General features: G+C 45.0%; 3 protein-coding genes across 9 annotated transcripts in view; 1 reads left to right on the top strand and 2 right to left on the bottom strand.

Moving 5' to 3' along the window:
- The window catches only part of apba1a (amyloid beta (A4) precursor protein-binding, family A, member 1a), a 70534-nt gene extending 19526 nt beyond the window's left edge, over positions 1 to 51008 (top strand). For 2 of the 4 annotated variants that reach the window (XM_036527514.1, XM_036527513.1), the window contains exons 2-14: positions 9057 to 9300; positions 27338 to 29078; positions 36969 to 37079; positions 38165 to 38204; positions 39784 to 39929; positions 43230 to 43262; positions 44220 to 44306; positions 45101 to 45286; positions 46663 to 46842; positions 47458 to 47670; positions 48926 to 49045; positions 49652 to 49792; positions 50541 to 50612. In XM_036527514.1, coding sequence (XP_036383407.1) covers positions 27417 to 29078; positions 36969 to 37079; positions 38165 to 38204; positions 39784 to 39929; positions 43230 to 43262; positions 44220 to 44306; positions 45101 to 45286; positions 46663 to 46842; positions 47458 to 47670; positions 48926 to 49045; positions 49652 to 49792; positions 50541 to 50612 — 2991 coding nt within the window. In that variant the 5' untranslated portion in view covers positions 9057 to 9300; positions 27338 to 27416. Of the gene's footprint in view, positions 1 to 9056; positions 9301 to 27337; positions 29079 to 36968; positions 37080 to 38164; positions 38205 to 39783; positions 39930 to 43229; positions 43263 to 44219; positions 44307 to 45100; positions 45287 to 46662; positions 46843 to 47457; positions 47671 to 48925; positions 49046 to 49651; positions 49793 to 50540 lie in introns of all 4 variants that reach the window. The other 2 variants (XM_036527515.1, XM_036527517.1) reach the window with 2 other exon arrangements.
- Positions 51009 to 56251: 5243 nt separating this feature from the next.
- fam189a2 (family with sequence similarity 189 member A2) lies at positions 56252 to 78733 on the bottom strand. The gene is made up of 11 exons (XM_036527363.1): positions 78215 to 78733; positions 73370 to 73426; positions 68288 to 68398; positions 62526 to 62645; positions 62179 to 62286; positions 61303 to 61436; positions 60378 to 60513; positions 59615 to 59687; positions 58804 to 58950; positions 57410 to 57687; positions 56252 to 56817 (listed from the first exon to the last, which is right to left on the bottom strand). The coding sequence occupies exons 1-11, from the start codon at positions 78512 to 78514 to the stop codon at positions 56551 to 56553; spliced, it is 1731 nt and encodes a 576-aa protein (XP_036383256.1). The 5' UTR covers positions 78515 to 78733; the 3' UTR covers positions 56252 to 56550.
- Positions 78734 to 82358: 3625 nt separating this feature from the next.
- On the bottom strand, positions 82359 to 142183 carry LOC118777212 (tight junction protein ZO-2-like). Of its 4 annotated transcripts, none has more exons than XM_036527983.1 (23): positions 142065 to 142183; positions 108018 to 108071; positions 105609 to 105733; positions 104937 to 105039; positions 103510 to 104161; positions 103040 to 103143; positions 102380 to 102533; positions 98969 to 99077; positions 98032 to 98150; positions 96581 to 96644; positions 94754 to 94904; positions 93550 to 93658; positions 91373 to 91592; positions 89667 to 89851; positions 88588 to 88683; positions 88187 to 88266; positions 87598 to 87808; positions 87127 to 87227; positions 86551 to 86772; positions 85646 to 85756; positions 84330 to 84671; positions 84050 to 84135; positions 82359 to 83650 (listed from the first exon to the last, which is right to left on the bottom strand). In XM_036527983.1, exons 2-23 carry the CDS (start codon positions 108060 to 108062, stop codon positions 83494 to 83496), a joined length of 3546 nt encoding a protein of 1181 aa, XP_036383876.1. In that variant the 5' UTR covers positions 108063 to 108071; positions 142065 to 142183; the 3' UTR covers positions 82359 to 83493. The 4 variants fall into 4 exon arrangements, with proteins under 4 accessions (XP_036383876.1, XP_036383873.1, XP_036383874.1 ...); XM_036527980.1 differs by lacking the exon at positions 142065 to 142183 and adding an exon at positions 133648 to 133894; XM_036527981.1 differs by lacking the exon at positions 142065 to 142183 and adding an exon at positions 125089 to 125326.
- Between the last annotated feature and the right edge of the window lie 1996 nt (positions 142184 to 144179).

Raw genomic sequence — 144179 nt, 5'->3', positions numbered from 1 at the left:
ACCAAAGAGCTAGGCTCGTTGGTATGGCAGTCAGAGCACATACTCAACCGTAGTGACAGCACTCCTTCACACTGCCCTCCCCTTCGGGAAGCGCACCCATGCGCTTCACGCACCATGGCATCCCTCACGCATTCCCCCGCCATACTTCTCCATCCCAGGGTGCCCCACTCACTGGTGCTTCACCCATCTCTGGGGTCCCTCACACCGCGGTCAGCCTAACCTGGGGGTCCCTCATACGGCTCATACACTGGCCACGCCTCCGATGGCCTCACGGCAAGCCATCCCACTTCTGACACCGTATGTAGCGAAGGGCGACAGCAGTCACCCCACCCAGCCTCGAACCCGGATCTACTGGGTACCAAACCAGCAGCTTGACCGCACCACCAGAGGCAGGCTGGTTGGCATGGCAGTCAGAGCACATACTCAACCATAGTGACAGCCCTCTGTCACATGATTGCCCCGTACCATTTCTTCACCTTTTTTTTTTTTGCCTTTTTTGGGTGGGGAGGTGGTGTGTTGTTCCAGCCTCTCCCCCAGGGTTTTGGTGAGAGTGGGATCCACTCTCCACAAATCCACAGGATTTTCCACCAGCCCTGCCACTCCATCACAGTGTGTTTTTCCATCACCTCTGGGGATAGTGAGAAAGAGAGAGAGAGACTCGGGAAGATGGGAGGGGGGGTGCATTTACAAAAACACAGATGGGAAGGAGAGGGAGAAATGGCCTGTGTCTGCAGGAAGGTCAGTTTGGAGTGCTGGTTCTGGGCCTTGCGTGTGTTTTGAACCCAGGATGCTGTACTGCCATGGTACCCTTGGGCCAGACACTCCAGAGTAATAACAACAAAAAAACTCTCTTCAGTATAACTGGGTTACAGAATGTCTAAACATTACATGCTGCCTGTCTGCTAGAACAGAATAAATAACTGCAAGTTCTTTGCATTTTCAAACTGTCACACTCTATCTCCCTTGACTGATAAACCCCAGGATGACTGTGCGAATGTCATGTATTGGGTTTTAATTTTTTCGGCTCACTTGAGCCCTGGCCTAGGCCTCACAAACATAAGAAGCCCAAGCTGTCAGCATGGGAGGAGACTTGGACCGGGGAATTGCTTTGACTTCTCTCAAACCTTTATGTTTAGCATATCTTCAAGGTCTCCAGTGGGAGACCGGGCACTCAGATTATTTATTTATATTTTTATTTTGCTGAGTTCAAGGCCAGTTATCGCAAGCACACAAAATGAAGTTATGAAGTGTGAAAGCCGCTGCTCATGCATTTTATGAATGCAATTTTGCGGAATGGAAAAGGCGGTCGACCCCTGCCGAAGCCAAGGGCAAAACTGGTGCCAAAAAAGTGGGTGGCATAACAATAGGGCAAAAGAACAATGGAATTACTTTGTACTGGCAGGTATACTCTTTCACTCAACTGTGGAAACTGAAGGCAGAGGGTTTGCAGGAGCTAATGTATTATTATAAAGTTACTTAAGTTAATGATTTGGGACATGTAGTGCATCGTGAGTGACATGAATTCTTCATGATGACTTGTAAGAATAGCCACTGAACAGTCCTCTACAGTGAGTTCACATTGTATGCAAATTGAGTGAAGGACATTGCCATTCCAAGAACAAATGAGACCATTCCTGTTCCCCAGAGGAGATCACAGTGTATCACTCCTTCAGCATTCAGTGTGGGAGGAAAGAGAGCATCTCTGAAATCAAGTGTTTATTAAAATAGCTGTCCCGAGTTTCTCATGTATCATTGCCTGCACAATATCCCCATGATTAATACTGGTGGGGCTACTGTACGAACACACTCTTTGAAAATTCATAGCTATGTTTATTCACATGTAGCTGGCATCAGTTTCCCTTAATGTCCGTTTATAAGAAAACTAAAGACATACAGGACTGTTTCTTGTCTGAATGCTCTTCCTGACTTGACTTCTAAGAATTTTTAAGATGAGATTTTTGAAGGTCAGGCAGCGCCTCTAGCATTTCCAAATATTGGCTGTGAGTTAATGGCTTTAATCAATCAATTAATCATTTGACACAGCAATATACCAATCATTCAATCAAAATGTGTGCGTCATAGTGCATTTTTACAGTTGAACAGTCTTAAAGTGCTGGAAAAAAGCATTTTTTTTTCCAGAGGCAATCAACAAAACAGAAAACCGAGGAAAACCTGAGCCAGTTGGGTGAAAAAGTGGAAAATGACTCCCTAAATCCCAGTAAAAAGGCAGTCCAGGGAAACTTCTAGAAACCAGTGGGACAGAATGCAAACAGTGGCTCAGAGACAAACGAACGCCCTGAAGGTGGTGTGTAGCGGCGGTTTCCATTTGAGGTATTAACAGCTCACTCAGCCAAGCAGCATATGGCTCTGCAGCAGCCCTCTCAGGTTGCGCTTGCTGAGTATTGGGTATGACATAAACTGTAAGTCTGCTCTTAAAGTTATGGGCCCGGCGAGAGCACCGAGTAATGGGAGCAACTGAGGTTAATGGCTTCTCCAGCCACATAAACAAGCGCCTGCTTTTACATTATTTATTTATTTATTGTAGTAGATTTCAGGGTGCTGCAGTTTTTTTTTTATTTCTTTTTAACAGCATTAGCGTTTAAGAGAGGAAGTACACTGAATGATTTTCAATAATGAACTGTACCATGAGGTGTGGCAGGTATTGCAAGGAGTATGCAAACGTGGGGGTGGGTTGGAAACAGGATAGCAATTTTGTAGTTATTATTTTTAGTGTTATTTGGAAACCATTATTACTTGTATGTCTTTTTGGCCCAGGCCAGCTGGCGGAGGAACCATGGAATTATGAATGGGGAAAAAAAGAATCTGACTATCAATTCTAAATGAAAGCAGTGCAAGGAGAAACAATGAATACTTAATGGAAGCAATGGCAAATGAGTTTACCACACGTAAGGAAGGACTGTGTTTCTCTGCGTGAGAGTTTCTGCAGAGGAGGAAAGGATACGCTCAATCTGCAGACACACACACACACACACACACACGCTGATAACAGCATGAGGACAAAGACTGAGCATGACTTATGCAGAGATGGATTTGGGCATCAAGTTACCCATTTTCAGGAATGAAATGGAATGCTCCGCTTGCTAACGGTTCCAGCAGCCTCTTGTATAGAGAGAGAATACAGAACACACTGCGATCCAGTTTGCGGTTTTACATCCACTTACAGCCGCTGCGTGTGGCAGCACAACAGTGCCAGCCTCTCGGAGAGTGATTGACGCGGACTTCTGAATTACCCTGGAGGGAAAAAAAGCTCTCACTCTGCAATGCTTCCCCATCACTTACGCGCTGTGATCTGGACTGTGCCAATCAGTCAGGTGTGTTTCAGAGTCAACACGCCTGACAGCAGGGCACTTTAGGCTTAGCCTGCTCCTGGCCCCGCCTTTGAAAGCACCCCCTGTTTCTGCAGGCAGGTATAGCTTGTGAAAAACAAGTGTTCTGGAAAAATCCAGAAGGTCATTTAGCTCCTCCTTCATCAGAATAGAACTGCTAGACTTTTGCCCCGCCCACTGAGGTCACATGGTCATAAGTAGATGCTGGAAGAGAAGTCCCCCTCCCCTCTGTCTGCCTCTCACTTGTGCTTCCAAAGGGAGCAATTACAGAGTAATGGCAGCAACCGAATGAAGCTCCCTGCGTGCCAACGCCAGGCCCTTCAAAAACAACACGCTGAACGTGCCCCCTGGCCCCTGCATCTCAAACCTCAAATCCCTCTCCCCAGCTGACGTCTTATGTTCTCACAATGTTGCTGTAATGTTGCTACAGCATTGTTATATTACTATCGCATCACTTTTCCGTAATAGTAGTAATCTTAATTACTGGCTACTAAACAATATATGGGTGTATTGTCGCGAATCTTTTGCAAAGTTCAAACTATTGCAGTCATGTGGACCAACCCCTTAGGCCACGCCCTTCTCCAAGGGTCCTCTAGTTATTGGGGCCAGTGAACTCGGCCTTCCTGTAGATGCAGGTTTCCTCCCTGTGCAAATAACACGTCTGCGCAGGCTGTCTCACAGTTCTGTATTTTGGATTAATAGGGGGGGGGTTTGTTTTTCTTACAGAGACCGCGCATAGCTCCCGGATTCCTTCCTGTTTCAGCATTCTAAGACGCAGCAGTACCACCACTGAACATGACAGTTTCCAAGGTGATTTCGCATGCTTGGTTGTTGGGAGTATATTAAAATGCAGTCTGCCGTCACAAACACTGCATAGAGGAGTACACAGCTCAAGCAATGAATGGCTGCAGCAATGTTCATCACCTCAGAGATCAAAAAACGAAACAGGCTTTTAAAACCACACAGGTTTCTAAAACACTCTACTCTGAATGGGCTTCTGGAAATGTAACCTGTGAGATCTAAATCTCTCCCTGCCAGTACTGGCACTCCATTGTAAATGGCTGTGTCAGATAAGATTGACAGGTGTGTGGATGATTATGGAGTAGTGACCACGAGGGCACAGTTTGCAGTTCTTTCTGACAGTTGACGGATAGACGGTTAAACCCAGGCCTGGTGCACCACGCCCTCAAACTGTCTGAGCTGCATCGGGTAATCTGCCCGTCCGTCCCTCATGCTGTCTCTCCATACACAAGAGAAGGAGAATGCATTGCCATTGGTACAAAGGCATCTCTGTGAGTCAGAGAAGCCAGCAAGAGCAAAAAAAATCAGAATCAAGTCAGTTGAATTGAAGTGGTCTGGTCTCGTCTCTCTCTCTCACTCACTCTCTCAGCCACACGCCCACCCACTCACTGTTGCTCCCTAGGAGTTCATCTCAATCTGTCAGCAGCCAGAACTCTTCCCTGTTCCTTAGAAAGCCTCCCCCTCCCCCAGGCACCCCTGCCTTGAGAAGGGAAAAGGTTCAGACAAATCTTCCCTTCTGCTGCCAGCAATTCTGTCAGGTTGCCTCCCTGGAGTCTCACCTGCTACAACTGGGGAGATGCTTAGGGTGGGGGTGGGGGTTGAGGGGGCAACTGGGTTTTGTGATTTTTTTTTTTTTGAGTGGGAGGTGATGACTGAATCCAGTCATTTCAACATAGTGTCACATTTTATTTGGAGCCTCAGATGGCCCTCATGAGAATGTAAGCATAAATATTTAAATAGGACACACATGTATAGAAGATCACATGTGTGTGTTGATTTGTATTTATTAAAAATACATGTATTAATTATTGCATGTGTTTCTACGCTTTTTTTAAAAAAATCCATTGTGATGTGTATGATGTTAGCCTGGTTATCATCACATCACCGTTTTACTATGTGGTGCTTTACAGTCCCGTAAAAACGGAGGCGTAGCCTGTAATAGGTTAACAGGCTGACAGAGTGAGCTGCTTCTGGCTCCCGCCTCTGCGCTGGCGAGTCCCGGATGGAGCGCGTGAGCTGGCATCCAGCTTTCTTCATAAAGAACACAGACGCATCCTCTCAGTATCCCCTGCCGAAGAGAGAAAATAAACTGTGCTAATGGGACAACTGTTACACCGAGCAAGGGAATTCCCAGAAAAAAACTGCAGCAACAATGTTTCTGTCTGTGTGTGTGTTTGTGTGTGTATGCACAGTATTTATGTATGCAAATGTGAATATAGATAGGTGGACAGATAGATGTACAGATAGATGTGCCTGTGATTCCTTCATAATACTATACAGTATAAATACACATGTATTATTTCTGTAGTAATTTCGTTGTTCAGTGAACAGTTGTATCTATGGAGGCTTCTTAGGATTATTCAGGAATACTGCATTGTAGGCTCCAGTTAACCATCAGTTACATGGATTGAATTTTTTCATCATCTTCATCAACCTTTATTGCCATCATCATCATCATCATCATAATGACTGTTGATACATTAGAGCTAACTGGACACACTCTAGCTGTGCTCATGTGTGTAAGAGCAGTCTTCATTTTACGCCTCAGTGATCCCAACAAACTAGACAGGAAGGTCACGGATAGGCAAGATCACTTGACATTTACTGTCACATTAAATATAACATCAGTAGACCTCAGGCCGTTTTTCTGTAGAAAACCGGGGCGCTGGGTGTAAAGATTACTTTTTTATAAGTAAGGAAATGGTAAACAGGTTCACAACGTTCAACCTTTCACCAGGCCTGCCAGCATCCCAGGTATCTGAAGCCGAACGCTCTCAAAATTCTTAAGAGAGAATTTTGAATCTTCCCTGTAGCCAGGCAGAGTCGGTCACTGAGAGCTGTGGAGTTCCTGCACATGAACTCAGAGATACTTGGAGGGATAAAGAGCACATTTACCACTCTGCCCTCTCAAAGCCAGGCGCAGACAGAGCCCGGGGGGAGCGATGATCTTCACTGAAGACGGTGAATGGAGAGGACCCGGGAGATTCTTTCACATGGCACTGATTTAAGTGCCACTGTTAGTCCCGCGCAACCTGGAAGGAAACGGCGGCCTATTTTAGACGGCTCGCCTGAGAGGCTGATCGACGGGGGTAGAGCAGTGAGTTCTGCAGGCTCCACGCACCCGCGATCATTAGGCCATACCTCGCGAGAACCTTATGTGAATTCGCCGACCTTGCCTGAAGACTGCGGTAATTCCCAACAAGTCAGTTCCGCTGTTGGAGGATTTGCGAGGATTAATAATTATGCTTGTATTGTTGACTTGCTGAGCAGATGTCCTTATCCAGGGCGATCTGCACAGATCACATTACGAGATTACGCATACATTCTGAATATAACGGGATATTCACCCTCAGGCCTTTGTTCCAGTATACTCAGCAACTTCACCAGAGGGTCCCTCAGTTACTGTGTACATGAACCTCTGTCTACACCATTAATATAGTTGCAGTGCAAGGACACTACGTCTTTTGGGAACATATCAGGTCGCTGTGTGGATTTATTATGTCATCATAAATATTTGTCATTTCTGTATGCAGAAGTGTCACTTGAACTGCATGTCTGGCCTCGTGTAGCTCTGTGACTGTTTTTTGACTCTGCTAGATTATTTCCAGCGAGCTCTGCTTGGGGAATTTGAAGGACTAGGAGCTGGATATATGCTCATGCAATCCTCATCAGGCTCATATCCATCTCTCTGATGTCAGTGTTTCAGAGAGATGGATATGTGCATTGGGAGCTCCAGTCTCTTTTTTGTTACATATTTTGTGCCATAACACTGCAGAATGGAGCTGCAAATCGGTGTCAGAATCATACATTCTGCGCCAATTCACCCACTGATACCATTTATTATGGCATAAAACATGGGAACCTGAAGCAAGGATGAAATTGGGCCAGAAGTGGAGGGTAATACATAAAGAATAATACATAAATTGGTGCTATGAATAAATTAAGCAGATCAACATTTCTCCGGGATACACAAGGATGAAAATTTTATCAAGAGTGTCTGTGTTTTTCCTGTTCTCACGTCTCGTCGTTGGCTGAAGTGGAGTGCCAGTGAATGAGAGGGTGGAAGTGGGATTACCAAAAACGTCACGGCTCCATTGTGGGCAATCTCTGGTCACAGGCATTGAATTATTGGCTGTTAAAGCAATTGGCTATCCGATTCATCAAGCAATTTTATAACAGCCCATACTGTCATGTGGCTTAACGTTGTTTTACAAAATTCACGGAACCATTAACATTACAAATTACCCCATTCTGCGGGTTTCTAAAGTGCATGAAGGCATAATTTATCATTACTGTGTCAAAAAATGAATTTTATTAACTAGAATCTTGGCCTGCCTGCACAAGCACACACACGCGCGGTTTGTCTCTTTTTATTTACTGAATCCCTGTACTCTCGTGTTTCAATCGTATTATACAGTCATGAGAACGTTACTTTAACAGCATGTGACATCTTGGGTCTGTTTAATAAATAGAGCTGTGAAGATGACGAAAAAAATTGATCACGAAAAGATGTATATCTATGTTTCATTTTGCTCATTTGATCCCTAGATTCTTGTCTCACAAAGCAACAACGAATCTCAAAATGTCGCAAAGATGGAGTGCCGCTTCGTTTGCTCTGTCACCTGAACAAAGACAAAGTCTTCGGAATGTGTGTAACATAACCGCATTGCTGGGAAGTTTCCTTGGAGACTCCAGTGGTGTTGAATAGCTGGAAGAGACTAAGGCTGTGATGGCATGCGAGAGACCAGGATACTGATTGTCGATGGTTTCAGGTGTGGAAAATTGTGCACTCTGATTGAAGTGCTGATGATGTGTATGCATACTGAAAAATAGGTTTTTAATTTTATTTTTGCACTGAAATGTATCAGGCATTTGCATGTTAGTGTAATGTCTGTAAATGTCACTTTCAGCCAAATTTATTCAGGTTTCCCTCTCACTGCTTGTCTGGATTTGCATATTCATATTAGACCAAGTTTTTTTATTGTAATATTTGTCCACAAATTCAAAATGTATTATTTACAAGGGCATTCAGTTGCTTGTTAGTTTTTTAAAATACTTTAAAAATCCAGTTTTCTTCTTTCTCTTTAGTATTCATGGAGGAGAGTATGCTAACCCTGCAAAAAAGAAAAGCTAATTGATTGATTTATTAGTAAACTAATAAGTTATCAGGTCTGAATTTTTTAATAATTAAAATATTTAATCGCAGGAGGCTTGAAATTTTTGGGCTTGAAAAACAGTGGGTGAATGGAAATACACATCCCCAGTCTATACTGAATTCTGTTGTGTCCTAATAAATCCTGTCTTAAAAATGCCATTGTGATTTTAACTGAAGGATTTATACATTGCGAGGTTAAGTGAAGCACTGTCCACCTGACGTGAGTACAGTGCTGTCCACCTGAAGCATGCAGATGTGAGTCTGTTTCCCATTCACTGATTTTATCCTGATTTTCTCTGTCTCCTTTTTTCCCCCTCCCTCCTCTCATTTCTCTTCATCCGTTTTCTTTCTTCCTTCATCCCCTCTTTGTCCTCCTCTCTCCCTCCCCTGTCCCTCTCCCCTTTTTCTCTTCATCTCTCATCTCTATCCTTCTCTGTCCTCCCATTTCTCTCCCTCGCTCCCTCTTCTTCTATCCCTTGTCTCTCTCTCACGTTCTCTCTCCTCCTCTCTCGCTTCCCTGCTTCTCCTTGCAGAGTGGAGTCTGTCTGATCAGAGACTGACTCGTTCAGCTGCCAGCTCCCATCTGATCAGACAGAACCCTGTGCCCAGACCCTGCGCCAAAACCAGAGCTGAGCCACTTTACCTGGGGCCAAGGACACCAGAACGTCTCAGCATTCAACCCCACTATCTCTGGAGCTGAGCCACTCAACCAGGGAGCACAGAGACCCCAGACTGAGCCGCTAAACCTGGGAGCAGAAGGATAAATGAGACTGAGAGGTGAGTGGCGTAAGTGGAACTCATGTGGAAGTCCTCCCTCTCTCTGACCTGATGTGTTGATGCACTGTGTTTGATTACAAAATGGATTAGAGCTAGAATTATTGTCATTTCCATTCATTTGCCTCTCTGCGGCAACTTGTGGAGCTTACATTTTGGCTCTGTCTAAAAAGCCCTGAAAATGGTACTGTCCCTCAGTGAAGGACAGACTGACCAAGTCTCCTGAAGTAAGGACAGTACCTTTGTTTTTTTCTACTAGTTAGGGAAAAGCACTAATAAAGGGATCCACTAAGTATCTCAGTTCCTTAACTCTGCCTATTTTTGCCCTTATTTTTTATATCTGTTTATTTTTCAATTCCAGAAACACTTGTACAATTTAGCAGTAGTGCAACTTCAGTGTCCCACATTTGAACTGCCAACTTTCTGCTAATAAATCCCATTCTCTGACCACCACAGTGTGCAGACCTGCTCTCTTGCACATCCAAGTTCCAAGGACCAATCAGGTAACAGGTGGGCCCATGAAAGGGGTGGGGCCATTTCCTCAGACGTTATGGTCAGTGGTGGTCTACCTCCCAAGATCATACCAGATAACAGTAACTAAAAATTGTCTGACCATCTGGTCATTAGGCCCCTCAGCGTTTGGCTTGGATGCCCCTTTGACACTGACTCTGGAGCAGGTAGAGGAGAGTTACTCAAGTGTGCACTCTGTCTTCTGCTGCCAAGCGCCTCGGCCCTCCCAGCTCCAGTGGTTTCAGCGGAAAAGGAGCCGGGCCAGTGAGTTAATGGACTGATAAACGACTGGCCCAGGGAGCATCCGTTCCCAGCCGTCCCAGCTCGGCCCACCCACACACACGCACACACACAGACACACACACGCACACATAGACACCCACCGTGTGAGCCACGCCGGCAGTCTTTGTGGTTCTCACTCAAGGACGAGGCAGATGGCTTTGTCCATCAGCCTTGGCTGCAGTCTACGTGTTGCCCACTACTGCGGCCATCTGTTAGCTGAACCTCTGCCCTGCTCCACTTCAGGACTTCCAACTGTTCTACTCTGAAACCTCCAATGGCCTCCATCGAAAAGTCTTCCCCAGGTCCTCCTGCCTGCTCTGCTTTAAAACCTGTGCCTGGTCCACTGTGGCGCACACGTTCGCTGCACCTCAGAGTTTCCTGGCTCAGAGTTTTGACTGGCTCTGCACCAGCGTCCTGCACCCGGCCTGCTTCCATCAAGAATATTTCACCTGCTCGCCATCACAGCTTCCGATACGGTCATCTCCACAGCTTCTTCCCCCAAAATCCTTTCGAACCTTCGAAAAGCATCATTCCTGTTCCTCTGAATGGCCTCATTCAAGCATTTCAGTCTGGCCTCATTCCAGAGACTGCGTCTGTGAAAGGCTGTAGTCTGATGCCGTTGTACTCATAATATCTGCCATTCATGCAGCCCTTGTATCACTCCATCTTGTTAAAGACAGAAAATTTCAAACACCAAAGAAAATGCTAAAAATTGTTAGAGACATTGTGTTTGTCCTTGTGCTTTTAAAGCCCATGAAAAAGAATAAGCAGGCCAGGATGTTGTGTAAACATTTGCAATTGGTCTGCCTGATCCTGGTATAGATGCCTATTGTGTGTGAGTGCACTATAACATGGCCTGGCTTTGTTGGGTTGATTTGTATTTGATTTGCTGCACCCCACACCTCTGTTCCTGTTGCTCAGTTAAAATAATTATTGGCTGAACTTTGCATGGGACTTGTTCAAAGGTATTGATATTATTTATGGTTATGATTTAGTTAGCTGGCAGCCTTGTCCAGGGCATTTTATATGAGTAACATTTTTCCACATTATCCAGTTACACAGCTGGATATGTACTGAAGAATCTCAGGTTGAGTGCCTTGTTCAACAGTATAACAGCAGTGCCCCACCTGGGAGTCAAACATATTGTTGTTTCACAAAGCAGAGACAAGATAGGTGGAAACAGATGGGTAAGTACTGTATTAATCCCCATGGGGGAAATAAGTTTGTCATAAACGGCACGACAAATAACATTCACAAGAACAGAGGAACAGTAAACACAAGACTGAAAATAAATACAGTGCTGAATAGGAGAGGAGGCGTAAAACTAAGCATACAGTACAATGCTAGTAAGTAATAAAAGTTATAAAAATGGGGTCTGATCAGAGCGGTATGGCTCTGCAGCTAGTAGATTAAAAAAGAACAGGTTATCTTCAGTTGTTAAAAGTGTGTGTAGCAGCTGGTATTAATGACCCCCCAAAACCAGCTCTGGAGCCAGTGGCTGCAGTGTTATTTACCATGCGCTGCATGCAGAGGGGTCTGGCTCTCCATGCATGCTAAAGAGCACGTTTAGCCAGTGGGCCTGGCTGCACTGTGACATCAGAGCTGCCCAGTGTTGGCAATGCATGCGGTTCAAGGGGCAGATTTGCCCTTGAAAATGTGGAAAGGGGCCGAGAATATCAGTGTCAGTTCTGTTCGGTCTCCATGGCTCCCAGTGCTTTGCGGCTGAGCCGGTTATGGGTTCTCCGTGATTGGCGGAACCCGGCCGTCTGTCTCACGCAGGTTAATTCGGCCGGAGCCTCTGCGCTCCTCACATCGGTTCCACTCTCAGACTGACCCTCACCACTGCGTCTGCCACACTCCTCTCGGCCGGCACTGTCCCTGATTAATCTGCCACACCGCATTCCTGCGGGGTTTAGGCCTTTTATTTTCAGGTGTGGAATCTGATACAGTAGATTCTTACTGCGTTTGCTGAACAGGGTCTTAAGGAGGGACAAAATTAAATTTTGTTTAGATTTTTTTATTCAAAAAATTGTGCAAAGTAAGAATAGTTGTCAAATGCTGAAACAATGGAAGGCAAATTAATTTGCTTTCTAAAATATTTATAATAGATTTATTTTTGGCAGCATTGCAGTGGCCTTCTTTCTGGACTAGTTAAGTGTAAATACACCATATTGCAAATTACTCATTCCCCTGCCTGCAGTGTTGCAAGGCATGATGGGAGCATACTCTACAGCAGGGCTACTCTACTCCAGTCCAGAAAGGCCATCACCCATAAACCCACCATTAAATCCCTGGTGCCCTTGTAGCAGTAATTTGCAGAATCGGATGGTTAAGTGTGTGTGACCCAGGTTGGAGTGCCGTCCCTGTCACAGGGTTCCTGTCCAGCGATGCGCCCTGTGTGTGAGCAGGAGACATGTGAAAGTTTTTTTATTTCATGTCAGATGACGAAAAAAATAAAGCCATAAGGCCGGAGAGGCTGGGGTATATCACGAATATGGTCACAGCTAAAGGTTCTCGTTAGGCATGATGCATTTTATTTTCTGTCCCTGTGGCTCTGTGGATAGGCAGTAAGAGGCACTCACTCTGTGATGGCCGTCCCTGAGGCAGCTGCAGCTGGCCATTTCATCACCGCTGTTTTGCGGAGTTGCAGTCTCAATTGCTGAAATGCTGATTGTCAGTCCCTCCCAGGGCCAGAGGCAATCACAGTACATTTTGTGAAACATGGTGAAGTGCGGAGCACTCTGGGATACGCCACTTCCTTTGCAGCGTCACTGCGGGCAGCAAGCAGATAGCCGCAACAGGATCAGCCTCGGCTTATGATACCGTGACAGTGATGCTGCAGGTGATGGTGATGGTGATGCTGCAGATGATGATGATGATCAGGATGATCAGGGTGTGGTGATCATGTCGTTGATAATGATGATGATGACGATGATGATGAATGCCTGGACCCGTTCTCACCCCTGTATTACCAAGCTGACCCTGCATTTATAATATATTCATGAAGCTGTGGAGTGCACACTGAGTACGAGTAAATAGGGCTTTGTAAACATGCCCTAGACTCACTGCAAAAACACCCAGAATGTAACTAATGAAAACCTTGTGTGCATGAGGACAAATGAACTGAGGTGTGGTTGAGCACAGACGTCTGGGCAAGCTGGAGTCAAAGATGGAGAGGGAGTGAGGGCCGATGATTTAAATGAAATGACCAACTAATATGTGAACGAAACCTTGGACCGCATACACACAAACACACACACACACACACGTGGATGCACTTGTAATGAGATAATTGGAGTCATTCCGGATGCATAAACACATAACAAGCACTAAAAATAAACACAAGAGAGAAAATGAAGGAGAAGCTGCTGCAGCTCAACTCCTGGCCTTCACCTGATCTCATCTCAGCAATGACCCCCCTTCCTCCAGGAGAGGGATCGACTGTAGAAAAACCTCCACTCCATTGATGAGCAGAGTGGTTATGGTGAAGCTGGACTCAAAACCAGACAGTTGTGGTTTCCAGACCCAGGTGTTGAGTACCTTTGATTGAATGCTTAATACAACAGAGTATAGGCTATATCGGGGAAAAAAGAAAGATGCTGTCATGTTCTTTTGCTGTCGTGCACGTTTTCTCGGGGCATTCATGTGAGCGCAGCACCGCATTTCTCTGTTGCCTTGTGTCAAAGCTCTTTTGAGCTTGCCGCAGGTAAGGCAGGTGACTGCTCTTCAGCTTTCATATAAATCTGACTAGACTCGGAGACGAGATTCGCGTGCGTCATGTGTATCACTGCAGATCCCACAACTGATAGGTTTGGATTTTGTGCCAGTCTAGCAGAAATGCGGACCTGTTTCATATTCTGTGGGCAGAACAGACACATTTTTAGGTCTGCAGTCTTCTACAGTCATCCAGTTATCTTTTCTGCCATTTACATATAAACTGAAAAATGACAAAGCAAAGATTTGGGGCAGTGCTCTCTCCATTTGGACCGATTAATACAAATTTCAGCCAGTAAGTAGATTTGCAGTTACTACTGTGATGTGCTGTGATGTCTTGAGACCATTTGTGGGACAATCAGATCCTTCTACAGGCTTCTGTCTGGCAGCTATAACCTTCTCTTGTCCTCAGAAAACCGGGAGAGATGCAGTGCACGCTGGGCCTGGCTGGCAGCTTCTCAGCTGCTGTGCTGGATATGTTTTCTGTAGGTCTGGTGTCATTACTACAGTGGGGAGCTGCCCATACGCTATCTGGTAGTGTATCTGTCCAGCTTCAGGGCAGCACTCTGTGGAAATCCTCCTGATATGGCCCAGAATTCACCTGTGCCATTTAGTTTGTAACAGTCATGATTTTTCCGCAAAACGCAAACGATTTCAGGGGCAGCTTCTGAGGTTTTGTTCCACAAGTATTGATGGATTTCTGCATCAGTAGGTACACTGTCAATTATCAATGCATTACAAGTCAAACTTGGCCTGGCGATAGTTTAGCTGGGAGAATGTAGTGCAGCCACCGCAGACGATAGTGTTAAAATGTCATTCACTGCAATGGAAAACAGCTTTCACGGTAACATGGACACCCTATGACCGAGAAGTCCCTGTTCATACAGACTCACTGTCCAGCCTTTTGCTGAGTGTATGTTTGTGTTCATATAGTGCCCCCTGAGGCTGAATAGAACTCTGATTGATCTAGAGTCTGGGATCCACAAATCATTCTGGCCCCTTAACTGTGCGCAAGAACTGTGGCCCTGTAAACACACTCCTTGAGGGAGAGTCACCCTGCTTGTTTATGGATGTTGGTTTGGAGCTAGCACTGTGTGGATCCACTAGGCTTAATGTTGCAGGGGTGTGATAATCTAATCACACGTGCCCATTGTCAGAAAAATAGAGGCAGGAAATTGAATTACAATAAAGTAAGAAGATTTTCTGCTGGGATTAGCAAGCTTTTGTGGCAGCGGGTCCTTATGTTTACTCTCGCATGACGACGATGTGTGAGGAAGCCAAATCACACACCACCCAGACCATGCTGGAAATGACCAAAGGCAGTGATTGCCAGTAGTTTTTACATGTGAGCAGGATCTGGAGGAGTCAGTCTCAGGCAGCAGTACACTGAGGTGTGGTTCTGTTTCTGCTGTCTGGTTAGCCCAGAAATTGATCAAGACAATGAACTTGATCATGCAGTGCACCCTAGTGAGGCAGGTGTACAATGCTCTTAAAATGTTGTGGAAACATTGTGAAATTGTTTCTGAAGCTTTACTCCAGGTACATGACACCCTTCAAAAATTCTGTTTGGAGCAGTGTCTATGTTTTTTACTGGCTTCATGATCTTTCTGGTGGGGAGGGGACTGGGTGTTTGCAAGTGGGTCATAGTGTGTTTGAAATAAATGAGTGTTTGAGTATACAGGACTTACTGCAGTGCGAGTGGCTTTTGTGTTTACTTGAAGCCTCAGGACCCAGTGAAACCATGCTGTTGTACTGCTGGAAGCCTCAGGACCCAGTAAAACAATGCTGTCGTACTGCTAGCTGCCTCAGCACCCAGTGAAATGGTCCAGTGGCACTAGCTGGGACACAGAAATGCTGGAGACAAGTCCGGTGATTGCAGCACAGGGAGCTGACTGGAGTAGCAGGGAGCTTGGCTGCTCTGTTGGCATTTCACTGGATGGCATTTCTGCTGTAACAGCGTTGCATGTCCTTTCACATTCAGAGGGAATGGCTTTGTCTCTCTCCCCCCTGTCTCTCTCTCTCCCTCTGCCTCCCTCCCTACCTCTCCCTCCCTCCATACCACTCTCTCTCAGCCTTCCTCCCTTTCTCTCTCCCTCCACCTTAGTCTCTCTCTCACCCTCCCTCTCTCCCCCTCTCTCTCTCCCTCTATTCCCCCATCTCTCACCCTCCCTTTCACTCCCTCCCTCGCCCTCTCTCTCTCCCCATCACCCACACTCTGTCAGTTCATTCTTTGTTTTGCGCCTAGTGTGTCAAGAAAACATCACGCAGGACACATGGGGTCATTTTCATTTACCATACATATCTAATTAGAACTTAAACTTTATTTGAAGTAAATGTCAACTGAGTGAAAATGTCAGTGAGAGAGTATTTTAAACTTGACCCCTGGGAAAGCTCTGTTTTTGCACACATATCAAATGGATGGCTCTTTTGTATTAACTGAGCCCACACTCTCCCGGGGCTTATATGCCTCTACTGCAGAGAATGACACCCTCCCCCCTTTGCCCTTGAAAGTCTTAGAAGGCAAATCTTGAACGTGTCTCAGTGTTATCTCACCTCAGATCTTAATAGCATGGCTGAGATCCTTAAATCGACAGGATGTTGGTCTGTCCGTGGTTCTCTCGACCTAAGTCAGTGTATTGAATTTCTTTCTCTGAAGGCACAGTGCTTTTTAAAAAACTCTCCCATTGAGTCTCGGGGGTAGGGGGGTCCACCTGCCCTCCCTTTTAAGGAACGTGAATTTGGACTTGCGGCTCTTCATGCCTTCCTGCAGGGCTCTGAGACTCTTTCCCCCCCGGCAGAATGGTTGCGGAGGGTAAGTCGGCAGCTTGGCATTCTGCAGGAAAAAAGCAGAATTAAAAAACGTGGAGAGATTAATCAGTCCCCTCCGTGACTCTACTGGCTTGAAATAATTATGAAGGACTGCAGGAATAATCGCTTCCACTCACAGAAGGAAATTAACCGTCATGCTCCTCAAGAATACCGAGCAATCCCTTTTTTTCTCCTTCGGCCACATGCCTTAGACTTTCAGAACACCCTTTAAAGTCTTTGATATCTGTTTCCGTAAGCAGTCATTACAAAACATATTGCAAGAGGATTTACAAATGTAAGAATCCATGATGCCAACCCTCTATTTAATATCCTTTATTTATTCTGCCAATGTAAAGCAAGTAAGAAAATCACATTCTTTTCTTTTCTGGAAAACAAGATGGCTGTCACACATCACTGTCCCAATCTCCGTTGTCATGAATGCATAAAATGATTTATGAGAACAGAACTTTCTAAATTAGAATTATTGTGGTTATTGATTCCCAAGAAGTGAGTACCGCAATCAGAATCCAGACTTGTCCACTGCTCTTTCCTAAAAACACCCTTTTAATTTCACATGCAAATTTACTTATTTTGTTTAACCTCGTTTACCTTGTGCCCTTTAAAATGTTACCATTCGTGTTCGCAGAAGTCCCCAAATGCGAGTTCGTATTGGCATTGAAACCCGCTGCATTTCACCGCCGGATCGGTCCGGTCACCATGGATACAGATGACTTGTGCTGTCAATCTGAGTAGTGGAAATGAGTATGATTATTCTATGGCAGTACCTGCTGTTAAGCCAAGAATACATTTGCGACAAAGGTCACTGTTTTATCGATAGTGTGATGTTGGAAGCCCTGTGTGATTCATGCAGAAAGTAACATACACTACAGGCAGAGAGGAAGGAAAAAACCAATGGCAGTCTGATTCTGATACTAGCTTGATATTCTTAGACAAAACAAAATGCCCTTGACCTACTGTCTAATTGCCATTGTATTTTCATTTTTCAGCGAGTATAATTAGGTCTGTAGTGGAGGGGTTTATAATCTGATCAAGGCGCAGTAAATTGCAGGTCAGATTTGATTTGCCTACAGGCAGATGGCACTGCAAGATGGAGGGAATCCATAAGATCAATCAATGAACAGAGACGTGTAATATGTCTTCCTTTAATACTCGGCTGAATCCACTTCATAGTGCCAGTTGGGTAAAAGAGTGTGAGTGAGTGCGTGTGTGTGTGTGTGTGTGTGTGTGTGTGTGTGTGTGTGTGTGTGTGTGTGTGTGTGTGTGTGTGTGTGTGTGTGGCAGGTGTGTATGGGGGTGTTTATGCATGTGTCTGTCAATGATTGTATTTCTGTGTCTGTGTGTGGGGTGTGTGTGTATGTGTGTCTGTGTGTTGTGTGTATGTGTGTGTGTGTGTGTGTGTGTGTGTGTGTGTGTGTGTGTGTGTGTGTGTGTGTGTGTGTGTGTGTGTGTGAGCGCACATATGTATGTGCCTATGTGTGTTTGTTTGTGTGTGTGTGTGTTCCTGCATATGTTGTGTTTCTGCCTGCCTGCTGGTGTGTGCATGTGTGTGTGTGTGTGTGTGTGTGTGTGTGTGTGTGAGCGCACATATGTATGTGCCTATGTGTGTTTGTTTGTGTGTGTGTGTGTTCCTGCATATGTTGTGTTTCTGCCTGCCTGCTGGTGTGTGCTTGTGTGTGTGTGTGTGTGTGTGTGTGTGTGTGTGTGTGTGTGTGTGTGTGTGTGTACACACATGTGTACATTTGTTTGCCTGCCTGCCTGCTACTATGGAGACTCAAGGAGAGACAAGGATGAGCACGCTCACATTCCCAGGGGAGTGTGGGTAAATTTTCACCCCGACATCATCAGTCAGGAGAGACGCTGTTCTGCCTGCTGTCTGGAGTCCTCCCCTCCCACCCCTGATCTCTTCCTGCTGTTATGCTCCTCTTTTCTTCATTTCAGACCTGCTGTGTCTCAGCCTCTTATACTCTTATGTGTTGGTATTGTTAGTTGTCATGTTGTGAAGCAGGGACATAAGCATCTTTTTTTTGTTGTTGTTTTCTCATCAAACAAACATGATTAATGAAGCTTGGGACAATCTGAAAGCCAACATCAGTGTCAGCCGTTAGATTCCGTTTTTCCCCTCTTACGGCATAGCTGCCTGCTTTCACTTGACAATTTCCGTGCTTGTTTGCTCTTTGATTGGGGGCACACTTCATGACAGGATAGGCCTTGGTGAGTAAGGGGGGTGCAGAGGCAATTCTTCATTGGTTTTAAAAAAATACACATTTCCTCTCAGTTATAGTCAATGGTATATTCCACACTGCAAATGCTGGTGCCACTTTACTGCCTCACTGCTCCAAGACCGTCCTGCTTGGTTTGGCTTCCCTGGTGTCATTTGAGCAAGGGTAGAAATCCATTCCAAACGTATGAACTGGCATTTAGACCTGCCCCCGAGGTCCTTTTGTCATACAGTTCTGGCATGGACACGAAGCGCCGGATGGAGGGCTGTCGCAGATGAATTGTGGCAGGCGAACTTTGGCTCGGGAGACGTGTCAGCCCCTCAGGATCGCCGCCTCTCTCGCCCGCCTCAAAGATGCCGTCCGTCCCGTGGGGGGACACGCGGCGCTGAAGGCGCTACGATATCCTCGCCTAATCGCCATGTCAGGGGAGGGTCTTTGTGCACGGCTCTGGCAAAAACTCAGAAGCCTTTATCCCGTTAAAGGAAAGATTTCATCAAACCCTCAGCCAGGCAAAGGAAATGGGACTGTACAAATTTGATTCTTTTTTTTTTTACTTTAATCTGCAGCATTTTAAGAAATAAAGGAGATTACAGAAGACAAAGACTGTTGTTAATCAAAAAGGACTGCTTGCTAATGCACTTGCAGGAGGCACTAACCATGCTGGAGGATAGGGGAGAATATCCTAGGGAATCATGGGACGTTTGAGCTGACAGGTCTGAGCCAATCGGATGGTATCTGGTCATCATGCTTCCCTTCAGAATCTGTTTGTCCCCTTGATGTTTTTGATGATAAAATTAAATGGCTTGTGACTCCAGATACAATTGAGATAAATCTGAACCATTCTGGATGGTCATTTTACACCAACTGCAGCCTGAACCAGCTGAGCTGATTTATATTCATTTCCCAGGCTCTGTTTCCTGTGAAGCCTAAGTGACATCATCTCTCACTTGGCCAGTGAAAGACCCACCAGGCCTTACCTCAGCATCACCCCTTATCGCCCCAGCAGAGACACTCTGGCTAAGCCCTGCATTGTTCATGCACAGCCTTTCATGTCTACTTCCTGATTGGCTGTCTCTACTGTCAGGAGTGCCTGATTGGCTGCCAGAAAGGGTGTTATTGCTGGATTGGCTGGTGGAGAGACAGATTTGCTCAGTGAGCTCAACATGGAGATCTGCGTGCGCGCGCACACACACACACACACACACACACACACACACAGCTCTTCACTATGACTGGCCCAGACTAAGCTGCTTCCTCTCTTAGGATGGTCCCAGAATGCACTGCATCTTGTAGTGAAAGCATCCATTATTTCAGGAGAGAACGACCAATTAAAAGAGTCAAGTGTTTCAGGATAAGAGGAGCTCATTCAGAGCGGAGTGATGCTTATTGAATTGCTCTGGGAAATCTTAGCATGTTCTTAGCAATTCTGTTGGCAGGTATTGCAGTATGTGTGTGAAACGTTTGCAACAAAAAGACTGTAGCACAAGGGTATGTTTCATGTTTTCTTCTTTACAGGAAAGATACTTACCTCTGTAAATACACACTGCAAAGCAGGCAAAGTAAATAGAATATTGACATTTTTATTGCCTAATATTGCCATGTACAATATTAGTTTTACCCACTCTATTCACTTGTGTTAACTACATTTCTTTTAATGATCCCTTATGTTATCTGACAATAAAGAGGGCAGCACTCCACGGGATGCTGCAGCTCTGTGAATATGTGGAACATGCCTGCTGATTGGCTGGCAGCAAGCAGCGGGGAGCAATGATTGGACGAGGAGCTTGGGTGTGCTGTGGCAAGGGGAGGGACACATCAAGGTCAGACCTGTCACCACGTGGGGGCGGAGTCCCAGGTCTGCCGCATCACTCTCGCTCCCCCGAACCCCAGAGTCGGGGCTTGGCGACATAGCTGGAGACGCTAATTAAGCGCGGAGAGTGCTGGCAAGCCACCGCCATGGCATGATTTTATTTACGGGGCTGTCTGACCTGGCGCCCCCTCCGCGCAGCAAGATGAGCGAAAATACATCCAGCTCTGCTGGGGAGAGGACAGCGTCTTCTCGCCTCTCTCCCTCTAACAGCGTTTTCACCCGCCGGTGGTAACTCATCGACTGGGAGGCTCTCTGCGCCGCAACTCCCAGTTCTTTCTGTGAGTGCTCGTGTAGTCCTCACTGCTGAGGTCCTCATACACACACACACACACACACACACACGCGCGCGCGCTCACAAACAAACCAACAGCCAAACACAGACTCCACACACATGCACACACACAGTCACAGACATGCACATTCATACACATACTCAAAAGCTCTGACAAACATGGATGTATAGTACATATACACTATAGATACACATAAACATATTCACAGATCATACACAATCAAACAGACACACATACATAAAGAAACACATACAGTCTCTCACACAGACGCACGCACAAACGCACACACATTCCCTTGCACAGTAGCTCTTTCATCATTTCACTGTGAGAAATACTGAAATCTGTGCTGGTCACCTGCGTCGATGTTCTCCCTGTTCATGTACTTGCCTTTGCTGGCGTTAATTATCCCCCCCACACAGAGTGTAATTCAGCTTTAAAAATAGAGATGTTATATCACCAGCGAAATATTGTGCTGTGGCATTAATGGTTTGATCACAGTCACAGCAGTGTGGTTCTCTCATTACAGGTTCAGAGGTTTTGGAGGAAAAAAACATCCCTATTTTTAGTCTTTTTGCTTTTGTCTGAACAATTTAATTTTTTTTTGAATGAGTCATGGAGTTCGAGGTAGCTGTAACGAGGTAGGGTGAGTCAACTTTTGAAGAGGCTTTCTGGCTCGAGCTTTTCCGCTTTGCTGAGGCCTGTCTGTCGGTAGTGCTCTGGATCATGTCCGCTGAAGCATTTCTGGGCCACGGTGAAGGGCAGCGGTGTGTCTGTCGCTGTTTCGTGATTTCCCAGAGACAGTGATTCCCAGAGACTCAGCCGCTGGGACACGAAAGGGTTTTGATGAGCGCGCACCGTAATATACATATTATTTTTGATCTAAACAGAAATTATCAGTGGGGAAAAATGTATTTACAGAATGCTATCATTCGATGCCTCCAGTAATTAGAATGATGAAGAAGACTGGCTCTCCCTTCTCATAGACGCTAATTATAGTGTACAGCTGAAGAAGTTTAAAGCACTTGTGCTCTGGCATGTTATTCTGCCAAAAAAAGACAAATTAGTTGTGGAATTGAGATGAATGTAAGCCATGCATAATGGTGACAGCGTCGGAGGACGTGTTGTGGAGCCTGCCTGATTTAAGCCTTTCTTTGCATCCTTGAAAACACGGTGAATTGGCATCTCCCGGATTCCGCAGATACCCCACACACCCTCCAATTTACCACACTTCCCCCTGTTTCTGTTTACCCTCCGTGGTAGTCTGACAGACACAAGTCTCGCAACAGCATTAGAGCTGTACTGTGAGTACTGAACACTAATTACCTTCAGTTAAAGAGCATCTTTCAAGCAAAGATCTTAAATTCTTTGGCGTCTAGAGGTGACACACATCATACAGCACCATACATGTACTATTAGTTATTTACTTAGATAGCCTTACCAAGGGACATTTGCATTGCTTACATTGCTAGACACTGTCCATTTACATACGGCTTGATATTTACTGAAACAGTTCAATTATAGTGCATTGCTTAAGTGTGTTGTCTACCCCAGTGCACATTCATTCTCTGTGTAGTACAGACCCATGAGTGGGAGGGGGATGGAACTTACTACTCGAGAAATTGATTCCTTGCTGATTTTTCCCGTCTGAGGAAACAGGAGTGTGAACCCAGCAGTGCAGCAGGGGGTGGACCCTCCAAGCATGTTCCTCTGAGGAAAGTCACACTGCAGCGTGAAATATGATAAATAACATGGAAAACTGAAAGGTCACAGTGGTATAGTATAAGCCAAACTCAAGAGCAGACGAGTGTGTCCCTGCCACCATTCCACACCTCCCACACCAAACCCCCCCCTTATCTTTTTCACCTCTTTCCCTTCAAAAAAATCGTCCTTGGAATGGGGGTGTTCGAGCAGAGGGCCCGTTCAGCCAATTGGATCCAGCAAAACAGTACGAGGTCCCCTTAGCCCCTCCCTTCCCCATCTGGAGTAATCCTCACCTGAGAACAGTAACCTCTGGGTCACCTGTGGGAGCTCGGAGGGTGTCAGTGAAACAGAGCGGTGAGAGAGGTTCTGGTACAGGACAAAAAAAGATTAATTGTGTCCTTGTACCTCTGTGTGTACCTACAGTTTCCCAGCGAATCCCAGCCCTTCCAACCACAGCTCCCATCACACACCACATCCTCCAAGGTCTTAAAGCTAAGCTCTGTGAAATTTAAAGAAGGAGGATATTGTTTATCAACTAGCTGGCCAGTGATTTGAGGGGAAATTCGATTCTTAAACTCAGCTGGCATTTCTCTGATCCCAAAAAAAATACACAAATCGGTCTTGGCATTCAGTGTGATTCAGTGCACAGATTTATTGTATTTTGACTAGCAATGTGATATATTTTGGGTTTGAGATTTAGTGCATTTTGTAAGGATGGTGTAATATTTCAGTGTATTTTGTTTATGTGGTAATCTGTGGCTTTGTACTTGGATCGATGCTTTATACTAGGATCAGTGCTCCTCCCAGGAACCTCTGTTCTCACACTGCATTTCCTCATCAAATCGAGGCTCATTGGAAATAGTTCCCCTCTTATCCCCCCACCCCCCCAGGGTCAGGGAGGTAAAGAAAGGCATGACTGTACCTTTTAAGTGCCTCTCTGAAAAACACTGCCCTTAATATCTGCCCCTTCCAGGCAGATTCTTGTGGGACAGAGACATCTGACTTCAGGCTTCTTCTGTCCTCCTTTACAGTAATCGTGTGTGGCAGCGTGGTTCTGTGGCTAAAAAGCTGGAATTTTTTACTAATATTTTAAGGCTGGTAGTGGGACATGGTGGTTTAGGCCCTAGGCTTCAGGCCCAAAAGGCACAGGTTCCGTTTCCAGGTTGGGCACGGCCATTGCAGTCTTTCACAGGCTACTTTAGATGCTTCAGTAAATATCCAGCTGCATAAATGGATCAGAGGTAAATGATTAAAAAAAAACACAAATTAAGGTATAGACATTGCCCTGGCCAAGGGAATGCGGTGAGCATACAGGTAAAGGAGTGAAACTCGGCAGGCCTTTTAGAGGGTGATGTCCTCTACATTTCCTCTGAGACACCAGGGCCGGTTAAACCAGACCACCGTCTGGGGGAGGAGGTAGAGTTGAGAGGCACTGCTCCTCTCCACATTTCTGTCTCTCTGAGGTGAAGTAGGGTGGGGGAGAGGGCTAGCACCTTATGGACATATTTACAATCATAAAATAATCATCTGCTATCCCAGGTGCTCCTGCCCTGTTATATATTGCTGCCAGTCATTTATCTAAAGCAGGATTTTTTTGATGTATTGGAAGGCAGTTCAGAAGGCCAGCCCCACCTTATACCTCTGCCGTAACCATGGCATGGCTTCCATGTTTCCGGCGTTCCCAGTATGTGAACTAAGGGCCTTGGTGTTACCAAAGCTCTGCGAGAATGCTGTAGTGGATGTTAGTGCTCCTTAGTGCATGGATTGGTGTAGCCAATTCAGAGTGACCAGGTTACTCTGAACACTTCATTGAGGTCTTTGTTAGAATATAAGTGTTTGAATCACACATAATTATAGATCTAAACAAGTATGTGTTACAGTATAAGGTGCATTTTCATCCTGAAACTAGAACTAGATTTAGCTACCTGTACTGTGGAGAGTCCTGGTTTGTGTGTCTACACATGTCTGAGTGTTTGCGTAGGTGCAAATGTAGGTTTGTATGAGTGTGTGCCCATGTGAGTGTGTGCATGTTTGTCTGTGCATGCATATGTGTGTGCTCGTGCATGCGTGCTTGTGTGTGTGTGTCTGTGTGTGTGCGCATGTGCGTGTCTGTGTGTGTGCCTGTGTGTGTCTGTGTGTGTGTGCGTGTCTGTGTGTGTGTGCGTGTGTGTGTGTGTGTGTCTGTGCGTGTGTGTGTTTGTGCGTGTCTGTGTGTGTGTGCATGTGCGTGTCTGTGTGTGTGCGTGTCTGTGTGTGTGTCTGTGTGTGTGTGTGTGTGTGTGTGTGTGTCTGACGTTCCTCCTCTGTCTGAGAGACAGCCAGAGCATAGTGACTCAGCCTGTCAGTAGAGAATCCATCTCCCCAGCAATCAGGCTTTCATACACAATGTGTGGATTTTTTTTTTTTGTTTAGTTCTTTCTTTGGGTCTAATGAGAGGATTTTTGCCCTCAGGTCAATTTGATTTCCATATTATATTGTGAATGAAAGCGAGGCCCGTGTGCATGATGTTGGATTAATGTCCATTGTGGTTCCTGCTGTCGCTTATTTTAAGTCTCTAAGATACATACAAATGACTCCTCCTCACTTACAGGCCTAGTTTCGGCTGCCACTCCAATTCAAAAACTCTTGCAGGTTTTGTGTGATCACATGTGACACACCAGAGATTTTTTGGAGGCACTGAGTGTTAGGAGTGCCCCACCCTCTGGGTTATATTATTTTCTGCTGCTGTAGAGAAGACAGGTGTAGGTGTGAAAGAAAAAGTAATTAGCATATGGCTCTTCCCAGTGTCTGTCGGCTCCCCTCTGGTTGGTTGGAGTGGGTCATCCCTTGCGGGCTACTACTGGCCTCTTTAAAGGGATGACAGCGCTTGGGTCACCAATCATGACAGTTTGTTTACTTCTTGAGCACGAAGCAACATAGCAGTCATTATTTGCCTTGATTACATTTGTGGGTAGCATCAGTGTGGCCTTGAGCTGGACATCAGTGCTTGAGTGTGTGTGTGTTCCCTCCATTTTTCCCCTTGTTGAAGGTTGTTTTTCTGGGTCACTGGATTTTTCTGTTTGCTAATTATTCTGAAGAGTGATAAAAGACTCGCATTAGTTCCCTGTGCTGTGAAAGTGAGATGCTGCTGGCTCCTCAGAGTCGTCCCATCCACACGTGAATGGCCGGTGCGTCCAACCAGTCATTTTCCCTGGATTTTGTGTTGCTGGTGTATTCGACAACCTCAGGCGTCCCTTAAAGGGTAGAGGTGTGGTATCATTCACTTCCTGTCAGCAGAGGTGAACCCCCTATGACTCACTACTGTGCAAATAGGTGAGCTTTACTCAGAACACATCAGCCAACTGTGGAGATGAGGAGTCACGTGGAAGTGAACCAGTCGGCCCAGTAACTGTTGCAGCGGTGCAGTTTGGTTTCCGGTCATCTTTAAGAACACGAGAGGGTCTGGCACCCCTTTAACGGCCAGCAAGTAGCCTCAGACATCTAGCGTGCCGCTTCACAAAGGTCAGGATTAGCTGAAGTTATCCAGTTTGAGTTGGCATGATCCAGCAGAGCAGGCTAATGCGGTTTATGATTAATATAATCTTATTAACTGCAGCCAGCCTTTTTCAGTGTAGTAGTGGTGCTTTCCGTCAGCACATGGCAAATGCTTCTGACTAGCCGTGGTAAGCCTGTTTCCCTCCTTGGGCGAGTTAAGTTTAATAGGTTTAACTGGAAAAACAACAATACAAAAAGTGTCTTTATGACAGAAATTTCAGTATCTTTTCTCTGTCTCCTAATACAGTAATTACTTCACAGTCACCTTCAAGTCAACCAATAGAGCTGGTCTTTTTTAGGAATTTGATTTCATCAAGATGGTAATAAATCATTTTTGAGTGTGGAATGAAGAGTAAGAAGTGGGGCTCTTAAGATGGAGGTTGCAGTCTCTTTTCCTAGTTTGGATTATTTTTCTAGCACCCTTTTGGGGTGGGGGGGGGGCTGTTTAAGGTGAATTTCTTCAGGAAAATATACAGCAGTTGAACAGAATAATGTTTGAATATTGAAGCTGTGTAAGACTCCCTGGATAACTGCAAACTGATAAATTAACTAATCGATTTTACTGTATACATGTGGATGATTGAGCAGTTATTGAAACAGTCATAATAGCTGGCCCTTAATACTGTTAAGAACATTTAGGGACAAATCAATGTTAATATGATATAGACAGTGATAAACTGATATAGACACTGATAGTCTTTGTTATCTTGAACACATGAAATTACACACAAAATTGTTTATAATGTCCTTTTTGTTTACAAAAACAAGGATGGTCTGCAAAACAGAGTTGATGTGGCTCATTTTTATGAAGCTGGGTTAGACCTGCCTTGTCATATTGTTTGAAGGGAGCAGGAAAGTTGTTTAATTTCACACGTACAGTGGCCCAATATCATAGCCGCAGTAGTCTCATGTCACAGTGGCCTTGGGCCAGTTTCACTGCTGCATTGGTCAGATAACTGATCTGCAGTGCTCTGGGGTATAATATCACAGAGGCAGGGGTCTGCTGTGTCTTCTTACAGATGCAGAGCTTTATGGTGTAATCTCAGATGCAGTGATCTCTTGTGCCTGTGTTCTGTCTGTCCCTGTAGCCCGTGCCTTGTGCCGCATGACCCCGAGACAGAGGCAGGCGATGTGCTTCCTTTAGACCGCCCTTAACCCGAGCCAGCCATGAATCACCTGGAGGAGGCGGAGCTGGGGGAGGAGCCTGTCAGCAGCAGGGCGGAGGTGAACGAGGCAGTGGAGGCGGACCTGGAGCGGCCCGAGATGGGGGAGGAGCTACGGCAGCAGGCCCTGCCCCCTCAGCGGCGCAGGCAGGACAATGGTACGGGGGTGGGTGTGGAGGGCGGTGCCCGGCCGGGACGACCCCGCCCACAGAACAGCCACGGCACAGAGAACCACCATCACCACAGTCAGCAACCCGCCAATGCGCGTTACCGTAGGTATGACGCCTCGGGCGGCGGCGGGGGAAGCCGCGCCCGTGGCCAGCGGAGACCGATGGAGGACGTGGAAGCAGAGCAGCAGCAGCACGTCCAGCAGCCCTTGCCGCGCCCAGCCGTGACCCGCTACCGCCGGCAGGGCGACGCTGAGGCGCGTCAGCGGGCGCAGCAGCAGAGGCAAAGGCAGAGACAGCTGCAGCAGAGGGAGGCAGAGAGGGCAGAGCAGCCGCCCCAGGCCCCGCCCCCTCCGCGGGAGCAGGAGGACCCAGAGGAGGACGAGGGCGGCGACTCCGCCCTGGCCCGCTCCGCCAGCACGGAGAGCGGCTTCCACAACCACACGGACCGGGCGGAGGGCGACGCCGTGATGGCCCTGGAGGCCGACCCGGAGGACGAGAGCGCGTACGGCGTGCCCTTCCGCCCAGAGGCAGAGGAGTACACGGAGAGCGCCGAGGCCGAGCAGCATGGCGGGGTGGTGCAGCCACGCCCCCACGCCCAGCCCCAGGGCCAGTACCCGCCCCAGCCACCCCCGCTCCCTCAGGAACCCTTGCCGAACGTGGACAGGCCCCTCACCCAGGACGCAGAGGCTCTGAACCCAACCTACTCCAGCTACGTCTACACCCAGCAGCTGTACCGGGGGTCCGGCGGGCGGGGCGAAAGGGTGGAGGGTGCAGACCCCGAGGACGAGCCTTACGCCGAACCGTACGCCGACTATGGGATGCAGGAGCACGTATACGAGGAGATTGGCGATGGCCCCGCGCCGGAGGGGGAGGGGACAGGGGAGGGAGAAGGGGAGAGGGAGGCCTCCCAGCGAAACAGGGCAGGGTTCCGCCTCTTCGAGCAGGACAGCTACCGGCAGCAGGAGGCGGTGGGGTCCCGTCTGCACCACTACGACGAGCGCTCCGACGGGGAGTCGGACAGCCCCGAGAAGGAGGCTGAGTTCGCCCCCTACCCCCGCATGGACAGCTGCGACCAGGAGGAGGACATCGACCAGATTGTGGCGGAGGTCAAGGAGAGCCTGAGCTCCCACAGCCTGGACCGGGCGGCAGCTGGCGAGGAGGAGTGGCTGGAGACGGAACTCAACTCCCAGTGCGAGGCCGAGGAAGGCAAGCCTCCCGAGGGGGAGGAGCTGGAGAGGGAGGAGGAGCCGGAGAAGGAGGAGAGACCGCCCACAGTTAGCCCTCCCGAGGAGTCTGCGATGGTGAGACACAGCAGGGAGAAGCGGGACGCCATCTCCCTGGCCATCAAGGACATAAAGGAGGCCATCGAGGAGGTGAAGACCCGGACGGTCCGCTCTCCCTACACACCTGACGAGCCCACTGAGCCCATCTGGGTGATGAGGCAAGACCTCAGTCCCACTGGGGAGTGCGACCTGCAGCCACCACTAGGGGGAGATGTGAGTATGCTTGTTTCTGTCATGTGTGTCATAGTCATTGTATGACACTAGGGGTTACCTGTGAGAAGGGTGTGCTCTTGTAAATTGATATGGTGTATACCAGAGGTGGCCATGTCTCCAGGAGCTAAAAATAATGTGCACATCATCAACCATTTAACAGTATTTTCATGACAGATATTTCACAACTCTTAGTAATTACTGCTAAGGTTTTTATATTAAGAAAAAAAATCACCAGCATGTTGCTTTGAATTTCTTTACATAAGGCTACATTTATAACTGCTGGTAGGCTTAGGAAAAATATGATGTTTTATTTAGTATAGTGTTGTGTCTTTTGAAACTAAATTTACTCAAGCCATTTCACAGAGAGCCTCAAGCTATGTTTGGGTTTGTGCATGCACACTCTGCTTCTCGCTATGCTGGGCATGTAGCTACAGAAAGCTCAGCTTGCCTCAGAAGTGGGTGGCATTAAATTAGATGGATCTGCCCACCCTACCACCACCTCATGAGATTAATTTGCTGTCTAAATTTCAATGCAGAGAGATTACCTGATTCTCTCAATCCAGATTGGGGGGAAGGGGGTCTCTGTGGTTAAGGATATTTGCACATGGTCGTTACACTGTATGTGAGGCGAGAAAAGTGTCCTGCACCTGATCTAAACCCAAATGCTAATGTTTGTGTGAGCGGAGAGATGAGGGGGATTTTCTGGGTGCTGTGTGTCACTCTCTGCTCTCTGTTCTTCCTGCCGTCCTTTGAGCGTGGTGACACACTTGCGCTTGGCCCGAGGGGTGCATGTCGGTGCCGGGAAAGCTTTGCCCTGCATGTAGAAGAAGATGAGGGTTCTTCACGTAATGGAGCGTGGCTGGCTTATCCAGGGCCTGAAGGCCTCATCTGTATTCTGAGGACACCGTACATAAACAAAGTGTGCAAATGGAGCTTTCCCCCCTGCACTGAAAGAGAGGGAGACAGAAGGAGAAAGGGAGGAGAGAGAGAGAGGGATAGAGAGAAGGAGGGAGAGATTTAAGAAGAGAGAAGGAGAGAGTTTGAGATATAGAAGAGGAAGAAGGGGAGAAGAAAGAAGGAGAGAGAAGGAAAAGGAGAAGGCAGGGAGAGAGAAAGGAGGGAGTGGTAGAGGTGGAGAGAGGAGGAAAAAGAGAAAAAAAAGAAGAATTGGTGTGATGGGGACAGGTGAAGAGGGGAAAGAGAATACAGTAAAAAGTTGCTAAATGTGCATCATCGGCTACCATGGAGAAGATGCATGACCTCACTGAGATAAGATGGGCCCTAATAGAAATATGAAATAAATATGCTTATTGATAAGTAATAATAATATGAATATTATTATTCAATATACTGTATGTTTAATGTTTTGTTATATGTTTGTATACCATTACTGCATTTCTGTGCATAACAAATAAGGCTTAATTATATATCTTCTAGATATCTTGTATATCTATATATGAAGCATGTATCCATAATTGTTGTGACAATAATCATATATATTAAGTTGAAAGGATAATGAAAATCCATGATGTGTGCAGCATAACCTTGCAGAGTATCTACATCCAAAGTAATATACAATGACAGGGATAAGGCCATAGCTCTTGAATATATCTTATTTCCCTACTTTAAAATCATTCGGTGTTGTGCATTTTCTGTGAGAACACCATTAGTCTTAATTGCGACAGCATGAAATAGTATTTACAAATTCTAATCTGAATAAAAGTTGAGATACCATGCACAGAGCCATCCAAAGTCTTGTGAGTTTTGCTGTCAGTTATAATTATCTGTGGCCACAATTAAAAACAAACACACCCTAAATAGTCATATACCCAACACTAACTGCACACCATAAAACCCACAGTGGTGTCCTGTTTTCATGCACTTTGCACTGGATAGGAGTATCTGCTGGATGTAATGTTAAATGTAACTTGTATGTAAATTGCAGATGCGTTCCTTGGTTTCTTTTGACGCTGATGCATGTATTACTTTGACCTTATCATACATGCAGTTTCCAGAGCTCAGAGAATTCTGAAAATGTGACAATCAGGTGTGATGCATAGGGGTAGGATGCTGTCATACCGTGTGTTTACTTTTCTACAGAGATTTTAAATGTAATATTTGTCTTTCATTTCCTTTTCATTGCCTTTCGTGTGTTCAAGCATCTCCTAGTGTAAACATCGAAAGCTCCCCATAAGCTGTGTGTGGCACTCTGGTTTGACATGTGTGTGCAGAAATGGAAAACTGCCTAGAGTGTGCCAGATTGCACCTTTTAATGCGGTCAGGACTGAAACCTGTGTTTATGGATAGCAGAAAAGATTACATTTGACTGGGGAAAACAGGAAGATGCGGGCCTTAAACCTGAAAGGACACCTTGTGATAAGAGTTGGGCTGTGTAGCTGTTATGTCAGGAGGCCGAGAATAGGGTGTGTCAGCCCACGGTCCTCCTTATGCTGTGCGCGAATCCGACTGTGTGGCTTTCAGCTCTGACCATTTACAAAGGCAAGATTCATCTGGGTGTTCACAAAATAGAGGGCAATACAAAACTATTACGTTTGTAATACACAAAGCAATATGCAATAATAAAGTATGGAGTATTCAGTCACTGTACACCATGTGCTCTATATTTTGCTGTGGTGGCAAGTGGATTGATGTGGACTTTTCGCTAAATAAGAAGGTGCTAATTGTCCTTCTAATGTTTCCACCCATCTGCCAATCAAATTTGTGGTTTGGGGGACGCATGAGAACACTTCACTGTTGACATTGCCTCTAAATGTAATGTAATAATATAAATGACAATAATTTAATAATGTCCAATGCTACTGATGCTGCACATCAGATAAGCAGCCCCAGTGCATCGTGAGAGAAGGGGTGAGGCTCCCTGTCAGAAAATACCACTCAGTGGAAGCACAGGAGTGAGTCAGCATCCATGCACTCACACTCACAATCCACATAGGTTCATACAAATCCAGACACTGTCAATGTGATATCATTCACATTCATACATTGGCACTATGGGGTTGTGCACATAATGGCATTGTGACATCATACACATCCATACACTGACATAGAGTGTTGATACACACCTTGATCTTGTGATATCATGCACATGCACGCCTACACAATGACACTGCGGGGGGGGGGGGGACGGGGGGGGGGGGGGGGGTGCATTGGTTTTCTTATGCGTTTTTGAAACTTTAGGTATATCGATAATATACATTCATATAAGCATACATATGATAAAAAGATTACTACATACATAGGTTTTTCATAAATAAATGTATGAATTTTAAAAAACTAATCTGAATGTGAATGTAGGGAAGATGTTTCTGTCCTGGGTATGTTTGTTGTACTCTGATGATGCATTTTGGTAATCTAATTTTAGTTTTTTTAACCTCATCAGAACACCCTATGATTCTCTTTCTAAAGGTCAGGCCAGGTCATTCCCACACGAACAACATCCAAGGACACTATGGTCTATGTACAACATGCAGTCACAACACTGAAATGGTAACAAGATTAAGTGGAGCTGAGTACATACAGTAGCTCCAACATTCTTAGGGGTTGTCATGGCGACCCTGAAATGGAATCATTTCTTCCCTGTTCCTTTACCCAGCCTCCTCTAACCAGGTTTCATCCAGATCTGTCCATAATTTCATCCACAGTCACCCTGTCCGCAGACAGACAAACTGACAAGCACAGAATCGAATCCGTAACTTCTACTCCCCCAAGTGGTGACAGGGGGAATAATTTACAGAATCATCCAACAAGGGTACAACGTGTTTCCTTTGACAAAGCCAGCTGAATGCTGAATAACTAAAGTGATAGCAGTGGTGCACCTGGCCTCAAACCTCATTAGAAAAATCCCATTGCACAAACGTGAAGAAATTTGATTTTTTGGGCATAGTTAGTGCTTGGTTGGGAGATACTGTGTGACAACCAGGTTAGTGATGGAAGCGTTTGTGGCCAGTAGAGGGGGCAGGCTTCCCGTTTGACCAAGTAAAACCAATGGTTCAAAGCAGCGATACAGGCACTATGCAGAGAGACGATTTAAAATGGAGTCCTTCCTCGTGGTGTTCATTACAGATCCTCTTAGGCTTACCTTAACAGTAGGACCATAATTCTTTCTGTCCTAGTTAAATTCTCAATGTCTCTATAAGTCTAGCCACCTAATCACCCACCCCTCCACAGCGCACTGGCCTTGTGACGCACCTGCATTCCCTACCCAGTTTTCCCCAGGTCGTCACTGTTGAATATTCTATATGATTATTCTCAGTTGATCCTTCTGACTAAAGAGGTTGCATTTAAACAAACAAAAAAATGTACTTCTTTAAATGCCAAATGGGAAGGACAGGACCCGAAGCAGTGTGTTCTTTTTGTGTGAAACGAGTAGGATGAAGATTCTCAGGCACGCGGAGGAGCCGTAATTAAAAGACAATTTCCAATACAGCTGGGGTTCATATCAGGGGAACAGTTACTACTGTATTCAGCCCTCGCTCCTGCTTCCAGAGTTAGTCGACAGTGTCAATCTCATCTCCCCCCTCTGTCCTCACTGCAACACAATAATTAATTGCCTCTGTTTGTCTCTGATTAATTCCACAGGAATGTTTTGATTTAATACGGGCACTCTGGGAGTCCTGGCTCGTGCCGCTGTGTAGGGGCTGTTGTCTTAACACAGGAACACAGATCTTGATTCTGTTTTCAGGGAGCCAGCAGTGTGCTGAGTGACAGCTCGTCGTGGGCTAGCAGGCTGTCAGTGCTCAAAGTACACCACATCCCGCATCTCACAGAGCGGAATATTCCGGTGACAGAAATGTGGAGAAATGCCTGTGGAATATTTTGATGTGGATGTGATGGTTATTACTGTGCAATCTGCAGCCTGACGGCGAGCTGTCACGATTGCGGTTTCCACATAGAATTTCAGAATGGTTCGCACGATTCATCGTATCATCATGCCTGTCCGAAACCTCACTCGAAAAATAAATCTGTTTCAGCTTTTTACCCATACTTTCACAACATGTCTGCTCTAAAATTATCCACAGTACTGCCTTTTATCTCCACACAAGATTTACCCATAATGCCACACTCCCAGAACATCTCCACACAAAATTTACCCAGAGTGCCATGCTCCTTCATCATATCCACATAGTATTTTCCTCTCATGTGGCCCCAAGTATGACCAGAGGTTTCAGAGAGTTGGTCATGTTGTTATTACTTATTTTTGGCGCTGGATTCCCGTAACAGTTAAATGCCCCTGGAATGGGTAGCCAGTACAGGCAGACATACATGTGCAGCACATGGCAAGCAGCTCAGTACCTGCCTTCCCTTCCTTTACAGACTTACAGAAGTTCATCTCCAAGGGGATCAGGGGTCAGGTGTGCACAAAACATAGGGCTGGTTCGATCTTAACTGGAGGTTCTGTCCACTACTACATGTACGCAAGTAGAGCCACAAGAATGCATGTCTCATGGACCCTTCTCATGGTCCTTAAAGGCTTAGATATGAAGGATATTCGTGGATCCAAGAGATCTCTTCATCTTCTGTCTTCTGATTCATCATGCTGCTTTGTGCAGGAAAAGCAAATAAACAGATAAAGGACCACCTGCTTATTAAGCAGGGGCTGGCAGCTGGCAGAGTCAGGGTTACAGGAGAGGGTGACTTCTGCACCAGTGAGATGCTTTTAGTGATTAATGGCCAGAATGTTCCCTTTAAAAATAAAGGCAAAGTGCAGATAACAAGAGTACAGCAGGGCTGAACGCAGTGTTATGTTCGTTTATGTGGCCAGTGCTGTGGCCTCTCTCTCCGTGGTGTCACACTGAAGGGGATATCTGAAGGTGTTGTGTGTTTTCCTCAGCTGTATCATTTATTTAGTGTAAGTTAGAGACACAGAAAGCACCGGCTGTGAATAATTGATCGGGGCTCAGATGTCATCCAGAGAGGGAAATGGCCTTTTCTTCAAGGTGCAGTGAACATCCAGCATTGAAAAACACAACACCTACTAATCCTGTTTATTACCTTTCATAAGCATGACTAGGGTTTAGCCAGATCCATCTGCAGTGTGTAGCATATGAAATGGGATTAATGCTCATTCTGGCTTTTAGCACAGGTGGGAGTTGCATCTGCATGGATAGATGGGTTATTCCATAGATACACATTTCTAGATCTAAATTATAAAGGTAAATGACTTGACAGATAGTTGTAAATAGAATGATAGATGAATAGATACATGGTCATGCAGATTCACATTGAAAGATCTAGTTTAATCCCCAGAGCAGTGTGGTCTGTGTTTAAAGGTCAACTTGTAGCATGGTTAATTCTGAGGTGAGTGTTGCTCAGGTTTTAACAGGCTTACGCTCAGCATAGTGTTGTTTCAGGTTAGCTCTCAGAAGTTTTTCCAGCTGTAAGAGGTTAACTCTGAGGAGTGTTATTCCAGCTATAACAGGTTTACTCTGAACAGTATTGCTCCAGCTGTAAGAGGTTCAGTCCGAGCAGTGTTTTCAGATTGTAATAGGTTAACTCCGAGCAGTGTTGCGTGGGTGTTACAGGTTAACACTCGTCTGAGTATTGTCCTGGCTGTAATGGGTTAATGGTAATGAGAGCCCCGTTCCCTTACATCCAGAGCCATTGTGAATTCTGATCGCACAGGGTGTCACAGTACATGGGCTGTTGTCCAGTTCATTCACCCTCCAGCTGGACGCGTGCTGGACAAAGACTTGCACACTGCAGTTTGCCTAACTCAGGGCTCCTCTCATAGTCAGGGTGTTTATATACAACGACCTGCGCTAGGTTTTGGAGAGAGGTTCAGAAGGCGCCATGGAGAACTTCTGGATGTACCAGGTGGATCGTTGCCACAGAGATGAGGTTTGGTGTGAACTTTTCCACTATGATATAATAATAAAACTTTCTTCGAGGGCTTAGGGTTTATTCCCACTCTCCTCCTGTTTCTTCTTATTGAAATAGTGCATTAACCAAACAGTGTTAATTTTTAGAGGGTTTAGCGAAGTGCATTAGTTTTTGAGTGGATCATTTTTGTATTTGTCTCTATGAGGTTCAGAAAGCTTCTCACTAGCAGGTCATAATATGTTTGGAACTGTTAGTGAGTGAATTTAAATGACTCCAATGACTGGATGCTGGACACAGGAGTTTATATTGTATTTCTGATGAGAGGAACAACTGAACAGGCTGACCATGTAAAGGGGAACGACCATGATCTCTCTCTGTGTCACTGGGCCAGGTGAACCTGCATTGTGTAACTGCTCCCAAAAAAGGACAGGAGATCCCAACTAGATAGACAGGTGATGGCAAACTAGGGAACATTGTTTTTTTTCCTCTGCGATGAAAAACAGTAGAGGGCTGTTACCATGCCAATGGAGCACAGGGCTCCTAGCCTGCTGGTCCCTGGCCCCTCAGTGCAGGTTTTGGTGTCATGTTGCCTAGCGATAATTGGGCCCCCTTGTGGCTGAGCTGTGGGGGATATCCAGGCTGCTGTCGTTCGGAGGGAGTCTGTGGTGAGGTCACTATTTGTGCAGTCCCTCCTCTTCGTCTGATTATTCCCTGGACAGTGTTGTGGTCATTCTGGTCAATGTTGTGGTTATTCTGTTTAGTTTTACGGTCACTGTGTGCAGGGACAGGGTCAGTGAGTGAGTTCAGAGTCGCGGTTATGTGATGTGATCAGTGTTTTCAGTTCTGTGGTCAGTGTGGTCAGTTATATAGTCTGTGGGGAAGCAAGTGGCTCTGTGTGTTCCTTATCTACTGAAATCTATAAATGTCACAGAATTTGTTGTTCATGTGCTTATTTATAGTTACTCCCTGCTCTTTCCCTCTCTCCCCCATCTCTCTACCTCCTATTTCTCCCCATTCTCATTTTCCTCCCCTCTCTCTTTCTCTCCTCAGTCTCCAGGTTCAGGATCCACCTCTCCTCAGGGGGCAGAGTCCTCCAGCCGACACTCACATCTGCAGGAGAGGAGTGACAGCTTTGAGTCTCCTTCTCCAGCCAGCAAGGAGGTGAGTCTGAAAAGACCCCAGTGCAGAGGAGCAGAGCCCAGTGCAGAGGAGCAGACCCCAGTGCAGAGGAGCAGACCCCAGTGCAGGGAAACAGAGCCCAGCGCAGGGAAACAGGGCCCAGCGCAGGGAAACAGAGCCCAGTGCAGGGAAACAGAGCCCAGTGCAGGGAAACAGAGCCCAGCGCAGGGAAACAGGGCCCAGTGCAGGGAAACAGAGCCCAGCGCAGGGAAACAGAGCCCAGCGCAGGGAAACAGAGCCCAGCGCAGGGAAACAGAGCCCAGTGCAGGGAAACAGAGCCCAGTGCAGAGGAGCAGAGCCCAGCACAGGGAAACAGAGCCCAGCGCAGGGAAACAGAGCCCAGCGCAGGGAAACAGAGCCCAGCGCAGGGAAACAGAGCCCAGTGCAGAGGAGCAGAGCCCAGCACAGGGAAACAGAGCCCAGCGCAGGGAAACAGAGCCCAGTGCAGGGAAACAGAGCCCAGTGCAGGGAAACAGGGCCCAGTGCAGAGGAGCAGAGCCCAGCACAGGGAAACAGAGCCCAGCGCAGGGAAACAGAGCCCAGTGCAGGGAAACAGGGCCCAGTGCAGAGGAGCAGAGCCCAGCGCAGGGAAACAGAGCCCAGCGCAGGGAAACAGAGCCCAGCGCAGGGAAACAGAGCCCAGTGCAGAGGAACAGTGTTTGGTGCAGAGGAACAGGGCCTATATGTACATATAGAGAAGGAAGAACGATCCCTGGATAAGACGGGATGGTGAAATGAGAGAGTATAATCTTTAATCTGAATAAAGAGTGCATCCTAAATGAGACAGACTCCATTTTTTGCTACAGGAAGAAAGTCTGAATTATTCAAGAAGAAGAATTTTTGGAATTCATATCAATACCTTGGACCTATATCCAATATCACCCAAGACTATGCAGTCCACTAACCGCAGACAATGAGCGAATGAATGATGAATGAATGATTGAATGAAGATGTCAGTGGCGTGATTGTGCCAGGGGTGTGTGTGCCTGCAGTTCTGACTGTATTCGCCATGGTATTCTCTGCATTGCTTGCTGCGCTGGTGACTTGTCTCTGCTCTATGATTTCAGTCTCGGAGAAGCCTGGCCTCCTTCCCGACCTATGTTGAAGGTGAGTCTCGTCTCTTCAGGGCAGTACAATAGAGGGACTGGAGAGGGATGGATGGCTAGGTGCAGAACAGCTAAATCTCCCCATAATGGACACCTTCAAGTGCATCTTGACTTACCTCTAAATAAATCATCAGAGCTTCACCTCATGGATCACCACTTGAAACAGCATGTTCGTTTTTTGGGGACCTCTCAAAAGTCTGTATTTAAAAGTACTTTCGATGGATATGCTGTGTCCTGACACTCCAGTCAGTGCTGTTCTCCAGCCCCAGGCAGTACCTGACTCCCAATGAATGATCCCAGATCTGCCAACCCCAGCATCAATCCCAGTCTGAAAAAGCCAAAACTGATTCAGTGAACAGGGGTAGCCAGCGTTCCCTGTGCTCAAAGGAAATGCTTGCTGTGCCCGAACAAACACCTTCCCTGAGCTTAATTTGTTAGCCTGAGCAGCCATAGGTGGCCTTTAATGGCTTACATGGGGATGGTAAACATCACGTGTGGCTGCCAGGAGCCGTGACTGAGCCAGCCACCCCCCACCCCCCCTTCCCAGCCTCCTGTGTGTCACCAAGCCCAGCGCCAGGCCCTGAATTATTTAGCTGTCAGCCTGACAGGTCTGCGGCTCCCCAGTCTTTGAGATGCTGGTAATAGATCGGTGGCTGGATTGCTCTGTCTGTCACTGCAGCCCCCAGCCCCCGAGGCAGGGGCTGACATCCCCATATCGAGGACGCGGAGGGCGGGCGTCCTCACAGCCATGTGAAGGACTGCTCTCACAGGACCAGGGGTCATTTACAGCCGGGCGTGGTCTCCACGGTCCTGCTGTGCATGTGTGGCTGACCTTTTAGAAATGAGAAAAGCACTCACAAATGCGCGTACACATGCGCACGCACACACACACACACACACACACACACACACCCACACACACACACACACACGCACACACACACACACACGCACACACAGACACACACACACACACACACACACTTTCGCTTCTCTTTCAGTCACTCTAGCAGAAACACTTGGTCTCCCTGTAGGTGACATCTATCCTCGAATCTCTCTGTCTCTGTCTGATCCCTCTGTCTCTACAAAATGGCTGGCCAGCATGTTGAATGTCTGTGGCCTGAATATAGTAAGGGATTACTCGACTGGGGAGCAAAACGAATAAACACTCATTTTCTGTTGGCAGAGTGTGCTTTGTTTCCTGGCTTGTTAGAAGGTAATGGTTGACTGATTTACAATTGCTGCAATTACAGTGTTTTGAAAATTATTAAACATGTTTTTTAAAGCATGCTCACAGTGTCTGCTGACAGCTCGTTGCACATGGCGATATCTATATTCGAATTGCTTTGGCAAACATTCTTTGGCAGACATAAGAAAGACTATCTTACACAATAATTGTCCTTTTCACCTCCCCCGACCATGGTCTCCATTAAAATCTCATCTTCCTTATCAAATATGATCTACTTTACACCCGTATCAACAACTGGGACTGGCTCAAGAATTTAACTGCTTATCCTGCTCCCTGTTCAGTGTCGCCCCTCTGTGGTCTGTTTCTGAAATGCCGCCCGGTTGCCTTGCAGTTCCCGGCCCCTGCGACCCTGAGGACCTTATCGATGGCATCATCTTCGCGGCCAACTACCTGGGCTCCACCCAGCTGTTGTCAGACAAAACGCCTTCCAAGAATGTGCGCATGATGCAGGCTCAGGAGGCCGTTAGCCGGATCAAGGTGAGGACACGCCCCGGGGCGGGGTCTGCTTCTGGTCCTGCTGACAGCTCTCGCCCGGGTAACCCTACTGCTCCTTCTACTGAGCATGTGCTCAGCAGATACACATAGGAAGGACAAAGACTTTCAAATAGAACAAGATACTTCACTCTGATACTTTATGTGTTGTTCCACATATTAAGGCTGATGGCATACAATATTTATGGCTTGGGAAGTAAAATCCCACTGACAAAAGGTTCTCAACAGCAGAAATAAGTGCCTTTGCCTGTGCCCAGATTGTTATAGGTAAAAGAAAATGCGGGCAAATGGCTTAATACTTGTGAGATCACGTTTAATGTGATGTAACATTTTATAGGGATGAGTAATTATCCTCAGTAATTATGAGAATTATGTATTGCAGTAGTAGAGGGACTACTACACAACATGGTGACGAAACAGCGGCATTGAGTCTTTGCTTTATATGCTTCCTGTGGGAGTTATATGTCACTAACTGTATATTTCCCATCCGTTTCATACACAGGAATTGTAAAAGAAATTCAGAGCAGTATCTTGTTCTGTTGGATTGTCTTTGAATGTAAGATATCAGTGGAGGAGCAGGTGAGCCTGCCATAAACAATAGAGGCAAGAACTGGCATAGAAGCTGACTAATTATACAAACCACACAAAGGGGATCAGTCAGTTTACCACATGACATGAATTTCCTGCCTGATGAAGAAGAGGATAATTTTTGCAATGTACTCCACCAGTCACAACAGACACAGATATTGACTGCAAAAAAGTCTTATGTCCTGGTAAGATCATATGGTTTTACTGGCAGATCCTTCTTTAATGGTTTCTTGACCAGTCATGACCTTCATTTTTGTAGAAACCATTTTCAGTGCTGTGCTGAGTAAAACTAATGACACTGTTGACTGACTACTGATGAAATGAGAATCAGATTGAATGGGATTGCAGTCCAAACCAAAAGAAAATCTGAACAGATGACATGTCACAGACAGAAATTCTGCAGACATGTTACCTTTTGCTTTCATTTTCAGTTGGAATGAATTAAGTTTCTGAGTTTCCTAAGAATTAAGACATATTACATACAAATCAAACATAGAGCAATTAGATCAAATCCCATTTTTTAGAAGAGTAAAATACTTCTGTCTGACTCAGGTTCAATGATAAGGGACTGAGTTGGGGTGATTGTAGCCTTGAGCAGTACACTTTGGCTGGATTACTTAAGTAAATATGTTGCTGTATTAATGCAATAATACGTGTAACTGGAAGTGCCTCTGGATTTGGACATCTGTTTAGCAAATATGTAATATTAACAGTAACAGGATTGGAGTCAGAATTTCAGCAATACAATGGGTAACCAAAAAATGTATAATCTCTATTTGATAAAATAGAAAATTCATCATAATACTGTATATTTATGCTGTTACCAAAGTTACCAGTTTTTAATTATTTTATTTAGCCATTAAAATTAGATGGAGCAAAAATTTTACATTCACTGATGAAAATATGTATTTTTTCCATAAGGTTACGTTTGGGGATTTAATCTAAATCATCTAGAATATATTAACTGATTTAGTTCCATGATTCTTAGGTTATGCTTCATAGTTTGGATTGTCAAATTTAAGGGGTTTTTTTTTTGTTTGTTTTTCACTTCCGCCCTCACGTCCTGTCACATGACCTAGGTCCTAGGTCCTAGTTCCTGTCATCTCCCCGGTGCATCTCGTGTCATACCTCCAGTCCACAGTGCGTCACTCTGCATTTTTTTATCCCGTGTAAAAAATGCAGCGATGTGGAGCCCAGCCGTTGTGTTCTGTTGGTTTGTTTTGTCACAAGATCGTGGGGGTAGTCTTGGTTACATTTACGTTCCGTTTGTTTTTTTTTCGGACATCAAGACACCAGGCAAAAAAGATTAAAATCGAACATTATGCTGCTGGCGTTTCGTTTTTTTAAAACCTTTGGTGTTGGGTTTCTTTTTCCCTTTTCAGTTCTGGGGTATCAGTTAATACACCATAAATATGGATAATGTAGGTTAAATGCCAATAAGATATTGAGGTATTAGATTGTGTCGGTTTATAAGAAATGTATATTAAGGATAAAAACGGTCTCATTGTAGCATGGCCTTGTTCTTAATTGTTCATATTAGAGTTTGTGTAGATCATGCACTTCTTATTTTAAAGCAGTAGAATGCAACAAATGCACTTTAGAAACATGCAGTTTTCATTGGAAAGTAATGTCAGAGGCAAAACAGTAAAAATAAACATTAGCTGAAAATAAATATCTATTTGTATTATGCTCTTGAATTCTGTTGTACTGATGGATAAAGATATTTACTAGGATTTGAATAATTTTCTATGCTTGCTTTTATGTTATATTTAATATCTGAAGCACACTAAATGAACAGATTTGAGTAACATTTTGATGTGTTAACCAAATTTTCAATCCCTCTATGCAACTGCCAGTGTGAATATTATTTATTTTTACCAAAAAGCAAGTGGCACCCCCTGGTGGATAAAAGGAGGAACTAAATCTCAAATTAGACTTCTAAAATCTGCTGTATTGTACACTTGGTTGGTCTTTTGATGTATAATAGAATAGCGGCACCAGACTGATCAGCAAAGTTGTGAAATGAAAAGGCTTCAAATACATCACAGTCTGATGATTATTTTATAGATTTGCATATTAAGGACTTGGCTCAAAGCAAATGTTCATTTCTCAGAGTAGGGATTGAGGAAACACAGGAAGTGTCCTGAGGGATATGTTTGCACGCAGGGTCTGGAGTCACATGACCCAGTTACTGATGATTTGCTCTGGCAATGGGTGTGGCCCTTCTGGAACGGATAGGAGGCTTGCATTGCCACGGCGATGCTCCATATTGGAAGCATCCCTCTGTCATCTCTCCTCGAGGGGTCCAAGGAGCCCCCCAGCCAACACAACATACAGCTTCCCCTCTCCACACACACACAAGCAAACCCCCTGACACACATACACATCCACTTAAACACATACACACAACCTGCTAACACACAGGCATCCTCCCACACACATGCACACATGCTTAGACCTCCCCCCACACAAACACGTATACTGTCACATGCATACATATGCAAACACATACACACATACCATGCCTGTCACCATGCACAGCTAGTCTTCCACATCCCCGTAAAAGCTTACATCAAGTGTCTTACCCCACACCACGATACAGCTCCCGAACCTGCTCCCGCACCCACCCCACCTGCTCCCCTGTTCCTCGCACTGCTCTAACCAATCTCCTGTCTCTGTTTGTTCCATGCTAAGCAGACGGCCCAGAAATTAGCCAAAAACAGGAAGAAGGTGCAGTAATGCCTCCTCGGTTTGATGTTTTTTGCCTGTCGCTTTGTACTCTCTCCTGGTGTGTTTCTCTCAACCTCTTCCTCTCAGCCTCTCCTTCTCTCTCTCTCTGCTTCCTTTTGTTGCATTTTCTGAATCCAGCAACCAGTATGACTGACATATTTACGGTGACATTTCATTTTTGTTTTTTGTTTTGTTACCTGTTTCATTCTTCATTTCATGTCAAGCATTTTGCGGCTTTGTCAGCTCATTGCAAAGCGTAGCTACATGTGCATAAGTGAGTAACGTTCAGTGCTAAGGACGCAGGAGCTATGGGGAGTGAAAAGAGCCATTGCTGGATGCAGAAAATGACCTTCGCAAGGTGTGATGCGTTGCGCTGTGTTCTTTAATTTCCCGAAGTGCTGTTTGTGTGTGTGGGCATCTCCAACGCCTTTCCTGTCTCTCTGCTTCCTGCTCTTATATCTTGTTTGACACCTGATTTTACACCTGGCACTTTACATAAACCTGATGGTGGTGCACAATCCACTCACCGTGCTTCTCAGCGTGAGCTTGCCACTGTAACCTCACCAGTGACAACACAACTACGACTGGCCTCTTAACCAGCACTAACCTTAAGCAGCCTGTATAGAACGGACCTCTCCAACCGTGTGCCATGATTAAACCAGAGATTCACTGAAAGGTTGCAAGTCTACTTTCACACATTTTTTGGGGGTTAATTTGACACATTTTTGGCAAAAAATGTATTTCAGTATATATTTCATTTTCCTTGGAGGCTCATCCTGTCTTGGGATCGGAGAGTCTCCTGAAAAAGAGAAGCAGTCTTGCCTTGTGACTGGTACCTTCACTGTCTCTCTGGTCCTCCCCATTTTGTGCGCTGCCTTGCCCTGAGTCGGGCGGGGCAGTGGCTCTGCCTTCAGGTGAGGTGATTGACAGTGAGTTCTGTGTTGGCTGTGCTTACAGGCTCCGGAGGGCGAGGCCCAGCCCATGACTGAGGTGGACCTGTTCATCTCCACCCAGAGGATCAAAGTGCTCAATGCAGACTCCCAGGTACTGAACACTTCCCTCTCTCTATCACGCAAATGCACTCACCCCTTTCTCGCTCAGTTCTTCTCCCGGCTTTCCTTCCCCCGTCCTCTCCTTCTCTCTCTCTTTCTCTCTGTCTCCATCTTTCTCTCTTACCTCTGTCTTGTAACCCTTCTTGATTTCGCAGCTTCTCTTCTATTTCTGTTCAAAACTTCAAAGACAAAGTTCCAGTCACACCACCCAGGCCAGTTATATATACATACATATTTATTTTTTGGAGAAAAGACAAAAACAGCCGTTTGCTGCAGTAGTAAGGATTTCCTAATGCCTAAAAGCTAGACGGTACTGTGAAGTGTGAGAGGGCGTCTCATTTGTGGCCTGCGTTAGGGATTTTCATACATAAAATTGTGCTGGTTTGAGAGGATATGGAAGCTCCATGTGCCCTGTGTCTGGAGGCCAGGGGAATGTTTCTGTGTTCTTACATACTGTGTGCATGCGTGCGTGTGTGTGCATGTGTGTGTGTTATTTTGCTTGGTCCCACTCAGTTTTCCCTGGGCTCATTCTGCTTATTTGTTTTTTTTTCCAGGCACCAGTTCAATGATTTAAATGCTAATTAAAAAATCGAAGTATAGATGGTATTTCAGAAAACAACCCCACGTGACAGCAATCCTCAGCTATTCCCTGCTGTTTGTATTGCCTGAACAGAAATTCATTCTGAGAACCCAAATCTGGAGTGTAACTCTGAGAGTGATAGAGTCATTTAGGATCAGATAGTTTGGTGGCCACACCCTCACTCTGCCCCTTTTTACCCACATCAGGAGACCATGATGGACCACCCCCTGCGGACAATCTCATACATCGCCGACATCGGGAACATCGTGGTCCTGATGGCCCGGCGGAGAATGGCCCGCTCCAACTCCCAGGAGAACGTGGAGGCCTCTGACCCCGCCCAGGATGAGAAGCGGCAGTACAAGATGATCTGCCATGTGTTCGAGTCAGAGGATGTAAGGTCCCCTCTAATTCCCTGTCTCCCTCTCAGAGGACATAAGGCCCCCCTCTCACTTCCTGTCTCCCTCTCAGAGGACATATGGCCCTCACTCACTTCCTGTATCCCTCCCAGAAGATGTAAGGACCCCTCTCGCTCCCTCAGCTCAGAGTACATAAGACCCCCTCTTTGGAGAAACCAAAGACCTGTCTTATGGTGAAGCATTATTTATGCAGTCCAACCAAGCAGCTGCAAAAAGGGATGAATGTGATCAGTAGCAGAGCTTCACAAAAAACAATATTTTCTGGTTTGTTGAATAATTTAAGTCAGTGCCTATTGTATCTGACCTTAAGTCTCATTCTGAGGCCTTAGTTTTTAGAAGTGGGACGGTAGAACTGTATGTTCAACAGAATGTGTAGAAACACCCTGTGTCTGATTTCCTGTTCAGGGTTTTAACCCTTGCTGTCTGCTTTCTGCCAGCCAGTGGGGCTCTGACATCCCATCCCTTTTTGGAGTTGAAACAGGACTTTCTGTGGAGGGCCTTTATCTGGCTTATTGTTCTCACTCCCCAGTTTGGGACCTGGGCTCTCTCTGTTTCTGCTTGGGGAAGGGACTCTCTTTAGTCTCTCATACCTTATGCTGTCCCCCCTGTCTCTCCTTCCTCTATCTGTCTTTCCAACTCTCTTACCATCTCCCCGCTTCTTCTCTGTCTCAACCCTCAAATCTGTCTTTATCATCGTTCTCTCTCACTCCTCTCTAACCTCCATTTATCTTTCTGTCTCTCTTTATTTCTCTCTTTCTCTGTCTCTCTCAGCCTTTATCTCTTCATCTCTCCATCTCCATTGTTTGCTCCACCCCTCCTTTCTCTCATGCTCTCATCTCCCCTCCAAATACGTCACTCGACCTGATATTTTGTGGCAGATGGTCAAGTCAAGTCAGCCCCCCCCCCCCCCCCCCCCTCTCTCTCTCTCTGCGTCTCCCCCATATCCCATGATGCAGTGCAGCTGACAGCAGCCCAGAGCTGTTGTGACCACCAGTAAGCATCCATCAGTGTGGGTGTGATCAATCACAGCAGGCCTGACCTTTTCAGAGATGCTGTGCACTTTTTTTAAGCTCTGACGTGTTCTGAAGTGAACTGTATACCAGAACTCTCATCGACAGTGTTCTGTGTATGGAAAATGGTTTTAAAATTGGGAAACTGCCCACTGAACATTTGTTTTCTGACCAAAGAAGCATTTGTCGTTGTTGCTAAAGGATGTACTCTTTTTGGGCTCTTTCTTTATTACGTCTCTCTCATCTTTCCCTTTGATCCATTGCTTTTCTCTCTAACACTATCACTATCATTTTCTGTCTCCCTTTTGGTTGACACCCCTCTGTCATTGACCCCGCCCCCAGGCTCAGCTGATCGCCCAGTCTATTGGACAGGCCTTCAGTGTGGCATACCAGGAGTTTCTTCGGGCCAATGGCATTAACCCTGAGGACCTGAGCCAGAAGGAGTACAGCGACCTCCTCAACACCCAGGACATGTACAACGATGACCTCATCCACTTCTCCAAGTCCGAGAATTGCAAAGATGTAGGTGGACCCATGTCATTCACAAGGGGACTGTCTTGTGATCTCAGTGACCGTGTTCCATAGCTGCTAAGTACCCAGAAATCTCTCTGCTTTTCTGGTGTTGACCCAGGGCTACAGTGGACTCTTATCTCTTTATATACTCTCTTTAAACACTCCAGTGAAGAACTCCACCAAGTTTTGTAATTGGAGGTCAGAGTTGAGTTCCTAAGCTAGAGCTCGGAGCCATGTTTTGAAACGGAGCCTGGGAGCTGCTTTCTAAAGCCAGAGTTCTGAGCCACATTTTGAAACAGGAGTTGAGAGCTGATCTTCGAAGCCACAGCTCAGAGCCAAGTTTTGAAATAGGAGCTCAAAGCTGAGTTCTCAAGCCAGCGCTCAGAGCTGAGTTTTAAAAGGACAGCTCGATGCAGAGTTTTCAAAGCTAAGATTAACAAGCAGAGCTCAGAGCCAGGTGTTCCCAGTGGCACTCAAATCAGAGCTCTCAAACCCCTCCTCACACCCCGTTTTTCAGACTTCAGAGTCAAGTTACCAGACCTCAGAGCTGACTTTTCAGTCCAGAAAAGCTTGTTTGAGTTTTGCCCACTGTGGTTCTTCGTTCTTGTCTGTGTCCCGGCTCAGGTTTACATAGAGAAGCAGAAGGGGGAGATTTTGGGCGTGGTCATTGTGGAGTCCGGTTGGGGATCCATCCTGCCCACCGTCATCATTGCTAACATGATGCACGCTGGCCCAGCAGAGAAGTCTGGCCGCCTCAACATCGGGGACCAGATCATGTCCATCAACGGGACCAGCCTGGTGGGCCTGCCTCTGTCTACCTGCCAGAGCATCATAAAGGTGCCCCGCCCCCACCACCCACCACCACACCTTACACACCCTACATATCTCTTTATTCTGTGGGAGAGTCACTGTGCATCTCTTACTATATGTTACTCTTTCAATGTGCTGTAACGATAACTATAGAGTAACTATACTCTCCCAGGCACCATCTATACTCATGTCAAGCACCATGTAACTCCATACTGCAAAATAATTAAATATTGTCTCCACAAACACCTGAATAAGAACTTCTGCATTACTCCATGCACCAGTAAATAACTAACTGTATTCTCTTAGCACCAGTAATGCACCTTATTTCATACACTATACTGCAGCATCTCCTCAGTGCCTGCGTGCCATACATCTTATGCCATACAGTCTGCTTAACTTGCATCCTACTCCTCTCTGCTTGTTCATTCACTTCCCTAAGAATAGAAAAATCCAGGCTATAAGGTTCAGATTCATTTCGGTATTACAGGAACATTTCAATTAACAACACATTAGCACCTAGAACAGCAGATCAGGTAACCACCTGTCCAGAAAATGTCTTCATCTTAAAGAACTAAAGAGCTGAAGAAGAAGAGCAAGCCAGCTAACCCTGAGGCCCTCCTGGGCCACCATTTGCCTCATCCTGATTCCAGATGTGCTCTATGCATAGGATCCTGAGGAAGAACGGGGCTTAAAAAAACATTGCCGAGCACCCTTTGACCATGAGCAACCTGTCACCATTTCTGAAAATCTGATACTTATTATAAATGATAGCCACCTGGGGACAGCTTTTATGAAGCACTGCATGCCTGTCATTCGCTGTAGTCGATACAGATCCCATGGCACTTATGCAGGGAGTAGTGTTGTCATGGTAAAATTCCCAAACCGACCCTCTACATCTGACAGCTGACCTAATCATTCTCCACACAGTTTATTGGCTGCGCAATCCCATACATTCCCTACACACCTCAATGTCCTAGGTTGTCACTGTGAATGAGAGTTGATTTTTCAGGAGTCTCAAGACCGCCTTTTCCTGGGATCAGGGCATAACTTTCCAGTCTTTTTACTCTGGGTTGATTGTAAAACTTACCTATGGGGAAGCAAATTATTAATTAAAACAACCACTTCTGGGGGACAAGTGAAGGCTCCCCTTCACAGTGCTGTACCAAATAAAATTTGACTGATTGATTGATTGATTGGTTGGTTGGTTGATTGATTGCTTGACCTTCCTAAAGGAATCTAAAAGTGATGTTCATTGTGGATTTGTGGTTTTGTTTTCCTCCAGGGTTTAAAGACCCAGTCTCGCATAAAGCTGAACATCGTGAGATGCCCCCCCGTGACCACTGTTCTGATCAGAAGACCCGACCTCAGATACCAGCTGGGCTTCAGTGTACAGAATGGCATTGTGAGTATCGCTGTGGATATGGAGGGGAGGAGCATTTTTCTCAATACCACCAAAGACAGGACCAGATCAGTGGGAGCCAATCAGGAGTCTTAGAGCATGTCCAAAACCAACCACCTGGTCCTGTTGTGGTCATAGGTCAAAGGAAAACATATAGACCTCATACTGTGTGATCATTAAGACTTAAAAGGTGTGGGTTGTGCTAAAGGTCACAGTTACCATGAAATAACAGATACAATGAAGAAACATCAATCATTTAACATCTATTGCACCTAGGCTTGTTTTTTGGAAAAATTTGGCTGGCTACACCAACCTTTTAGCTACAGTTTGAACTAGGATTTGCTTACTGCATAGTCACCTATATACATTATACACCTATATAATGAGACTGTCTTATAAATGGCTCCAAAGACATTTACATTTTGAATAATAATAGGATGTTTTGATCCTGAAGTGAAACAGTGGTTAAAAAAAAGTAAAAAAGAAATTTATTAATTAACTGGAGTGTGCAGCAAACAGGGTGGCAGTCACTGAAGTGGGGTGACCCCAGTGTGATCGCTGACTGAGCAGCACCATGTGATTTGACCCTGCACTTCTGTTCCTCTGCAGATTTGCAGCCTTATGCGGGGGGGCATAGCAGAACGAGGGGGGGTCCGCGTCGGCCACCGCATCATCGAGATCAACGGGCAGAGTGTGGTGGCCACGCCCCATGAGAAGATCGTTCACATCCTGTCCAATGCTGTCGGAGAGGTGAGCGCTGATGCTGTCCCTGAACCCGGTCTCTAAGTCCTGTCTGAAAACATTTCCTTCTTCCCATTGTTCTGGTGCACCTTAATTTAATTTTAAAAAGTGCATCAGGGAACAGTTCTAGGACCGTTTCCATTTTGGTTACTGTTGAAAGGTGTAGAGGCCCTGTTCTGTTGCTATGGGAGATCCAAAGGTTTTCCTGTCTCTCTGACATGCACAAATACATACACATACACACATACACACACACACACACACACACACACACTCACACACACACACACACACACAGGTTTTTCCATGCCCTCCACACTAACAGGCAATTTTCTGTGGAAAAAAACAGTTGCAGCCCACTGTAGTTAAAGGTTTTCATCCACCCTCTTTCCACTGTTGTGCTCATTCCCTTCTGTGCACTCCCCCAGCTTGGTGGCTGATTGGCAAATTCAGCCATATTAGAGTAGGAATGTACTCAGTCACCATGTAGGCCCACCTGCAACCCCCCCTAACCACCTTAAAAAAATCATTGTGGGTGAACATTGGTTTGTGTTTGTGGGCTTTAGTGGCAAACAGATAGGGATCATCACTGTGACATGAGGATTTAAAAAAACTGAAAAATAAATTAATAGCTGTTTAACATTCTTGTCTTTCAGCAAAGTTAATTTTCAAGGGAACAGTGAGCAGTGATATTCCTCGCAGCTACAGTATGTGTATTAGATGTGTGTAAGTGCATTCTCTCTCCCTCTCCTTGCAGATTCACATGAAGACAATGCCAGCTGCCATGTACCGCCTGCTGACCGCCCAGGAGCAGCCAGTTTACATCTGAGGCCAACCGGACTCCCCGCCCTTTGTCCCCTGACCTTGTCACTACTGGAACCCAGACCTCCCCTCCCCCCTGCTCTCTTTGAGGCTGTTGTGGTCTCGTGCATCGTGCTGCATTTCCGTGTCTACTGCTTACATCTGTCCCACCCCTTCACTGTGTGTGTGTGCGCATGTGTGTGTGTGTGTGTGTGTGTGTGTGTGTGTGTGTGTGTGTGTGCATGTGTGTCATATTCTGTCTTGCAACTACCCATTCCTCCTCTTCTCTTAACTCATTTATTTTTATTCCTTCATTTGCCACTGGCATGTTTCTCCCAAGGTTAATTTTTACCTAAGCACAACACACAGGCACACACACACACACACACAACACACACACACACACACACACGCGCACACACACACACACACACACACACACACACACACACACACACACACAAACAATGTATCAGCAAAAGAGCCTTGTGGATTTTTCCTGAAAACAACTGCATTCTGAAGTCAGCATTCTGCACTGTTCACCTCATAAATGAGGATTTGGGGTGGGGCGGGTAGGGGTGGGGTTGGGGATTGGCAGAGGGAGTACATTCCTTTCCTTTTATCTGGCAGTCTGTTAGAAGGAAAGACCCGGATAGTGCGTTTGCCTCAGACGCTGTTTGTTTACTCTAATGGATGTGAGTTCGGTAGATTGAACAGGCATCCCATAGTTAATGCGTCCTCCAGTTCCCTTTCCCATAGAGGGCAGCCATTACTACAGGAAACAGAAAGGAAAACTGGACCAAATTCCGTTTGAATTAAACGCATTTCACTTTGGAAAGAAAAAAAAACACCTTTCCAAAAATAATTGGCCTTTAAAGATTCACTTTTAGTGGTTGAGGTTGTCATATTTAGTTTTTTTTTTATTATCATTTACACAGGGAACAGAGAACTCTAGAACACTGTCAAGGCATGTTGTATGCATGCCTAAAGGAAGGAAAACAGTCTTTTCTTTGATTTTTGAGTTTTGACCCCCTCCAAGTGATGGTTTTGCATCCAGGACAGTAATCAGTCACCCTGGGTTGTGAGTGATGCCTCTCCTGCCACTGAGTGATTATAGAGATGCCTGTACAGCAGTGTTTTAACACGGCATAAATCACATCCAATGAAAAAGGCATGAATAGTGTTTAAAATGATGGCACATTCGGTCTCAATAGCACATTCAAAAACTAAATAGCATAAAAAATAAATTTCACCTGTGTGATGCCTCACAAACAGATCTGCAGACTGCACTGCATTATCCTGAGGGTGGATAGGGGGGACCAGACCAAGTTAGACTTCCTTATTTCCTTTAAGTGTGCAATATTTGTTTTTACCTAGACAGAAATTACATTCCTCTTTCTTTTATGAAGAACACATCGGTGATAACAGTTTCTCATTTTGATTTTAAGTCTTAAATATTTATAAAGGGTAATAGTTTAATTTTTTTTGTTTATCCTCAGGGCAAGCATTCCATTTTGAGCACTTTTATACTTGAAAGATCCCTGACGGAAAGCTGTCTTTCCAAATCGCATACATAAGACGAAGGACTAGTGTGTAGATTCTAATGTAGTTTCTTCCTCTCTATCTCTCTGACCAAAGCGATGAAGAAACGATCAACTTGAGACAAAGAAAAAGATACAGCTAGGCCTATTTCTCATTGCGACCTTTCTTCAAAGAAAACAAGTACAGTTGCACATAAAGTCTTGAACTCCCTCCTGCAAGGCTGGAAGGTGTTCGTTATTCACAGCTCAGCTCAGCCGTTAATTAGCTAACGAGCCCTAAATCACCTGATTTATCAGATCAAAAGAGCCCTTATTTGTTTTGTCGCGGGGAGAAAGTTAAATCCCACAGGCTCACTAAATGTGATGTTAAACTCCAGTGAAAACTGGAACTGGTGCCACAAAAATGACAAAGTTACCTGATATGGATCAGCTGTAGGCTGAAATTCATATATTTGCCTTGTGTGGTTCCCCGTGCTCTCATAGATGAGCCCATCATATTGTGGACTTGTTTGCTGTTGGTTGCAGCATCATTTCCATGGGGAAACACTGAAGTGCTGTGATGTGGGTTGGTTGTAGAGAATCTCAGTGATTTCCCTAAGTCAGCACAGGGGAAAAACTGACAAAAGAAACAGGTTTGGTGGGGCGGGGAGGCAAAGTGATTCACTCTCACACTGCTTATTTAGAACCATACAAGGACTCCTAGACGCCAACAGTCATAACTTGATTGCTTCCTAGAACAGGTTCTTGTTATCCTGATAATGTGGCTGACTGCTTTGACATGAAATTGTACCAGAGAAGCTTATCACCTGTGTGGAGTGACTGCAGACTTCAACTCCCCAGCAGACAGAGTGGAAGGAGGCCAGGGTTCGTTCTGGGGCCCAGTCTGACAGCCCAGTCCCCGGCATGCTGTCCGCACAGGCACCCGCACAAACTGGAGAGCATCGCCTGCGCTCGCTTGCTCCCCCTAGTGGTCATCGCTTTAAAGGATTAGAATGAACTGAGCACAACCTTGCTGAGGAGCAGACAAAATCAGCAGCTCCCCATGAATTGAGAAAATAGCTCTCAGAGGAGCCTGGCTGAATAAAACTATGAAAAAAAAATGACAAATGGAATTGGGTTGTTTTGGTGGGTAAGGGCGAAAAACCTGGGGGAAAAAAAGGGGTTCCCTTTATCACCTGTTACCCCAACCCAGCTCCTATTCTCGGCCCCTCCTTGCATCAGTCCCGTCAGCAGATTATAAATGTTTACAAAAATGGCCGTGCAGGCATTGCGGCGTATGGTCCAGCTGCACATTTTTACACACAGACCCGCGGTACGGACCCTTCCGTCACTCTTCCCCCCTGCTGGAACATCGCCGGGCCTCTGTACGAAACATTAATCCTCAATTACTGATTGTTCCGAGTGTCTGTTTCATCCCTCAAGGATCATACTGGCCTTACTGTTTGTTACTGTACTTTATTTTTTACTTTAAACTTGACGTGATATGAGAGTAACGACAGCCACGATTCATTTCGTTCAGCATGGCGTATGACGTACCATCCGTATGCTTTACCACTCATTGCTTATAGTTTGTATGAAGTGTGACTAAGATTTACTTCACATTAAACCAAAACCAGCTGAAAAATATAGTAGTATGTAGTACTTTTGTGTGTTAAATCTGGATCGGCAATGTGAGGGAGCATTGATGACTCCAGATGGGTAGTGTAAATGGGATGTGGGTGAAACCGGATTGGTATCGTTAACATACTCCAGATGACTCCCAGCGTGCGTCGGTGCAGTGGGCCGTGTTAATTTAATAACAGAAGACGATTGTGTGAAATTAATGTACATATTTAGCAAAAGGCTAGACTACAAAGGTATACTATTGGTCAGTACAGGGGTGTGACAAGAGGCCCCCGCTCATTCTGAGGATCGTAGGGTAATGTGACGCAAAAACGTTGTCCCTTGTAAAAACACGAGCAAGTGGTGGCTGTGGGTTTGGCAAACTCTAGTGTTTATAATGCACTTGTTTTGAATGTACTTAATCTTAACTATGTTTGTCGACATGTCTAAAAAAAAAAAAGAAAAAAAACTGTAAAGCAATGGCAATGTTTATTTATTTGCTAGCTTTTCTGTGTTACGATTATTGAGCTACATTCCTTTACCAGAGCTGGAATGTTTGTAACAGTATTTACAACAATAAACTGCAGAAGGACTGGTGTGTGTGATTAATTGTGATGTGATGTCGCTGGCTTCCTGAACCAGAGGCACCATGTTATTCATTTATACAGCTGGATATTTACAGAAGCAATTGTGGGTTAAGTAATCCCAAGGCTAGAGCAGCAATGCCCCAGCAGGGAATTGAACTGATAAACTTTCAGTTATGAGCCCTGCTCCTTACCACTATGCTACCCCAAATAACCCAAATTCCCTCTTAACCAAGGGAATGAAACTGGATTGCTTCAGCAAATATCCAGCAGATGTGAAAGGATATTAACAAAGCTGTGCAAGTTGCTGGTGGCAAGGATGTCTGCCACACATAAAAACTCCGGGACACAGCCTCCTGTGCCCTGCATTCCACATCCTCCATAGCTGAGTGCTTATCTGAGTGCTTCTTGGCATGAGGTCAGATCAGAGAAGGTCAGCGAGGGCAACAGAGACAAAGGTGGCCATTGTTCCAGCAGTCGCTCTGACTACTGTGTTTCTCCAACATTTCCACAGAGGGGGAAATACCCAGGGACCCAGAGCTAATGTTAAGAAGAAATCCTGAAAAATGCATTTAATTGATTTTTGATAGATTTATCACCATATTTGTTATTTGCTAACATAATAATTAGCCATTCAGATGCAACTGAGTGATAAATATGCAACATGCATAGTGAAATATTAGTATCTATGTAGGCATACTCATATTTGTATTGGTCTTTACATTTTTGTTAATCCTCCAGGAAATGGGTCATCCAGGACACCTGTGAGACCATTCCATCTGAATTAATTACCTCCACATTTTAGGCAAGTGTTAAAAGCCAACCTGTTTTTGTTTTAGTTAAATGCACCTCATATGTGTTGTGCTGGTCAGATTTTTCACAGATGGAAGACATAAGACTGCCTGCAAACACACACACACTCACACCTACACTCCTCTGACAACATAGGACTAGGTTCACTGTATAAGTGCACAGTCCGCCACTACAAAAGTGGGCGGTAAATCAGACAGCAGACGACTGTTGGGGGTTTTGATTTATTTATTTAATATCACCATTTACGTTTATGCCTTTCTTTACATGACGAACATTTGCAACCCTCCTGGATTTTGTTTTAACAAAAGGGAAGGAGGAGGAAAAAAAGCTGTGCGTTTAATATACGTGACACGTCTCCTGGGACACGCTCGATCATACGCGCCTCTTGCGGTTTGTGGTGGCGTAAGGCACTCTTTGTAAACGACTGCAGTGGCACAACCACTCCATTTGCATACAGAGACATATTAGATATGCAAATGAAGCTTCCTCTAGACACAGCTGTAACAACTACTGACGATTCTTCCTCTGAGAACGACCCTTTAAACCATACTTACAATTAAAACCATCCCTCCTGTATATTGATTGTTTTTTTTGAGTACATAACTTATTTAAAGATTCTGGCACATCACATCACATCTAGAAAGGAAAATCATTATGTATAGTCTATAGGTATAAAATACTTGGTTCAGTCAGAGCGGAGACTGAGACAGCGATCTTCTCTTGAGATGAGCAGACCTCTGTTTTTCCTTATTTACAGCTCATTTAAAAGAAAACGCTCCGACCCACAGCTTGACAGGGAGAAAAGGCAGCATTCAGCTGAGATGATCCCAGAGGTCTCGCCACAAACCATGGCAGACAGATTCTCTTCGGCAGACATCTGAAGCGGTTATGTTTATATCTCTTCATCCACACTCTGATGCAAATAACGCTTGAAAACTCACTTTCTCCACTGCTTAATAAGCAGCATTGGGAGTTCATGTCTTTCTTGGAAAAAAAAACTTTCATGTTCACCAAACCAATACATACATATGCTAAAAGTGACTTTAAAAAAACAAATGTGCAACTCAAAAAAGAGCAAGATTTTAAAAAAGTAATCTTCCGTTAAAACTCAGGGAAACCTGCTACTCCATGAACTTGTTATTCAGCTTTCGTTTGTCTCTTTCCTAATTTCAGCTCTTCACCAAGCTGACAAAGTTTACATTAAAAGTCATCATTACGACACTATACACACGCATACAGGCACACGTGTGCATTCACACGCACACACAAAGCCCACTCAAAGGCGTTTGTCTGGGGTCTCCTGGAGGCCGCCTCTCTTTAGCCGCCTATTACAGCCGTTCATTACAGGAGCTTCTCCATAAGGTGCTACATGTTCCTCCAATCTCCACCAGGGGGCGTCTGTCTCCACAAAGCCAGGGTGGGGTCCTCAGAGCACTGTCTCTCTGAAGACTCCGATCAGGCTGTGTGGGCGGTCTTGTTCCGCACGCGACCCCGCCCGGGATCCTGCCCGTGACCCCGCCCTCCGCTGCACAGGCAGAGGCTCCGATTTGGTGAAGGTGCTCAGGTCCCCACAGCTGCGCAGGTGCAGCAACCCCGGACGCTTCCTCAGGGGCAGCGTCTGCGCAGTGTGGATCTCTTGCGGCCGAGAGGGCGGCATCAGCTGCGCTGGAGGGGCCTGGGAACCAGTTATCATCTGCGCAGATGGGCAAAACAGTGTGGAGACAATTCAGCTGCACAGACACTAACAGCATGGAAACAATAGGTTCAGCCACACAGGAAACCACTGCTATGCACATCTAACACCTTTAGCAATTAACAAGGTACAAATCAATTATTCAAGGCCTAACAATCCAACAACAGCATTAATGGCAGTGCTTAAAGCAAAAGCTTTAAATATTATGATGATTAATATTAATATTTCATTGTCTCCTAAATGGCACCTCTTGAAACAATGTCCAAGCCTTTCCCCAGCTCTCTACAGTCATTTTAGTGCCTTAACCTTTGGGCTTGTGATTTCTAATCACCCATTATTGCTCCTTTGCTGATAATTTTCATATTAAAAACATTTTAATCTACCAAAAACAGCCTTTAATTCCTTACTGATAATAATAGTATTTATATTTTAAATCCAGAATTTGGTCTTCATTGTACTCTGGGGGTCTCATGCACTGGATAAGTGTGTGTACTACAGTGAATAACAACACTACTGAAAGCATGTAGAGTGAAGAGAGAATAGCAGTCCCCTTCCCTGGGTCACCCCTCGCGCCCCCCTGCCCCCTCCTGACCTGTTCAATGAAGCTGGCGCTCCGCACGGCCTCCTCCATGTGCTCCTCGTCAGAGCGCAGGACGGTCTTGATGCTGTTGACAAGCTCCCGCACCTCGGGGGTGAGGCTGCAGGATGAGTGCTCCAGGAAGCGGGCCACCAGCTGCTTGGTGTCCCGGTAGCTCTGGTAGTCCACCATGGAGCTGGGGCGCGGCCGGCGGGGGCCTCTCCCCTTGCGCAGGGTCACCGTCACCTGCTCCGGGCGTGACTCCGTCTGAGTGGCAGCCTCACAGCTCAGCACTGAGGGGGGAGGTGTGTGAGAGAAGGAAGAGTGTGTGAGTGAGGAGACTGTGTGTGTGTGTGTGTGTGTGTGTGTGTGTGTGTGTGTGTGTGTGTGTGTGTGTGTGTGTGTGTGTGTGTGTGTGTGTGTGTGAAGGGCAGAAGTGTATTGAATATATTCGAAAATAAAAGCGTGTGTAGTTTAGCGTGAATGTGTAAGAGGAGTGTATGTGTGAGAGATGATATGGACATGTTTGTGTGTGTGCTTGCATGTGCATACAGACGTGCTGGTGAGTGCATGTGGCGATGTCAATGTGCCTCCGTGTGTGTCACTGTGTGCGTAGCGGTTAGGAGCCCTCCCTCCCTCTCTCCTGACGTGTTGCTGAATACCAGGCAGCAGTGGCCCTGCCGTCTCTCTCCAGGCCTGCTGCACTATATATAAACACACAGCTCATGTGTCTGGTGATTTACTGTGAGAGAGGAGACCAGCTAAGATGGACACTCCAGACGGGCAGACAGACAGACAGATGGGCACATCCTCATCTTCACCAAACCCACTCTCCAAAAATCCGGGACACAGGCCACTACCTTCCTGTACCCCTGACCAATAGGCCTCAGAACTCAACATAGTTTCCGTTGACTGAAGGTCACATTATGAACTGAGATGAATTTAAGGTTTCCTGACAAGAGTTATTACACTGTCAAGACAACCCAAGGAAACTGGCTGGATGGAACAACGGATTCCAAATAGCTATTTACTTGGTGTGAGGTAAACACTTTCCCAAGGGATCATTTTAAACTGTAGTTAAGCATGAGCTGCAGAAGTGATTACATAATCTCTTCAAATGGTATGCTGTAAGGTAAAGCACTAGTAATACGAAAGTGAGGTTTCACGTACCCAAAACAGGAAAGGCCATCATGTGCTGTCGGTGATGTTAAGCAATCATAGTGTTTTTCTATGAGAGCAACAGCTATGCGGTTGGTTCACACCTCAGAATGAAAGGCTGTCCTTTTTATGCGAGGCCTGAAGTTTCCTCCATTTTTCTTTTCAACTTTGGTATTTCATTTCATCCCCTCACTGCAGGTGCTGTGATGCTATTAAAAGAGAATAAAAAAAAAAAAAAAACAGATGGGTACCTTTTGCAGCCAGATCCAGCAGGACAGGGTCGCTACTAGACCGGCGGAGCCGCTGTCTGCAGGATCTCTTGCGGGTCAGCGCAGGTGCTGGGGCAGTGGGCACTCTGACCGTGGCTGGGGGCGGGGTGGAGGTTCGGGAAGACCCATCTGAAATTCAACCAACAACACGTCCTTCCTCGGTCATGTCCCTTTCGCATTTTGGCCCCCCTCCAGAGCTTCCGGCGCCACTAAAGATCAGGCAGGATTTACACCAGAGACACTCTGCAGTCTCTCAATAGGCCCTGCTTTCAAGCTAGCCCGGGACTCCTCTTTATGAGAAAGGAGGATTTCTCCTTTCTTAAAAAACCCTGTAGATTCTCCCTCTCTCTCCTCCGGCCTGCCCTTGTGTGGCGGTGACATTCATCACATTCAGGACAAGATGATTCTGAGAGATACCCCAGAGATGCAGGACCTGGATTTTTTGTGACAAGGCTTTTCACATTGGGTCGCGCATGCATGGAATTTTCCACTCTGGAGTTCCAAACAAATTTTCTGCTCTTTAGTTCCACCCAAATTTTGCGCCAGAGGGCAGGAATCAGATGTGGGAAAAACAGAAGAGACTAATGGAGCCCATTATTACATCACAAAGAACAAACACTGCTGAAAAATGCAAATTTGCCATGCAAGCCGCTGCCTGAACCCTGCGGGAGACTGCAGAAACCGGGGGCACGAGTCTGGCAAGAAAATGACATTCTATGATGATGCTGTGTGCGTATGCACGCATTCATGTCACAGCCAAATTACAGGGGATGTCATAATGCGGCGTGCTCACCTGCACCCAAAGGTTCTGTCTCTGAGCTGTCAGTCAAACCCTCCGTCAGGTCTGTCACTTGAACCTCTGTCTCCTGGAAAAGCCAAACGTACACAGAGACATACTGCGGATCACACCATGTAATGAGCAAGCAGCCAATCACTGCCCTTTAGACCAGCTTTGAACTGGGGGACCTGTGGGATTGGAATCTAAAAATGGTGAGATGAAATCAGAGATATCACACATCCTGCTGAAAGCAGTGAAACAGTATGATCTTTTAATTGCTTCTGCTTCAGCAACTCAACTGACCCAAAAAATGACATTTTCAACTGGGTTTGACTAGGTTTTTAATTCATGAATAAAAATTTGGGAAAGTGCTGATGAAATTACATACATTCTTATTACTTATAACATTTATGACACAGAGACAGAGAGTGTCACAGAGAGTGAATATGCAGACCTTACATTTTATATACATAACATGTACTTCTATCTCATTTGCATGTATAATTATAAGCTTTTCCAAAATAACTCTCACATTTTTAATACTGTGCATGTGCATGCATTTGTGTACTACATATGCATCTTTGCTGTATTTCACATATCCTTTCAGGATATCAAACATTGTCTATCATCACACTGTCTTTAGTAATTTGTCCTGCAAACAAAACAGCATTAAAAATGCAATGACAATATTAATTGTCACCTGTCTGCTAACGACAGTCACTCAGATAGCCAATGCTATTTCCTACCAGGTGTTCTATAGCGAGGGCGAGTGGATTACCTGGGCTGGGGTGTGCTCAGACTGCCCCGCAACAGCTTCATAAGGAGGGGGAGGGTCCAGGGGGCAAAACACCTCCACCCCTTTGATTCTGGCCCCATAGATGTGAGGCAGAGGAATGACGCTGTCACCAAACATCCTGCCAAACAGAGACCCATAAATCAGAAAGGCACAGGAAGCATCACCACTTGTCCTGCCAAACAGGGGTAAACAGGTCACACAGATCATAACCACTGAAAACCCAGGAAGTGTTGTCACACTTCAGTAACTACAAATGAACCTCACACCACTAACAATTGTAATTCTTCCATTGCTGCCTTCTTTCTGTTAATGTAAAGGAATTTTAACAGGTAGAGTCTGGATAAGTATTTCCTCAATGCACTACGGTTGTCAGTTTTCCCCAGTATGCAAGGCGAAATATGGGGAAAACCAGTGCATTCTTGATTTTTGGATTATCCATTTGCCGAATTTGCCCTTATGTGTCTCAGTGGGGAGGCTGAGATAGGATATTGAGGAGGAATAAAGAGACCTTTTCAGAATAAAGGTCAAGAGATGCTCTGAAACACAGAACACTGGGCCGCATTGGCATTACCGGTGGTGAGACATGGCAGCTGCTTGGCTTGAAGCCAACAGTGCAGCATGTTGCCAGGTTTTCACCAGACTAGGTGAACCTTATGTTTCCACATCAAATGGGCACATCAGATCAAAATGAGTCTCACTGCTCTCACTCCTAGAGACTGAGGCTGAACCTCTTCCTTACATCAGCATCAGCAGGATGCTGGGACTGTAGTGTGTTTGGTATACTCAGGCTAATCAATGGGACTGTAGTGTGTTTGGTATACTCAGGCTAATCAATGGGACTGTAGTGTGTTTGGTATAGCCAGGCTAATGGAGGGGTACTGGGGGGGTATGAGGGCGGGCGTGGTACCTGCGGGCCAGTCGAGGGGTGTAGGAGTAGAAAGTGGAGAAGTAGGAGGGGGGCGGAGCGGGAGGGACAAACTCATCCGGGTCCGGGACGTGGCTCGGTTCCTCCCCTTCCTCCACGATTGGGCGGGGCTCCTCCTGCCAAAAGGGGGGGGAACACTGAGCTACACAAGCATGGTGTCACTTGTGATGCAGACTGTGGCTGAGGTGAATCCTCTACACCTTGCGTGGGAATACATACAAGTGCTCATCAGTCTGGTTTGCCAGCTGTGTGTCAGACCTGCCTCGTTAGCCTTATGTGAATGTGGTGACAACTGTGTGCAGAAATGGGATAAGTATGCACTGACAGCAGGGAGGAGCATTTGCTGCTGCCCACGTGTCCCACAGGTAATGAGGAACAGCAGCCTTGCGCTGACTGAGCTGCGGGATCACCTGCTGACTTTGATTGCTCAGCCTCTGCAAAGACATTATCTCAGTTTACATAACGGCGCTCACCAGACGTGTCGTGACTTCTTACACAATGCTGGTAAACAAGGATAGGCATTCAGAGGCTGGGAACAGTGCTGACATTCAGCAGAGAGTGCTGTGAGAGGCTGAGGTGGATCCAAAAGGATATCATGAGACAAAGTTTGGAGATTACATATGAATCACTGTTTTCCAGAGATTATTCAAATATTATTATTTACATCGCTTGTGAAATCTGGGGGTTAACCAGTGGTTCTGACATCCCTGCATAATTACACAGCACTGTAAATCTTGGGACTGTACAAAACTGCTCTGGGATTCACCCTGAGCCATGTCACAGGCACCTTCGTCCAATAGCAAGGAGAATGCACTGCACCTCCTGTCTTCTGATTGGCTCTCCCAGGGATTCACTTACCGTACACGGTCGCCGTGCAGCGAAGATCTGCAGGTACCTCAGTGCGGCAGCCACCAGACACACAGCTGTAGTTAGCGCATTCAGAGCGCACAGGGCAAACAAGACTTTCTGCAGAAAAACATAAAAAAGAGGGTGGAGACTGGGTACATTACGGCTGACCTCTAATTGGTCAAGGACACCTGATGGATAATCACAAACTTACACAGGGGCAGTTTAAGTGTTATATTATACACAGAGTGTGTGTATAATGAACACCCCCCAACAAACACAATAGTAAACACACAAATACCCCAACAGACAGACACAGACACAGACAAACACACAGAGAGACACACAAAGGCTCACACCTTGAGGAGGACCCTCATGGTGTTGCAGGAGTTTCCAGGGTAGAGTTTCAGTAGTTTCTCCTCAGGGCACTTGGTGCTGGGGCTGTCTGTGCAGCACTGGCACACATCCCCAACTTCACTCTTTAAGAGGGAGCAGAAAAACAGCACGCTTACATCACTACATTCAAACAGCCTCCTTTTGCACTGTACTACACTGTGCTACACTGCGCAATCCCTAAACCATTTACACAGCTGCACTTTCACCAGGGTAAGAGAAGTCCAGCACCTTGCACAAGGGTACAGACAGTATGATCACAGTCAGGAGGATCTGAACCCACAACCTTCAAGTCCACTATCCTGTGTATCCACATTGCTATTGCTATTTTGAAAGAGTAACAAGACCACCCAAAAAAAACCTCTCAGAATAGACATTTCCAAGGTGTTTGTGTTTTCCCTTAATGACATCACCTCACCTATGAGAGCATTATTCAGCAAGGTCACATTCGCCCCCTCCCGTGTGATAATTGCTTGGTGGAAAAAAAGACATGAATGTGAGGATTATAAATAACTCCTGCCCATTCCACCGTGAGCTCCTCACAGCGGGGGAGGAGAGGGGGTTTCCATCATGTCAATCTGGAGCTGGCAACCTACAATGGTTCCCATGCTACCCGCCCCCCCGCCCCCCCCCCCCCCCCGCAAACTCTTTCCCCCCTGCCCCTCCAGGTCTGCCCCTGCTGCTGCTCCGACCAACCTGCCCAATGCCAGCAAGTAGCCAGTCCACTGAAGCACACAGGCTCACGCAGACAGCCACCCCACAGACTGACATCACAACTCTCTCACCTCTTTCCTGGTTTCAGTCTGCCCCCCCCCCCCCCCCCCCCATGGGGTGAGGTAGCAGGAGGGAGATTTCACCTTCAGGCTTGGAGGCCTCAAGGTGCTGTGGGCATGGCGGGCACCGCGCCTACAAACACAACACACGGCTTCACAAACAGATGGCAGGACCATGAAGCTCCATTAGTCACTCTGAGAGAGGAGGCACGGGCCAGGTTGGCGCACTGCAGGGGGGCTATGAAACCAGTCTCGCCCCATCCTCCTTTCCTTGCCGAGTTTCCTTTCCAGGTGCTGCCGGCAGACCGTACTGCATTTTAGCTGCAGGTGTGCAACGTCACTTCAAGAGAAGAAACCACTTCAAAATTTAAACAAGTTCATCTACTCCGTAGAGAACATGGCTGTCCTCAGAGAGGGCACTGGCGTGTAGCAAGGATCAGGTTATTTTAAACCGACCTCCCAAAATTACCACAGAGAGAGTACTCTTGACTGGTGGTGAGCCTGAGCAGCGGATGAGACCTCAGTGTACTTTGGGGGCTCTCCTGGGAATGCAGGAGAGTCCTGGTGTTGGCAGGTCGCCATGTTGGTGACAAAGAGTTATGGCGCACAATGTTGAGGTGTTGCCAGATGGAAGATCGGTGAACAAGTGATTCTGCTGGAATGACAGTTTGGGTCCGGGCATGTCTGTTTTCAGTGAGGGTTTCACCTCCCAGAGTAATGGGGGAAGAGTCATGTCCTGATTTATTAATCTTGGATCAAAGTTTGACTTCCGTATTGGGCGCTGACATTTCCCATTGGACAAGTGGATGTCTGCATAATAAATGTGACTGTGATCGAAAGATTCTGGTGGGTGGACTACACTGAGGGCCTGAGGTAAGAGGGAAGCCAGCAGGGAAGCCTCTGTAATCCCAGCAACAGGCACCCAACAACAGCCAGACGGCACTGCAGAGTTTCCCTGTGTGTGTGCCTCCAAGACATTCCACAGGGTCGTTACAGCACCGAAGTGTCTGCAACCCAGCAGGTGTGACCTGTGAGTGACCCAGAGTCTTCGGTCCTCATGAGCCAGATCAAAGCGTCCGTGTCAACTGCACGGGGGTCGGGCTGTTTATGACCCATCCTTTGCTGCACTTTGTAAAAAGGGAAGTGTAATCTAGCAAAAATTTAATGGAAGGGAGTTCCCATATTTCAACTGTGTACTGTCACAATTATACGTGCTGAGACTGGATACTTTTTTTCAAAAGCCCTAAATGTTCTCTGCATAATACAAAATGGGTGAAAGTAACCACATGCATTTGAAAAAAGCTTCATTTGAAACACACCTTACATGGTCCAACCAAGCGCTTTCCTTGGGTTTTACTTAGCTTTATGACTGTAGAAAGTCAATAAGTGTAAGACATTCACTCTTCAATGAGATATACACAGAATGAAGGTAGTGACACCTAACTCTGGGAACAGTACACAGAAATGCCCCTGTGTCTTACCACCTGCACCGGCCAAGAACAGCACTACGCAGCAGGATGCAGTTTGATACCAAATGGATCCAGTTACCCTCAGACTGCAGAGGTGCATGAACCCAGGACTGCACAGGCTAGATGAAATGTGATGCGTACAAGCGTTCACTGCCCCAGCCTTTAAAACCAGCTACCTATGCTTCTGCAACCACCTGCCCAGATACACTGCCCGACACGCACCATAACACGCATCATAACCAATTTACAGCTCAAGAATGGGTACATCTAACATGTCTGAAAGCAACCCTTACACAGCAGCAAGACCACAGCTTTGCATGCATGGATATCTACACTGACATGAAGCCAAACACAGGGCTGCAGTGGTTTCAGATTCAGGTTTGTTCCAGTTTGAGGCAGTTAAAAAAAACATTCATGTAAAAGAGCCTTCAGCAGCATCAAGAAGCTCCCAACTTCCTGACAGACAGAGTAACTAGGCCTGACTCAGTTCTTTTTGACCTGCAGGCTGCACATACACTGATAGATATTTTCAATAAGGTGACAAGCACAGTAAGTCTCTACTGCAGGGATGACATTTGTAAATGATTAATGGTCTTCAGCTCACGTGGGCGATGCAGAAGGAGGCCAGCCCTCCCTAACAGATAACACACTGCATGCAAATGGGCTGACAAAGTTGAAGCCGGTACAGTAGGTCTGGTTTGTACTTGCACGCATGTGCGCTTGTATGCAAAGCATGTGTGCACGCGCATGTGTGTATGTCTGTGTGTGAGTGCAATATGACAATGACAACACCCAATACCTTAGCCTGACATCTGAGAGCTCTCAAGCATGGCCTTCTGGGTAAACAAAATGTGTGGCCTTGGCAGAGCCAGGTAAAAACAGGGAGCGATCGAAAACCCTGTTCTCCCTCCTCAGGGTCCCGTTCCTGCTCAGCGCAGCCTGGCCACCATAATTACAGAGGCGTCCTCACCACTGCCTACAAGCAATGACTCCAACACCTTAACAGAAGGGGAGGGGTCGGTCTGTCTCTTCAGAGTCTCTGCATTCGTCCTGGAAATTCCAGCTCTTTCATTTATATATCACTTCCTTTCTGGAGAAAAGGCTGCTGTGGAGGCTATGGCTAAAACCGCGTCAAAACCGACAACCCGCACACCTGATACTAGATTCGCACTGTTTCTCTTTTGGAGAGCATGACTGTCGATCAAGACCTGCAGGCTGCGAGAGGTATCAAAACCTTCTGTAAAACCTTGTGTTCTTGTAGCAAAAAGAACTCTCAAATCAAGCTATTGAACAGTGAACGAATTGAGAACAGTAAACCCATTTTATGTTTGAATGAACATTCACAAGAGCATAACCAGCGTAGATATTCTGTTAATCTAAGCAGCGAGGCAATAAGCTGGTCCATGAAATGCTGTCTCCTCATCTCCTGCAGGGGTACTTGGCAGCTTATGCTGAGGTCAAAGGTGAAAGCCCAGTATGTTTGCTCCCGGTTCTTTCTCCAGACTGCATGGAGGGAGATCCACCATCATCCTCTCCTCCCTGCATTTATTATAGAACATCTGCAAGGCCTCATTAGTGTAATGAATGAGACAATGTCTCTTTCTCTCTAACCCAATTTAAAAAGAGAGGCACCCTGACAGAAAATGCCAGCCCTCATTTTCCAAATCAACTTCCCATTCTTTTACAGCTCATGATTCTGAGACGTGTGTATTTGTGTGTGTGCGTGTGTCTCTGTGTACGTGTATGTGTTTGTGTTCTCTCCATTGTAGAAACGGCGTCTGTATTAATAGCAACGTGAAAAGGGATGTGTATATTTTTCAGGCATCTTAAAGAGGAACAGAAAGATGTAATACTAACACAACAGTACACTTCGCTTGTTCTGCCCTTCTGTTTTTGAAAACGTACTTTTTCAAGGAGAGAGAAAAGAGAGAGACACAGACACAACAGATATTTCGGAATGTGAAAAAGGACAGTGAGTTGACCCATATCTGGTATAATTAGAATGAAGCGAAAATGGGGGGGAGGGGGGAGGGGGAGTTCACATGACCTGAAGCTGCCAGCTGTGCAACCTCACCATCAGACAGGCTCTGTCATTGGATAATGAGACGGGGAAAACAGGAAGCAGCAGGAATGTGTGCTGCGGTAGTACAGGTCCTGTGGTCCAGGCATTTCCAGGAAAGCAGGCGAACAGATGAGTGATGAGCATAAATCCACAGGATTTCCCAGAATTTTTTTTTTTTTTTTCAAGACAGGGGAGGGCTGTATATATGGGTTGGTGTGAGGCATACAACTGAATTCACAATCAGTGGCCAGGGTAGTTTTCAGCAAGTAGCCGGGAAAGGGCCTGCTGGGTCAAGCAATCCTTCTATAGCCGTGGCCAAACTAAGTGGCACTCCTGCACCGACTCCCCCAATACCCTCCTCCCTCTCTTGCTCTCATCCCCATCTCTTTCTGAAATTCAATTTCAAACACAAATTTAAAATTCAACTCAGTTTCAGTTTGGAAGCGCTTTACTGGCAGGACAAAAAAGTAGTGTTGGCAAAGCAATGATATAAACCATATTAAATCTTACTATGTGAAGCCGAGGAAAACGTGAACATACGGGGAAGCAGGGAAATATTCAATATATGAGACATATACAAATACACACACTCTCACAGATATTGCTCTCAAATTCAGACTCTCCCTCATTCTCTCTTCCTCCCTCTCTCTGTCTCTTGCAGACTGCCAGAACACAGCCTACACTTCACAGAAATAGTAGCTAGTTCCTAAAATCCTGGCAAGAGGTGTGGCAAATTGCCTCTGGGCACCTCCATGCACACACCCACACATACATATACACACACATGCATGCACCGCGGCTTTTATTCATACTCTAAATCAGCTAGAACACAGAGGAAGTAGCAGTGGAAGTTGCACCAAGCAGCTACACAGTTTTAGTCCAGTGAGTCATGTACTGAAATCCCCACAGATGTTTTTGGCTTGATATTTGTTTTCACATCAGAACAGCAGTCTTTCCAACACTCTATGCTGCAGTTCCACCACTGAGAGAAGTAGTTAAGAGGTGCTTTCTAATTTGTCGTGATTAGAGGCTACCTACATCTGGATGAGAGGCCGCTATGATCGTGACTGCACACTTTACCTAAACACAAAGCATTGAAGAGACTCTTTGGCCATTTGCAGGGGTCATGGATGTGGATGCTCAGACTCAGAGTCAAGGCATTGCCAGATTCACATCACCAACAGAAAAAATTTGTGTATGTTGCATCCTTGACAAGAAAGTAAACTAATCCTGACACGACCCACGATAAAGCTAAGCATGTAATGTAATGTAAATGAAATGTAGCTGAAGATTCTGAAGGACAAAGGTGAAAGGTCAAATGGCAGTCATGACATGCTGTGACGGCGTGCTGAAACACCCTTCTCTGACCCTTCTCTCAGAGTGAATGTGTGAGTGGGTAGTGTGTCAAAGCAGCTGTCTCTTACCAGCTGGCAGTAGGACATGCTGGAGACCAGCTGCGCGCCCTGGCAGCAGAGGATAAAGCCGGCCAGGTTGAGCAGGACGCAGACCACGGACAGCATCACGAAGAGGTTCACCTGCACGGGAGCGATAAGGACAGACAGATGGGTGAGACAGAACTGAGACACAGAGATAGATTTGTATGGCTGGAGATACAAAGACAGGAGATTGACTGTGACTTGTGACATCCCTCTTATTTTCAGATGAGTATCTGTTGTTTTTGGCAAGGAAAGATCACTTACAAAGACTTTACCTGTTTGTTTCAAAACAACAGTCATCAAAGGGAAACAGTGAGAAAGAGAGGGATCCATTGAAGAATGCACAGACAGGAAGAATAGAGAGAGACAGGTATTTATGGAAAGGAGTGGACGATGCATTGTGTTTGGACAGAAACAGTACAGATGCACACAGCTGTGTAGTGCTGGGGCAGATGGGACAGGATTTGGCGAGATATGTCACATATCTGTGACTTTCATCCATCCAAGAGCAGGTCCTCACTCACACTAGCCCTGTCCTAAACAGGGCATTACACTGCCCTGAGAAGCCTGATATTAAAACTCCTGAAAATCACAAGCGAGTGCACTTAAGATGAATCTGACACACACACACAGAGGGGGGCTTCTGCTGAATATGCAAGGTCAGGATGACACACCCACAGGAGTTCTGATTTCGGGGAATTGTCACCGCAGTTTTTGGAAGCAAAGGCGGAGCCACCGGTCACTGGTCACTGATGCTGCCCTATAAGGTTATAAAGCACTTACCAACATCTGCAGGAAATACAGCCATCAACAGCTTGTCAAACTGCTCAGCTCTTTCTCTGCACAGACTGTGTTTCTGTTGTTTGCAGTGGTAGATATTCGCGGTCACATAAATCCTCATGGTCTTGACACAGCTAATAAAAAAACTTCCACATGTACATTACCAAATGATGTGGGACATGGGTAATTATGAATAAAACATGTCTTTATAACGAGAAACGAATAGCATGTTGGCCTGCCTGGGGGCAAAAAGACTGCTTCAATCTGCTGTGGAAGACAGTGTGAAAACTTCTAGAACAGAGCTGGTGGTATTGTGCTTCTCCCCTCCTTTAAAGCTTTAAAGCTCCACTGCTGAAGTGGGCCACCTTCGCATTGTCCTAATTCTGCATTCTACTTCAACCCAAAGATGCTCTATCAGTTTGAGGTCGGGGCTCTGTGCTGACCACTGTAATAGTCTGATATTACTCTTTTCAAACCACACCTGTAGTCACTCATTTTCCTGCAATCAAATGGGGTGCCCCAGGCATTTTTGGCTTGGTGCTTGAATTTTTTGCGTTTTATCTGTGCTATTCCCAAGTTCTCTTGCTGTATTTTGCGGTGGTTCTTCAGGAAACACCAACATCATCTCACAGGAAACACCTGTTTGTTTTTCACTGGCTGCTGCCAGTCCCTCCCTCATCCCAACATCCAACACTTGAACAGGAATCATCAAAAATAACAAGAATACATCACATCTATTTGCAGCTTGTAAGATGCTTGAAAGCCAATTATTGCCACTCACAGGATCTGACACACTACACAATCTAAGCTGTTAAGTCAGGGTACAATTTCAGTGTTCACAAGCCAAGTCTCATGGAGAGTCAGGGCGAACTCACAGCAAAGTTGGAAAGAAAATTGAAAGTTAAATCGAGGGATGACACTAATGTGTGCACAGGGCCCCGCTAAATGCCAAGGATTTACAATGTTTGTACATTTCCACACCAGTAGTGCAGACAGGCCCTGATCCTCATAGGTTTCTCAGTCCCAAAAAGGATCTCCCATTGTCATGCGGCTAACTGTTACAAGCAAAGGCCTTATGAGATCAAAGTAGGAAGGTCAGATGCAACTAGGAGTGCCATTTCACTGAGGCCCTCAAGACATGAAATGACTGAGTGAAACACACAGACATACACACTACGCACACACACACACAAAGGCAAACACTCACACACTCAGACACACAGACATACAGATGTGCGCACACACACGTGCCTTTAGGCATGAGGTGAGACTGTGAGACTGGGATTTTCTGAATGGTTTCTGTTGTCCCCACACTGCTGCAAGCACAGCCCACACAGGCCGTGTAGCTATCAGGGGTGATAAAGTCTACCACAGCCATTAGTTTCCCTTGGATTAAACCAAAATGATGGATGAGGTTAATGACGCACCCCAGTAATAGCGTGCGTCTCTCCAGGTTGGCGGTGGAGCTCTAATGGACGCTGCCCTTCCGTCCGTCTCTATCTTTAAAGCGGCCATTAATCACAGCAGCCTGATGCCGCACAAGCGGCAGGATAAATTGGGCTCCTCCGTCTCCTCTCCCACACTTCAGAGAGCTCGCTCTCTCTCTCTCTCTCTCTCTCTGCGCGTGCATATACACACACACACACACACACACACACACACACACACACACACACACACACTGCCCTTTCCAGCCAACGGAGGAGTCGTTCCCACAAAGATTCACACACACCCACACAAAAGTCATGTTCCATCTCCACCCTCCCTCACTGCTTTTTACCATTTCGACAAACACATGTGATACATTTTTTTCCCGTGAACTTTAAAATCTAGAGCTGACAGACAGGGAAATCCCAGACAATTTGTAGTTTTAAAAACAGTCCAACTGTGGGCTCAGCAAACACCCTCTCACACACATGCACACACATACACACATCCATATACATTAAAGTTACAGTAAAGCACACTGGTGCATAGCCAGGGGTTGAGTTGGTGATTAGTGAGAGGTAACTCTGGAGTTAAGTCTTTGATTAGTCAAAGATCAATCAAGGGTTGAGGCAGTGATTATCTAGATGTCAGTCCAGGTCAAATTTTCCACATTTGGTTTCTGATACAGACATTTCTGAAAATATGGTAAGAAAAAACAGCATTGAAAAGCTACAAGCTGTAACAGAAAGTTAACCTTATACATTCCTGTTTTAGGATAACTGATAGTTTAAGAATACAAGGTTTCTGTGGTGCATCTGTGGTGCTGATGATTTCAGGACCTTTGAGTCTTTCAGTTAGGCATCACTGATGGTCAAAACAGGTCCATGGGAGGTAATTTGACACCATATTGCTGTAATACCAGATCTATCCTGACAGGAGGGCACGTTTGGGTGAGTTGGGTGGGCTACTTCAGTTCTCAATCCTGCAGCCAGCTAGCATACAGAGCGATTTCCTGCAAACCATAAGAATACAAAATTGACTCAGAGTGTGATAACTGGGACTAAACTGCAAGAATGTGGATTCTAACCCTCTAGCACAAACGTGGACTGGCATGAATTCTGTAGCAAAGGCATTCTGGCCAGGGCTTACTGCGGTCTGCATTCCTTTTGGTAGATAGCAGATTACTCCGAGATAATAAAGCCAACACAATAAATCTATCAAAAAAAGTGGAACACGATCCTGTAAACTCCATTTTCCCCCACTACTGATGTGTGACTGTTAAAATACAATGTTCTGGTTGTTCTGGAAAAGAAGGCAATTGCCAGAATAATCCCTAGTATAATGCGAATCATGTTTCGTTTTCTTTCTGACGATTAATAAAAGGTACACAGATATTTGTAATTGCACATTAATGATCTAGCTTAAAATTCCAAAGATTTATCGCTGGCTGTGCACTCTGTAACATGACCCATCTGCATTGCTCTGGCCCACATGCGTGAAAAAGCGCATGCCCGAAGCACGGTCTCCCAGCGACTCGTCTATTATTGGGTCGAGACCGTCCTATTTTTCCGCAAAACAACGAGCTGACCTTCATACAAATTTCTATCACCTTTTTTTCCCCCACACCCAAGTGACACATCAGAAGGCAAGAGAGCAGCAGTTGAATGCCATATGGGAAAGGGATCTGATCCAGAGCTCGCGAGGCTGCAGCATGGCCCAGCAGGGGTCCTAATCCTGGCCCCAGCAGGCCTCAGCATTGCCTGACCCGATTTCAACTCTCTTCCGTCTTGTGTTCATCTATCCACTAATCTGTATCTCCAGTTCCAAGAAAGTTTTGACATTTTCAGAGCCAGAACCAAATTCAAGATTAGCGTCAAAATCAAAACAAAAAATCAAGAAAATAAGACATTTCTGAGTTTAGCCTTTGTGTGCATAATCAACCCGATAAGGTCCGACATGAACTCGGTCCGATCCCAAACACTGTGTGTTCATGCTTCTCTGTAGCCTGCCTGATCTCGGTGTCTGTACAATCATCCTTTCCATTTTCCAAAGCCCGAGTTATTCCTTAACAAGGACAACTTGTGCCAACAAAGGCTGCGTCATCAATGCTGCTTACTTCATGCAATAATTTACACTCATACACTTCACACTTTATGTTTTCATAAAAAAACAAAAAGAGCTACCGCCCAAGAGAACTACTTCTCAGATTGCAGCCCATGTAGATTTCTCACACTCAAACATCCCAGCAGCCTACTGCTATATCAGCGACCCGAGGTCGAAAACTGAAAACCGCAATGTTTGCCTTAACCCCCATGTGCTCTCAGAGGCAATGCATACAAAGTTTGCCTTTACCCTCATGTGCTCTACACGATAAACCAGACAAACAGCTGGTCCGGTCACAAGTCTGCTCTGACTGCTGCCCAGCAGATGGGCCGCGAACGGAGGTTCATCTGAAGCCACCCTGTCCATGCATGTGTTGTTCCTCACTCCTAAAACTGCAACTCAAATCTAATCTGAGGAATAGCTGCAGGGATGCCAAATCTGTGGATACAATCACTTTTAACTTTTAATGGAGTTTCATGAAGCTTGTGTGTGTTTGTGTGTTTTTAGGGACTGACAGCATTTTCCCCCACAGTTTAAGAATTCAGGTTTCCTCTAATTTAAAATACTGAAACTGGGCACAAATGGAGGAAAAAGACACTAACACTCCCACCAAGATTTATTAGAACTGAAACTTCTGTTGATGACAATGAGTGTTCACTGGATACCAATTCAAATAGGTCTGTGTAGCACAGTGAGAGAGAGGGGGTTAGAGAGAGATACGACAGCTACCAGAAGTATTTATAGATCTGAACCACCTACCAAAAGTAACATCGGTCTCCTCCATGTTGTGAGGCCAATGATTCCTGAGAGGATCACCTGCAAAAACAACAGAGTTAGTGTGGTGCATAAACCCCCAAATATCTACACAAATTCCATACACAAGTACCCCCACAAAACACACTCAACGTCTATACACACATACCCCAACAAATGTACACACAAACTCTACACACATGAACCCCCACAAACTCTATACACATATACTCCCACAAACACACACAAACTCATGCATGCACACACCCGCACACAGTTCCTTTCCATGCCAGAGCAATGCAGATACTGGCTTGCAGAAATTTAGCACTGACAGACTGATTACCCTGTTCAATGCACTTATACAATTAAAAAGGATGCATACAATCAACGGCACAAAAACAGAAATCCCCATCTGTCCACAGCCCCCGTAGACCTTCAGGAAGGGAAAAGCGCTGTCTTTCCGCTCTCCATTGTCCTCACCCTGATCTGTCAAGCCCATTTTAATTCCCCTCTTTGTTGTTGTAAAGCACGCTCACATATTTGAGATTTCTCAGATACCTCCACCACACTCTGAAAGCCTTAAAATACAGTGCTTTCCATTACAAAAGGATTTAACCCCCAAGCCACACACACCCTCCATGATAAAGACAGAAGTGGACCTACAGACAGACAGATATCCACAGACATCCCCTGAAATAACATAAGAGGAGATTTACTGCATCATAAAATGAGAGTTAAGCCTACATGTCCCAGAATGACATGAAAAGAGACAGAGATGGAAGAAAGTATATCAAGAGAAATGGAGGGAGAGGAGGGAGGGAGGGAGTGAGGGAGAGTAAGAGAGAGTATAAGGGCCACAGAAGGGAAATGAGTGGAGGAAAGTGACTGAGAGAGACAGAGAGAGGAGAAGAGATATGTACAGCTAAAAAGAGGGACAGAGAGAGAAGGAGAGAGACCTACAGCTACTCATGGACAGAAAGGGAAAGAGAAGGGAGGAATGAAGAGAGAGAGAGAAAGAGAGAAAGAGGGAGATGGAAGCACGTTTGTGCTGATTTCTTCCCCATGTCCTCATATTCCCTCTTAGCTGGATCTCATTATCCTGTCCCAGGCACTCCATCAAAAAGTGAAGCTTGATTAGGCAGCTAACTCAATCATTCAAGGGTACTGTTTGTGGGAAGGTTTGGAATTCTGCCCTGGGCTTATCCCTCTCCCTACACACTCCATCCTGCCATTAAAACCCTAATCTCAGGCTAAACATCTGTCTCAACCCTCAAGTGAGAAGAGGTAATTCAACCTATTCCTTGAATGTTACTCTCGAGGTATCAATCAACACCCTGTGTGAGGTTTTCAGGCTTATTTTCTCAGAATAACATGTGTAATAAAGTTACACTTCCTGACTGAAAGACCTGAAAATTCTGTGACAGACCACTACTCTGTATTAATTACCATTACATAATTTTTTGTTTACCAGATGAAGTTGGCTTGAAAACAGCAATTTACTCTTCCTCATTTCTTTTTCTTCTTCTTCCTTCTGTTTTTCTGTACCTATCTCCTCCCACAGCTTTTCGGCTACAATTACAAAGCTAGACTGCGTTGCTTGAGTTTTTTGTGTCAATACCCAAAATATTTCTGAAGTAGTTATGATTTAACATTGAAAAATTTCCCATTGACTAACATGAATGGACCTGGTCCTGCTACAGTGGCCACAAATACTGGCTGTCTCTTGAGCACAGCTTGTACCTAGTAGCTACTACCATACTAGGCTTTTTCAAGTCAATTTGAAGTTTGTACTAAAGCTTTCCTTTCTAGTTTACTGTCTTAAATTTTTACATATAATCCATTTATTCATCTGGGTATTTTACTGAATTAATTTACTCTAAATACTTTGCTGAAAGGTGTAATGGTTCAGAGGCTGAGGACCTCTGATTATAAGCTCAGTTCCCTAAAATCTGCTATCTTACTTACAAGACTACTGATCATTTAAACACTGCCAGTCAGGAGAAAGACCATATGGCCCCACTTCTCAAAGCAAAATAAATGGACACAGTGGTCAACTAACCTGAGACTGGTTAAAAGTTGCTCAGCATTAGCAGCTGAACTCTGAAAACAGAAAGACCACAGGTCTCCAACTGGAGAAGCCATCTGAAATTAAACTTACGTCAATGCATTCATGTTTTTTCATCTTCCTCCAGAGGCCGTTATTATTAATGGATTAAATTAAGGTGTGCGCACAGAACAATTACCTATGACTTAAGCGGTGCCTTCAGCACTGGCATTGCTGTGTGGCAGAATGACGCACATTATCACATTAAGGGGATGCAATTTGGCTTTGTGGGATCTGTCTTATGGGGCTTGCTTTAGCTCAGCATGGGCAGTTAGCGCGGGTTGCGTCACAGGTTGAGTCCGCCTCAGACACAACGCGGCTCGACGAGCCGTTCTGGGACTCTTAACAAGCTGTGGGAGAATGGGTCCCCGCTCGCTGCAGGATCACGGCCGGGAGATAGGCCCTTAACGAAACATGGAGGTTTGCGCTCATTCTGTAGCAACCTTAATTCACTTGGCGTACGCGTTGGAGAGGGCAGGACAGAGGTTTCCTCACAGACATCTGCGCGAACATAGCGTCTGAGAGAGTCAGAGCCTGGGTGTGTTTTAGAATCCAGAGCAGGGCTTGTTAGCACTGGTTTGCTTCCAAACCCAAAGCAGCGCTCAACGAAGGTAACGAGCTGTTAATTGATCTCTAGTGTGAATTATGCATTTGCAATAATCTGCCTTCCCAGGCCATGTGTTCAGCACGCCTTTTGCATGTTTTTGTTTATCTTTTCCAAGGACTTGAAGATCAGATCTCAGACGACCCATGTGAAGTGCTCTGTGGCAACTCCTTTTAAAACAGTGTGTTTTGTGAAATGGATTGCTTGATTGATTGACATAATCACATTGAGAGTCATAAATGCTGAGAGCGCAGACACCTGGGTGTTCAAACGTAATAACTGCCAGTGGAAATTTCACATAAGCCAAACGGCAATGAGCTGACCCTGCATTCTGTTAAAGCAATGGAAGTACTTAAATGTGTGTTTTCAGTTACCTGGCTTGATTACGAAGCTGGCTAGGACAAAAGCCAGTGCAATCAACAGCTCCCTGGGACTGAATGTCAGCAGTCCTAATCTACAGTATAGGCATTCATACCTGTAGGTACGTCTCACTTTAACTGCAATTACTCAAACCCACAGAGAAAGAAAAACATGCTGACTGAAACATATGCCAAAAAACAAAACATATTTGTCCCACAAAAGTGTCAGGGGTGGCTAGTTGTACTGCTAAGGAGTTGATCCTGTAACCCAAAGAGCTGCTGGTTTGATTCCCACATGACCCAACTGCTGCGTACCCTTGTCTTTGGTCAAGGTAAAATTAAAAAGCTATGGATGAGAGCCTCTGCTAAGCAAACAACATAATAGTACTTGCCTTTGCAAAAAGGCTACCTTTCATGATACATTAGTTCGAATAACGTCAGGGACTACACCTCTTCCCCCTTGATCATCACTTTGCTGCTCAATGCTACTAGTTTTTGTAGACTGTTTGGCTTTTATCACAATGTATCCCAATAACTTCAAGCAGCACACATTTTTCTTTGGTGAGATGGCACAATGAAAATGCAAATAAAACGTTTTCACAATTCCAGTGTCACCTACACTCATCCGATTTGAAGTGTGCTAAGAGTCATTTTCAACAGTTAACATAACTATGGTTCTGTTACAGATGAAAACAAGATATGATAGTTACCACGTTATGAAATATGTGCGCTCAGTGTTTGGAGTACCTGTCCTAAAATAGGCGCCGCTTACTTGCATATGTCTATAAGTGTGATTCACAGCACCATCAAGTCCATCAAGAATCAAGTGTCCAGGACGTGGCTAAATTGGTACACGGCCGCTACGATAGTACCAGTCAGAAACAAGTGTTTCCTGTTATCACTGCACATTAAAGTACGTAGACCCCCAAACGCGCAAAATATCTTTTAAATACATTTGTGGTAAATCATGTTTTTCTTTTCTTAGTGAGATGGTTAAATTTTGAAGGGCTGCATTATACACTCACATGTTGTTTACAAACCTTCATTACGTACTCATATGGTGCAGTAAACACGGCGCTGTGACAGTGCGATGCCAATTGTTCACTTTTTAAATGTAACGGTAGAGACTGTTTCCAGTTGCTGCTGCATCACGGATATTGCCGTCAGGATACTTAATCATTACAAGCACGACACATTACATTACAAAATCACGTAGAGTATCACCCTGCCAAATTTGTTTTATGTCAGTGGACACACAATTAACGATGTTTCCAAAATAGTCTTGCATATACAAACTATAATAATTGCCTTGTTATCGCCCAGACTTAACTACATCATTAAAAGGGTACACACGAGAGCTGTGTAACGGCATTTTCTTTAATTTCTTTAAACATGGTTTTGATAAGTTAGGCCTTGGGCAATATACCTGTTGATGTTCAAAATTTTCAGCGCCTCTGTTCTTAGATAGCTTGCTAGGTAGCTATCTGACTATCTAGCAGGCTACATTGTCTCCATAATGGAAACAAATGCCAGTTAACGTCACAACGAAAAAGACGTAAGAATATCACGAATCCACACATATTTGAATTAATCTCTTCTCAGAATAAATTACAAATGTATTAATCCGGGAGATCAATCCATCGTGTTAGCTAGCTTGCTAGGAAGCTAAGCGTCAAACGGTTTGTGATAAATGTTAAAGATTAGTCACTAGACAAGAGACTGAATAGACCAAAAACATTATGGAAAGATCTTACCGACTTCTGGGTCGACAAAATCGTACTTACTGAGGATCCAGCCCAGAACGGACATGAATTCCGGATGGGTGGCGAGCTGCTCAGTGACAAAGCCCCGAAAGAGAGCGCCACCATGGAGCAGCCGAGAACCAGCTGCAGCAATCCGAGAGACAGCAGCGGTCGGCCGGGTAGCAATGTTGGGATCAGCTGCGACTGAGATCCAGGCATGCGAGACGCACCGGTGGAGATGCAACGAGGGCGGCTTCTATACGATGGGTCAGCTAAATGTGAAGCCAGCGAGACCCCCGCAACTGGACAACAAGATCCGGGAAGAACTACGGGCAGCGACATCGGAGACGTGCAAGCCGCAAAAGAACAGTAAACCTAAAACAAACGCGGATCCGCGACGGAAGGCGCTCACTCATCTTACTTCTTTTTTTTCAATTTTGTTTTATTTTATTAAAAGTGGACCGCTTTCTTGTTCGAGTATTTCGTCCCAATCGCTTCTTTCGCTCTTGCATGTTCTCCTCGAAGTGGCTGAGTTTGAAGTTTTAAAATAACTGCTCTGTGACCGAGTGTTTGGATTGCGTTTCACATTTTTTGGCACGGGGTCAAAAGAGGGATGGGAGGGGGGGGTCGCACTATGGAAAATCGCGTGGGAATAGGCCACAACATAGTGGCAAGCTTACACCACGCTTCTTTTTATCTTTCGAGTGTCAAAAAGGAATTGATTTAAGACTGAGTCGTTGTAATTGTGGGGTTATCTTCTACGAAAGGGGCGGTTTCCATTTAAGAAAACCTAACAAAAATTGCGAAATCTGACAGAGCGCAAGTGAATTTATTATGTCTGGGGTCAGGTAGAATGTTGGTAGCCTACATCAACTGGAGAAGGAGTAGCCTAATCGTTCATTTGGGAAACTTAACTGGGTGATGATTAAAGCTTTAAGAAACACACACAATGCGACAATGGTGCAGCGAGGCTATTGAAAGTTACTTTTAAAAGCCTGCGGGCGGCATTAGCGTGAAAACCACGCGATCGCACAACTGTCCGCACTCGGTACTGTGGGCAACTTTGAATGGGAGCACACCATAAACACACAGCCAAAGGTCATACTTACATGCTGGCGGGTCTGTTGAAACTACGCTGCCTTATTGGTAACCACGGCCTGACGACATCATCACTGTAACTCACATGGTAGCTTGCTAGCCTACATGTCATTGCTTGCAGAGCATAGTTCATGCTGTTCATGAAGTTTTGATGACCAAAAATTCGATTGGGCCGCGGGTGCTATGTTTTTAAGTCTCTGTTTTCATAGATTTTAGAAATTGACTGTAAAAACAATGTAATCACCATTTAGTGATCGTCCGAAGTTTATTGGTCGACAGATTCTTTCTTAAATGGCGTCCAATGGCAATTAAATCCCATAAATACACAATCGAATTTCGCCTAAATCTATCTATTTTGTTTTCACGGCATTGTAAGAAAAAGAAAAGATCCACGGACGATATTACAGAATAATAATACATATTTTGTGAAAAGACACCGCATAAACAATTTGCTAAAATTAAATGAACAATTGTAGGGCTACTTGTGCTGGTACAACAGATTATGACCAGACCAATTATGATGGCCAGGTCTGAAATGTTGCCTATGCTTGATAAGATTATGAACAAGGAAATAACCAAAAGTTAATGCATGATACGCTAAACGTATTCATGCGTGATTGTATACCTGTTGCTGTGGAAAGGTCATAGAACAACAGGATGGCCATAACAAGTCCATCCGATGCCCAGATTTGGAAAAAATGTGCCATATTTCCCATTTCAAAACAGGTAGTATATACATAATCGCCACTTTTACTGGAACGTCTGTTCAAAGGTTATGTTTTTTTTTTTTTTAAAAAACCTTTTAGTGGCTCGAGTAGACAAGAGAGACAACATTTCCCTGAAAACCAGATTCGCTGTTTTTCCCCTCTTCAGCACACTGTCATGGTAACCATAATCTCTGAACAAATTGAGTATCCTTTGCTCGGTGAGTACATCTGAACATCTGTAATCATGCATTTTTCATGCGTACGCGCGTCGGTGTGTTATGAGAGAGAAATTTATCCTTCACAAAGTCACACCGCGACCGTACATATATAAGTTATCAAGAGGATTACTCTGCTTAAGGGACATCGTATTAAAATGACATGGGGGCACGGACCATCTGAAATGCAATCTAATGGCAGATTAGAATTACATAAACTGCCCATGCCTCGGGCGGCGCTCTGCCCACGTGACATACCTTAGGGCAAAGTGAATTCGGCTTTTCCGAGAGATATACAGAAAGGGCATCCACGGTCATCGTCCGGAATAAAATAAAATAAAAGCATAACTGGAAATTACCTTGTGCAGGCACCTTCATGTAAGTGTTTTGTTGGAAACCCAGTTCACGTCGGACAGATCAACCGCACTCAGGACTGGTGGATAAACGAATCGTGGGCAGACAAATTTTAAAAACACTGAATAAGTATCAGCTGACTCATATTAGTCCATAACATTTCATGTGAAGTAGACGTTACACACCTTAAGTGTATTTTACGGGGCAGCGTCGTATTGATTGCTAATATAAATGTCATGTAGGTGGCTCATCCTGTTCACTGTACTGACAGCTGATATACAGTCTCTATAGTTCTGCGCGCTCAACGCCCTGAAACCTCTTGCTTATTGCTTTGTTAACCCTTCTGCTCCACGTTATCATCAATCCGTCATTTCTTTCCCCACTTCCTCTTGGCCGCAGAGTTCACCACCTACTGTCACTGTCTTTCCATCTCAGAAATAAACACTACTCTAAACAAAACAGTAAGCAGACGTCCGAATGATTGTGTGACTAATGAGCATTTAGTCAGTTTTTAAAACATTTTCAGTCATCAATAAGAATGTTACTGATATTGTTTAAATTAACAGAATTTGGGATATATGGAATTACGTTAAAGACACCCAGTCCAGGAGCAGAGGTTTAAATTTCCCCCAAAATGTTTCTTTTACTTTCATCAAGTAGAAGTAAATTTCATTTCAAAGTTCTCCCAGACTCCATTAGCTACTGCTTAGCGATGTCTTCACAGATTCCACACAATTCAATTGTATTCAGACTCTGGATACTCTTGCTCTGGATACCCCTTTACTTATCAAGGCCAAGTTTGTACTAGTAACAATCAAGCAAAGATGCATAACTAATTGCTTCCTTTTCCGCAGCCGGCCATCTCCTACCCACTTGTTGCAAGAGCCTTGAACACGCAGACCCTCCTTTACCCCAAATTCCAACAGAATGCAACACCAGCTCTCAGTATGATTCATTTTATGATTTTTTAAAGAAAATATTCAGACTATGAAACCTGCTGTGAGAAGGTGACATTTAAACTGACAACTGACTGCAGTTGTTTTTTTTTAATGTTTGTGAGCATCCCTTGTTCACCTAAAATTAACACTGGGCCTTTTTTTGGGGGCTGCAATGTGGTAGCACACAATCTTCAACCTCCAATCTCTCCCAGAGGATATTTTCATAAAAGCAGTTCTGAAAACTGAATTTTAACATTTTTGTCTTGTAGAATTTAAAATCTAATACTATATTCTCCTCTGCAACTTTTATGAGTTTGAGTCAGCAAAAATTCAGCATAAATGGATGAACCTTTGCCACAGAAATAGCCTTATGTCCTCATTATGGGTGCTGAGTGCCTCCACCACAGCAGGAAGGCCTATTTTAGGTGTCCTTCCACAGGAAGTCAGGTGTCCAGGTGTCCCAGTCACATATTCAGCTATTCACAAATTGCCTTTACAGGATTTGCGCCATGGCATTATAGGACCTATATGTTCAAGCAAAGAAAAATCTTTTTGTTTCTCCTGCCATAAACCGAGATTGATTTCACTTAAAGGGATATTGATCTAATATCCCCCAAACGTTGTGCACCACAGTTGTTTTAACTCCTTTTAAAAATAGTCACTTTCCCAGTGGAGTGTATGAGTAAGATAACGACTATGAGAGTGCAGAAAAGCTTGGCTGGCCTTTTCCCAGCAGTTTCCTCAGCCCTTGAGGAACTGTATGTTTCCCAATGACTTGACCTTCCAGTGGAGGAGAGGAGTAAAAAAGTACTGGTGTTAGTAGTAAAAAACTACTGCAGGTGTTACATTAAAGATAGTTTATTTTTATTTGGTGTTGTAAAGTGAAAACTTCAAGATCCACCTTAGATCAGACTGTCAGATCCCGTAGGATCCTGGTAATCTCCCCTCTCACTGTGATCTTCACAACTGAGTGGAAGCCGTGAATAATAACATTAATAATAATAATAATAATATTTAAAAAAAACATGTTTAAGCACTTAAATCCATACACGCGGGTAACAGGAAATCATACAATCGAAAGCACATGTTATGAACATTCAGAGTGTGGTAGCTAATACAACAATGAAAATGGCAGGAACAAATACACAAATCCACCACTGCGGTCAAACCTCTACGGTCCATCTGATCCATTTGGGGGCACTGTTGTTCAGAACGAGCCTGTCGAGCCTGCTGACACTTTACACATGGTTAAGACGGGTACGTACATCGGGGGGGAGGGTGTTAAGGTTTTGGTGTTATCAGTTCCCTGTTGTCCCTTTAGCTTGTGAGCAGCGTACTGTCCAGAAGTCCTGTGTTTGTCCTCTGTGCGCCACACCTCAGTGTCATTCATAAAGAAAAAAAGGCACTTCAAAAAATTGTAACAAATTTCCAGTGTATATTACAGAATATATATATATATATGTGTATATATATACGAGCATGTTCACAAAGGCAGGAATGCAAAGACTTATAGGAAATAAAAATAATAAACTTAATCTGTGACTAACAAGTGACCTTTTTAAAATACTTCTGAGATTGCTTGCCGTTTAAAATGTTACAAAAAAGAAAAGTAACAAAGAGAAACATTTTTTTGGACGCACTGAATATCGAACAGATTTGAGAATTAAAAAAGGACACATGGCCACAGTTTTCAGTTGCTCTGGAGAAACTGAAATATTTGCATAGGCAAGAAAACAGTGGTTCCTGATCAAAAACAAACAGATTTAAAACAAAATAGACAAACGCACAAAGAGAGAACTACAAAAAAAAGACAAATTGAAATAAAACACACTGAGGTCCTATCCATGTGGACAGATAATTGAACTTCTTTGAAGCAAAAAAGCGAGAGAAACTTAAAAGCGGGAAGGCTTCCAAGTAAGCAGCAGCAGTTTGGTGCAGGGGGCGGACCCTGTGGAATGGTGGTGGTGATGCGGAGCCTGGGCGTGGTCCCATTGAGGGCGTGGCTCTGTCTACAGCTCTGTGTCCAGGTATTTCTGAGGGTTGGCATAGTAGCCCCTCTTGGTCTGGTCCACCAGCTGCCGGCGATACTCCTCCTCCTCTTCCTCATTGTGGTAGTACGGCCGGCCCTTGGAGGACAGGGTCTGGGGCTCCGGGCGCGAGCTGGAACTGAATATGCCACAGGGAGTCATTCTGTCTGCTGCCACACAGATTATTACAACAGTCTACCCTACCTGTGCTAGGGCTGGCCAGGGGTAAGTGGACTTCGGTTGGAGTTAATCTGCAGCTGGGTTTGAGTGTGGCTGGATTTAATTTGGAGTTAGAATGGAGCTGGAATGGAGCTGGAATGGGACTAGGCTGGAATTGGTTTCGCTAAAGTTACGTTGGTGTTAGGCTGGAGCTGGGAGGGAGGAAGACTGAACCCTGGTAAGGTGGTGTAATGTCTGTTTGTCTGACAGGTAAGAGAGAGCCCTCAGGGTGAATGTTCTCAGCATTTATATATTGTGGTCACTTGGGGTCAGATGTTTGTCTATACGCTATTAGTTGTGGCTGGAGTTTCGTCCTTACCCAATTGGCTGTGGTCTGTTGAGGTCGGGCTTTTGTAGTTTCACAGGGACAGCGTAAATGTCTGGATGTTTCTGAGCAATTTCCATCTAAGCATAGCCAAAAACAAAAATAGCTTAGCACATAGATACATGCAAATACACGCAGACTTGCAATGACATATAGAAACAAACCACCAACATGGACAGGCACCTACAGAATTTCACAGAAATGCAAAGGCCTGTGCAGACATGCACGCCAACATGCAGACACCCTTGGACACCCACGCTCATGCTGCACTCACCCGGGCGTTCTGAGCCTCCTGCAGTTCCAGCATCCTCTGCGCTCGGGCAAAGTGGTCCATCCTCTCAAAGGCCTTCACCTTCCCCAGGAAGGACTTCTGAGAGGGGTCTTCGGGGCTTTCCTCGGGGTCCTCTTGCTCCCTTGGAGGCTGGGTGTCAATGGTGGCCCTTAAGCGGGACCCGTAGGTAGGTTTGAGGGCGACGGGGGGCGGAAGGGGCTTGCTGCCGTACGAATCCTGGCTGCGGGGGTGAGAGCTGTTTGTGGGGCTGCTGGAGTGGGAGTCGTAGCCTCTGCTGGGGTCGTACTGTGCCCGAAATGCCTCGTCTCGAGACTGCACTTTCACCTGGAAGCACAACACTGCTGTCAGCAGGACATCCAGAGACAACATCTGGAAGCAGAACCTCTTCTGCAACACTAGAATCAGAACTTCTAATATACCCCAAACCAGAACCAGAGCTTCCTGTACCATACCAAGGACCAGAAGTTTTTGCAACAAACAAGAACAAAACTATTGACAAGTCCTTTACACTAATTCACTGAGAGCCAGAATTTTACAATGCAACATACAGGACCAGACCTCCTCTATTACAACCAGAACCAGAAGTTTACACTACTACAACCAGAACCAGAACATCCCCTACTAGACCCAGAATCAGATCTCCTTTACTACAACCAGGATCAGAGCTTTACACTACTACACCCAAGACCAGAACATCAATAATTACCCATACAATCAGACCTTTACACAATTACACTGAAAACCAAATCATTATTACATCCAAAATCAGCACTTCCCCTACTACACACAAGACTAGGACCACATTACTATACTGAAGATCATAACTAAGCAAAATTATACGTAAAAGTAGATGCTGGCACTACTACAGCACCAGCACCTCAAGATTGTAATTATAAGTTTGGAGACTGAGACACCACACATAAGCCAACAATCATGAAATAGACTACCAGGAGCTCTACAGTGGGCTTTAAGGAACCCTATAACACCACAGGGGCTCTAGTGTTCCAGTAAATACCATCGTGATCCACTGAGCTGTTCGGGGTTGAATCGGAGTGTAGCTGGAGGCGTTTTCGCCATGTCACACCATTCTTGGGAAGAGAAGCGGGGAGGGAGGGGTGTTAGTTCCTCTGGAAAGGTGGGAAGTTGCAGGCTGGAGATTTTACGATGGGGTGATGTCCGGGACACACTGTTAGCTCATGCAATGTGCTCCTCGCTGGGATCACACAGTGCTCTATACACCTGGAAGCATGCTGGTGTGTGGCTGAACTTAGAATAGAAATCAGGGAATCTGGGCTCACCTTAGGGGGGTCGGGGACGAAGGAGGGGGGCGGGCTGGGTTCCGTCAGCACCTCCCTGCTGCCCGCCCTCCTCACACACCCCCTTATTTCTGGGCTGGGCCTCCTCAGTTGCTATGGGAGACAGGGAAGGGGGGGTAGGGAGTGAGCGGGCCAGCTGGGGGAACCATGCTGCTGATTTCATTCATATACAGCTGTAATCTGACAGCCCGGCAGCCTCACAAACAGGTTTTAACAGTGCTCCCCAAACACAGGCCACAATATCCCAAGCTTTGCACTGGTATACAGTCCTCCCCATTCCTGCAGTCTGCCATCAGAGCCAATCCTTCAAAGTAGTTTGTAGCACAGGAATGAGGCACCATCACAAATGTATTACATGATTGGCAGAGGCAAGCTACCACAGAACGAAGTAGTTCATGATGAAACATGTAAGAGTGAAAAAATATAATAATTTATATAAATATAAAATAACTTTTAACCTATTATTTGCATTCATACTATCTGTTCCATTTTTCAGGAATAAAGTTACAGAAGCTGTCTTTATTGCAATAGCACAATCAAACTCAAGAGGGCAGTAGTACTGTTTCTAGTTTTCAGAGTTTCATCTTCAAATGAACACACCCAAGCACTGATATTGTTTATTTGCACCTCAAAGCAAGGACATTTTCAAGCCTTTCTTTTAAAAGGTTTTTTTCTGGTATTTATGTATATTTAGAGTATATGTGCGTGAATGTATGCGCTGTTTGCAAGTTGAGTCTGTGCGCGTTTGTGTGTATAGTGCGAATGTGTACATTGAGCGTGTATTTTATGAATTCCTACTGTGTGTGTCAGTATGTGTATACTGTGTGTATACTCTGTGTGTGTGTGCCTGTGTGTGCATGCGCAGCGCCCCCTTGTGGGGACCTCACCTCTTCTGCCAAGACAGGCTCGGATGACCGGCTGATGGCAGACACGTGTGGCTCCTCTGTGGTCTCGTCCAGCTCGTTGTCCGTGCAGGCCCCGCCCTCATCGGCCGTGTCGTCATAGTCGCTGGTCAGCCGGCTGTCCATGCTCAGGTAGTCGGCGCTCATGGCCGACAGATAAGACATGCGGTCGTCGTGGAGGTCAAGGTCCGCCTCCGTCCCATCCAGCTAAAAGAGACACATGATGGATCTTTGTACAGAGAGGAGCAGAACAGAGACAGAAAAGAACCAAGCTGTAGACCACCACCAATGAAAGATCTCCAACAGAGCATGCCCAGAAAGCGTGCAGAGAACCGGGGGGAGCCGGCACATCTAGCACAACAGAGATAGAGAGAGAGCTCATTATAAAGTTACCAAGGAACAGCATGCACTCAGAAATAATCTACTAGTTACTCAGCTCAACGTATTTAAGGATAGTGAAAATTGAAGTGAAATGAAAACAGAGGAAAGATGGAACTGAATGTTTGAAGAGGGAATTGAGGTTCGAGAGTACGGCGAGCGACACGCTTTGAGTCGGTTTACCTTCCCTTCCGACACCCAAACTGCCTTGGACTGCTGTTCCCGGATCAGTTCCTTCACACTCCCGTACCACGCGTCATTGGCCGAGTTCAGATCGATAGTTGCTGCAGTAATCAGGGATGAGAGAGGGAGGGAAAAAGAGAGAGTAAGAGATACATCAGATAAGAGGTCATAAGGTTTCAGGTCGGGTCTAGAGTTTAAGCAGTAATTACTCTACTGACATTTACTTCCAGATTATTAGTGAATGGTAGGATGCATCATATACGCATAAACTCTTTTTCTGAGGTCCAAAGAGACAAAACTATCAGCCAATCAGAGAAGGAAGTACCATTCAATCAAAGAAAATGAACTGCCATAAAAACACAAGCTACTCCAAGTAACCATATCTTAATGTAACTGTCTAATTAGGACCTCTTGAGGGGAACCCAGAGAACCTCAGGGGGTGGTATCCGGAGTGACAAGCCCTGAACTGACCAGTGAAGAGGTGCGAGCAGGTTTTCCTCAGCTTGACCGCCTGGTCGTAGAGCTTGCGGGCGCTGCGGTTGGAGCCCGGGATGACCCTCTGCCTCATGGCCTTGACGCCCTGCTTGCTGTCCGGGTTGAAGAAGATGACGATGGGGTACCACTGGGTGTAGTTTAGGGTGTCCACGGCCTTGGGCGTGACGTCCAGCAGTGCATGCTTGTCCTGGTTTAGGTAGGAAGGTAAGCAGGCCAAGACCCCTCATTTGTTTTAAGAACATGTATATGTGTCACTAATGTCTAAGGACATGTTTTAGCCTAGATGCTTGTCCTGATTTTTGGGGCATAAAGGGGACAGATGGGTGAGTGTGACCCCCCCGGGATAGGATGCCAGGGACACAGGGTCATCTACAATTGTGAGTCAATTGAGGACCAAAACCCACAAACCTCTGATGCAACAGAGGACTCTCTAACCTCAGACCTCTGGCCAACCCCACTGTTTGATTGACGCCAGTCACTTTAAGCAAGCAGATCAATGTCGATTCTCACTTGTCTGAATGTTTGTTTCAAATGAAAAACCCTGAAACGGCAGTACTGCGATTACCTGCTCGATGATCTGACGAATGGTGTTCAGTCTCACCACACCTGAGGATTTCTCTGACCCCGCATCTTTAGGTTCAGTCTCTGTTGCAGGATGAGAGGGAGCACAGGATAGGTGATAGGAGAAGGAACAAGCGAAACAAGAGCTGAACTACTGCTATGACTTAATTGCTTTCCACCACTGCTTTTGCATGCAAGACATCACTACTTTGACCTCCTTACAATGCTAAAATTTTACATGGTGCAAATTCTGCACCCACATATACATGGCAGAATTTTACTGGCACAATTTCTGTCTTGACTGCCCTGAGCACAACAGCTACATTCCATCCAGGATTCAGTCTCATGATGCTCTGGCCTGGACCCAATGACCCAGCAGTTACTGCACAAAGGATTCCAACTCACTGGCAATAACAAACTCCTCAGGGAGCTCTGCAGCCAGTTTCTCATTGGCTGCATCCGCGATTGGCCCAAACAGAACCACAGGTCTTCTGAATCCAGCTGTCAGACAGAGAGATAATTACTACTTTAAAACAGTGAAACATAATTAGTATTGTTCATTCTGGTCATCACAATTATTGTCGAAAGGATTTAGTTTGAAAATTCAGTGCTCAATTTAGTTAGTTCAAATTGAGCACTGAAGAGGGATCAGTGTTTGATACAGGAACGGGATGGTTTACGGCATCCCACAGGTAACGGTGCCATGAGCAGAAACACTGAATGTAGTCTATCATGTTAAATGAGAACTGCACTCCTTCCACCAATTACATAACACCACATCCAATAGAGTGTTTCAATCAGCACCAATAGGATTACCCTGTCCAGACACCTCATCTTCAACAAGCCTCCCACTCTGCCTCCCCACTGTCAGTCAGCTGGGAATAAGCAGGTGTGTCTCACTGCAGCTGCCGGTTAATTCCATAATCAATAACGCTGCTCTGCAAACACATTACGTTGATGGGTGCTGTCTGATCCTGCCGAAGGGCTGGTTCACTGCAGGCAACCAATCTTTCACACGCTCAATGCTCAATTCTCTCTCTCTCTCTCTCTCTCTCTCTCTCTCTCTCTCTCTCTCTCTCTCTCTCTCTCTCTCTCTCTCTCTCTCTCTCTCTCTCTCTCTCTCTCTCTCTCTCTCTCTCTCTCTCTCTCTCTCTCTCTCTCTCTCTCTCTCTCTCTCTCTCTCACCCCTCTTCTCAATTTCTCTCAATCTCAGGGCCAAAATCAGGGTTTGGAAGCAGGCGGTCCCTTATACTCTCAGGAGGCCAACCCTCTTCTAGGTGGTGAGTCATGTGACCTATGCTCTTACTGGTGGTGTGTCAGGTAACCTGAGTTCTCATTGGTGCAGACACAGGTAAACTATGCTTTCACTGGTGGGGAGTTGGCTGACCCAGGTTCTGACTTATGAGGTGTTAGACAACCAACACTTTCACTGCCAGGAAGTATAGTGACCTCTGCTCTCGTAGGCAGGGAATCTGGACACCTACCCTCTCGTAAGACCACCCTTTCATAGGCCGGGAAGCGCGTGCTGACAGGGGCGGTGCTCAGGTCCTCCCGACTCTTCCGAAGGTCCTTCTTCTTGGCTGCTCTCTGCCCACGCAGCCGCCAGAAATCGGCCCGGTCGTTCCCAGAGCCTTTATGGGCATTCTGGACATTGGCCATCTGGTCCGCCCTGATGGAAACAAGGAGAGATATGTTTACTGGACAGTTGAACAGATGGAGACAGAACAGATGGAGTTGGAGAAAGAGAATGACTTTCTCTTCTCCTGTTCTTCATGTGTGTAAAACATCAGAGTCTGTTATACAGTGCAAATCAGCTCAGAAAATCATGCTGGTGGAACACACTTCCCCCACTCCCCAAGGCTCCTTACATGCAGTTGTGTCAGGATGACACAGTATGGAATTCATGACAACTGTGACAACAGCCACCACCAGAATGGCAGAATGGCACAACAAGACGGAGCGGATGCATTCCGGCGTATTACGGAAAATAAATAACCTCATTGTTATGTCTCTGTCTTGATTAAGTCACTGAGCCGTTCCTATCTGCGAGCTTTGGTGCCAGCTCTTGCAGTACTGTGTGTCAGGATTATCTGCTGTTTATGGTTCGGGATGGGGAGAGGTGGATCAGTGCACATCAGGACACTCTGGGGAGGGTTATGTTACAGCGAGGGACGTATCGGATCCTGGCTCACATCTCAGGTTAATATGCACACTTCAATTACCTCCCAAATGTATAGCATCTGAGCGGAGCTGCACTGAGACCCATCGTGGCACTCCTGATGTATATACGCACACACACACAGAAGCACATGGACACACACACACACAGATACAGACAGACAGACAGACACAGACACACAGACACCTCCCAGCATCATTCTCTCATTTCTCATTCATCTCCCTGCAGACTGGCATCAGGAGTCATGAGGCTGAGCTGCAGCCTCCACTTACCGCAGGATGGATTTAATACCATGCAGATCACGCACTCGCACGGTGCCCAAAACAAAAAAGATGCTGCCTGACCTTTCTCTGACGAAGGCCTTCTCATTCCTCTTGCTCTTTCTCCTTCCTCCCAATTAAAAACTCTAAGCCGTTAACTGCCTGAGATCCTCCCACCCCACAGATTCCACTAATTACTGCTGGAGTCAATTATCCACAACCCTCCAGAGCAAAAACAGGATGAATACGACTGGCAAGCAGTGCTCGAGTGGCTCCATGTGCTGTCGCTGAGGACTTTCATTTGTGCTTCAATTTATCCATGCTGATTTTAATGTGTGGAGCTAAAGTCGAGACTGATTACCAGACTCTTCAGTGTAATGCTTAATGCCACCTGCATGTAAAGAGAGGCACAGGCATCACGTTCCCTCCCAAAACACTCCAGTACCCCTTTACATCCCTCCTTCTCTGTTCTCCCCCACACTCCAGCACCCACCCTCCATGTTCTTCTCCCCCTCTTGTACCTCTCCCACACACTCCATCTCTTTCCCCCAGGATCATCTGTCCCTCCCCAATGCTCTCCAATCCCTGTCCCAGGCCCAGATCGTCTGTCCTGTCCCTCATACTTATTTACCCCTTCCAGCAGGTTCCATTAAACCTCCTAAAGGTTGTTAGAACCTCCTCACCCCCGCTCCCCCAAGCTAATGTCCCCTTGCCCCACAGTGTTTTTCCAACCCCAGCAATCTGGGATTACCTGCTCTTGTTGGGGATGATACCCTTCTCCAGCAGCTGGTTGTCTTTGCCCATGCGGATGGCCAGCCAGTTCCCCAGCTTGCCGTCGTACAGGGTGTCCACCACCTTGAAGATCTCGCCCCGGGAGAAGGCCAGGCTCTGGGGGGACTCCTTGTCGTACTCAAAGTGGGTCCTGATAAAGAATGAGTCTCCTCTGCCAGACGTCAGGATGTCCTTGTAAACTGGAACACACAAGAGACAAACCACCTCACCCCTAGTGTTCATACAGACAGGCCTGCGTAAAAAACAAAACCTGAAGTCATAAAATGTTTACTAATATTGGGCATTTTACTTATTGCTAGATGCAAAAACTCATTTGTAGTATATTAAAGTATCTGATAGAGTTTATTGGACTATTTGATTAGAGTAAGTTTACTCTAACTACTAGGTAGTTAGTAAGCTAAATGAAAAATCATCATTGATATGAATGAATTTTTCCATAATTATAGCTATTAAAATCTTGTTAGAGGCATCATATTTTCTCTTGGCCAAGACAAGAAGAAACCAAGAAATGTTCTGTTTTGGATTAATAATACATCAAAACATGTGCTAGCTTATCAATGCATTATTCAAACAGCATTATTAAACACCATTAACAGAATTTGCCTTGGTGGAACACAAATTTACTGAAAGGGAGAAAAACTGGTCATCTTAGTCTCTGAGACAGAGCTAAGCATTCTCTTTCAATCAGAAAAGGTGGTTGTGCTGCCATCTGCAGATCACCTGTGAAACCGCTAACTCTATTGGGCTAAACACAATATTACTAAACATAACCTTCTCATTAGTTAATTAGGAATCAAAACCCACACAAGATGTTAAGGTGGGCCTCAGTGCAATATCAGCATTAAAAAGCAACTCAGAGAGAGGAAGAGAGACAGAGTGCATGTGTGAGAGAGACAGAGTGTTGGAGACAGTAGAGGTCATCTCTGCCTGTCCCATGCGTCCCTTGGTGGTGTCCCTGCAGGGGTAAAATGCAGGATTTGGGGGGATTCCAAGTTCAACAGCAGCGCCAAGTTCTCAGCTCTGACCCAGCTGCTTACTTTACAGGTCCGACTTGCTAATGGGCCACACTGTGCGCTCACACACACACACACACACACACACACAAAAACAGGAAATGCGCACATATACAAACATACGCACACACGCACACACACACACACAAACACAAACAGCAAACGCACACATATGCGAACATGAACACACACACACACGCTTGCATATATACATGTGCACACAAACACACATGCACTTATACACACATACACGCATGCATCATTACAAAGACACACACATCCTGTTTAAAATATATAACTGCTCAGAAAGCAGAATGCCTCCTGGCCAGTGAACAATAGCACAAGGGAGGGAATTTCCTTGTTAATCAAAACAAACTCAGCTGGTTTTCTGCTCTGCTTCAGTTGTGCACAGCAGTGGAATCGTTTGTGTTAACCTACTTCACTGCTCCTAGCCTGACAACAATGTTCGCTACTCAAACTCAACTCTCTTCAGCCATAGCGCCACTCTGCTGGTTTGTGAAACTGCTTCCTGGTTTGGAATTCATCATGGTGCTGGGATGTTTGTGTATGTTCTGCCACATTCTAGAGCTTCAGCTCTGAACGTTCTATAAGGGCTCTTTTCCCAGGGAACAGGACTGCTAGGGATGACACTGAGAGATACAGAGAAAGAGGGAGAGAGCGAGACCAGACAACATACCTTAATAGGCCAAAACTGGTTCTCACTGCTCATGGGGAACAAGCTGGTGTGCGTCATCACTCTGATGCAAAACTAGTATGTGTTTGTGTGTGTTTGTGTATTAGTCACTTGCAGACACAGCCAGACATCAAGCTAGATCAGTGCAACTGCTGCACCGAGATATTGGGACCATACTAGACATTAGGCCATAGGGAAAATGGCAGCTTACACACACCTAAATATGAAGCTTAAATTTGAATCTGATTTCAAAGTAAGTAAACACTGTGTTGCATGACCAGTAGAGAGAGGCAGAGGAAAGGAACAGAATTAAATGGAGAAACTAAAAGGGAGAAGGAGAGAGAGAATGGGATCGTTCTGGTTTTAGTTTAGCTGAGCTGTGGGGTGTTGAATGGATTGAAAATTTAAGCAGAAAGGCTGGTTACTCACCCTCGGACTTGTTCTGTGCCAATATCGTCACTTCCTCCCCCTTGGGGATCTCCAACAGGAACAATACTGCCTCTTCTCGCACAATGCCTCGGAAGTCCACATTATTCACCTGGAAATGAAGACACACACACACACACACACATCACTGAGATATTCAAGACCTTCACATTTTGTTAAACAGCAGCTAGGGTTATTCTCAGGGAAAGCATCTGGTTGAACAACCTCAGAATCCATCATGCAGTTTGCATATCAAATCGTTCCATTCCCCCTGACACAGTCCATGACCCTCTGTGTTCTTTAAGGTTACAAGGTCATTTAAAAGATTTTCTTCTTACTGTCGGTATGTATGAGCCCTCAGGTAAAGCTGAGTTACCTTTAAATGATAACCCTTAACAGCTGTTTCAGGGCATTTTACCCCCGCACACACAAATACATAAAAGACTGCAGAGTTCATCTAAAATCAGGTAATTTGGGCATGTATGAACATGTAGATCTTAGCAGGCCTGAGTCTCCTGGGACAAAGAGTGTCATTTAAATGTCCCAAAACTAATAAAAAGTCTTGGATCTCATCAGTCCTCCTCATTCAACACTAACTGAGTATATCAAGGAATCACTCCAGTGTCATTTCCTAGGCCAAAAGTTGGTGACCTTTCAAATGGGGGGGGGGGGGGGGATTACTGAAAAAGACTACTGTCTTCACTTGTGCTATTTCAGGACTCTTAAAGCAGAATCCAAGATCCTGCTCCACCAGAAAATAGGAAAAACACAACTGTGTTTCATAAGAGGAAGGTTTTCTTTGCTGATCTCCCAGCCATCCACTGAAAACCTGTGCTCTCATACCATTTGAGGTTTAATGCCAAGAATTCCTGCGCGGGTGAGCCAAGGAGCATGCACAGGGGCACACACTGCCCAATGACCTGGCACAGTCTGAGAGGAGGGGGAAGGGCTAGCAATGCCTGTCTGAGTGAATGAGTCGGTTAATGAGCATGACTGAGTGAGGTAATGAGGAGTGATGGAGAGAGAGTGAGGCAATGGGTGAGCAATTAATGAACAAGTGAGTGAATTGGGGAATAGACGATGAATAAGTTAGTGAATAAATAAGAAGGTTAAAGTATGAATGAGTGAGTGGGTGAGTGAGGGAAGAGTCAGTCAGTGAATGAGCCACTGACTGTGTCAGTGAGTGAGGGGAGGCCTGGTGCTTTACCTTCATGATCTGGTCCCCGGTTCGAAGCCCCTCCTCCTCGGCGGGGCTGCCCTCCTGCACCCCGGCGATGAAGATGCCGACGTCGTTGCCCCCGGCGAGGCGCAGGCCCACGCTGTCCCCCTTCTGGAAGTTTACCATCACAGTGCTGGGTCTGCAGGGAGCCGGACAGAGGGAGGGGGGCGTCAGGGGTGACTCCGATGGACAACGGCATCCGATAACAGCGACCGTTTGACTTAGGACACTGTAGAGCTCCACTCTGCGACAGCCGTCACACGCACATGCCACGGCTATCACACATGCGGTGGGCAGGCCTCACGTCACTATGACCAGCAAGCAGAGCACTTCACCCAAGACTCAAGGGGTTCAGTTCACCACGGTGAAAATCAGGACACGGTACAGAACCCTGACAGTTCACAAGCACAGAAATCCCCCCCCCCCCTCTTTGACAGGACACTGACTCAATGGTCCAGACTGTATATTTGACATGTTTGAACTGTATCAAAAACAGTTTTGAATGTAAGTATTTTTAAGATGAAACCAGGCTGTTTAAAGAAGACACTCAGGTCTCCTCCAATGAGAATGCCGAGATGCATGGAGAAATCGGATTACAGCAAGTGTTTTTTTTTTCCTTCAAGATAAACAGAGTCAAATTCCGAGTCTTTTCTCGGAGATGAGACATGAACAGTCACGCACATCATATCACCCCCCTGCTTTTAGTCCGCTCTTAAACGATGAATCACCACGTCGGATTCCCGCTGTGCTCTGCTAAAAATGGAAACCTTGCAGGAACTGAAGTCAAACAACCTTCACAAAAAAATAAAAAGAATAAAATGATGTAAGGCAAACCTGGAGCTATTCAATATCAATACCCAAGGATTATCTGATATATCAAAGAATCAAAAACTATTAACTCAATCTGTACTTTTTTAAAATCTCCCTGTTTTTCTTTGCTGTTAATTAAATGCTATGGTATTTGTTTCATTATCCAAACAGAGTGATGTAAAAAGACATCTAAATTTAGACAGCAGGTGCAGGTGTGCTACACCACAGCTGTTATTTAACCACCCAACCAGGCATGTCTGATCTCTGAGGTCACTTCCTGTAGAGCGCTGAGGGCGAGTCATGCCTCCAGTCATTAAAGCAAGCTATTCCTGTCAGCAAGCGCAGCATCAGGGAGGACCCTGGGGGGTCGCTCCTGACGGATGGCGCATGGAAGGTCTTCATGAATATGGACGACCTGTGCTGGTAGTGATTAGGAAGTGAGCTGACGAGCAGGAAGTTGCTGAGGTGTACAACCGCTCTGATCCAGCTGGCGCATTGCCCCCCCCCCCTGCCTGACCCCCACCCCCACCCCCACCCCCCCCCCCCCCCCAGAGGTTTGCTGAACCCGGCCAGCACAGGTGCACTCCAGCATGCCAGTGAAGGGGGGAGGGGGGAGAAAGGGAAAGAGACAGAAGAGACAGAGAGCGAGAGGGGATGAAAGAGGGATAATAAAAGAGAACAGGGGAGAGAGGGGTTGAGAAAGGGACAGGATAAAAAAGCAAAAGGGGGAGAGGGAGAGAGAGATATAGAGATATAGAGAGAGAGAGAGAGGGGGATGGGGTAGGTGAGAGAGAGAGGGGAGGAATGAGAGAGAGACGGACAGGAGGACTGAGCAGGCTCCTCTCATCTCCAGTTTTACTGCAGTGACCCTCACCTGTCTCCATCGCAAAAAAACCCTGCCCTTCAGCGACAGCAGAAATTTCTGGCAGCTCCGTAATCCGTGAGCAGGGCTGGGCCAGACACTAAAAGAATATCAGCAGATGTATAAAAGAAAACCCCTCTCACCCGTAAATCTCCTCATCTTCTGGGCTGGGCCGGAGCAGGATTTTCGGGGTGGTGTTAACCACAGCTGAAAAACAAAATGGACACCATAATGGAGGATCACAGGTGCACTGGCCATTGGGACTCAGGGCCATTGTACCATGTACACAACCCTTTTTAATGTACATTTGGTGGCAACAAACAGCTTTTTCATGTTATGAAATGACAAATCCTCAACGTTGAGGTGACCACTTGATTGAGGTGGTCCAAAGTCCAGGGTAAACTGAGAAGTGCTATGTGATACAAGACACGATACACCAACACAGTTAGTTATGAGTGACCTGTTTGCTTGCTCTGGTACAGGAAATAAGCATTACGGTAAACAGGGAAGTGACATGGAGACCTGGAATAGCAGAGTCTTTCAGCTGCCCTGGGAAACGGCACGGAAGGGCAACCGGATAAACACAGGAACAGCGAGCGTTTAGGAAGGGGGATCAGCAGGCGTGCGCTGGCACTGATGGAGAAGGAATTCAGATCACACGTCACATGACCCACACCTGAATTCTTGCACAGTTGGATTTTTCTTCTCCGAGAGCAAACCGCACCGATACAGTATCTCTGTAACATGTCTAAAGGTACTAACTAAAGGTCTAACTGCTAAATGGACTGTGATGCCAGCACTCAGTAATTTCTTTTCCATGACAGGACAGGTAGCTATGCACTCAGGTTTCAGGAAAACAAACAAAAAACACGTCCAGGACTTGCAAAAGTGTGAAGCTATTGTGTTCACAACTCCCAATTTTGCTTTCCCAGGCCCGGTCCTAAGGGGCTGCTGTGAAATCTGGTTTGTTGTTCCAGCTGACCTTTCAGTTTGCTAGATTTGGTAAGAGTTTTTGTTGAACACTGATAATCATTTGATGATGTTGTAACAATGTTAGTAAAGTAATGAGGATGGACTATTATGTCTTTGTTACAGATATGGGTCATTGATCATTCTTTTGTTCAAAAACATGGTTAAATGTAAAGGTATTATAATGTTATTTTTATTGATGTGAATTCATTGAAACTAGAAAACATACAAGCATGTAACTCAGCTGTTCTGTATTCTGTTGTTCAAAGGAGCTGAGAATAATGATTTTAGTAATTAGTTGAGCTTAACTGAGAGAGGTCCATCAAATATTTCTGAGGGGCAGATATGGCCAAGAATATGTTGAAAAACAGTATCATTACAGATATATTTACAAAATATCTTTACAAACACATCTCCAATAGGACCTCTCTTTCACAAAAAAAAAACAAAGCATCAAAATCAAACCAAACCAAGAGGTGTACAATGAAGGTCAGTATTCAGGCAAACCTATTTAAATGAGACCTCAGCTATAACACAAACAGTACACACAGTGAGTCCCCACTGCTCTGTGGTGTTCCCCCACCATGCTCTATGGTATTCAGCTGCCCCATGGTATTATGGGTACCTGGAGGCTCCTCCACTCGTGGCTGTTCCCTCTCATCCTGTGCTGGTGGGTGGTCCTCGGGTGCACGAAACGGAATCGGCATGGCCGCCATCTTAGCCAACACACTCGGAGGATCATCCCTGAAAATATCCAAAATATGCAGCATGGTTACAGAACTGGCAACAGTAGCAAGAACAGATTCCTCTCCCTCTCTCTCACTCTCTCGCTCTCTCCCTCTCACTCTCGGCCTCGCTCTCTATTGCTGCTTCATATCAAATGTGAGCTATGCTTCCAGAGGTCGACCACTGTCTCCAACCGTTGCTCAGAGAAGACAGAAGAGACTGGCCATGACATCTAAACCGCAATTTATGCCGTTAAACAAGTCATGGTGATGAAACAGCATTACTGGCAGATAACCCTCGTGAAGTAGTTCAGCAGCAGGGGTTCCCAAACTTCCAGAGCCTATGACCCACTTCTTATGTGAACCCATTTACTGTGACCAACTCTTTATGAATTGTAATATGCCAAAATATGGGAAAAATTTATACATCATCAAAATAACAGCAAGTACAATTTCCATTACTGTTTGATTAGTGCGTGTGTGACTCTGTCTCACGACTCCACGAGTGGGTCCTGAACGAGTTTAGGAACGCCTGATAAACCATATCAACAGAAGGACCGAGCAGTCATCTCTGAAGACTCAGTGGCGGCAGCGTAGAATAGTGGTAAGGATCAAGGCTTGTAACTAAAAAGTTGCTGGTTCGATTCCCCATTGGGGTACTGCTGTTGTACTCTTGGGCAAGGTACTTAACCCACAATTGCCTCACTAAAATATCTAGCCTCATAAATGGATAACATGCAAAAAAAAACATGCAACCTAGGTAAGTCGCTCTGGATAAGAGTATCTGCTAAATGACAGTAATGTAATGTAATGTAACGCCTCTGGGTGACCAGTTACCTGGGTTTCTCTCGTATTTCATTGGATGAATGTGAGGAGAGGTCTGAGGGATGGGATCTTGGGTCTTCCTGCGGGGAGTATGACCGGTACGACTCAATCTCCGAGATATCTGAAAACCACAACAAACAGCAAAACTGTCAGAAGAGCTGACCACCAGGTTCAGTTGGGCTTTGCACCTCTTAACCCACAGACATGATCCGCAGTCCCAAGAAGCACAGAAAACAGGACACCCACAGGAGAGTGTAGTTTAGTCAAATAAGACTCTGCCTCTTTGGAATGTTAAACAGTGTAACACACTGAACTCCTTGCTGGTTGGAAGTGTACTTAAAATGTAAGTATTCATTTTAATCAATCCTGAGCCCCCATTAGCTGGGTTTTCACAACTGGCTAATCCATCTATAAATTAGCCTGGTGAAAGAAGTCACATGAAATTAATATCAGTGACCAGACTGTGTCACCATCAACTTTTATTACACCCCTTTTTTCTTGCCCAACCAGTCAATAAAATTAAAACACAAACTGTACTGGTAGCAGCTGAATTAATGTAATGAAATTGAAAGGGCTTTTCCCTGAGACTGGTGTTCGAAAGAGGCAAAGCCGAGCAGCTGACATTTAACGGACAGGGAGACAAACAGGAAACAGGAAGCACCGGCGAAGACCTGTGAGGACCCAGGTGCGCAGAGCAAACTGTCCTGGCAAACTGGGCCGTGAATAACTGTCTCCACGAGCCCCCGGGTTTTGTTACACAAGCGTGCCATTCGGCACCACAGCCCCGAAATGTTCAGAAGCTAAACCGAAAACAAATTTGACCTCGATCGGTGAGGGGTTTGGGACAGACGGACAGACGGCCATTTCCCCAGGACAGTTCTGAAAAAATTACAGTACAGTTAATCAAGATGCGACATTAAGCCAGAAGCACACAATTATTATTAGGGTTATTGCACATCTAAAAATGGTTCCCCCCAACCAAAAAAAAGGAAAATAAGAAAAAAAAAAATCTAATGTTACTGATTTAATATGCAATCAGGTGTTTGTGGTACATTGCTAATGTGTTCTCTCAGCACCGGTGAAAAATTAACAGTGGTTGTGTGGTGCAGCATGCTTCCCTTTGTAACAAATGCTTGGGATTTGAGTACATCAAAGCTGCAGCTACCTTTCAACTTAGTGCTGAGGAAGGTTAAAAAGAGCTCACATAGGACATTGAAACACATCTGAGGCAGCAGGCAATGGTTAAAGGTTTTAAATAGAGGCACTCTTTTTTTTTTTTTCTTCCCCAAAGTTTTAGGTTAAATGCGCCATGTTGATGATTTACAGTATTGAGCGCTCTTTCTCTCCAAACTGCTCCAAGCTGAAACCAGAGCAAAGGCAGGGAGAGTCCTTCAAGGCCAAGGGAGGAGGAGGAGGAGGAGGAGGAAATGACTCTTGACCGAGAAAAATAAAGTAATAAATAATCTGGCCACTGATTTCTCGGACTTTCCTGAGGAAACTGTAGACAAACTACAGTTCACATCAGTAGAGAGAGCATGAAATTACAGGCAGCCTCCTTGAGGATAGGGTGACACCACCGAGAGGCAAAAACCTCACACACACACACACACATTTGTACGTGTGTGTGTGGACAGTACCAACAAGTAAAGCCATCAGATCAGTTTCAGAAAAGATTATCATAGTGAGACAATCTTTCCAGAAATCTACTAACGACTGCATTATGAGACCATGGAGCGGGGGTATGGGTTTACAGGGGAACCCTGCCAAAAATTCTGGCTGCACCGCACAGCTCCAGATCCGGGCGGAAAGCGCGTGAAAGTGGGTCACCGTCGACCCCGCGCTCGGATGGGGACAGGCAGGCCCTCAGGGTCAAGCTCTCTGCATACATAACCCCTCCCCCCATTCACAGCAGCCAATCAGAGCCAGCTTACTGGAGCGTGACTAACGCTCAAACATATGGGACAGTCCTCAATGTGTCAACAAGAGAGAAAAAGTTCATTTGCATGTGTTTACCCTCTGCACCATGTTTAACAACGCATGCTTACCACGAAGGGGGAAAAAAAACAGTTCATGTTAGTATTTATTGTTACTGTTTAATGTTCATGTGTTTCACCCAAACAAAAAATGAAAACTGTTTAGCTCTAATAATAATAAACCACGTTACAACATTACAACATGAAGGAAGGAAGCTTACCCGCCTCAAAGCCACCCTCACCATTTTTGACATTTTCTTAGGAGAGTTTAAAGACAGAGCTATACAAAAACATTCATTACCTTTTAAGGCACTGACGTATTTGCACTGAGGTAAGAGTGGGAGCAGCTGAAATGGTTAATTGAGTAAAAAAAGGCAGTTCACCCCTAACCAGTCAAAACAGTGACCAATGAATAATATACCTGGAGTACACAGACAACGAGCCCAAAGCCATTATTCAGATATCAATTCCTCACAGTCACATTTTTCAATTGCCATTATCATTATTTTTACTGCCAGTATTATTCAATTCCATAAAAAAGCACACAATACAAAATAAATAGTGATTAAAATATTGTTTATTGATTTTTTTTTTGAAAATATTAAAATTAAAGTTAGCAAAAAAATAAGTGCAAAACGTGAAAGCTTTACAACTGTCGTGGCACAGCCATTTTACAGGTTAAGGGAAACCAAACTGTTATGTTGTGTCTTGGGGGTCCTTCAGCTAAAAGTATGACATTTTATCTGTAAAAAAAGAACACAAAAAATAGAATTTTTTTGTTGGGCCTTGAAACGGGTACCTTTTGTCATATCAAGTGAACTTCCTGGAATGAAAGAGTACTGAAGCTTGGCAAATGTGCTTTCCATTTGCGGTCTGAACTGATGTTAGAGACAGTAAAATGATCTCCTGCATCCATCTCACATAAGTAGGACAGACCCGAAACCAGTTGAATGATCTTAGTCCCAGTTGCTACCAGAAACGTGAGCCAAGAGACTCCATTTAACTTTGCTTTTATTTTTAACCCCTTGAATGCCACATTGCTATTTTTACTTCAGTGATGTGTAGGGTGATTTACTATGTGGACATCCTGCCACAAAGCAACTGGACAGTAATGGATGACATCCGTTCCCATTTGTTGGGCATTCTACCCATAATCCACACAACAGTGTCTGATGAAAGGTCAAACCCTGAGTATTTTCCCCTCACAACCAGAGTTCCCTGACTCAGCTGTTCAGGAGTCGTGAATTTATAGTGTATACATTATAACGTAACCTTATCTGCTTACCACAGCAGCTGCCTTTTCCAGTGGTAACTGCACATGAAACTGTGACCTACTTAAAACTAGAGCCTGTAAAGTACCATGGCTCAAGGGTACGTGTTTGTGGCCCACCTGAGGTTCAGACCAACACCTGGGCCAGTCGGGGGCCCCGGGGCTCTGGTGGAGACTCACCGTCAGGTTCCGAGTCACTGTCGGCGAGCGGCGGGATGCGGATGAGGATCTGCCGGCGGTCCCTCTGAACCACCAGCTGCAGCTTCCCGCGGGACTTCTCAATCAGCTTCCCAGCATCGCTCAGGGACAGGTTCTCTGTGACGGTCCCGTTGATCTGCGGGGAGGGGAGCAGGCAGGGAGTCAGGAGGGCACAGCAGCATAAACTGGAAATTTGCGAAGCGTTATCCCTCGTAGCAGAATGTGGGTTTGAGTTTATTTTTACTCAAGAGAATCGCTGGACACCTGGGTGCAGCACCCTGTAGTAATCAGCTGAGAGGAAAGAGGTAGAGAGGGAGAGAGAGGGCAAAAAGACAAATGGAGAGAGGGAGAGGCAAAGGGAGGGGGAGAGGGAAGAAGAAAAGAGGGGAGATAGTAGGGAGAGAAGGAGAGGAAGAGGGAGAGATGGATGGGGAGAGAGGGGAGAAGAAAGAGAGGTTGGGGGAAAGAGGGAGAGGTAGAGAAGGGAAGAGAAAGGAAGGGAAGAGAAAGAGGGAGTGGGGAGAGGGAGACAGAGAAAGAGAGAGGGAAGGACAAGCACAGGGAGAGGGAGAGAGGGAGGGAAAGGGAGGAACAGAGCAAAAAAAAAGGGAGGGAGAAGAAGAGAGGGAGAGATGTCTTCACCTTGAGAATGATGTCCCCTTCCTGCAGGTTGCCATCTTTAGCAGCCAGCCCAGTACTGGTCATCTCCTTGATGAAGATCTGGCTGCCAAGGCGAAGGCCATACTCTGAAAACAAATGATAAAAATTCACAAACCCTCAGATACTTCCAAAGATCCTGACAGAGAAAGAGGACCCCAGCTGCCTAAGGTCATACGATGACTGCAAGGTGAAGTCATCTCTGCCTTACACACCCTCCAGGACACCTTGCTCCAAAATTCACGAAAATATTACTTTGTCTGGAGAAAATATGTTGAAATTTCATGAACATAATGTAACATCTTCTAAGCAGTCTGGATGAGTGATGGCCACACCTTTAAACAGCATACATAATAAGGGCTGCTTTTATTGGGCAGAGAGTATAAATGGCTGCTACCTTTCTGTTTTACTCTGAAAACTACACTAGCTGTAAATCAACCTGTTGTAATCATTACCTTCATTGGGTCGGTTCTTTACTAGGAGCACGTTGATCGGCTTCTCCAGCGGCTCGTGGCCGTGGTTGCTGTCCCGGGTTCGATAGCGGTCGGGGGAGGGCGAGCGGTCCTGCAGATGGTCCCTGCTGCGGCTTCGCAGCATCCTCTCCTCCGGGCGGGGCTCGTACTTCCTGCGCTCGTAGCTGGGCTCCCTGCCGTAGCTGTGGGCGGGGCTGGGCTCGCGGTCCACGCTGCGGTCCACGCTGCGGCCCCGGCTGCGGTCGCTCCGGTAGCGGCGTTCGGGGGTGGGCTCGCGGTCCAGAGTGCGCCCCCTGCTGCCGTCCCGCCGGTACTCCCGTTCGGGGCTCAGGTCCCTCTCCCTGCTCCGGCCACGGCTGCGCTCTCGGCTGTAGTCGCGGTCATAGTCGCGGCCCCTGTACTCGGGGCTGAGGTAGGCCCTGTCCCGCTCCTTCTCCAGGCTGTGGTCCCGGTCGCGGGGGTACCCCAGTCCCCCGTTGCCCCCCTGCCAGCCGGAGTCAGCGTGCCCGCTGCTGTGCATGCTTCGGCGATCGTAGTCGTCGTATTCGCCGGCGTTGAAGACGCGTTCCTCCACCTCCGGGGAAGGGGGGCGCTTCAGGGCGTGGACCGGGACCTTACGGGGCCTCTTCACAGTCTGCATTGCAGAGGAACAAAGGATGCTCAACAACACCAACAGATCAGCACCCCCAACCCACACCACATCCATATCACTGACATACTACATATCCATCATATCAATATCTCCACTTCACACCAATCTATACAAAACATCTATAATGCTGACATAAAACAAACCTACTGTATCAATATCTCTAGCTCACAGCAAATCCATAATACTGACAGGCAAAGTAAGTCTACCAAATCAATATCCAATTGACACCTAATCTGTACGTCACAATAAATCAATCAAATCATTAACTAAATTTCACATTAGATGCATATTAATATAACAAAATATATCACTGACACAGTAATAAGCACCCGTTCAGTACCACACTGGTGTCCACCTGATTGATAATACACAAATTCTCTGCAAATCCAAGCCTAGTCCATTACATACAGCACACAGCATTTATCAGTACTTTAATGCAGAGCCTTCTCGTGGCCTGAAGGAGGCGCACTGTCAGAAGCAGCTCTGGAGCTGGGTACCATGGCAGGTTACCACAGAAGCCTACAAGCAGGGTTTGAGACACACCTGGAGCACTTTGCACTGATAACCTGATGCTTAGAGTAATTTTTAAACAGAACCCTCTCTATCAGTGATTTAATCCTCAGTGAGCTTCCCAAGATGCGTTAAGATACTGAGCTGAACAGAATGCACAGAATGCTTTTAAGACTGACTGGGGCCACACAAGCATAAAGCCAGACTTACGGTTACACGTGTCACAGATAAGCACCACTGTACTCACAATTTTGGCTACTTTCCCACATTTTCTCAGCTGCTGCACAGCAAATGAATGAGGCACATTGTCCATGGGGATGCCATTGACCAACACAACGCGATCGTTTTCACTGCAGAAAAAGAGGGAATTGAGAGAAAGGAATGTAAGACACCCCTCCTTCACAGACATGTTTAAAAAAAAGTTTCACTTTCAGAACTTGCACTGGTCTTTTGACGTGACAAAATGATTCCTGGGAAGTATGACTGGTTTTTCTCATTTCCTTTGGATGTCCTGCCAACCACAACAGAACCAGACAGTATAAAAATATATCCAACCAGTGTTCTCCCAACTCTAGCCAGTCAGTATAGAAGACCAGCAATCTGGTGAATTTAAGAGAGCTCAATATTTGTGTCAAATTGATAAAGATATTCAGAATTTAACTGCACTGAGAGCTGCATTGACTGTGTGAAATGGATTGATGTAGCAAATATGCAAAACATTACAATACAACAAAGTAATTGCTGTGTAACTATGCTGGTAGACAGAAGTGTGAGGGATTCACGGGCACTGCATAAGAAGTGCAAGGGTTTGACAGGTAGTGTGCAATACTGCAAGCAAGTCAACAGGTGGTGTCAGGGATTGACAGACAATGTACAGGAAGTGTGAGAGGCTGACAGGCGGAGACAGATATCTACATACAAGAGCAGTCTGTCGGCCGGCCCTCCCGGCAGTACGTCCGACACGATGATAGACGTCTCTCCATTCTCCACATTGGGGTTGTCTCGCCCGCCCGACACAGCGATCCCAAATCCCATTTTGGAGTCCTTTATTGGTGGAGGAGCAACAAAAAGAGAGAAAGAGAGGTGGGATTGATTATAGCCCTCAAGGGCCACAGGCTGCCTCTCTGTGATGAAGCCATACATCACCACACACATGGAGAGAAAAAAAGAAAGAAAGAGAGAAAGAGAGAGAGAGGATGAGAGAAAAACAGCCAGAGAGAGAGAGAGAAAGAATGTGTGAGAAAAGAGAGAGGGAGAAAGACAAAGAGAGAGCGAGAGGGAGGGAGGGAGGAAGAAGGAGGCCTTCACTGCACTTCTAAACATGTGTGGAACCTGCTGGATTCAGTTCACGTCCCCAGCATTCTACATGACAAATAACCCAGTGTTCCAGGAAAGGGTTCCTTTTTAGAACACTGACATCAGCCACCTGTCGCTGTGCAAGGGGACTGAGCTCCCTCACCTTTGACTAAATGAACCCGTTTTTGGACCTTTCCTGTCAGGGCTGGGGAGGCTGTTAAATGGAAATGGATAACACTACAGAAAGGAGACATTCAGGTAACTGATTGAAATTTAGGGCGATTTCTCCACTGGCGCACTGGTGATAATCCCACAGTCGCTACAGTAAACTCCACCTTTCCTGTCATTTTCTCCCTCCCAGCCATCCAGTGAATCTCTCCCAGTAACAACTCTCATGTTCATTTGATAAACAAGATAACCACCATAGCTGTGCCTGTTGGGATTTCCCGCAATTTACTCTTGATCTTATTAAGATAGGGCCCTGAGAATTTCCGCAGCTGTCTGTGGTTTGACCATAAAGGCTGAGCAGCACTAGGCTCATCTCCAGCGCTTGCTGTTGAAATTAGTATTTGTCACTAGCAGCCCTATTCCCACATAACAGCACATACAGAGAGAAATAAGGGGAAAGCTAAAAGGCTTGTGCAGGCAGTAATCTTTGAGCCCATGAATCTTTAATCATGTTGTGTGTCTACCTTTGGTTACGTGTGTGTGGGTTCTGTGTTAGCTATGCGTGTCAGCACGTCTCCAGTGTGATGTGGTAATACACAGTCCATTTATGTGCAAGCATGTGTGCATGTGAGCAAGTGTATGCGTGTGTATGTATGAGTATGTGAGTGCACATACATTTGACTTTTTGCACGTAAGTGCACGCGCAAGCATGTGTCTGTATGGGTGTGTAAGCATGTGAACGCAGTTGCAAGAGTTTGTGGTTGTGTGTTTTTGTGAGCGAATGCATAGATGTCCAAGTTTGTGAGCATTAATGCGTGTGAGTGCTACACATGCATGTGAATGAGTGAGTGAGTGAGTGAGTGAGTGAGTGAGAGTGTGTGTGTGTGTGTGTGTGTGTGTGTGTGTGTGTGTGAGAGAGAGATAGACAGACAGACAGACAGGACAGACAGACAGAGAGACAGAGACAGAGAGATAGGGAGCATCTCGGTGGTACTCTGCCAGCAGGGAGACAGAGGGCTCGGCTCTGGCTGGTGCTGTGATGTTAAGAAGGAGTGGCAGGTACCAGTCCGGGGGTTGCCCTGTGGCTCAGCACACCACCCCCTGTCTGACCTGCCTGGACTCTGAGGATTTGGGGGATCTATTTGAAGAACACCCCCAAACCCCCAACTGCCCCTTCTCTCTCTAGTGCCTCTGCACACACATACACTCTCCATCTGCACTAAAACAATTAAATCTCATAGATCTTCTATTTTTGTACAGCTGGCTTTTCACTTCCAGATGGCCCGGCGTGTCACGTGACCACCGCATCAGCACCAGGAAGGCTTTTCTCCCCTGCCGACACTAGAGGAGCGAACGGCAGAGGATTATTCACAAACACACACACACACACACACACACACACACACACACAAGCACGCAAAGGGCCTCCAAGAGGGCCTGGGACAGGGCTTCTCAAACAAAGACTGACTCCCCTGCTGTCTGCTTTGACTTCACTGTCTAACACAGACAGCACCAATGACAGCTGTTACCCTGTCCCTTTGGTTTCTGAGGAGGAACTGCCTACAACTGTAGCTAATGGTCACGAATATAAGAATCGAAGTACACCTCTGCTAATGAAACCTGAGCAAAAGATCAGGCCTTAATATAGATGAATGTTAAGTTACTCTGGTTAAAGATGTGTAAAAAAATTAAGTAATAATAATGATATTCTTAACTCAAACAACCCCGAAGATCTCCATGCAAGATACATGCAGTGACATCACAAGAGCAAAAAGAACAAGGACATAATTAAAGAATGGAAAGAAACATCAGCCATGAAGGGTTACACTTTATCCTGATTTTTTTCCTGATATGGCAGACTCACCCGCTGTAGGGTCACAGTGTACTGCTCCCACACCGTCTCCTCCATTCCTGAGCTCTGTGGAGACGAGAGGGGTACATGTATTTCTGCACTATAACACCGGGACATACAGCTGTTACTGGGCTTTGACACATGGGATAGACGTATTACCAAGTTATCACTAGACACAATATGCAGTGCTTTATTGCACAGAGTATAACAAACAATGACACACAACATATACAATTGAACAATAAATCTCAGTCCCCTTTATATCATCACAGAATACAGGTATTAATTGATAAACAGTAAAACATGTTCCATGCATTAATAAGCAATAAATAGAAATAGCAGCTCTCTCAACAATTATAAATAACATTTAAGTCTTGTTCAATGACTGTTACATAAAACTGCTGTAAGGTGAAGCATTAGCATTATCTGTCCTTTTAGCCAAAACAATCACTGCGCATATTTTACACAGGAAATCTCAACAAAGTCAAATTTAACCATAACCCAGAACACTAAATATGATGCCTTATGTATCATAGTGAAACAGTTAAGAAAGGCCGTTGACAGGTAAGAGGTTCAGACAGGCTCACAAAAACCTGTGTGCGCTACACACAAACCAACAGTCAACAGTGTAAAGGCCATGGAAATCACAAATCATCATGACTGAGTCTGAGGTCTTTATTCTGCTTCTAGAGCGACTGACACACCGTTCCCTACACCATACCTGTGGTCTTAAACCCGTTTAAACTCTCCTGTGCGGTCACTACTGAAAGCCATTGTTTCACCTCAAATCTTGCAGTGTAATCATATTGACACCGATGCCAATCGCAGCCCTTTAGTTCTGGTGCAGTATGGGAGAGGGGGCTTTGAGGTCTCTGATGGGGACAAACCCACACTAGCTCATTTTCGCACTGCCTCAGGAAATCGCCGCTCTTGGAAAAACAGACGCACAGCCAGATCGATAGTACAACGATTAACTGGGAACTGGTCATGGGAGAAAAATCTGACCTCGGTTCAATCAACAGCATGTCCTCATTTATTCTAGGGAAGTTTGGGACCTGCAACTCAAACAGGACCCCAAGCTAGGCCTGAAGTTGGTCTCAGTAATTTGCCTCAGTTATAGACTAGACACAATTAAATGTATCGTACCCTGTTTTAGGGACCAACTTGTTTATGCCTTTATAAACAAACATTTTAATGATTTAAAAAATATAGATGTTTTTCCCCCTCAAAACAGGATATAACCTCCTATTACACTCATTTTAAAATAACGTTGTATAATCCTGTAATGTCAAGTTTTTATTCTAAGGGATTAATTTTTTGCAGTGAAAGAAGGCCGCACCAAGAATTATGCTCCTGATATAGCTCAACTCTCTGCACCCACAAATAGCCACTGACTGTAGAGGGAGCCCACTGTAGACGGAGTCAGGGCCCCTTTCTGAAAGGAGCACTCCTCTCTCTGTCGTCAGTGTGTGCATTTAACAGGCCAGCCCTCAGACAGCAACTGCACTGCACAATCAGTACAGACGGGCGCAGTGGCTTTATTTATACCACTGCTCAGACACAGCACTGTGCAGAAGAACAAGAAACAACAATCCATTCAGACCCTGCAAAGCGCAGATGAAGGTGATCAATACAGACAGGAACAGAAACTGTGTGTTTTTTGTGTTTGTATGTGTGTGTGTGTATGTTGAAACCACATAATATGTATAATTCATAACATATGAATAAATATGAACATGGGAGGAGGTGTGAGAGGGACAGACAGAGAGAGCTGGATGGGTGAATTGTGTAACACGAAGGGATGTGTGCACATTCTGAAAATGGCCGACAGTGAGGTACGCCATGGCTCACGCATTCCCAGCATTCCCCTGGCCTGAGTGGACGACGATGCTTCACGGCAGAACAAAAACACAACAGGGCAAACTACAGGGGCAAACTACAGGGTGCCCAGCTCCCTGCTGTATGCAAGCACATCTGAAACAAACAGATACCCCTGCATACAGGCCTGTTGTAGCTTCCAGGTTACAAGCTCCCACTTTCAGTCCAGAAAACAACTCATCTCTGTTTGGTTCTGAAAGAATGTCTCAACACTTTCATTCAAACTTTGACACTTTTTTTTCTTTCCACTGCCTTCTCAGTTTTAAGCACTTCATATTTCTCAACACTGGGGAAAGTGGGCTCATTCCTATGTTCCCAGGGTCCTATGTTCCCCAGCTCTATAGAGCACATAATGGGAACCTGAAAAAGATGTTCCCCAGCTCTGTATTCACTTAATATGACATGGATAATGCTTCCAAGGGTCCAAATGGAGGTTCAGGTTAGGGTTAGCTTTAGCATTAGTTCTAGGGTTAGCATTATCTTTAGCTTTCTGATTAGCATTAGCATTAATGTCACATTTAGTCTTGAAATTTGGTTGAGAGTAAGAGTTCGGGTTAGGGTTAGGGGTTAGCGTTGTGTTAGGGTTAAGGTTAGGGTGAGCGTTAGCATGTGGGTAAGTGTTAGGGTTAGCATGTGGGTAAATGTTCAGGTTAGGGTTGTGTTAGCATTAGGGTTGGAATTAGCATGTGGGTAAGTGTTAGCATTACCATTTCTGTTACTAGTAACATCAGAATTAGATGCAAGGATAGCATTAGCTGATGTGTTAACAGAATATTGAACTGGGGAACACAGGACCCTGGGAACTTAGGACCCTGGGAATATAGATATGCTCCCAGGAAAATCACACACAGTCAACGGTTCGGAGAGTAAGATAAGGCAACACCTGACAAACAGAGCTATGAAAATGCTATTAACCATGGAACCAGTGTGACTACGGCACTGGCAGTCCTTGTCTTTGACAGAGCGGGCCACGCTGCATGACACAGAATGTTTTCCTAATAGTTCACAGTGCTGCAAGTGTGTGCACACAAACATCCATCTCCTGAGCAGATTCACAACCACTCACAGGCCGGGAGCTAAGCGCCCCTAGGGCCTCTAAGCGTACTTAAGGCTTTCCACATACAGAGATGTTTGGCCCCTGGAGGAGTGACCCAGAAACAATAACAGCACCACTGTCTCTCTTGAGTACTCAGTCAGAGGATATGCAGTACAAAGTCAGCACCTCCAAGCCCCCCTCTGGACAGGTATGAGACCCCCCCACCCACTGATGGCATGTCCAGCAGATAGGCTCTGAAGGACTGCGGTGTCCCCAGAACAAGGCCTCACCCCGTGACCTTTCCCCCTGAGACAGGAGAGCAGACGGAGCCATCACAAACTCACTGCTTTACTGTCATCTACCACATTCACATTTTTAAGTCTCAAATGCATGACGGCCTATCATTCAGCTCCTCCACCTCTGCCCCAACCTTTCACACTAACCAACCTGCACACAACTACACACCAGTCCCTTACAAAATCCTTTCTATTGCTCACACACATTGCATTACATTATCTGGTTAGTAGTTGATTTTTTCCAAAGCAGCTTGTATAGTTTACATATCATTCAAACAGCCAGACATATACCGGAGCAATGCACATAAAAACTTTGCTCAAGAGTACAAAAGCAGCACCCCACATAAGGATCAAACCAGCAACCTCTGGGGTGCAAGCCCTGCTCCTTCCATGACACCACACAACTGCATACTACTGCCTCAATAAAGGACACAGGAACGGGAAATCAAACCCGGGTCAGCGGCTTGGAAGGCAGTTGTACATGCCACTGCACAACCAATGCTTACATGCACATGTGTGTGTGCATGTGCACACACACGTGCACATGCACACAGACTTCACACCTGATCAAACAAATGACAAAGTCCTCAATACCCCCAAATCGCACAAAAACACCTGCTCCTACAAACTACTGTGTGCTGTGCAATTACACATACCAATAAATATTTACCTCCCATTAAGTGCAGAATCAGGGCAAACACACTCTCTCTCTCTCTCTCTCTCTCTCTCTCTCTCTCTCTCTCTCTCTGTGTGTACATGTAAGCTCTTGTGTAGGGACCACAGTGTGGCTGATAACATGCAGTGTAAATTTAGTTTCAGAGGCAGCATTTGTTCCTGTCAGCTGCATGCAAGAAGGCATGTATTCTTGTGTATTTGTGTATGGTGGTTTAATGCTCTGCATTCCTATGAGCTCGTGTGTGTACCGTTTTGCATCAATGAACAATTATAAACCATCAGCAATATGCAAGTACCTGTCTGTGCCAGTAATGCAACTTTCGCCATTGTATGACAGACATAGCACAAAGAAACAAAATACAAATTCAACATACACATATATGTACAACAAATACATATATGACAAACCGCTGTGAAACCCAGTGCAAACACACGCACACTCACACACTTGCATACAAAACATGGATGTGCATAACGTGACATTCAAATATTTGTGGAGTCCAAAAATCAAATATTTGAAACATTAAGTTTTATTTCACTGGGAGTTAAACTCAAGTTCTTTCTGCATAAACAGTGACTCACTGTAGAGATCTGCATTCACTCATACTTTCAGGCAGGGAAATAAAGCGTCAATGAATTATCTGTTACTTCCTTGGGCTCCCATTCATGAGCACAGATGAGAAAGACAAACATCTAGATTTTTCTTTGTTTTGTTAATCAATAAGCTTTTGAAAACTGTTCAGCTAGTAATCCATTTTTTAAAAAAATCTGTGCACCTCTCTCCTAAAGCATACAAACACAGGCACACACACAATCATATCATGGTGGTGTCAAGCATACACACAGCATGCACATTATAATAATCCTTAACTGTGAGGCACAAAAGTATCATTTAATACCCAGCATTCAACAACACTACAATCATTAGACCAACTACAGCAACCCAACCAACAGCAAAAAGAGCATTCAAAACAGATGCAAAAATGCCTTAGGGACAGACATGCCGCCAACCACCATAAATATTTCTGCAACTGCAAAATGGACTACTTCCTCTTTTTAAGGAAATGTAAGCTTCAACGCTCCTCAAAAGACTTGTAATCAATCAAATGTACTCTAAAGTAATCAATACTTTTACAATCTTCTCAAATTCTGATCTTAATTTCCCAGGGACAAAAAAGATGCCCCTGAGCTTCTCCTCATTCTGAAATATATTAGAACTTAAAGGGCATAAGCCCCAGCAATCACATTTATATACACGTACTCTGCCAATCTATCCCATTCAACTTTTTCAATCACAAACATACACCGTCATGCCCCGGGTGCCCCAGACCTGATTTCATTCAGAGACTGAATGACAGAATGAGGAGGAGAATTGCTTGATTTAAGCTGGCCTCCCTCTGGATCAGAACGCCTTTATCCCCGGGTAATGAGAGTTTCCCCACCAGTCTCAACAGACAGGACGCGTTCCTGCTCCGAGAATACAGGACGAGAAAACTGCTCCTCAACTCCTCCGACTCTCCCCGCATCCCAAGTCGCGCCCCTCCACCGCGTCTCCATCCTCGAGCCCGCTGGAAACTCGCGCAACAATTAAAGGGGAGACAGTCCAGACTCATGTCTCCCCCGACTGTTTGCCCTCCAATCTAATTAAGCGCTGTTGCAGAAGAGATTAGAGGAAGCCCGGGCACTAAAAATAACTCACGTAGCCTCGCAGAATCCTGAGCGATTTCACCGCGTGAACCCATTTTCTGTGCAGCACCGTCTTCATGTTCGGCGGCGGGGTGATCGTCTGCAGGCGCTGCTCTTCGCTCTCGCTCCACAACGGCGCGCGGGGTTTCCATCCATTCCAACAATTCGTCTGCCCCGGCCTTATGTAATCCTAATACAATGCTGGCCTATATTCGTACCAAATCCCCACTGTCAATATTCACAGCCTCTAAATAAAAAGCTCACTCATCCACGATCTTCAATATCTAACATTGCCAGGACTGGGTGTGGAGTTTTTTTTTTTTCTCCATTTCAGTTTATTAATATTAGATGCATTCTGCTTACAACATCTCCATTCAATAATCTACAGCACTTGCTAACAATTGTGCTAATCTTGGAGGTTTTTTTTCCCAAAGGAAATGCATAAGTTTCGGAGGTGTACTAAACATAAACCAGACGTGGGAAGTGGTTCTTCAAGTAAAACTAAGGATGATAAATTGTAAAACACAACGTGGATTATAAAAGGTAATAGCAACTCCTCGCTCTGCAGCAGAAGCAGTTCATTTGGTTGGTTTGGATGGTTATTAAAGGGCTATAAAACATTTGTAATGATTTGCCTCCGATAAATGGCAAATGAACGATTTGCTAATAGATAAAAGGAAGCCAGGAAACACACCAACCGACAGCGCTGGAAATTAATAAGGTAAAAAGGTACAGGGATTCGATCTGATCCGATCCCGAGCGTGCATTTAATTAGGATTTGAAGTGCACGTCGCTCTGTCGTAATAGATCAACTCCAAGGGTGTAGGATACAAGTTAAACCAAAGGCCTGTCCTTCTCAGCTTATTTTATTATTTTTATTTGTTACTTAAAAATAAATGGAAATGAAACGGAGACATGCTGCTCTGCAGTCTAAATACATCTGAGCTGCGGGAGACTTTTCACAAAGCACATGCAGTAAAATACGATTTCGTCTGAACCTGTATAAAGCCCAGCAGGACTTGACTGCGGAAGATTACGTAGAGGTTTTTTTAAGGCAATTTCTACAGCTCGCTGTAGCACATAAACCCAGCGCACAAACACCTTGTCTTTCCTTTCAGTGAGCAACGGCGGGAGTTCAGCATCTCAGCATCCCACCAGAGCGCGTGAGAAAGTACTATTTTTAACCGACGCCCAGGCTTTTCTGGTTCTGTGGTTTTCACGGTGCACATTCTGCTGGTTGCACTTTAAAAAATGTTCTAGCCGAGTATCACCTTGAATTACATCATGACAAGGAAACGCAAATACGTGTCATTCTGCTAAAATATGCGGTTAGAGATAACACAGCAAATAGTCAAATGAACAACGGGCGAGACTAAAGCGATTTTACACTGTAGCACTGTAAAAGTAGGGCTGGTATAGCAACAGTATTACGTGAAAGGCTAAATCAAGAATGCTTTTCTGCGCTAACCTAAACACCTGAAACACTACAACCTAATGCATTTTCTTATATCGTACACATTGTTTTCCATTTTAAAAATCAGTCTATGGTCTCATGCACTTTTATCTCTACCAGCTAGCTTGTAGCCAACTACTAAAACTTGGTCATAGCGCGCTTCTAATATTGCGGCTTTTTCCTTGTGTTGCACTCTACCTCACTTTTAAGTCGCTTTGGATAACAGCGTCTGCCAAATGAATAAATGTTAAATGAATGTGCTGCTTCCTTCCAGTAGCGACTGTTTTGGCTCCTGTGCTTCTCCTGAAACAGCACTAGGCCGCTCCGAGGTAACATTCACCAGCCTTGCATGATGCTTTCCTGGACCAATTTCAAATACTGTTACCTTCGGACAGATTTGAATTCGGCCATTTGTCATGTTGTTTTCCATTTTGAAAAGAGTTTGTCGATGGAATATGGGCTGTTTGCCATAATATCACCTACAGTTACCAAATCATGACCTGGCAGATTTAAACTGCTGGTGTTTTTAAAGCTGAGAACGCGAAGTAAATTCGACATATAGTCTGGCGGTTGATGCCACTGATTTAAGACATCATTAACGTTCAAAACGAATGCTGCTAATTACATGTTTGCAGTACCAGCCTGACCTTATGACAGATTCTGTTAAAGTCACTCTGCCTTAAACAAAAGTTGTTTTATCTTAAAATGAACAGGACGATGATTGCACTCCAGCACAAAGACCGGATTCTTCGCTATTTGTCTAAAGTAACCACAGGAGCCTTCGAGAATAATGAAAAATCGCATTATGCATGCGTGGTTTGTCTGTATAATGCTTCCGAATAACTGAACGGTTCACCGCTCACTGAAAACATTCCAAAGTTAATTTTTAAAGGATGCAGTTCTGAAAAACTCCTTTGTTGCTGTACCAAGGACATGGGACATGGCAAGCTAACGATGCCCCAGATCAGTGTGTGAGGGGAGCAGACTTCCCACTACAGCAAAAAGAACCAAATAATGCCGGGGAGGAGGCAATGACCGCTGGTAAACGCGCTACCCGCGTTATCGTGGTGGTGTATGTAACACATAATAAGGAAGGGTCAAATTGTTTTGGTTATATCAGTTCCGTCTCACACAATCGCCCCCGACCAGTTACTTCCCAACTCCTGTGTGTTGTCTTTCAGCTCCCCACTTGGATCTGTGCTGTTAAAAATTGCTGTGTTTTTGTGAGCGAATGCATAGATGTCCAAGTTTGTGAGCATTAATGCGTGTGAGTGCTGCACATGCGTGTGAATAAGTGAGTGAGTGAGTGAGTGTGTGTGTGCGCGTGTGTGTGTGTGTGTGTGTGTGTGCGTGTGTGTGAGAGAGAGAGAGATAGACAGACAGACAGACAGAGAGACAGAGACAGAGAGATAGGGAGCATCTCGGTGGTACTCTGCCAGCAGAGTCTTTACTTCTTTTCTGGCACTTATTGCACTGTTTTTGTAAGACTGAATTCGGATCTTGTTAGTTGCCCTATACCCCATAGTTGTATAAGTTAGCTAGTACTGCGACTTTGCGACTACAGACTTTGCTCTCAGCTGCGAATTACGGTCTCATTCTGGAACTGTACACATCCTGCCTTCGTACTGTCGCTATACTTACTGTATGCACTTTTGTACGGCGCTTTGGATAAAGGCGTCTGCTAAATCAATAAATGTAAATGTAAATGTCTCTACAACAGTCTTCATTAAACATAAGTTTGCATTCCACATTTCAATCACTAAGTAATTTAGTCATTTAGATAATACAATCCTTGATCGTCCCTTTTAGAACCACATAAATCTCAGGTTTTTTTTTTCCAGGCCATGATAAGCAGCTCCTGAGATGAGCGCGTGACCTCGGTGTGGCCCAGACGAACACTAATTACTTTTTAAATCCTCATATTTGAGAAGCAAAAAAACGGTCAAAATCAAATTGCCTAAAACACAGCAGCATAACACACTGTCTTATTCATCCTCTTATCGATCTAACATTTTACACATACTCAATACATACAGCAAAATTAAATAACCTTGTGGTAGCTACAACAAGCATGCATATGTCCAGTTCTGGTCCAGTTTCCAGTTTCCAAGCCATCACACAACCCACATGCACATGCACAAGCACAAGCACACACACGCGCGCACACATACACACACACACACCCTTGGTGCAAAAGGCAACACCTGCCACAGGGTTCCCAACCACTGTGGCACCCAGCAAGGCATTGGTACAGTGTCCCAACCCCTTTGGCGCATTGTGTGGAAGGGATTACACAGCACTATGCCCTCACACACACAGACATACACACTGGAGTTTCTCCAGAGGAGAAGCGGATGGCTGGTGGTCTGAAACAGCAATTAGTCTGTAGCACTGGGTGGATTTCCTGCAAGTGGAGCCGGATGATCGAGAAATTCTTACTGGGACTGTGCATGTGTGCATGTATGCATGTGTGTGCAAGAGAGAGAGAGAGAGAGAGAGAGAGAGAGAGAGAGAGAGAGAGAGAGAGACAGGGAGAGAAAGCCTGAGGCCTGCTCCCCTGATGGTGACTGAGTGTACTGTCTGTGGCTGACAGAGGAGTTGGCAGTTCCAGAGGAAAGAGAGAGGGGGGAAGAGGGAGACAGAGAGGAAGAGGAGAAAAAGAGAAGGGCAGAGAGCAGGGGATAAAGAAGGGAGAAAGAGAGGGAAAAGAAGAGAGAGGGTGTGAGTGTTAGCAGCCTGCAGTCTCTATCTGTGTGTGTGTGTCACAGTGGATGCGGATCATGGAGGCTGGCTCTGCATGTCTGCAGGTGGCCCTCACTGCATCAGACAGGCTCGCTCTCCAGACTGCCAGTGCTGATTTACATCACACACACAGTGGAGAACATCCAGCTACCACACACAGGGAACATTTGCCACGCATGCATCCAACCACCGCACACACAATGAACATTTGCCACACTTGTATACAGCTGCAACACACACACATGCCTGTGAACACAGAGCATCAAACTGCCAAACACATACATCAGACCGCCGCATGCAAGCAAATACATACATTTGCGTGTGAGAAGAAAAACACACACCATCACACAAAGCATATCAAACTGCCACATACACAAATGCCACCAAACTGCCACACACATGCACCATCAAACAGCAACATGAATGCAAGCACATGCAAACATCTATACATACATATATACATACACAAGAATAGACTGACCCTCACACTCTGATGACATCATGTTGTCACATTGTTTTACAGTCCCACAATCCCCCAGGGGACTGCATTTCAAAACAGCAGCTATGAGACCAGCATCATGCAGTTGTGACTCACAACGCAACCAGATTTAAATTGCCCTTGTGGAATTCATTAAAGAATGCACATCCGATTCCTTCTACAATTTAATCAAAGTTTAAGAATTTTAGAAATTTAAGAATGAAAAAGGAACATGCATATTTTAATTTATCCTAATTGATTGTGTCTTGGGGAATGAATGCAACAATGTGATCTTACTCACAAAATACAAACAAAACATTTAGGAACATGTATGGAACTATAAACAATGCCCTATACCATTAATAAGCTACTAGGGCTACTCTCCATCATTGTAGTATTATCACTTAATCAACTGTAGTTAGGGCTGTCGCAATATCCGCAATATTGCAATACTTTAATTTCGGTTGAGCAAAAAAAAAAATAATAATAATTTAAATAGTTTCTCGTGTGCACGAGAAACTTTGATAATTTTTTTCTCATGTCCTCTAATTTTTTTTGCTCATGTCCCTTTAGGGGCTCCATAGATTTGCACTTAAAGCAAATTGTTTAGGCTAAATCTTATTTACTTTCATCTGACAGGCTATAGGCTAGGCTTAATCCTTTTTTTCATAAAGGAGAAAAGGCGTGTAGCCTCCCTCGCATTCTTGTTGTGCCTCATTGCCCTTCTGTGTTCTGCATTTAACAATAAACAAGTACTGTAAAACTTCCAATAACAGCCGAGTCCCCAATAAACGCAGGCCTCATAAAATCACTGATATTGCGTGACCCTTTCAGTGAAATAAATGCCTACCTCAAATAAACGCTGGGGAAAATTATATTTATTTTATACTTATTTTATACTATATTTTTGACTATAAAACAAAAGAGCAGTGGGTTGAAATGCGTACAGCAGTCCTATTTATTTTTTTGTCGCTAAAAAACGAAATAAATAATTTTTTACATTAAGCTAAATGAGGTTGTTTTAGTGAATTCAATTTGCCTTATGCGTGTTCATCTGTTCATGAATTATATTAAACATAAACAAACAAAACAAGCTGTCTTTTGGATCATGATTCGCAGTGATACTGCTATTCTTACAGACTGTGCTCTCCCATCACAGGTTGCAATGACAATGTTTAACTTGCTTTATTAGTGATTCCTGTTTTAGTTGCTACCAAAGAGCGCTAATGTTTATTAAGTAGGCTACTTGGGGGAAGAAAAAAAAAGACATGGTGAATTCTCCTGGTCAGTTCAGCTACCAATAACTTGCAGAAGGCTGAGGGCTTTAGGTGAAATAAACGCAGGTGTCTTATTATCACCGCATCTCCAATAAACGCCAGCAAAGCTAAGTAATTAAAGCAAATAAATGCCTCAGTTTTACAGTAAAGCAACAATATACCTAATAATAGCCTACCAATAAAGCTTATTTATCTAGCACTAAAATCAGGATAAATGAAGTAATTTGCAAAAGAAAAAAAAAGGTGGTAATACCGCATATCGCAGTGTTTAGCCACCCTAAATCACCGCACGGGAAATTCCCTCACAGCGACAGCCCTAACTGTTGTATGGACCCATCCGGATACTTTCAATGTACAGTTGAACAGCACACATTTTTTAATATCAAGGGTTTCTACCTGGAGTCCCTGAATGACAGAATCTTTTGGTCACTTCACAAGGACAGCCCTTTTTTAGTGCTCTTCGACCTGCTCCAGATGTGCCAGTTACCTGCCTGCAGAGAATGGCTTCCGTCCCTGGAACTGACGTCTCACTCAAGTTCTTATTTCCTCCCGGTTTTAATATTTAAACATGTCCTTTTTTCCCCTCATAAATAAGAAAACCCTCTGCCTTTTTAGAGGCACATGAGACAGTCAGGGGTGAGAACTCCTGAGATCCCAGGCTTTTTTTGGAAGCACTAACAGTGCTGGCAACTGCAGGGGAGGGAGGGCTGGGTTTGTGATGATGCAAAACAAATTGCACCCGTAAAACATTTCTCAAATGCTGGCGCCCTGTTGGGCCATTGCAGGCTGTAGCACGTCTGAGCTGGGATGGCTTAAAAAGTCAAAGCTCTTTCCTCAGTTCGATTGATCGGAGCAACGGAGAGAGGAACAACTGGACCTCACAGTCCGAAAACAGGACGTCAAGATGGGTTCATGTACCCCCAAATCCATCTCTGTTACAAAACTAGTCTGATCAGAGAGGTATGGGGTTCCATGTTTAGACTATGGTATAGTAACCTTTGAGGCAATCCAATCAGCTCTCTGGCATCAGGTACAGATGCCCCACACCTGGCTCATTATTGTTTTTTGATACTGAAACTGTGTGGACTTGCACTAAATTAGACATCCTACCTTTGTGTACACTTAAAATCAAAACGGTAATTGTTTCAAATTCAAAATGACCCATTTTGTAGCTGAACATATACAGCTGTACCACCAGGTCACAGTAGGGTTTAAGCAATCAAAAAATAAAATAAAATACAAGATCAAAGCCTCAATTATAAAAGCCATTTAGCCCCACAAATAGAATGTATTGTAATGCCGATGGTCCAATTCATTAAAAGTGCAGTTTAATCTTCAAAGAACACCAGAAGCTACGCCGCAAAGGGACTCCATATCAGAAATGTGACCTTTACGGAGAAATCAATCTTGCTGAAGGATGAGTCAACAATGGCTTCAGTTAAAGTCCAGAAGACAATTACTGTATGGAAAACAATCTAGGCCATTTCAATCAGAAAACGTCCTGTGCCGCTCACATCACCCGGGCAGTAAGCCGTTGCAAGCATTCAAGTGGCAGAGGTCTGAAACGTTTGCGTGAGGCAAACTGATTGGTGAGGTAGAGAGACTGGTTGGTTGGGTCTGCATTCAAGGTGAACTGGATGATGTCACTACACAATACAGGGAGCAGAGGTCAGGAAAACAAAACATTAAAAAGAACAAGGTTGCAAGTTTTAATCCAGAGTGGGACACTGCAGTTGAACCCTAGAGGAAGGGACTTGTGATGCACAGTGAGGATGAATGGTACACCCTCCCTACACTGGGTTGTAGGGGTGGCAATGCAGCATAGTGGTTAAGGAGCAGGACTTGTAACTGAAAGGTTGCTGGTTCGCTGGGACACCGCTGGGACACTGCAGCTACACCATTGGGCAAAGTACTTAACGCCCCCATTGCCACAGTAAATATCCAGCTGTATAAATGGATAACATTGTAAAAAAAAAAAAACATAACCAATGCAAGTTGCTCTTCATAAAACCATCTGATAAATGGCAATAATGTAATGTCTGTATTGTAAAGTCACTGGTCTCTGAAATACACATACCCAGACATCCAACATGGAGTCATAGCAGTGTTTCAGCCAGTGCTAGCCTGTCAGAGTGGCCCTGCCTTGGCAAAACCAGCTACTGCCTGTGCTACTGCCTGAGTTGGTCAAATCTGTAGCTTTTGGACTTTATTGAACATTACTCCGTACTGTGAATCCACCTACATAGATGCAACTCACTTTTCCACTCTCCTATGCACTCAGCAGGACCTCCCAATGCTACTGATGCTGAAATAGCTTGTTTGCTGTGTGGCTGGCTCCAAGTCAGAGATCTTCATCATTCTAAAATAGGACTTGCTTAGAGAAACAAGGAGCCACAAGGGTATTGTTGTAGAGTGGGTATTGGGTATAGAGTGTAGAGTAGTGTAGGGTATTGTTGTGGACACAATGCATATATTTAAACTGCAGGGTTAAACAGGTTTCATTTTAACAAGACAAGTTCAACAGTGCATAGTCTTTAAAGCATTATTGTAAATAATTGAGATATCTGAGATTTACTTCAATGACTTAGTAATACCGGGTTCACTCACACTATGGAGCTAGCAGTTGGCACGTTACAGTCACTGAGTGTCAATCAAGACTGTCTCATTAAAGGATGAGATTACGGTTACAGATTATTGACTGACACTACACGGGACAAATCTTTTTTGGGGCGGGCCGGGTCAATGGCTGCAGTGGACTAAACGGGCCCTCCCCTGTGCTGCCAGATTGATTTGGGGCACCGGGATGTGCTGTAGAAGCACTATGTTGTGACAGCCCACCGTTTTGGACAGGAAAAGGATCAGTGACTTCTATATCCCTGAGCGTCAGCAACTGCAGCAGAAATTATTTCGTCACCACTGTCCCAGAGACCACGCTGCGTTTGGTGTCGAGAGGCACGGGGGGCTGAGCAATGAATATTTTGGGAGTTATGAGTATAGAAATGATTTCACTGCTGCCAGTAACTCCTTACACAGCAATGCCATGGCCATGTCAATGGAAATGGAAACACTCAGGAGCCTCTCAAAATTAAATGAAATATTTAAATATGGCTTTACCCTGTCAGTCTACCAAGTGTCTGTGGATGTTAAAAATATGTGCTATATTAGCCCCCTCCACCACACACACGCACCCACACACTCACACACATACATTCACAAAAATGCACAACCAAAATATGCAAGCCCATGGACTGTCAGATCTGTCCCTCACTGACACAACCACACAAGGGAACATACACACACACAACCAGAAAAAACACACACATATTCTGGGAAGCAATAACTTCTGGAAAGTTCCATCTCTGTGCATCTCATGGGGATGCAGATAGCCGTAACCCACAGACTACAAGATTTCAGACTGTCACTTTTGATTCTTCAGCCACAGATTCAGCTCTGCAGCCCCCAGGGGGGGCGGCCAAAATGAACAGCACCAGACAGACTGCACTGTCCTATCATTCTAAATGACCACAATAAAGAAAGGTCACCGGGGAAGCTGAGGACACCCGCACAAACACCAGCCAATGTGTCGATTAGGCAAAGCAAAACTTGGAGGTACTGCACGTTTACAGTGAAAACTCATTTTATACAAACTTTATTTTGTCCTTTCCTTTGCAAATAGGTTAGCTAGCTAATATGGTTGTGTCGGCTTCTTAACCAACAAAACAGAGACAAGTAAATGTCTGCACTAAAAAAAATAGTACAAATTGCAACACTGAGAAAAACTTCAAATCACTCATTTTAATTCTGTATTTTATTAAGAAACACAAAAAATGAACACAGAATCAAGCTGAACTGCTCAAGCAAACTCCACTCATCATTGGTGGACTCAAGTACTGCTTGAAGGGAAGGCCTACAGAGAAGTGCAGGGGAGATTCTGAAAGCAGAGATGTGAGTGGCCCGTACACTGTGTGACCGGCCGTTATTTTTAGTGCATTCCTGCATTGTTTGGGCTTGTAGTGGAGGCTGGCGTTTCGCTGGTGTAATGAGATCACAACCACGTGCATTAGAGCCCACACAAAGCTGTTTGGTTTCAACATGTCAGGAGAGCACATTGAAACGAGGGCACTGAAACGCACACAAACACACACACACACACACACACACACACACACACACACACTTTATGACAATAATGTAAAGCTCATTGGCTATTCCTAACCTTTTCATTTAACATTAGGGCATACGTTATCCTCAATACACCAAAAGGCAACCATTTAAAAACTATATGAAAACGGATAAAACAAGTGTTTTTTTATCTCGGGTTTTGCGTCATTCTTGCGATGATACAGGGGAGAAGAATGTCATGCTTTCTGAAAGAATTGTCCAGAAACCAAAAAAACACACACACTCCACAGCACAGCATATCAGCGCTCACTCATTGCTGGAATCTGATCAAAACCCTCCACACCCACATCCACACAATCAAAGCACAGAATAGGGAGGGTTCAAAGCAGGCATACCAGCATGAATGCATGATTACTAAAACAGTTATCATTTGTCCTCTGCTGCAATTGTGTGGGTCAACCTGAACTTGACCTTTGTCTGACCTTTCTTATGAAAAATATAATTTTATCGGCAAAAAAATTAAGATGAATAATAAACAATAATTAGCAGAGGATAAGGTGCATCTGAAGGCTTTTAGGCCGGTACAGGAAGTAAATGGAATCAGTGCTGTAAACAAGTTCATGCTGTGCTCACAGTTCATTTCAAAAAGCTGAAATAGGCACTTCACACACTGTTTAGACAATCCATATGAAAACATGTGGGTGTAAATCTTGAGAAGCTCATGTTACATATTTAAGGATTAGTTAGGCTTGTCATTTAGCATAAAGCAATATACGTCCAAAATCAGTGAACTCTTGCTCTGTCCCGTATTCTTATCTAAATAGGCTCAGTTGTTTGCCCTTTGTTGATAAAAAAGAAAAGTATTTGGAAAGAGATAATGTACATGTTTGATGCCCTTCATTTTACAGGTTTTAGATTCAGAGTGACACAGTGTTTTCACTCTAATGAGCTGTGTTCCCATTAAAACTTTCATATTAACTCTCCTGAGTGAAGTGTAAAATTAGGATGATAAAATTCAATGGGTAAAACCTAAATAATTCAAACGCATTTATTTGCCTTGCAGCCCTGCTTATCTTTAAACGGGTAAACAATATATGCAAATACATGAGCACTCCACAGGTTCAAAAGTACACCACCTGAAGTACAAACCCGCAAGATTTATTAGTCTGCTCCACACAACTGCCCATGACACATATACAAGCATATCAGCATTTCCTGATGTAGCTGGTAATGCTTCCTTAAAAACTATGCAGTTACGTTGTTGTTTTTTTAATTAAAAAAAACATTTTAGCTTCTTTTAAAATATCTGTCATGGTGATACTGTGTGAAGCCATTCAAAAACAAGAATAAAATACACAGCTGCAAGAGAAAACATGACTGCGCTGGATACTGACTGATTTCTTAGGAGTTGCTTGAAGTTGTATTGTCATGGAGCCCTACCTGGTCCTGGAATCTGACAGCCATTTTGGGTGCGGAGTACTGGTGGTCACACACTGCGTGTCAGCGAGGCCTCCCTTGGGGGAGTAAACTCCACGTTTCTTCAGCAACAGGTCTCAGAGCCTCAGCCACACCACAACTCTGACAACACCAGGCAGAAATCCACCACCCATTCTCCTCATAGCTGTCCACGCAAAAGATTTCAGGTATGCAATGTTTTCAGAAAGCAAGAGAGAGATAAGCAAGACCAAAGATTAGCTCTCCACCTGCACTTCCCCCACAATGCTTTGCAAGGGCCGATAAAAAACAGCGGCCTGAGGGCTGTGGGCGGGCCCACTCTGCCTCATGCCACAGGCCCAGCCAATCGGAGCCCTTCTCACCTTGCTGAAAGGTAATACGACCGTCACTCGAGCCTCTTCCCTCCCCAGCAGAGCACAGAATACCTCAGGAGGAGCACCTCTTCCTCAGACGTAATGCCAGTCTAGTTTGCACGAACCATTCCAAACAACCACCGAGGTAGAGAGAGAACCATATCAATTGTCATATATATTTCTGCAGGAAAAAAGTATTGAATGCTATGAGATAAAGGGCTGTGGCAGGGCAGGTCTCTCTCTCTCTTTCTTTCTTTCTTTCTTACAGAGCAGTCAGGCCATGTGTAAACATGTAAAAATGGAGGTGACCTGTGTCCAATATTCTTGAAATGTGGGATGTGGGCCGCACATGACCACAGAAAAACCTCCCTTATAGGGGTTTCTGCCTTCAGAGGACTTGTAGTGCCATCCGCTGAAACGTCTTTAGTGGCAGTAGGCACTGGAAGGCCACTAACCGCTTCTAAATGACACGCTTCACTTAACAGAGTTGAGGAGACAGTGCAGCAACTGGCCTATTTAAAACTTCAGACCTTCCCCTGAAAGTGGAGGGATATGCATGTATCTCAGAGAGAGACTACAAAAACCCTACATTTTTTTTTTTTAACAAAAACCCAGCAGTATACTACTATGGCTGATTAAATCATCACTGTGTTCCTCTAAAGCGCTGTATATTCAGACTTTAAACATGCAGTAAACATGGTTCACCATCTAAACCGTTTAAGCTGAAGTCAACAAGCTCTGTTAAGCATCACACAAGCACAAAAGATGAGTAACAGTCATCACCTGACTGGCATTCCTGAGTCTTATTTCTCGCATCACATTCGTGTTTGATCAAATGCAATCAAAATGGCTCAAGACAGCAGATTCGCCTTCAAGCCTCCACCACTCAACGCACAAAGAGCTTTATTGTTATGGCTTGAGCCCCACTCCAAGCGCTCCCAATGCAAATGTGTTTCTTTTTTTCCCCCCCAGACAATGCAAAATGCTTTTCAGCATCGCTGCCTCCATGCTAACACAAACAATGTTTTAATTCACATGACTAATTTCTCTTGCTACCACTGTGGCCTCTCCATGGTTTATTCACTAACTTATGTGAGGGCTTCATTGTGAGGATGACTAATTGTTAAATGAAACATTGTATTCAAGGATGATTTTCTGTTTTGCTTCCAAACTTCTGCAGTAGCTGTTCTACAGGAGGATTCCCAGGCCAGATAAATTTCATCATGTAGTTTTCACGTGAGCATACTTCAATCAAGGCTGAAAACAATTTTTTTTTGTTTATGTGACCAATGAAAAGAAATCAAACAACCCAGGAAGAGAGGGGTGCCATTTCCTCAAGCATTTATCTGAGAAGATTGGGGTGTCAATTTTTTTAATATGTTCTTGACAAAACTGGGTTCACTGCACTCCAGTTCTGAAATGATGGCCCTCTCTGTTGCGGCCATTGCCCATGTGGTGCTACCTGTGTGAGTACAGGAGGCAGAGGCAGCTTTGATCACTGAGGAACTCTGTCAGTGATTTCTCTTTAGAGCTTACGTCCTCTGCTATCGGCCACACCAACGACTGTTTCAGGTCCGTCTATTGTTCTAGCCAGCCTCGATAGGAAGTTGCTCACTAACTGCATCAGGATAGATACAATGACCCAGTGTTTGTGCCAGAGGGCCCAGCTGGAGCTAAACAACCTAGAAGAGTAGCTTTCCGTTTGATTCAGAAAATAATCCTATAGTTCAAGAAAAAACAAGAAGTCTAAAGACACAAGTGTGTATCATAGTGAACATATGACCCTTTGCTCAAAAGTTGGTGTCTTCTTAATTCCGATATTGAGGCAAGATCACAGTTTTGACTGAATCAGTGGAAATTTTGTTCCATGAACTTAATTTCAACATAGATCCCAAGGGACATCAAACTGTCTCACTCCACTTCCTGCCCTCCTTAAACAAAGGCCTTCTTACACCTACTTCACTCTGAACAGTGAAAGCTTCCTGCTATTATTCAGACATTCTGAGGTACACATGGAGAAAGAGGCAGTTCTGATAAGTGAAAATAGTAACCCAGGTAAAAGTGTCCAACCAAAAACTTCCCTGGGAGGAGTTTTCTAAGACAGTAGAAATAAGCAGCAGCCTTAACCAGGGTGACTGTCTACCTAAATTTCTTCAGCAATAAAGAAAAAAGCCTTGCTCAAGAGTACAAGAGCAGGGCCTTTCCTGGAAATAAAACATATGACCTTTTGGTTTCAAGCCCTGCTGCAGAACAACTACACTAGATTTAATTACTGCATCTCCTTTCTGAAACCTTTCTGTATCACTAGCAAATGAAACAGGGTGGTTTCTAAAAATGTAAGATCATCAATGCCGGGTTTGCACACGTAAAAGTATTCATGAACCAGCCTGCAATGTGAACTAAAGCCAAACGCTCTGAAACACTGAGATGGATGAGAACAGTAATTCCTTTAACACCTGCAGGAAACGCAGAGTGCTTGGCAAAGGCACCACCTTTGTTCTGGCTGCTCTTGAGGAAAAGCACACACTCGACACACTGCACACAAAGACAGGAAAAATACATCGACAAACAGAGTGCACAGATTGTCCCGCTTGTGCATGCTGTACTTGCATCCTCACTGGGTGACCCCAGAAGGGCAGAGGGTGGGGGGACTGGGGAACTAAGGCATTGGCCCTGAAGTTCCCGAGTTCCTCGGACATCAAAGGTCGATCTGCATCTATGTCCACCCCCCTCCCCCGCCCCCAGGCTCCAGGGTGTGGCAGTGTGGGGAAAAGCCACAACATGCAGGAAGTGCACTGTAAACTGCCCTCTTCCTGCAATTTCTGAGATAAGATGTTACTTGCAGTTGGTTTCCAGATTGGAAGGGACAGTGAGCTCACACACAGTACACCCCGCCCTGGGGGTCATGACCTGTCCCACGTCCACCCTGTCCCATCCATACAACACTGCTGAAAACAGCTCTGTTCATGAGGAGACAGGGGAGCAGCCAGGACTCAGCCTGGAGAACCAGTTCATGCAATGACCCATTACTTACTGTTTTAATTGTATAAAACTACAGCTACAGGTTATGTTCAGGTTCACTTAGAATTAATGATGTATTCATTTCATTTTCTTTGCTCCAGGTTCAAAACACATTGTGGCAGTTATGCGATCGCTATGGCAACAGCCGCATGGAAGCGTATGTTCTCTGGCGTTCCAGGGCGAACGTAAAAATAGCACCAGCTCCTATTGTCAGGCAAAATGAACGAAATCAATTACAGCTGTCTGAAAGTAAAAAAAAAAAGAAATGACTAGATGCGAAAACTTCCTGTGCGAGTGACAAATGACGTTAAACACACTGGAATGCTTACTCTGTCTCAGAAAGACCCGTTTCTTTCTGTTCTATACTGTTCCACACAATGTGACTTGAAAAAAACAGCAGTCAGCTGCAGTGTGGATATTTGACACTGAGGTCAGGAAGTTTGTAAACACAGATTCGCACGGCGGACCCTGTGTGCTCAACGCTCAGAGTGTTCTCTGAGAGTTCTCTGAGGGCTTCCGTGACGCCGTGGTGACGTCATAGGGAGGCTGCAGTGACGCTCAACACCTTGCTGCGAGGTTGCGGAGAGCACTGTGTTTCCTGGTCTACGGGCATGACCTGAACAGGCACACACGCATGCACACATCATTCGCACACATACGTATACACATCACTCAGACATATACAAACGCATATATACACACATCACATCACTTCATTACTACTCCAGATACAGCAGGAATAAATTCCACTCAGGGGTTTTGACTGTAGAGTGAAGGGGGTAGTGATATTCCGACCGCACCCACTGCTGCTCACAGTGCCAGTGAGTGAGTAATGCGCTGGGCAGCACTCTGAATTAAAGAGGCCCAGCTTGGCGCAGTAGCGGGTTTGCACTGAAGAGCTGCAACAAGGCAGGCATCACGCAAACCTTATTGGGGAGGGGCAGGGAGGGTGTGGCAACAGATCAGAAAAGTGGGTCAGGCAGGCAGCAGACCCTAGTCATATCAGGGTGAACCGCACCCACACACTGCCCCAATGGGGCCGATGACATCAGCGGTCAGTCAGCTCCAGCATACCTGGCCCATGGCCCTGCCTCAAGGATCCACTTGCATTCCGAACCACTCCCTTCTTCCTTACTCCCCTCTGACAAGCCGCTGATCTCAGGTCAGTGCTCGGGGAGCAGGTAGAGGAACTCTGGTCTTGTGTAGCGCTGGCTGCTGGTCAGAGACCAGTGCAGCTAAGGGTACGTGGGAGAGGTAATCCAAGCCCACCAGCGGCCTACACCCTAAACAAAGATTATGTTACTTCACTGGGCCTAGATAGATCCAGCTCTCCACTTACCACCCCCTGCAGGGTCGAGTACAGCTGAATATCCTCACTTGTCCCAGGACACTGCACAACACGTACACCTGCAGTACCTGCAATCCCTCCTTCTACCCCCCCCCCAACCCCATTTCCCTTGTCCTCCTTTCCACCAGATTCTTTCTGCAAAGCTTGCAAAATTACTGTCAACCTCATTCTGAGGAGACTCAAACTCTCGACCACCCCCCCCCACCCCACCACACACACACACACACACACACACACACACACACACACACACACACACACAGCTTCCGCTCATCTTTACCTAATCGAGACTCCCACACTGCAAGCCCACTGCCATATCCTAAATACCTCCTTCCCTGATTTGATGACAAGCTTTTTCTGTGTGTGTGGGGTAAATTCTCCTTTTGACTGCATACACTGAATCCACTCTCTGCTCATCATGCAGGCTACACAACCAACTCGCTTGCTCATTTGCAAATATGCTGCGCAAAGGCAGAGAGAGCGGGATTCTGCCCCGCCATTAACAGAATACATACGATAAATATATAATAAAGAGACCATATCAGGGTCGGAGAACAGCCTAATTAAAGAGCCTCCAGCACCACAGAGCCAGCGAAGCCAACAGGCCCCCCGGGAGATTAATGAAGGCCTAGCCATGCCTCCCACGGCCTTCTGGGGGATTACCGCAAGTCCGCTTGCTCCAGTTACGCAGCTCCTGGCTCGCGGGGGGCCGCAGGAGGAAGCGAAGTCTGTTCTGTACAGTTTGTGCCTTTTTATCTGTCACATGAGATATTAAAGGGCCGGTCCTCACAGAACAGCATAGTGCAAAGAACAAAGCCACCACATTCCCCCAAACCCCAAGCACATATTTACAATAAAACTGTTTCTCAAATAAGATAAGCTGGGAGGGAGGATGAGAGCTCCTCCCTCCAGTATCACCAATTATTTGTAATGCAAGTAATGCAGTACTGTTTGCTTAGCAGACAGCCATATCCAGGTATGATGAAACAATGCCTGCAATCAGTGCTTCCAACCTCATTCTGTAATCACGTCACACAGCGGCATTTAGCTGAAGCAATTCAGATCATCCACTGTGGTTGGGCATCTGCCCTTGGAAACTGTGGGTTGCAGGTTTTAAGCCCAGCTGAGTCATGCCAGAGATTATTCTCATTACAGAGGTCACCTGGGGTGAGGAGTTTGCACAGGGACAGATGTCTGGTCCAGTGGGGGTCTTGGCACACCAAGCTGATTCACACCACAGTAAGCTCAGGCTTCTACCCCACAACCAACCCAGGCTGAAACGCTGCTTGCACTGAGAGAGCAACAGCACTAACAGCATCTTACTTGCCGGTACAACAGGAGTGTTACACTGGCTTTGAACCCACACAACCCTCTAGATCCAAAGTACAACACTCTGACCACTCAACACCGCTTCCTGTGCCCTGGCACCAGTCTTCCATGCACACAAATTAGGCAAAAGGTCCACAAGGATGATGATAAATCAGAGGTTGAAACTTAAGCACTGGAACACAAAGAGAAGGAAGGGAGGTGTCCCGGTCATTTCCTGCCCCGCGTGGCCTGCCCCATCTTCTCCAGCCCCTACTTTAACTCCAAATACTCTTGCCTGTTAGGTAAAGTCAAAAGGAATTAAAGCCTTAATTCAGTTAATTTAGCCATTCATTACACATGAATAGACACATTAACTTCCTAACCCCCCCCCAACAAAACTATTGTAAAACCTACTTCCCCATGAGAAGTAGGAAGCTGAGATTAGATACAGTAAGGCAATGAAAACATTAACCAGCATTCAAATCAACCATGCACTCTAAATATATCTGTCTGCATACTGTACAGTAAGAGAGACAGGCAGTTTAATTGCTGGGTCACAGCCTGCTGTTTAAATGAAGACAGAAACGCAGGGTGAGAATAGGACAGCCACAGGAGGCAGTGGTGACCATATGGGAGCTGAGGCGGTATCAGGGGAAGGGCAGCAGAGCCTGTAGGCTCTCAATCTCTCCATCATCTTTGCTCTGGTCCGATGCTCTAACCCCGCCACGGGCTACAGTAATCCCCTGCCAATGCAGACCCCCTGCCGGGACCAGCCAGACAGACAATATTGAGGTGGAGGAGGGCACTGCGGGTGTGCTCCTGTGCTCACACTGTCAGAGTCCCCCGACCGCAACAAGACCACGCCAGAGCTGCGTGAGCACAAACGGACCACACCACACTTATGTATGCATTTTTTTTAAATGACTGAGCACTGATTGGATCCCATCTGTCTGGCACCATCTGCGGTCACGTTACGCAGTCGTAGCCTCAACAACAACCCGGCCGACAGGCTGAGGGAGGGAGATCTCGAGAGTGAGGGCTTGGAAAAGTTTCAGTGCAACCAAGGTCAAACTGCCCTGCAGGAAGAGCGCTGGTCGACAACAGCCAGCAATTTAAGACCAAGATGGGAAGACACCAGCTGAAAAGCAGGCGCTGCCAACTCAACTGAAGTCCACTGTCATAACCATCACAGCAAAAAGTTTTTTTGGCAGTGAGATTCACAGACTGCCATAGACATGGGCGTTCGGTTTCTCTGAAGGAGTGTGACACCATCTTAGCAAACACCGCAGGTGTCGGTTCTCTTGCGCTCCGCCATGTCCACTGCACTCAAAGGGGCAGCACAGTGGTCGGTTTCCCGTTATGGCGCAGAGGACTATCGATGTATATCAGGTGCGCGAAATCCAACAGGTTGCAATTATAAAGTTTGACGTTTCCAGGTCACTGAATAAGTTGACTGAAAATAACATCACATCTGATTACGACACTTCTTGAGGCCGCTGGATTTCAAGCCCATGCTTAAAATAGTAAAGAAATGTTAAGTTGAAAGAAACTGCTTGCATTAAAAGTCTGACTGAGTGCATATATGTTAATAGCAGCGACCCACAACCTATTATTTTGTTTAAAGGCAATGTTCTACTAAAGTTATGCGAACTGGGACGAACTGGGACGCTAACGGTACCGTATAATTCAGTTTTGGGAGCGGAATGTTCTTTTTAGACATAAATCCCCCTGAGTTCACAACTTAAGAAATATCCCCTACTGTAACTCTGTACGTCAGAACAGCAGTTGCGAGACTACGCACGCATTCTCTGACTCAAGTGGAATGGATTTCATGTTACAATTTTTTTAAAGCGCCAATAAACAACTGCTTACGGTCATCCATCTCCAAATACACAAAGTTTTGCCAGCAAAAGAGACGCACGTTGATTTTTATAGTACCGCCCACACTTTCTCACCACTAAAAGTGAAAAAGGCTCGCGTGAAACAAACAACGACGCTAATTTACGCACATTTATTACCTTTACGCGCTTACAGTGCAAGTTTTCAGAAAGCGGTGTTCGCAGTCAAAGTTAAACCTACTTTGGCTTATTTGGCTAACGGCCGAAATGTGTCATTTTTAAGTTCGTAGCTGTCTTCCATCAGCCGTTCATCGTGATGCAGTAATAAATCTAAGGTAACATCCATTCAGCAGACTGTGAGGCATGGAAAACCTGAAACTAATGAGACATCGGATTGATGTTTAACGTTTTTAAAGCCGAGAACTGCGCAGGGAACAACAGGTGAAGTAACCGGCTCAACATTCCAGAGGGAGCCCCGTGACAAACTTCGGACTAACTTAATAACCTCTCAGCCATGCAGCTGCCCGCAAATTCAGGTTTGAGTCCGTGCGCTATGCGAGTCCAAATAGTAAAGCGATTTAGGCACTACTAAAAACGAAGCAACTGAAGAGATAAAGAGTCCGTTCCGGGTAACTTAATATAACCTAGCAACATTGAAATATTTGAAGTTACTTACGACAACATGTTCGTTTTTCACTCTCCCTCCTTTCACCGGCATCCTGCGCTTTCAAAGTGGCGAATAAAATTCTCAACCGTAAAACTACCTGCGGGCAACTATTGGGTAAATTTGGGTCTTCTTTATTGTGTTCAGTCTCGGGAGTACAGCATGGCTCTTGTCAGCGCCCCTGTAACGAATCTTTAAAGGGTCCGGTACGCCGTGCTCGCATTGGCTTCTTTAAGGCAACAATCTCGGCGGAGTCGAGGTTAGCCGAAACATTCTAACAGATCCATACTCTGTTCAATCGAGCCAACCTACTTTCAGAATGTACCAAAGCGGAGAGGGGTGACACACAGTCGTCATTTAAATTACATTAAATTAAATATCATCCAGTAACAGTCTCAGTCCCTTTATCGACCAATTAAGGGTGACTGCAAGTCGTTGGTGCGTGTAGCCTTTATCAGAATCATTAATATGTAATTTTACAGTTTTAAAAATTTACTCCGACCCCCTTTTGAACAGAGTGGCTTCCTCCGGCGTGGTGACATCGGTTTAACTGTTCTTCAGAAGTTCCAAGGCAAACAACGGTGTCTGTTTATACAGAAAATAGTCTCATTGTATCAGTTCATACAGAAAAAAAAACTTGATTTGAGACACTACTTATAGCAGAGAGACAAAACTGTGTGTGATAAAGTATGCGTCCTTTAAAACCATTACTCTCGATCTGGTTTAGTACCGTGGAGTGCGGTTTAAAAATTCATGTCCTGAAAGTTCTCGTTTGTATTATAGACAGAAAAGATCCAAGTTAAACAGGGGGACAAATCCAACGAGGATTTTACCATGCTCTAGTGCATGTCTTATCACTAGAAAGCAAGTGGTGTTCTCTCGAATATCTGTCCTAGTTTGGTGAAATCATACATTAACATGAAATGTAGGCCGAAGGGAATTTAAACAAAGTGAGAGCAAAACTGCAGGTAGGGAACAGTGGATCAAAGTCTACCTGTAAAGCTTTGCGTACTTAACTCCATGTGGTCAGAAAGAAAATAGAGAGTACACTGTACCACATACTTGTTTGCTTATGCATACAGAGAGGTTTTCTTTGCCATTCCTTGCCACAGTTAAACACAGTACATATGAACAACATGCCCATCTGTACAAGGACCAGCCTACATTCAGCCATGCCAACATAACTCACCAGCTGTATCACAAATCTATAAATAACACAAATGTGTCAGTCATTTAGTAGCAGGAAACATTAAGAAACCCACAATTTCCCCCACATTTGGTCAGCCTGCTTTCAATCTAAACTGGATCTAATTCCTTCCATATTAATTGTTAAAATCTTTATTTTCAGCATGCAATATATTCCTGTTGTGTACAAATGGCTACATCTACATGCTGTATACCACAATTAATTATAATTGTTTTAAGCCTTGCATGAGGAAATCTGCCAAATTACACTGTGTAATTCATTTGTTACACGGATGCACTTATCCAGCAACTTGCAAAATACACATACAAACCAAACATTTTAATGATACAAATGCATACAATGGCGGCAGAGGAACAGAGGAGTCTCAGTGCCATGAATGTGGTTGCTGGTAGAGATGTGTTTTTGCATACATCGTGTGAGTAACTGCTTACAGAGGCAGGGCGTGCACGACACATGACCACATTGCCTGAGATCATCAGGGGTATGTGGTCATTCCAGCTTGGCCCTCCCCAAAAAAACATAAAGTGGTCTTTTGTCAGTTCCTAACCTTCCCTGTTACGCATGAGGTCACAATCACATCTTATTAACGTTACTGAGGTGGTTTCCGCGTCGCGGCTGTCATGGTGAAGGGACAGCGTCAGTGAATGTGTGTGTCTGCATGTGTGTGTGTCTGTGTCTGTTGTTCATGGCCCTTCCAATTTCTATGTAGGTCAGATGCTGCTGTAGTTCCCCCATTCCCTTCCCAGGCTATCCAGATCAATGCAAACACAGGTACAGCTGTACAACCAATGAAGTGCTGTAATGTCCTGTATGCAAATCTCAACCTATTACCCTATTAAGAACGAAATCCTCCACAGTGTACAGACATGCAAATTCTGTTTTTTTTTTTTTTTTTCTTCTGGCAATGCACATATTCACATGCGTGATTGTGTGTGTTGGAAACAAACACACACAGCTACCCGATGCATGTTTGTTGTGTTATCATTCATACTTCCTGGAAGTAAAAAGAAAAGTTTGGGAGTTTGATTAAGTGAACACTGTTCCCTAACTGGTCTCTATCCATACTCTGACCTAAGTGTTAAATGAACAGAAGTGGAAAAACCACCTCCTGCATTGCATGAGGACACACTAGACATCTTCTCTCCCCCTTTTCCTTCACATAACTAACTTTGGCGTTTGTAGATTGTGGGGCTAATATAGGGATAAAACTGCCTTACAGTATGCAGTTCTGTTGCTTCTCCTAAAGTCAGCATCTGAACTGATTCAGTACTAAATGCTAACTCATGCTGTGCGGAAAGGAGTCGTGAACCGAGCTGCTTATTCTCTAAGTTAAAAGCAAAATTACCACTTTGACTCAATATTGCCGAGTGGAATTTCCTTTTAAAGCAAACTGCTAAAAATCACATCCACGTCATTTATGTCCAAAGCACTTAGTCTATTCATAGCATATACCAAATAGCCAAATGCAGGAAAAAATGTACACAGATACACGCACAATGATCAACACCACATTGATCAACGTATGTAAATTTAGCACAGTTATGTTTATTCTTCGTTTAGTTCGGTTTCCTGTAGGCGTGCTGGGAATTTTCTTAACGTCAATTTGTCAAGCATGCTAATTAGAGGGAGATAAAAAAGAAAGCGGACAACCCCCTAGAGGATGGAGCGAGGAGGCGCGCTCTGGAGGTCTGGCAGCGATCAGCGTTTCGGCCTGCCCTTCGTTTCTTCCGAAAGGGAGGGAAGGAGAGAGACTTGTCACAGTGATGGGATAGGAGCGAGAGAGCGAGAGACAGTAATTGAGCGCTCTGCAGGTCTAATGCGTAGAAAAGCAGGCCACAACGTTTTAACTGCCGTCAGTTCTCACGCTGAATGAACCTACTCAATCAGCTCTTGAGTGTGCAATATAACATTTGCAACTGCTTAAACAAGCCTGTGAATAAATGAATGGATGAATAAATAAATAACACTAAATTTAGTCACTACTCCGTCGAAATAAATAAAAAGTGGTTCGTACTTGACATTCCACTGCAGAGCTCAACTGTACATATCCACTTCAGGCTAAAAACAAGAAATGAAAGCGCCTTTGTTGCTGCTGAAATATACATTGACACTAAAGCCTCTAGCTTGCCCCTTCAATAGCGTTAGCAGACCTAGTTAATAAATGTCATATATTTCTACATTGCTACAATCGTGAATCGTAAAACTCATTTTAATCTGACATATTCAGTCCAGTAACAGTTAAAACACAAAACACAAAAAACATTACATTTTACTTCCTTCTCGGTCATCAATTAAGCAGAAAAAGTGAACTTTGTGCAACACTTAAACGGACCACTAGGGGGACACGTCAAAGCACAAGGCGGTACTACAAGTAAAGGATTGCGGATCATGTCTGCGATGTTTTAATATAATGTTGTTCACATATACTCATAAACAAGGAGATAACTATGTCATATAACTTGCAGTTTTGTCCACATAACTGGTACCATTGGAAGTAGCCACCACTGAGTTACCCAATAAGTACGGAACAGTACAAGACAATAACAGACAGTTGAATATTTTTACTATTTTTTCTAGAATTCGTATCGCTCTGATACCCCCAATGTAGAGTCTATTACTCCCCTAGTAACAGCAGAGGAGATCTTTGCCCAGGAGCTCACTTTATTTTACTTTATTCTGTTCTTTTAAAATGTTAAAATGAGCATTTCAGCAATCTCAATTTACAAATGAAACCCCAATGAAACACATTGCTCCTCGGGATGTGATGCAAACGGCATTAAGCAGACACCCTTCCAATCTCCTTAATGGTATTTTGATGTGGGCTGGGGGAGCTGGGATTGACTGCAGCACTGATTAATTTCTGTAAACCGCACCAGGAGAGCATATTCTCTCTGCACTTTCTAGAATGTATATATTCAATACCATTTAATCTTTTTGGTATATGTTTTCTATTTTCCACCATAAATCCCTCTCCCTTTCCAGCTGCTTAATCAATGATGTCTAAATAATAGGCTACTTTCCAGGGCAGGCTTCTGGTTGGCCAGCCGACAGCCCTCTCTTCTTTCTTTCTAGCCAGGCCCGGGGGGCTTAAAATGCCCCCCCCCCCCCCCCCCCCCCCCCCTCCACCCCCCGGTGGTTCTGTGAGGAAATTAGAAAACCCAGAGAAAGTGTTTCGTTAGACACAACAAACAATTAGACCTCTACGCGCCATTAACTGTACTTGACAGGTGCAACTGCATACTTGCCCTGGGTTTTATTTTCAAAATAGTTCAATGATACTACACATTTCAAGATCCAGCTAATTATGCCTCTTCAATGACCACCATAAACTAAACAGATGTTTGAATTTTTTTCTGCCAATGACCTGCCCTCTGTTTCCCTATAGTCTCTGCATTTCTGCTTTGCCTTATTACTTGAGCTAAAGGCAGATTTCAAAGTTCCAGGGTGCAGAATTAATTCCTGAAAAGCTTGCACTGAAGTTAATGACAGCTTATCATTAAATACACTAAGGCCAGCCCACTAACCCGCCACTACTAGTGTTGCCTTGTTGACTGGACAAAGGACCGGGTTGGCTCACAGCTCCCTCCTAGATGGCACAGGAAAAAAAGGAGCTGGGAATTACGAGAGTCAGGGTGGAGATCGATGTGCGAAAGACACACGATCCAGCTCATGCATTTGGCTTTATCCGGGAGGTGGCATCAATCAGGGATGTAGATCCAGCTGGAAACTGCAGCCTAAAGTTTCATGATCTCTGAGCAGGAGAGAGAAACTAACAGTATATCAAGGCCTCAGAGGTCTGAGTACTCTAGGCAGTCAGTTGTGGAGCAGTCGCCATCAGGCAGCCACTCTCACAACTATGAGATAGGTTTGCATTAACAGGTGGGGATGCTATTTAATTTAACCTCATTTACTGCAGGTAATGTTCAGAGTTTTGACTGTAATAATTACAATTAATATCTTAATAATGATAACAAGGTCCTTGCAATCACTTCTTGGTAAACTAGTACAGCGAGGTGAATATCCCCAGAAGGGCTGAATATGAGCACAGGAGCAAAATGATAAACATTAACAAAAAGAATATTTCATCCTTTGTTACACATCAGCTTACTCACTGACACCTGGGGTTGCAATATATTAAAAAAAAAAACAAGATCTTTGTTCTTGCATGTCGTGTCACCCATTCATTGTGCTGTGTGTGTGGGTTAGGATAACTACACACCTAAAGTTATGAATTGGTTGACAATGAGGACATAATTCATCTTGTTCACTGCTAATGTGTTCACCAGTGCACAAGACATTTTTCATGCACAGGTCAAGCTCCAGGGTCTCACTACATTTGACAGCTGATCTGAAATCAGTTTTCCCACCTTTCCCAACCAATCCCAACCCAAATGATTTAGTGTAAAAATTTGATTCTGGTCCAAGGTCAGTTGCTAACAACAGGAAGTGCCTACACCCACACCAAACAATCTGGTCTCAGGGTGTTTGTTCTTGAGAAGATGGGCATGCTGTCAATCATCCCCGAACTGGGTGTGGTCACCTATCCTGAAGCAGAAAGCATCTCTGTGACCTAATACAAGTGCGCTACAGCGCAAGCCTTTTAGAAGCTATTACAATCGTTTTGGCAGATACTAATTGCAGTCATGTTAAGGCTTTTGCGCTTACCCTTAAACCCTTTTTTAATTAGACGCATTTTCAGATCGTTGACAGATGCGCGCGTGCTGGCCCCAGAGATTAAGCCGATCATCGTTAAGCTCATTAATGTAAAATGAACGGTAGGCACTGCAAGATTAGTGATGACTAATTGAGTTCCCCCAAAAAACAATACAAAGTTCCACGACTGCCCCTCTGAGGCACTAATGTATTTTTTTATGGAAAGCAAATAAAGCAGGAATTCAGAGGAATAGTTCAGCAAAAAAAATAACATGAAAAGACTTAGGTTTTTGCTACTTGGACCTCTGGGAAATGCAGTTGTGTGGATGTAACATCTAAGGATGACCTTACTTTTAAACACTGAACCTGTGCAAGAGACACAGCTAGATCTCCCCTTCCAAAAATGTCCATTATTAGCCAACTAAAGAGCCTCTAAGAAAGACTGTGATTCATTAAAACAATCACACAGGTCTCACATCTGCTTCCAGATGAATGTGAATGGCAAGAAAATGTCATGTGAAGGACAGCAAAAACTTTAAAATTAAACAGACTTAACAGTAATTTTGCTAATGTCTGCTTCACTCCCTATGGGTTCCAATAAAAATACGAGTAGCAATTAAATTAAATGAAAGCCTTGATAGGCAATTAAATTCAACAAATATACTTACATTAATTATTTCATTATTCATTACTTTGTTAATTGAGCCAGAGACAGAACACTGATATATGGTATGAGGATTAAACGGGACACTTCTGAAACAAAATTCATTCTTTGTATGTACTCTGCCTTTTAAATGAATGTTAGGTAGTTGTGGAACAAATGGGTTACACCCAGTGAAAAAGATAACTCCTTTAATAATTCAATAATGAAATCAGCTTTACTTAATACAGCGATATTCTTCTGTGATCACACTATCCATCACAAAATAAAATGGTGAAATCACAGCAATACACTACAGATATTACTACATAACACACATATGGCCAGAGATGGAATGTGCTGGAAAAAAACCAGAAAATCGAGGTGAAAGGTGAAAAAGTCCAAAAGGTGAGTTTTGAGTTAAGTTTTATTTTTAATAACTGGCCATGATTTAGCATTGGTAATAGCAGGTGGATGGCTATTCCACAACATGGCGGTTTTATCACAAATGAAAAGGAACAGTCAGCAGGCTAGAAGGAGAGGATTATGAGGAATAACTGGATGGGTGGATGGAAGGGGTATGGAGCTAGTTCCCACATGAAACAGGAACCCAAGCTTTAAATTGCTTTGTAAATTCTGAGGAGTGCTCATCATTAAATTAAAGGAAGTGGACAGTCTTTCACACAAACAATAAGTTATAAGCTGCTATTTGTGGTCAACCTGGGAGCACCATTATGTTACCATTATCCACAGTTAATCAAAGAAGTGAGTTCTGTTCAAATAAATCAGAAATATAACTAACTGTATAAAATAGGTTGACTTTGGAATGACTTTTCAGAACAGTCTGATGTGAGTGGGAGTTATAATTTTCCTGTAAATGCTAACTGAAATAGCCCTTCAAACCAGACCATTTTAATTAAATGTCGTCAAAAGGAGATCACTGACAACAACATGTGTCGAGTTATTTTTGCTCTTTGACGTCAAACAGCCCACAGCAAATTATAAAGACAGAGGAGTCCAAGAGAGAAAAAAACAACAGGAAAGCCATTCTGTTCACACGGTTACAGTATACTTTGTTTTTTCTCTTTTTTTTTTAGCTAGACCTTTGGATTTAACTGATAATTCAGAAAACAGGGTGACAATTAGGTAAAACTGTGGTCAACTCCAATATTAAATGAATTTACCTGAACTCCCCCCCCCCCACCTTGTGTGGATTGTCATGCAGAAGCAAAGTAATAATTACTCAGACATTAAGATGTATTGGTGAGGGCTACCAGTTTTCTTCAACTAATGTATTCATAAACATAGGTGTACTGATTATCTACCCAGAAGAAAGCAGTATAACAGTAATAGGCTGAAATAATTGTGAATATGTACTCTGATAGAAACAATCAGTGATCAAAGAAACAAAAAAGGGCAGGAAAAAATGTTGTAAAGCTTGAAGTTTATGTATATGCGTTTTGCTGTAATTTTATTTGCCTGGTCTTGGGTTTAAATAGCAGCTGCAAGAGTAGTGACTTACACGAACAGAAACAAAAAATACGACAAGAAAAAAAAAATATTTCAAATGTCTTCAACAAAAAAGATACTAAGGCACTAAGGGTTGTTCTCTGAATATGTTCTCTCACATTTACAACTTAGCATGTTGATCTAATTGGAACTTAAAACTGATTTTAGTTTTCCTGTGAAAAAGGTCAGCTGTTGTTCAAAATGAACCCCTAGGGAAAGTTTTTGGTTGAACATATAATGTACAAATCCAGACCTGTGATCCATATTGGACACCTTTATATATGTTTGGTACATCCAACCAAGCACTTTCCCCGGATTTCTTCATAGTGCACCCTTGTGTGGCTTATTACAGAAAACACCACTTCACAAAAATGAAATGAACAGAAGAAATAAAGAAAAAAGTAAAATAAATAAAAATACCTGTCGAAGGTGAGAATAATTGGGAACTGACAGTCGTCGTGTTTCCGAGAGGTACAGGTAGTGTGGGTCGCTGTTCCAGTAAAAGCTGTCCCAGGAACAACTTCCAAGGAACAAGTCTGTGGTGTACTGGTCCCTACAAGAAGACAGCCAAATTAGCCCACAGACACCATGCTAAAGTTCCACTGCGCCAGATTAGCCCACAAACACTGCATGGATCCTTGCTGTTCAGAAACACTGTTGTTGGATTATTTAAACCTCATTACTTAAACCTCAATGGCTTCAGGAAAAAAAGCATGTAAAACAGTCCAACCAAACCTATGGATAGCGAGCACAAAATGAGGCTTCATAAATGTCACTAAAGTTGGGTTTCTGCATGTATATGTTTACACTAGGCTTTTCAATCTGCTGAAAAACTAGTCTCTACTAGTAGTAGTCTGAACTAGAGTACTGTACGTTATCCTGAATAAGGGGGGCCTGGGGTGCAAATATAAGGAATTTTAAAGATGCGAATGTCCCGTCTTGCTGTACATTCTTCTTTAATGTTGTACTATGACAGCGGAGTTTATTTGTCTTCATGGTGCTTGAGAGCACAGATACCACCTAAAATGGGACTAGGGTGACCGAAGATGCTGTGCTAGCTACAATGGACCTCAATAGTAGGAAAAAAGAGACTAATTAAAAGCAGACAGAGCCACGTCCTACAACTGAACAATCTCCAGACAGGCCTCGGAATGGAAACAGACAGACAAACTAGGACCCATTCAATCAAAATGTCCTCAATGGCAAATCCAGCCAGTCAACTGCGTTGGTCTAGGGTGAGTAAGTGACCAGTAAAAAACCAACACTATTTGTATTAGATTTGTTCGCAACATTATGTAGATCAGTCGAGCTGCTGTTGCCTTTTGTCTCCAGTATTTATTAATACATTTGAGAACTAAAAACGTGAATACTTGGATGACTAAGATTATGATTGCCTCCCTTGATTAATCTGTTTTTAATAAATTAAATGTAGGACCTACATTACAGTGAACATTATAGCATGAAAGAGGCAGTGTAGAAGAAAACGCTAATCGAAACTAAGCACAGGCAGTGCTGTAATTTGTTAGAGAAATTAAATGCTGGGGTCGATAAAATGCCGCATTCATATTCAGCAGAATCCTCATTAAGAAAAAAACATCATCTCAGCCAATCACAGAATCAGAACGAAGGACCCCTTTTTCCATAACATCTCTCTCCAAAAGGAAACCTCCATTTACAACAGTAAGTAGATTTGATCGAGTGCATTAGATTTCACCTTCCAAACGTATGAGAAAGATTTATATGCTGAAAAGATTTAAAAGTCTCAAAGGGTCGGTGGTTCCTGTTAGATGAGTGACGGCCTGTGAAATTCAGCCTCGTCACAGAGCCCTCTAAATCTACCCCCCACTCCCCCTCCAAACCCTCCCCATATCCCTCTCCCCTTTATAGTCTGGGGGGAGAGGGTGACATATGACGGATTGCAGGGTGGGGGTAGTTATTCAGGACACGCCAGGGCCCAGCCGTCCAGGGCCTTGTTAGTCAATCGCAAAGGCCATCTAATCAATCCTGAAGCCTAACGAGGGAACCCTGCTGGGTGGCTGGGCGTTCGTCCGTGACCCAAACCCTCGCAGCCGACCTGTGGCCGCCCACACACGAGGCAAGGGTTCATTTTTCACCATCTGATGAGCAAGCACAGACTGCCACAAAAAGACAAGCGCTGTTCAGCGGTGAGGGAAGAACCAGGCCTCATGAACCCTAAATTGGGTGGAGCTATTGTGTGGCATCAGTGGCTCCTGATTTTAGCCAATCATAGAGTTTTGTTACCAAGAGCAAAATCTTTTGATTGGTTCATGTAAATCAGTGACTGACTAGACATGGTAGCTACACCATTAGTGGTGTAGTGGAGTCTCATTTCCCTTCTAATTTTGTTTAGGGGTTGAGACTGGTCTTTTCACCCTCTAGTGGCAAGAAAAGACATGTCACTCAGTCTGCATATAGGCATCTGCTTAGAAAGCATGCAATGTAATGATAATCTATTGTATTATAAATTCATCAATAGATAAACAAATATAATTTGCAAAATATATGGTATTATAG

Source organism: Megalops cyprinoides, chromosome 4 (assembly GCF_013368585.1).
Source record: "Megalops cyprinoides isolate fMegCyp1 chromosome 4, fMegCyp1.pri, whole genome shotgun sequence".
In the NCBI taxonomy this organism is placed as follows: Eukaryota; Metazoa; Chordata; class Actinopteri; order Elopiformes; family Megalopidae; genus Megalops; species Megalops cyprinoides.
This window is presented reverse-complemented; position numbering and strand designations above follow the sequence as displayed.

Bases quoted from the DNA above. Each gene is read 5' to 3' on its own strand.
- fam189a2 (XM_036527363.1), bottom strand. From the start codon at position 78,514: ATGTCGCTGCCCGTAGTTCTTCCCGGATCTTGTTGTCCAGTTGCGGGG. The intron at 62,287-62,525 runs GTGTGAGCCTTT...GTTTTTCTGCAG, and splicing joins CCATGAGGGTCCTCCTCAAG to AAAGTCTTGTTTGCCCTGTG. The intron at 60,514-61,302 runs GTACCACGCCCG...TCTGTTTGGCAG, and splicing joins ACCCCTCGACTGGCCCGCAG to GATGTTTGGTGACAGCGTCA.
- LOC118777212 (XM_036527980.1), bottom strand. From the start codon at position 133,689: ATGCCGGTGAAAGGAGGGAGAGTGAAAAACGAACATGTTGTC. The intron at 105,040-105,608 runs GTATGTAGATAT...CTTTTTCTGCAG, and splicing joins CCGGCCGACAGACTGCTCTT to TGAAAACGATCGCGTTGTGT. The intron at 88,267-88,587 runs GTGAGTTGGAAT...ATCCTGCAACAG, and splicing joins TGAGGAGTTTGTTATTGCCA to AGACTGAACCTAAAGATGCG.